The sequence below is a fragment of the Squalius cephalus genome, assembly GCF_949319135.1.
Source record: "Squalius cephalus genome assembly, chromosome: 6".
Taxonomy (NCBI): domain Eukaryota; kingdom Metazoa; phylum Chordata; class Actinopteri; order Cypriniformes; family Leuciscidae; genus Squalius; species Squalius cephalus.
Genome location: NC_137127.1, coordinates 16,031,096 through 16,154,184, shown reverse-complemented (window position 1 = coordinate 16,154,184; position 123,089 = coordinate 16,031,096). Strand labels below are relative to the sequence as shown.

Here is a 123,089-nt window from a genome sequence, read left to right as displayed (position 1 = left end):
TAAAAATGTTATACTATTTACCTGTAGTGTCTCGCTTTAATTCTATTTAATACTATGTCAGAATCAATGGGGCAATATATTGTATACTAAAATCATATAGCTATAAACCTATAAACGATGCTCTACACCAGGATTGTTCAGTCTACAAATGTCTGGATTAACGTTTTTAAAAACATGGCACCAGTTCATTGCGCTTTAATTTTAACCAAGAATAAAAATGCATTCATGTTGAATGTATGTAAATATTTATATTATTTGTACATGAGATTGTGCATGCTTTAGCATTATTTACATAGAATTCTCTTTTGAGATTACAGTTTTAACCAAGCATTTAAATTTCACTGAGTAAAATACATTATTTTTGTATTTTTGCAATTTGTCTTATATTAGGTCATTTGTTTATGACATATGACGTTATTTAATAATGACCAAGGTGTTGAAATAAACTCTTCTTATTTCTACTTAACTGTGCAATGGAGAAAAGACAGTGACTTTATTATTTGAAGAGATAGTTCACAAAAAAAAAAAAATTCTGTCTTCTTCTCTTCATGTTGCTCAAAGTCAAACTATGTATGATTTTTTTTATCTTCTTCAGGTGAAAACAAAGGGAGATTTAGCAGAATATACTTTTTCCATACAATGCCAGTTTATGGTGACCATGGTCAAGCTCCAAAAAGACAAAAAAGGGGACTATATAAGACCCTGTAAGATGCACTATATTCAAATTCTTCTGATTTGGTATGAAAAAGCACATGAAAAGAGTATGTGGTGATTAAATGACAGAATACATTTTTTTGGTGAACGATCTCTTCAAGTAATCATTGATCTACTAAGAAACAAAATATAATCATTTGCAATGGCATGTATAACAAGATACTTTAATGTCTATAATTCTGTATTTTATATTTTAATACAGTATGTCGTTCATTTTTCATCCAATTGGAGTTAAATTGTAGTTTCATGTTTTCCCTCAAAATATTGCTTTTTATACAGTTTTAAGTTTTCCCTCAACAAATTAAAAATTTTATATCTTGTCATTTCATATTTAGATAAAGATGGAGGGTTGATACCACAGTTTTTATTCCAAATGTATTATTTTTCTCAGAAATTGGTCTTGCTCACTCACTGTTCCTCCCCCATGCTTTCAAGTGTCTGTATCCCTCAGGATACAAAAACCATTTAAGGGGTTAAACACAAGTTCAATATCTGTGATGTTATATAGATGAAACAATCTGACCCTATATCTCTGTCACAGCGTCATCATCGCACTTAAATACGCACATACACACTCTAGGCACAGATATATCTCATATCCCATGACTTCAAATCTGAACAAGAGTCACGCAGCCGGCTCTTCTGAGATTCATCGCGGGATTGCGTTTCTCTGAGGTCAACCTGTCTCAGATCAGATTAGAGAGGGAGTGAGCTCCTCACACATACAATAGCTCGTGACCTCAGATAACCTCACCGCCTGAAGCATGTGTGTGTGTGCTTTCAAGGTCAGACCTCCTCTCCCATCAGGATTTCTCATCTCCTCTCATTTGGTCAATGTGTTGCCCTGCTGAGGAAGTCAAGGTCAGTAGGTCATACTCACACACACTCATTACTTTATTTCTGTTTTGTTAATTTCCTAAAGGGAGAAAATCAACAATATGATCCTTTATAAACTTAGTTAATGATCATTTTACACAAGTAAGCAAGTCCTAAATGAACCGCATCGTGCCAGAAAACCAACACAGGATCTGTTTTTTTTGCTCTGGGTTCGACAACAAGGCCTTTCTGTCCGAGTCGGGGCACGGCCCGGGGATGGCAGTGACAACCACATGGGGAGTGCGATAAAGGGGAAATGACTGTTTCTGGGCTGATGGGGGAACTCATTTATCAGTGCTAAAGTCTTGAGTAACACCGCTTTCTCTTTCCCGTACCTCCTGCCACGGCCAAGACAAGCAGAAAGTGATCTTTTCTTTCCAGAATGCCCTCCTGTAGCGGTAATCGCTGGAGCTCTTTACCCGTACAAGAGCATCTATTAACAGAGATGTTCTGCTTCGTGCCGTGGCAGGTCAAAGGTGGAGCGGATTGACTGAAAGAGACAGAGACAGACAGAAAGAGCATGCGAGAAAGATTCAAATCGGATAGATTTGGCTCAGCTGGGTGTTGTCTGTATTAATGAGTGTCTTTGCTAATAATAGTCAGTTTAAATGAGCTGCTACTTATGAGTTTGGGAATTATAATTACGATTCATTTCATTTTGGTTTGGAAAAAATATATTTCTCTTGTTTTAAGCTTTTGCTTGATTCATTCATTTATATTTAATAATTTAATTTCCTATTCTTTCTTTTTTTGGTACTAAAACAACAAAACAATTTGAGCAAAACTGTGTGTGTGTGTATTTTAACATTCACATGCTGCCACATAGACTGATGGCAAATGTAGTTTGTCACCTCTTAAATTTGCTAAATAACATTTTAGTAATATTTGTAGCTATTTTTTTCCCAACAGTACACAATACAAATGATTAAATATACGAATAATTTGACCAGTACCCATTTGTTTCACCATGATTATTTAATTGACACATGCTCAACTTGAAAAGTCATGGCTCAAAGAATTTCAAACATGTACAATATAATATGTGTGTCACCAGCAGTTGCAAGGAACACACAATGAAGATCATAACGTCATTAATAATACACTCAGACGGCTATACAAACAAGATGAGCAAAAGAAACCAACCACTATGCGGAATGTGACCGGCAAAATGAACAATGAAGACTGCAACTTAAATACAAAGCAAATGATAATGACAAACAACTGATGATTAATGAATGTCTAGAGTAACTAATAAGTGGAGGGAAACTAAACAAAGGAACACATATGACTGAAATAACAAACTGAAAGTCTATGAAAATTAAACTATAAGAACAAAATAACAGAATGTCCGTGACAATATGACATTGGCATTTATGTGATTTTTCAACGCTATCTCATGACCAATTCGTACGAATTCGTACGAGTGATAAAAAAGTGTCTAATTCATACGACGAATTTGTACGATTTGTCTAAACCCACGTGATGGGTAGGTTTAGGGGCGGGGTCAGGGGTAGGTCATTCGTATGAATTCATACGAATTGGGCAATTCGTAAAATATGTACGATTTAGCAAAAACCTTACGAATTCGTACGAGTGAGGTCGTATCAATTCGTACGAATTAGCCACCTCGTAGAATTCGTACTAATTGCCGTGAGATCAGGCTGGATTTTTCCCTCTAGTCTTTTGGAAGATGTTGGGGCTGAATTGGGACACAGTTTTGCAACTTGGCTCTGATTTTGCATATTTTATCAGCGTTGGCAGCTGACTAAATGAAAGTAAAGCTGTTTTTGCCCGGCTACCATGTGTTGGGCTGGATTGTGATCTGAAATGTTTTAGAATCATCACTTATTTAGTACTTGGCTAATTTCAGCTATTACAGCATCAACACATTTCTGTGTAAACACTCTAATAAGCTAGAACTTTAACACAGAACCAGTTTGATGTGCTTTGTGAATTTAAAGTGCTCAGGTTTACATTATATTCATGTAAAGTTTAGCATAATTTCACACATTTGACCATTACATGTTATCATGCAAAACTAATGATGCACAGCTACACTGAAGTGTTTTGTTAACATGAATTGTATGCAACTGAAGTTATGTGATACATGACTGTTTGTCACATCATGGGTTGCATAGTCGATTAATTCTACCTCTAATGATGCTTTAGATCTGTTTCAAACTATCATGGATCCCATAACTTCTGTTGCATGTGTCAGCTGCATAAAATTCATGTCAACAAAACTATTCAGTCACAATATAGCTGTGCATGGGCCATAATGCAGACACTGTTGTAGGTCAGTCCACTCTTGATCCCAGAAAGTGCACGTTTGCAGATATGACTCAAACTGACTAATGTGTTTTCCAGTCTCCCAGTGGACTCAGGACACATGATGACCGTGTCCTCTACAGTCCTCTAAACCGGGCGCGAAACCACATTCCGTTTCAAGCAGCATTATCATAACTGTATAAATTTGCTTCTTCTCCAGCTGAGATCTGAGTATTTGAGGAATTTGTGGTTGTATCATCAGTAGTTTTGCGCAGTGTTTTTCTGTGATTTGCTCCCGCGGTGCATCCGGCACACAGGGTTCACGCATTCCTTACGGCAAGCCTTCGGTTTTCCCGAAAGCCTGTGGAGAGACAAAAAAGAGGGATAGGCCTACAGATAATTATACGATCTTCATGTGGAATGTATGATTCTGATTAATTTATCATTTAGCATGTTGAAAATGGAGAAATGAGCACTGAAATATTGTGTTGGTTTCTTATCTATTATTCTCGGCTCTGTTGCTGAGTTTATAAGACCATTTGCTCTCTCTTTGTTAACAAAGCTGATGAATATTTCAGACCATGCGTTTGAGAGTTTTTGAAGCTTCATTGTTTATTTAATAGTTAGAACAAATCGGAGCACCTATCCGAGAGAGAATGCAGGAACCCAGTGAAAAACTAAAGGACAGTTCTGATTCTTAATACATTTAGGCCTTTTTAAAATAATATTAAAAGTCTAGTATCAAACTGAACACAATTATACTTGTCTAAGAAGTACATTTTAATGTATGCAGGTTATAATGTTCAGATGGGCATGAAAAACAAATCATTTAAACTGAATTGGCTATTTTGTATCGGAAGTTAAAATTAAGAGAAATTAAAGCTACACTGTGTAATTTTTTAAGTTGATTCTTAGCAAAAAACACTTTGTTCTTTCAAAATGATATGTGCTCATTAATGTGTAATTACTTCTAACAACTAATCAAGTATTCTCGTAAGCGTAGAATCTGCCATTTAGAATACATACGAGCGAGTCGCTCGAATGGCGGCAGCCATGTTGCGCCTCCATCTTGAAAGTACATTAGTCAAAGAGGGACATACCTGGAAATTCAAGCTTCGCCTTTCGCGTTTTTACACTTAGTGGCACCGTGACGAATGCGAGGGGGAGATTACTCGCGACTGCCGGCAGATTTGAAATAAATATTGTGAAATAACTCTTTCCCCGCCAGCACTTTTGATCATTTTCACAAAATTTTCATGGACCCCCAGAATATTTAGTTGTATGAATATCTGAACATGCAAAAAATATATCAAAAGAAAGAACAGAGCCTCAAAAAAAAATAAAAAAAAATAAAAAAATACTGTTTTATTCTTGCTAAATGCATTCTTTTTTTAATCAACACTTGAATGTTGGTAAGTTTCATAAAAAAGCTACATTTTTGAGCAAAAAGCTTAGAAAATCACGTTTTGACTGATTTGAATAATTTATCTAAAGAAAAGCTAAAAAACACATACACAGGCGTGCTTGTGTGTGTTTGAACGAAGGAGCTGACAGGATTGACTTATCAAAACAAATGTCGTGGAAAAAAAGTACAGGATTGAGATATCAAGGAGGTACAAGGTATGTTTGGCAGAATATTACAGGGCAATTACGCTGCTGCAGATGTGTACCACAGCGCTGACAGACAGAAAAAGAGAGAGAGGAGCTTCCTTTTAGCCAGTGACAAGGGAAGAATATTGATAGTGTCCTGAGGGAAGAAGGGCAGGAGGAATGTATGACGGAGAGAGAAACAGTTGTTACCTCTGAGAGGGTAATGAGTACCTTTGTGGCTCACACCTGATTTATGCCCAGGATCTCTCCACCTGAGCGCTGCCACAACATGCTGAACACACACACACACACACACCTGTGGAGTGATGGCTTCATTCACAGGAAACATTTGTATGTCTGTGTTTAGGCAGCATCTTGATTTTCCATGTACCACCATCTCTAAAATTACAGGCCGCAGCTGGTTTAAGATACGAACAATATGAGCCTGTAGTTACAGAGAATTCCTTCTAATGATAAAGTTGAAAAGACACCATTAGGGTAAGACAAATTACTCTAAAATAATGCAATAAATATTAACATAAAATGTCACACATAAACGAGTCAGTAAAGAACCCTGCATTGGACTGCATTGGATTATCTGAATTGATTTAACTGATGGAGGTCAAGGGTCTGATGGTTGGGGATTGAGTTACAACTTCTGCATGGACTGATCTGCATTCATTCTTGATCATGTGTTATGGGCAAATGTTTGTTGATTTAGGGTCAGTATGGGCTCTGAAAAGGCCGCTGATGTCACTGACATCAAAGATGACGGAGGGTGACTTTTGGCTTAAACCTGCCGTTGCTGAGCATCGCTATGCAGATGTTTTGGAAGATGAAAGAATACTCAATTTTAAGTACGTTTGGTAATAATTATCTACAATGTTTGAAGTTTGTGAGTGATGCGGTATCTAATACTATCAAAATGCCGAACAGTATTTTTGTGACTGATTTGGTTTTTTTCCCCTTGCTTAACTAATTTGCCCACCTAAACGATATTTAAAATAGCCTGCAAATTAACCCCACTCGCAAACCATTGGTCCGACCTTTGACCCTGTGCTCCCAGGATTTGTGGGTGAAAGGGCACCACAACCTTTTCATGGATCACTCAACACAGAGAAACAATGTCATTAGCAATGACACTAACTAGACATAACCTAAAAAGCATCAGACATCAAACGGCCACGTCCGACAATAATCGTCTTGAAATGTATTGTTGAATTTTCGTTTGTGGCTGTAGCGCCGTTGTTTTAAAAGCATGACATTTAAAAACTCAAGTTGTCAGAGAGAATTTACCTGCTGAGACTTTACAGTTACTGTTAGCATGCTTATCTAAGTTCATTCCATTTAAATCAACACTGCTGATTTATTATTAAAGCTAAAAAAAATCAAAATTGACCTGTATAGTTGACCTGACCCAACCGTAGACTGAACTGCAAAAGATAATAGTTTGGTGGAGCTCAGCAAGCATGTTAGGCACTAAAAACATAATGGGCTATCAACTTCTAACAAGCTTTAAATCTGTTCTGTGCTGTGCATAAACTCTGTCCCGGATTAAACTAGAGGAATGTTAGCTTGCGTAAGAGAGCAGCAGTTTGACAGAATTTGGGCGATTTTTCAGAGCTGCGCTGTGGAAACCGCAATGAACCTCAGAGTGCAAGACAGAGATCATTTCATTCAAACGTATTACTATCGTAACATGCTATTTCCTGTGCTGATTATTTAATACAATCACAATATCATATGTATTTCACTGGCTTTGCTGAAGAAAAGCTCTTTTTTTTCATCCTGAAGAGAATAGGCTACAACAGAGCAGAAAATTGAATTGAATGCTGTCAGTCATTCTTTTGTCCTCTGGGATTTTAACATCTGTTAAGGCAGAAACATCAATCTAACTCTTTCATACTTGGCTAAAATTGAAGAATGCGCCTGGCAAGCCTTGAGAGAAAGAATGAGAAAAATCAAAAAACAGCACAGCACAGCACAGGTTTGACATTTAATTTAACTTGAAATTTAGAAATGATTTCCCAAACAACATAATGTAAAGTTGGCTGACTGAACATGAAATGTTCTTTCATTGGGTGTAATGTAGCCTACACAAAAATTACGTTTCGGTGTAGTCTAGGCTACTGTATGTTGATTTAGAAGTAGTAATTTTGAATTATTGCAGTATTTCTTCTGTGAAGTCTGTAAAGTATAAAGGTGCTGTATATGCTATGCCATTTTTTTTTACTATAAATAGCCTACTAAAGCATAAAAATACAATGAGGTTCAGAGTAAGCCAGGACTAGGTACTTTCTAATTCAGCCTTCGCAGGTGATTGACAGGCGATCTGACCAATTATAATCCGCCATGTTGTCCGACAAAGCAGTCAGGAGTTAGCAGATAAATGTTGGTGGACTTGAACTTGAAAAACGGAGTGTACTGACGTCTTTCCACGGTTGAAACAAGATTCCTTCTGATGTTCATTTATGTTTATTTGATGCTATAAATTAACTTGAAGGAAGAGATGATCTGTTCACGAGCAGCTTTAACTGAGGCGCTACAGCGATCTGTCACGACACATTAAAGAGCCACAAAAGGGTATTTATTGTTTACATTTCTTTAAAAAATGACCAAATTAGAAAGTTGATAATTTGTTTCATATCAAAAGTAATCTGCTCTGTCCTGTAACCTGCTCCGCGATGTATTTTTCACTGCGTTAGAATGTGTGGCGTGAGAGCGGCATGGGTTGGACATACCTAAAGGGGGCGGGTCTTTGCAAACGGTCTATTAGGACATTTTAGTAGCTTTTATGAGCATGCCTTAGAAAAAAATATGACTAGTGTGTGTTTTGAGACAGTGACATATTTTTAGCGCAATTTTCCACCGGACAAATTGCGATTGTTAACTCATGATTTCTGTTCTGTGCGTCTGTGCGCACCAATCTTGTACTTCTATCTACTCCTCAACCAGACCACCTAGAGACTTCGGGTTTTCGGCATTATGTTAAGGAAGGTCTAATCTCGGGAACACACAAAAAAAATCCAGGAAAAGATTTACTATCTCTTAGTGTTGTGATCCCATGAGGTGAGAAAATTGCGCTAAAACACTCACTGAGTTTTTATTACTTGTTTAGTCTGTGACTAGCTTAAGCCAAAAGTTCCAATAGGCCTCATTGTTTCTCTGAAAAACAATGTCACAGCCAGTTATTCTACTTGGAAATGCGTGTTCCGTGTCAGAATGTCTGTTTTTGTTTTGGTCTATTTTCAATACAAAAAGGCAAAATGTAAAAAAAATAAATAAAAAAAAGTTGAGTAATTTGCATCACCGGATAGCCTACTGTCGGTAGTTGGACATTTCCATTGTAAAACATGTTTATCTAATTACATTTTACCAGGCATTCGTTCACTGTTAACACCCTTCTGTGAACGGTAAGCCGGCCGCCTTCTTTAATCATTTTGACATTGATGAGCTAGACCGCTGACCATCTAAACAACAAACAGAGCGGTGTGTAATGGAGTGCATCAAGAATATCAATTACATTGCAATGAATCTCTAATTTGCATCTTAAGTTTATTGCCAATAATAATGACAGTTTTGCGAAAGTGTGAGCTCGCGCAAAACACATCTTCAGTACAGCGACTAATTTAAACGCCTCTAATTGGCCGATGCATTCAACAGACATGTCTGTGATTGGCTACAATGCTCAACGCTGCAAAAGCACCGTTGTAAGTACCTTTAATGCAAAGGGAAAAATATAAATAAAACTGTAATATGCACTTTTCATGATTAGGTAATCGTGGCAGCTGTAATCTTATTCACATTTGTTTTTCTGATTAATTGTTTTGCTCACAAGGTAACAAAATATTCGGGGCTTTACTAAAAACATTCAGGGCTTAAAGCCCCCTTAGCCCAGCCCTAGTGCCGCCCCTGGTCTGTGTGATCCCATCCACTGCCAGTTTACCCATTATATCGACACCCCTGGTTGCCAGTGGGTATTGCAGCCATGGAAGCCAGCAAACAAACTTGGTCACAGATCACAGATTCTACCAGACCTAAAAAGCCTCAGCAATAAAAACATTGCAAACATACATTAGCTGATCAACTTACAGTGTAAAGTCTCGTCGCTTTCCATGCGTGTTGCGTGTTTGAAGCATTTAATAAAAAGCAGTTTTCATGTTTAGGACAACTTGGATCGTGTTCTGCTCACATCTGCGTCCTTCATTATTTTCCAGATTCGTTCGATGCGTAACATCATATCAATTTAAATGGTTTTGTCCCGTGCAATGGGTAAACACGGAGATTCAAATGACTGGGTCAACTTTCTGGACACACACACTGTAAAAAAATAAATGATCAATAAGTAATGACGACATATGTTTTTACATTGCTTTAAATGTAATCAAAAATGTAAGTCAAAATGTTAAGCAATTTTCTACTTTTTTTTTTATAAGTTATACACGATTCAACACATTTTTTAAGTCAGTTTAATGTGATTTAAGTTGATATGACTTAAATATCCAAGTTGATTGTACTTAAAATTAAGGCAGCAACTTTTTTTTTGCAGTGCAGAAGTTCCGCACATGCATGGTTTAAAGCTTTTGAAAGAAGGCTGCATTTATTTGACCGAAAATGCAGTATAACAATAATATTGCGCTAAAAATTATTTCTGAATGATAGTGTGTAGGCTATACAAATAAAAAAGATAAATAAAAGATGTATAGATCATAAACTATTGTAGTCATATAAATATAATCAAATTAATATATCTTTAAAAAAGCTAAATAAGCACTGGATCACTACACTAACACACAAATTACTCACAAACCAGGTTTCCTGTGTCAGGTTTTAGTGTGTCATTTAGTGTTATTGTGCTCTATTGATCACTGATATACTCTTCACTCTCCCCCATTCACTAAAGGCCAAGACAGAGATCAGATTCACCCCTGCACAGGAATTAAAAGCACATTGACTGGTAGCATGTTTCTGAAGAACACCGCAGAACTGGTGTCAGATTATGTTTTTTGCAATATCCCTTACTTCTTTTCTTCATGCAATCTTCTTCACCATCTCCTTATATCCACGGATAATGGCAGGTTACAGTAGCTGACAACAAGATCCTGACTAACAAAAGAGATGCAGAAGTACTGACCACGTCAACGCTTTCCCTGAATCCTGGTAAGACAATTATGAGACTATGGTAGCCTTTTATTTTACATTTATCTGATGTAAAGACTTTTATTTTGATATAGCTCCCCTATGGGAAAGTTATGAGTATGGGAATGGAGTTGAGTAGCTTCCATCTTGCACTTTGAATGTTCTGATTAATTAATTTGCACATTTAAAATGGTAGTCATTTTAATCTTGGAACCTTTTTTGTTTCTGGAATTCTGCAGAGTTGACCATTTTCAAGCCCTTGCTTGGTTGCTTACAAACCTCACACCTGACACCTGAATAGGGTGATGACTTTGGATTTGAACATGTGGACAACAATGGTGCTGAAGATCTAATCTGACATGACGTGAAATGAAGGTAAATCTCTTCCTTTGAGGAATTGTTATGCTTTGATTGATATACAGCCCTCATATGACAACTAATGATGCAGGCATTGTTTACTAAAGCTCCTTAGTGTGGCTATCACCTTGGGGAAAAAAGGGGATTGTCCTGAAAAAAATCAACATTGTTGTGCATTTTAGTGTAAGTTGTAGTATTGCCTAAGCCTAATGCATGTGAAATGTTGGTGGTCTTTTTGATATACATGACTAATATGATGTGTAAATATGATAAAATATTGGTAATGCTTCCTAGTTTGGCTGTAAAACTAGGAACGGTTTTATTTAAATAGTTTTTATTTTATTTCTCACAATTTTCATCTCTTTTTATAAACATTTTGACTTTATAATTAACAATTGAGACTGTTTCTCACAGTTTGCATTGTCTCACAATGTAACATTATTTCTTATTTTAATCTTTATCTCATGATTTTTTATTTTTTTTTAATTTTTTACTCTGAGGCTCTGATTTACTGATTATGTTTGGTGATTTATTTGGTCTGACTTGCGCATGTGGCAGGCATGAATAGTTGCATTCATATTTTGTCAATATAATGAAATCAGACAGCACACGGCAGGCTGAACGCTGAATGTACTTTAAGTCAGCTGATAAGGTCAAGACTTTTTGTCCAGGCGTTTTATCTCTGCAATTATTTCAAGTTCCAATCCCCAGGCTACCCGTTGAGTCCAGGAAGCCAGCCCATTCTGTCCATAAAACATGTCAATTTTGCTAGCATTTTAATCACAACTCCACAGCTAATGCACATTGCAAATACTAGTTTTGAGTCTCTTCAAAGTCTTATCAAAGTTTTTGATTGACTGAGCTAAGATATAGAAAGGCATGGATATTAAGTAGCTCTTTAACTTTGTTTGTGTGTGTGTGTGTGTGTGTGTGTGTCTGTGTGTCTGTATGCATTGTTGTAAACAAATAATGAGAAGTGGGCCAATTTATTTTAATCTTTTTTTTTTTTTTAATCACTTAGAAACAAAAGTCTGTTCTGTTTTGCTGTGAAAAGCCTGGAATAAAGCCCATGTAAAAATACTAATTACTTTAAATCCACTGCGTGCTGGAATTTGCATGAATGTTACATAAGAGAATAACCCCAGCTGAGTAAACGAGAGCTAACAATGCCAAAAGAAACACTCAGCATGCACTGTTTAATCAGGTAAACGCTACCTACTGGCAGGCAACACGAGAAAGAGCTGGACAAAGTCCTGTAGCTTTGATGCAGACTATGAGGTTTTTGTATTAGATTATCCAGTTATATTTATAGTGAGTTATTCAATTTACCCACATGTATTTTTTTTTTTTTTGTCCATGAGTTTTAATGCTTTTCATGGCTCTTTTTTCCACCTAGCAGAATGGTTTTTTATAAGTTTCAGTTACTTATATTTTCTTTCTTTCTTTCTTTCTTTCTTTCTTTCTTTCTTTCTTTCTTTCTTTCTTTCTTTCTTTCTTTCTTTCTTTCTTTCTTTCTTTCTTTCTTTCTTTCTTTCTTTCTTTCTTTCTTTCTTTCTTTCTTTCTTTCTTTCTTTCTTTCTTTCTTTCTTTCTTTCTTTCTTTCTTTCTTCTTTGAAAGAGGTCTCTTATGCTCATCAAGCCAGGATGTTTTTTCCAGGATTCTATGAATAAGAAAAGAAAAGAAAAGCATTTATTTAAAATAGAAATCTTTTTAACGATATACACTACCGTTCAAAAGTTTGGGGTCAGTAATTTTGAAAGAAATTAAAAATTGTATGCAGTAATAATGTGTTAATTTGATAAAAAGTGATAAAGATATATATTGTTATTTTGAATAAATGTTGTACAACTGTTTCCAGCATTGATAATAAATCAGCATATTAGAATGATTTCTGAAGGATCATGTGACACTGCAGACTGGAGTAATGATGCTGAAAATTCAGCTTTGCATCACAGAAATAAATAATATTTTAAAGTATATTAAAATGAAAACATTTATTTTAAATTGTATTAATATTTCACAGTATTACAGTTTTTTTTCCTGTATTTTTGATCAAATAAATGCAGGCTTGTTGAGCATAAGAGACTTCTTTCAGAAAAATTCAAAATAGTTATGCTTCTTTTGACTGGTACTGTATATTTGTGATCTACATTTTATGTCTGTTGTCTTGACCAAGGCTGCATTTTATATTTTAATTAGGGCTGTCAAAAGATTAACCGCGATTAATCGCATCCAAAATAAAAGTTTGTGTTTACATAATATATGTGTGTGTAATGTGTATAATTATTTTGTATATATAAATACACACACATGCATGTATATATTTAAGAAATATTTGCATACATATACTGTATATATTTATATATAATTTACATTATATATAAATATAATTTTTTTATATATAAATTACACATTTTTCTTAAATATATACAAGCATGTGTGTGTATTTATATATTCAAATTTAATTATACACAGTACATACACATATATTATGTAAACACAAACTTTTATTTTGGATGCGATTAATCGCGATTAATCTTTTGACAGCCCTAATTTTAATATAAATTTATTTACTTTTTGAGCATAATCACTCCAGTCTTCAGTGTCACATGATCCTTCAGAAATGTATTATCAGAATTATTTTTGATCAATTAAATTCCTTGATGAATAAAAGTATTAGGTAGATCCATTTATATTGTCCAAAATGCATGCTTTACATTTATTATTTATACATTTGAATTGACATAAAATAGATTTTAAGATTAGAAATGTATTTTCCTGGCCCTTGAAGTATATTTAGTCCAATGTAAAAACTGTAAAACAGTCATAGACAGTTGGGTAGTGCTGTCGTCTAATGTGAGTACTCTTGTTAATGATAAAATTGACAAATGAGACACACTACGACCTTGTGGACTTCACATTAGGTAATGTTGATTAACTTAGTGGCCTCATTAACTAACCCTCCAATGTCATAGTCCGTAACCAGTGACTCTGACGACTGTGGATTTGTTAGAATGAGACATCTCATCTCAGAGGAACTCTCTAACCAGTGATTTATCACCACTAATTAACGTCTGAGAGTGAGCAGATGTTTTCATTTCATTAATGCACCTGAAATGGCACCATAACAACTACCATTTGTTGAGTGAGTGTTGAGAGAACCTTCACTAGGACAAATATGAGCCTGAGCAGACTGATAGATATAGTACTTTTTGCTTTTTCCGTACGTTTAAAACAATAGCTCATTCAACTAGTATGGCATTTATTCCACACATGGTGCCAACAAGTCAAATATAAGTTTATAAAGGAAGTAAACTTGCGTTTTTGATAGCAGCTGCGGCCACAACACAGGTGGGAGAAAGTTTTTGGGAGTCTGGTTAGATTGTGAGAAGAAGTGAAAGTGATTGATGAGACCTGTACTCATGCCACCTCTCTCACTGGCTGGTTTATTGGTGGGCCGCATTGGTTGCTGTAATCTGAAGCAGATGGCAAGTTTGTTTGAAGTCCCTGCAGATGGTCATCAGTGCTCGGCTCTTCAGCACCTGAGCCGTGAGGGATCCAGACCATCGTGCAAATGACCAAAATAACCTATTCTGAAGGATGAGTCAAAAAACCTGCGAGCACTAATCAGGTCTAGAAACCCGTCCAGCGTGTCAGCCGTGATTAAAGGTCTAACCGTGCTGTATAACCAACATGTTCTGTTTAATATAATCAGGAGTGGCTATTCTAACTAAAAGAGCGACATTAGCATAACAGGAAAGCTTGTCCAGACGTATGTTATTTTAGTTCTGCATTAACCTTCATTTTTCCTGGAACATCTCCATCAAAAACTCCTTTTAGTCTTGGATTTGACCTACAATATTAGGTTGTTCAAAATGAACATGTCCTCATTGACAGTCTGTGCATAGTGCATTCTGGGATTGAAGCCAAAACGCAAGACTGCATCCGAAATCGCATACTTCCCTACTATGTAGTAGGCGAAAAACAGTATGTGACAAAATAAGTATATCCGAATTCACAGAACTCATAAAAGAATAGGCAAAAAGTACCCGGGTGACCCACTACTTCCTGCGAAATTCTGAAGTGTGCATAAACTGGACACTTTACTATCCCAATGAGGCCACATGAGAGGATTTGTGAATGACAGTGAACTGACGCTGGTAGGTCACATGATAATGACAACATGGCCATGTAGTACGTCCAGATTATATTCATACTACACACGTTCATACTATATAGAACATACTTTTTAAGCAGTTGTGAAGTAATTACTTATTCAAAATAAGTACCTACTCAAGAGAGTATGCGATTTCGGACGCAGCCCAACTCTTCCAATCGAGCAATGCAGACCAAAGGAAATTTGGTAGAAATTGAATGCATTAACTATGACTATGAGATTGGCATGGTTTTATTTCAGTTAGCCTAATAGCTAGTTTGATTTGCATTGAGAGATGATCTTATGGAAAGTGCTACATGCCAATCTCTAGGTATGGTGAAGGCTATGTGATGATGTGGGGCTATTTTAATTCCAAAGGCCAAGGGAACTTTATCAGGATGCATAGTATCCTGGATCCATGAAGTAACTGGCCTTTAAAAATAAAAATCTGCCTGCCTCTATGGGAATTTAACATAGGGGTGTCCAAACTTATGCACCCTGTATTTTAAGGAAGAACATTTATTTATTTATGATACATTATTCATTCACAAAGAAAATTGGTGTCCTTAAAGGTTGGATTTTTCCAAATTTTTTAAATTAAGGCATTAAGTTCAATTTCCAAAAGATGATTTTTTATTCCTCTTTTTAGTCAACTTTAGCATGGGTGTCTAAACTTATGCATAGGTCTGTATAATCTTACTTAATAAGAATGTTCATGTTTATGCAAGTTCACAGTGCATTAGCTAATGTTAACAGATACTTTTGTTCTTATGTATGAGTAAGTGTTGCGATGAACATAGCTAAGATGAATACATTTTGTAGAAGTGTTGTTCATTATTAGTTTGTTAATGTGTTTAATGTTAACAAATGAAATCTTATTGTAAAGAAATTTAAAGGCCATATAATGGACATTCAGAAGGTCAAAAACACGGAATGTGAGCAAAGTTCTGATCCGTGATGCCCATAGTTAAAGGTTATCAAACCCATCCAGCTTTTGCTTTATTCCAACAGAGGCTATAGTGTCATTTCATACTCCAGAAAGCATGAAGGATACAGTCACGGGCATTGAAGAGACTTTCCAGTCCTCGTCTGTGCCAAATACTTCACAGATGAACGACATTAAACAGTTTGTCTGCCCTTCATGGTTATGCTAAGATGCGAAAAACGATTAGTCAGCACAATCATCATCGCTTTTTTTCTTTCTCGTGGTGTCATATGTCACAGCGCTCTGAGAATATCACGTCGAAATGGAACTTGTGTGGTTCAGTGGAGCGTGATCCTTCAAACATACCGTCTAACGTTTTGTGTCATTGGCTGAGTAGACGATAGGATGGCAGGAAAATGGCCATTGTGACATGCCAATAGTGTATTGCCTTTTTCCTATTGTTAAAGCCAAGTTGTGAAGGACAGTGAGACTGAAATGGAGAAAAACTTTGGAAGTCCTGCCCCATTGTTCTGTTTATCTTAGAGTGTACTTTTTTTTTGCTCAGAGGTCATTCCTTAAAAGAATTGGTAACACTTTACAATAAAGTCTAATTTGTTAACATTAGTTAATGAATTAACCAGGATAGCATTTATTAGCATTTGTTAATGTTAGTTAATAAAAAATAAAAAAAATTGCTCATTGTATAATGATGTTAGTTCAGAGTGCATTAACTAATGTTAACAGAACTTTGAATGTGGATGACAAAGCTCAGGCCATTTGGACTTTGATGAGAAATGTTTGTTGAAATCCCATATCAGTAGTGTAGATGATGTTGGTATTTTAAAGAGATTTGATTTGTGATTTTACTTTCTTAAGGGTGAGAGTAATCGTTCAGCTGGCAACCAGCAGGACTTTTAAAGGGCGCCTTTTCACCTGTTGTTTTAGTATGTTTATTCAGGTGGTGGAACTCATATGGTCTGGAGAAAGAATTTCTCTCCGCATGGATACATTTGAATATGAATATGCAATTCATATCAATGTTATTGTGCTAAATTAATAATCTAACCAATATAAAAAGAACAGTGTAGAGGTATTTTGAGAGGTATATATTGGTATTTTTTACCTCTAATTTTTGTTCTTGTTGAGCAAAACTTTTAAAAGCTTCCTTTATATATACTCATCTCTCTCTCTCTCAATCACTATATTGTTCTAGGATCCTAATATCTGTCATCATTTATTTATCGTCATGTATAACTTTCTTTTTTTTTGGAACGCAAAATTAAAAATCTTGAATACTCTACTAGTTGGTCTTTTCCATATTAAATTGAACTGTAATTGGGGACTGATGCTTTCAAGCTTCAGAATGTACACAAAAGCAGCATAAATGTTGGTTAAATATATCATAAAACTGGTTAATATTGAATTCATATTAAAATCCCATGACTTTGTTGTCTCCATACAATGGAAGTCAATGGGCTGCAGAAGCAGAAACATGTCTTACTTCCTCACAACAGCAATAACAACAGCAGCAGATCTATTCTGCCAAGACCAAATATATCAACATTGTCATATCCATTACCATTCCAAACACTCCGAGAGTTGTCATGACATAACTACTCCTTTCCGAACAGAATTTTGCATGGCTAAGAAACTGACATAAAGATTTCCCTGTTTATTTGAAGTACCTTTTTCAACTGCCTCCACTTCCTTCCATCTCACTTAAAGAGGATAATGAGAGGGCTTTTCAGGGGATGCGGTCAACTTATCAGACTCACACCTGATTCCTGTGTGACGTCTGAGCCTCAGTCTTTCCATTAATCAACCCCCCTCACTCTCTCTCACTCACATATACATAAGGTTTGTTTGTCCATCGCATGTCATGTCTGGTCATTGAAAGTCGCCATCAACCACTTTATATAAGAGGTGTGGATGGGATGCGGGCCTTTGCTTTCAAGCACACACACATACTGACATGCTGATAGTTAGAGATAAGTGGCCACTGTGACTCTAGGAGACATACTATCACATCATGCACTCCCTAGCACACAACACCTACACACACTTAACGCTAATGTTCTTAGCAAACACACACACACACACACACACACACACTGAAGCCAAAGACTGCCTTATGGCTCAGTAAAAGTTACTTCACAGCAGGTTATTATAGAATTCAATATTATTTTTATTTCATTTTCAGTTTGTTTTTTAACTTAAGTTTTTCAGTTTTCAGGTCTAAGTTTTTAAGATTTATTTTGTATTTTTTAAAGTTTAAAGATGTTAAATTTGTCAGCACAGTATTGTGTTATTGCTGTCTAATGGCATTATGATTAATGCAGAGAGGTTTTAGTCCTGGTATGCCATCTATCTAGGGGGCTGTTTACACCCCCGTTCTTGAAATCCCATAACATAAAATAAGATATATGGGCTCCAGTGTTGTTTGGTTCCCAACAATCTTCAAATATCTTTTTATGTTTCGCAGAAGAAAGAAATGCATACTGTATATGTTTAGAATGAGATAAAGATGAGTAACTGTTTTCAACTAAAAACGTGCAACTTTTTATGCATTTTGGCCGTTCGTTCACACGACAACAGCGTTTTGGGTACGTAAAAATGCAAAGTTTTGAAAACGGGTTTCAAAAGTTTTTGAAAACTGTATCCATGTAAACAACAAAAATGCGAATCTCTGAAGACGATGACGTCATGCACATTCGTATTAGGCTACGTGTTCAGTCTATAGTGTTTCATCACCATCTAATGGCCAGGCAGCAGAATACAGGTTTTTTAGTCGTTTTCTCGGATCCGTGTGAATGGGGATCATTCTGACGATGGTGTCGTCTGTACACGGAAAATTCAAAGGAAAAACTTGTCTGTTTTAAGCACATCGTTGTTGTGTAGACGTACCCTAAGGGCTGTTTACACTACACCATTTTCAACTAAAAACGTAAAACTTTTTATGTGTTTTGGCCATTCGTTTACATAATACCGGCGTTTTGGGTGCCTGAAAACGCAAACTTTTGAAAACGGGTTTCAAAGTGCAAGTTTTTGAAAACAGTCTCCGTGTAAACAACAAAAACATTAATATCTGAAGACAATGACGTCATGCACATGCACATTACATGTTCATTCTAGAGTGTTTCATCGCCATCTAATGGCCAGGCAGCAGAATACAGGTTTTTTAGTCGTTTTCTCGGATCCGTGTGAATGGGGATCATTCTGACGATGGTGTCGTCTGTACACGGAAAATTCAAAGGAAAAACTTGTCTGTTTTAAGCACATCGTTGTTGTGTAGACGTACCCTAAGGGCTGTTTACACTACACCATTTTCAACTAAAAACGTAAAACTTTTTATGTGTTTTGGCCGTTCGTTTACATAATAACGGCGTTTTGGGTGCCTGAAAATGCAAACTTTTGAAAACGGGTTTCAAAGTGCACGTTTTTGAAAACAGTCTCCGTGTAAACAACAAAAACACTAATATCTGAAAACAATGACGTCATGCACATGCACATTACATGTTCAGTCTAGAGTGTTTCATCGCCATCTAATGGCCTGGCAGCAGAATACAGGGTTTTTAGTCGTTTTCTCGGATCCATGTGAATGGGGATCATTCTGACGATGGTGTCGTCTGTACATGGAAAATTCAAAGGAAAAACTTGTCCGTTTTAAGCACATCGTTGTTGTGTAGACGTACCCTAAGGGCTGTTTACACTACACCATTTTCAACTAAAAACGTAAAACTTTTTATGTGTTTTGGCCGTTCGTTTACATAATAACGGCGTTTTGGGTGCCTGAAAACGCAAACTTTTGAAAACAGGTTTCAAAGTGCAAGTTTTTGAAAACAGTCTCCGTGTAAACAACAAAAACACTAATATCTGAAGACAATGACGTCATGCACATGCACATTACATGTTCAGTCTATAGTGTTTCATCGCCATCTAATGGCCTGGCAGCAGAATACAGGGTTTTTAGTCGTTGTCACGGATCCGTGTGAATGGGGATCATTTTGACAATGGCGTCGTCTGTACGCAAAAAAAAAAAAAAAAACGTCTTCATTTTAAGCATATCGTTGTCGTGTAAACGTACCCTAATATTTATTTGTGGCCTATTCCTATTTAATTTGAACTAATTTTGGAGTCATTAAAATTTAGTTTAGTTTCACCTTTTCCCCAGCCCTATTTCAGTTAGCAACAATGTTTATAATTTTTCAAATAGTTAATTGATGATAATAATACTGCTTTTTTGTTTGAAGGTACCTTTTAAGGACACTGGTTTCAGACAGGCTTCCAAGGCACCATAAAATGATCTAAAACTAATTCAAGTGTACTTTAGAGTAATAATATTACTAATAAATATGTAATGCCTACTATGCTTATTTCCAATTATAAATGGATTCATAAATTGAAAACAATGAACATTTATGAATTAATTTACTTTTTTGTGGCATGTAACATAAAGAATACCTTTAAAAACCAATCAGATTAAGATTCAGAGACAGGAGATCAGCTTTTGCGTTTGGTTTCAGACACAGCCATTGTAGCCGATTCAGTCTCTTTTCCTGTGTCACATCCCTTTATTCTTCTGAAAACAATTGCAGACAAACAGAATTGCATTCTAGAGTCTCCTTGAGATGACATTCTGCACGTCACTTTAAAAGTATATCAGCCCTGACTGTTGGAGGTGAAGTTTTAACCCTGTGCAGTATGGATGTCACTTTAAGAATGTTGAGGAGAGACCTTGACCCGACTAATTGACCCGTCCATCTTCAGAGCCTCACTCAAACTCTGAGATAACTGACAAGAGCGCCACGCATACTGTTTACATCCACTAAAAATAAGAGGTCGGACATATACATGCTGACCTCCCGCGTGCCAGTGGAAACAGACACACTGGAAGACACAGGGACTCCCGACATGAAGATGTCCAATCAGCAGTCAGTGTGATACTGTCCACACCGTCTTCCAACACGAGGCCTTTAGAGTAATGGAGGAGCTTGTGTCTATGTGTTTGCATATTTATAGTGTTGTGCGCTTCATGGAAGTGATCAGGGTGTCTCTGGAGTTGATTTCAGTATAGCTTGCTGCTACATCTTAATTTGATCTTTATTAATGGTTGTGAGAATTCACAGGCTGTACAATATATGCAAAGGTATATATATGCAATATATGTGTGTAATAATATATATCACTAATAATGTCATTTTTAGCATATCTCAAAATTAATATCTACTTTTCATATTGTATATTATATTGTGATTCCTAAATTCCAATTGTCACATTCAAATTATCAATTTTAATTTTATTGTTTTATTTTGTATTTATTTAGACAAATTTGTATTTATTTATTTATTTTGGATTGTTAAATAGTGGTGTGGTATTACAATGTAGCATTTAAGTTATTGATTTTAGATTTATTGTTCTATTGTTAATTTATCCAAAATAGTATATCATTGTAATATTGGCCCACCAACCAACCTTAAATTTTGTGGATTTTTGAGTAATGGTGTGCTATTATTTTTGGCGTTGAAACCACCAGAAACATCCTAGAATCTGGATAGCAACCACCACTCACATTTTCTTTTGGAAATGTAAAAAGCTATTATTAGTTGTTGTTGTTGTTGTTGTTATTAGTATCACGAGGGAAGAACTATGTACATCTGCTGTCCTAATTTGACCACAGCACTATGTAGGAACTCTGTAACAGCTGTAGTAATAAATAAATAGCAGATGTGATGAAAGAGTCCTTTATAGTAATTCAAGCAGTTGTACATACTCACAGAACAAAAGCTGAATGAAAGCGCTGATCGGTCATTAGCTCTCTAAAGGAATGCCGATCCATGTGAAACTGAGTCAGGCACGTATGTCCGATACATACTCATATAGTCTTACAGACCACACGGAGAGCAAGCGTCTCGCTAATGCCACACGCGCGTGTCTAACACATTGAGGCACTCGGAGAAACTGGGCAAGACCCACAGCTTGTCCTACACTTGTGTTTGTGCGTGTGGCGGCTTTTAGATAGCATATAATGAATAACACACCAACTTGTTTGGACATCCACGATTCATTGGAGAGAAACAAAATCTTGGCAGATCTCTCCTGCTGGATGATAGAGGACGAGGAAAGCGACTAGGGGAAACTCCAGTTGTCTGGTGGCTCGCAGTGAAGGGCAATGAGGATATCCAATCCAAACACACCCCGGTTCGGGTAAACACCCAGAGCTTTTTTTGCTCTATCCGCCAGAGTTTAACCAGGCCAAAATCAACCCAGCTATCTGAACCGCTCGCCTCTACTTGCACTTCAAACATGAGAATTCAGATGCAACCCCTTCTGCTCAACCACCATTTCTCTAACATCAAAACATGCAGGCATCTTCCTCACCGCTGTATTAATGACCTGCGTTACGAGTGAAGACATGTCTTACTGCCTTGATGCTATGTGTCATTGGGGGTGAAGTCATCCAGCAGATGCTTTATTCAAAGCGAACTGCAACACAATTATTATAGGGACAATCTTCTTGGAAGAACTTTAGTCACCATGAATCAAAAGTGACCTGTCATTCACATGAGATCACCGCTATAGCAAACAACAATCCAACGATTCAATCAATTCCCTATGGAAAAAATCAAATCCCGCCCTACTATTTTTCTTGTTCGAGAAGCCGTTTCAATCGGATATACATAACAGGGGGAAAAAAAGGACTATCACACCTATCTTAATGCCTTAATAGTTATCTAGCCTTATAGCATTTTATAGTTCAGCAATAATATAGTTTATATTTTGCGACTATATAAGCAATCAAGCAGTTGAGGAATTCTATTGGCCTACATGTCTATACTGTATGTATGCCGATAAAGTTACACATTCTTATATATCAAACTTTATATAAAAAGCTGGGCGATAGTTCCATTTTGCCACGAAATAAAAAATCTGCTGTTGAAAAAAAGGCTGTCGAGATTTGCTTTATGGTATGTTATGCTTTATGAGAGTGTATTTTATATATTCGAGTAAGTGGTAATCCTAAAATGGTAATTTTGCTGCATAATTATATTCACAGATTGTTTCTACACCTCTGATTTTAAACACAAAAGAATGTGTTTATTGACTGTAGGCCTAATTTTTTGTTATTTTGCACAACATTTTCGCTTTAAAAAAATATATAAAATAACTTGAATCTGGAAACTTGTCATATTAGAATACAAAATGCACCAGTGTTTGTCAGTCTTGACTAAGAAGACATGAGTTGTGTCCCAAATGACACATTGTACACTATGCACTTATGCACTATGTACTCAATCATGCAGTATATGAACTTTATATGGTTATTTTGTCATTCAGCATTGGAGTCAAATTGCATAGAATGGTGCATAAGTACGCAAATTGATGCAACTATATTTATGCTAGTAAGCTAATTCATTTTGATGATTATATTTTGTTGATTCAAGTGTGAAAGTGACTGTACTTATTTCTTGGCTTTTTATTCATGATGGTGTTGTTTTCTTTTCGTCCTCAAAGGGCTGTATTGGCCTGGTTCATTATTACCTTTAAACATGAACCTTTTTGTAATTTCTCTTGGAAGGCCTTGAGGAATAATAACAGATTTGTGGTTCCAGTATGAAACTGCGTATTTGTCCTGGGATATGGCGCCGTTTTACTGCCTGGCCTCAGGATAACCAAGACCTGGTTAAAGTAGCTCGGTATCACGGTGGAAACTTGTTTGCTTGACAGCGTCGGTCCCATATTGGACGGATTCACGTCTCCTTCACAGTTTGTATTTGGTTTTGTCAATTACTGTAGAGTTTTCCATGGTGGCTAGGTATAGGTTTGGTGTTTAGGATAAAGGCTCTTGGCTGAACTTATTTTGGTGTAGTATGCAAATGTAAACAGCCTGTGGTTTCCATTATGGTATTTTAGGAAAGGTCATGGAGTAATGGAAATGTTTGGCTTTTGGCCGCAGGGTGTGTGTGTGTGTGTGTGTGTGTATGGCCGACTGTTTCGTGATGAGAGATGAAGGTATTGAATAACAGAACTCAGGAGTCTGGCTGGTAATTAATATGGTTTTTAAGCCGACACATCCAGTGTGTCAGCTTGCCAAGAGCCATCTTCAGAAGGGGCATGTACCCATAGAGAGGGGTCAAATATGCCACAGATACCAGCATATATTACCTCAAGCAACAATAATGTGTAATATAAGATCCTGTGGTTATGACAAAGCAACAAAACAAATGCCAGAAAACCAAGAGAAGCAATGAGCTTTTCATTTGTCAAAACATCTCTAATGTTTTATTCATACAGAATTACAATTACAAGGATGTTCAGCGAGTGTGACTTGGCAAAAAATCTACCATTGAGCAAATGATTCTTCAAATGTAGCTAAAAGACCATTTTATGGATTTTCTTTTATATGTAAGTGTAAAAACAATATATTTATGCTTACATTATTTCTAAGTTTATTTTATTTTTCTAGCTAATTTAATATATATATATATTTGAAGTAGTTATCTCATTCATTCATTCAAAATGATATTTATTATTTTATAGTTCACCAAAAATCGCTATGGTTAAAGTTAGGGTTGCACTTTATTTTACAGTCCTGTTTCGTATGACCATACTATGCACTCATTGTAGAAATGACCGGTACTAACCCTAAACCTTAACTTAAAGGAATAGTTCACTTTTAAAATGAAAATTCTGTCATCATATACTCACCCTCATGTTGTTTCAAACCTGTATGAATTTCTTTCTTCTGCTGAACACAAAGGAAGATATTTAGAAGAATGTCAGTAACCAGAAAGTTTTTGGGTCCCATTGACTTCCATAGTATATTTTTTTTCCTACTATGGAAGTCAATGGAACACAAAAACTGTCTGGTTACTGACATTCTTCTAAATATATTCCTTTCTTAATAAATAAATTCATACAGGTTTGAAACAACATGAGGGTGAGTATATGATGACAGAATTTTCATTTTAAAAGTGAACTATTCCTTTAACCCGTGTAGTTACCTTACACTACTCAGTACTTTTGTGGTAGCCTAAATACACTGTAAGTACATTGAAAGTGCACATACAGTAAAATAAAGTCCAACCAAAGTTAGTACTTTTCTATATTTTCTTTTATTCTTGGCTCCTTTTTAGCATATTTTTTTTCTGAAACCATATAACACAATATACATATAACAGTGCATATAACTGTACTGATGCAATGTGGAGTATTTTATCGTTTTATATGGGTATTTCATGTCACTGACTATAACAATGGCACCTATGTCCATCATAATCAGGGCTTATCTGAGTCAGATGTGGTATTGCTTGCTCTTATTACTAGGCAGACTGGTATTAGCACCAGTAACTTAAACTAGGTTGTATATTCTCACTAGTGTGACAGAGCTATTCCCATCCCACTAACTCTGAAGACGCGAAGTCTGGATGTGAACATGAGCCGGCTGGCAATAGTCTGTCTGCATAATAATATTGGTGACGTTTGAGTTCTTTTGATGCCTTCAGTAACTTGATTGCCATTTAAAGAGTTTTAAGGCTGTATATTGGTACATATTTTGACCAATCATATCAGTGCGGCTCCTTGATATTTTTTTCCCAGATTGCTTTGATCTGTGAAGTTTCTGTTCCGCAGCTGGTTGACTGCTCTGTTTTAAGATGATTGTAAGATGTATATTATCTTGCTTGTAGCTGTTACATCATTTTCTAACTTTAGAATGGTGGTCTCCACTAGATATTTGTATATTTCTATACACTGCGGTGGTTTTTACTTAGTATGACTTTGGCATTAGTGATACTTAGTAGTCAGGTCTTGACATTAACACCCGTCAACCCGCCAAATGCTGGTGGATTTCAGCAGTGGCATGTAACGCTGTTACTCCTACTAGCCACTTTGCCGGGTTAATATGCATTTTTCAATTGCAGTTTCTGAAATAATAAACAAAATGCAATGTAGTGTTGTTAAAAAATAACGATTTTTATCGATACTGAAATGCTTCCAATACTCATTTTCCGCAGAATAAATACACAATAGCTGCACTTTCTTGCTCTCTCATCTCTCAGACAGCGAATTGACACACAACCACACCTCTCCTTACTCATTAGTTTAATTTGCTCCGGATTAATATTGTTGGTGTTACAGGGCTTGAATTTCGGCGTGGGATTGCACGTATTGTGCATAATTTTACTCATTACCGATTTTGTGCTCACACCCAAAGTGCACGCAGATAAAGCCACCTCTCAGTACTAAATTGACTTCTTTTTCGCTGCTTATTGCACTTAAACAGTCAAATATACACAAAAATGCCGGTCTTGGTGAGTATTCAAGTAAACACAGTCAGTTATGTTTAAAGTGAATGTAAACAGCTGAGAAAGAAAACGCATGTGTGACAGTATAATGGATCCATGTCTCAGGTCTTAAAGTGACAGCAGCCTAATATAACTGCTGCCATATTATGAGATAATATAAAAAATATCGATATGGAAGTTTTTCCCCATGGTATCGATGTCAAAACTGTCCAGTGAAAATGCTGAGTGGCTAGCGACAGTGGCTGGTGAGCAAAAAAGTTAATGTCAAGCCATTTTAGTAGTTATACTACTGTATATGTGAGCTTAAAGGGGGGGTGAAATGCTATTTCATGCATACTGAGTTTTTTACACTGGTAAAGAGTTGGATTCCCATGCTAAACATGGACAAAGTTTCAAAAACTAAGTTGTACGTTTGAAGGAGTATTTTTGTTCCAAAAATACTCCTTCCGGTTTGTCACAAGTTTCGGAAAGTTTTTTTCGAGTATGGTTCTGTCTTACGTAAGATAGGGCGGAATTTCCTTATATGGGTCCTAAGGGCACTTCTCCGGTAAGATCGCGGCCGCGCGCGCACTCGTAGACCAGAGCAAGAGAGTGAAAGCAGTTCGCCATCAAAGCGCCCTGCCCGGCTTTTGGGAAGTCAATGTCACCAAAGAAGTGTGTTTTTGGTTGCCAGGGCAAGACAACCCTGCACAGATTCCCAAAGAACCCAGCGTTAAGGAACCCGTGGATGGAGTTTGTTTTCCTGAGCATAAACGGAGTTGTGTAAGACTGTTGTTCCCTGCATTTCGACGATGATTGTTTTATAAACAAAGCCCAGATCTACGGATTTGCAGATCGTCTAATGCTTAAGGATCGAGCAGTCACAATGATAAAGGTTCGCGGTCGTGCGTTGGAACCGGACGGTGAGTAAAACTGTTTGTTGAACAAATGTCTCTGTGTGTTGTCACTAGCTCGGCGCGTTAGCACAGCTAAGCTCCGCCCACACGGCCCGCCCCCAGCCGCTCGGTTTTTTCCGGAAAGACTCGGTACAGCCTATCTTTCTGTTAAAAATGTAATAAAACAAAAGACTTTTTGGAGATATGAAGGATGCAATATTACTCTATAGGTACTCAAGATTAACAGGAGATTGAGTGAAAATGAGCATTTCACCCCCCCTTTAAATAAGTTGAATTTTGTGCTTGTATTGTATCTATAAGTGTCATCATATAGGGAAATTTCAAATTAGGTGAAGTTTTCCTATTTTCTTTTAGGTGAAGTTTTCTTGTATTATTTCATGTTTTTAAAAATTATATTATTAGTTTTCTTTTCTTTTTTGATCATGCCCATAACCTTTGACCTTTATTTGATAGTGTGATAAATGACATGAATAAAGCATTGTTTGAAAAAGTTAAATTGTTCAAGACTTTCAAGTATTGTCAAAATTACCCCCCCAAATGAAGAATTATCCTATTCTGATGCACCATAGGCTGTTTTCCTTCCTCGTTCTCAAAAGGTTAAGAGCAAGAGTCTCATGGGGAGGAAGGTGGAGGCTCTCTGTTCTTCGTCCGCACTCAGATTGGGTTTCAGTGGCTGGGCTCAAGATTTCTCCTCAGGAAACTGGGTCTGATGGACAAAAGTGTAGCCCGTCTCCAGGGATCTGTGTTCCAAAAAGGTTTATATTGTGTTTGCAGCTCCCGCAGGACTGCAGATGTTGGTGGCAGAGCCCAGGCGTGACGGATGAAAACACGCATATGTGCAGGATGTGAGGAGAATGGTCAATGTCAGGGAAACTTTCTGTCTGAGCGCTTGCGGTTCAGGAGACAGGCACCATTGTGCTGGAGCTCATTTTGGGCTCCCTTAAATGACTGAAACATATCCGACTGAGCAGTCCAGATGCTGCAGGAGCAATGTTCTGGAATAGACTTTAACCTGTAGTGTTTATTTAACATGCGTCTGGTAGGAATGCAGACTAAATGAGCAGCATTACAACATTTAATATCAATGACTTCTTCATGAAGGGTAATGGTCTGTAACATTTAATCATTAAATGAATAGTTCAGCCAAAAATGACAATTCTGTCACCATTTACTGACCCTCATGTCGTTAGAAACCTGTATGCTGTATTTTATTTTATTGAAAGTGGCTCCTAATATGATTTTTCAAAGCTTTATTTCATTTCATTTTTGAATTTAACTTTATTTGAATTGGTAGTTTGAAAAAAAATTTTTTTATGATTTTTATTTTCATTTATTTTTTATTTTATTTCATTTATTTTACTGAAAATGGCTCCTAATAAGATTTTAGATATTTGGCAGATGATTTGTTACATATTTTTTAGTAAATAAGTACTTAAATTTCAGCCAAATAAAGGTGTCCTGCAGCTTAAGAAGACCTTGAATAAAGCATTTTTATTTTTATTGTATTCTGTTTATTTGGAGCAGGCATGTTTTTTTGGTTTGTTTTTTTTAACATTTCATTTTTAAAACATATACCTTTAAAACTGTGATTTGCTATCATTAGATATTTATTTTAGCACTTCTATAATTTTATTTTTCTCTTTTTGCTGTCTTTACCTGCATTTAAACCCACATAGGCCCAGCTATATGGCTCAAACCTCAGAATGATGGATGTACATCTGTGCGTATCTGTCTTTTCCAGATGAGACATTCAAATGGAATCTCTGTTCACTTTCACCAAAACCTGACCTGTTCTCACACAGAGATCCATGGGCCACTGGTCAGATTGTCATCTCTGTATCTTACTGAATACGAGTTCAGGTGTCTGTGCTGAGGTTGGTCTTGTGAAACGCTCTCCTGCTGGTTTCCCTGCAGAGTGCTAATGACCCGAGAGCTGTTAGAATAACGTTAGTCCTGCTTTACCCCTCTCAAACACACTGACCTAATAGTTTTACCACTCCTGCCGCTGTGTTTAGTGCCACTGTTTTTTTTTCTAACGGACAGAGTGACCAGTGTTCTCCTGTCTGTGCAAATCATCACCATAACACCTGCTTGAAAGCCAATCGCCTACACAGCTGTCCGAAATAGTAGTTTTTATTTATTTTCTCTTGTTACTTGATGATGGCATGCTGTATAACAAGCAACTGACAGCAACTATATAAATTTCACATTGAACAATGTTCTTAAGGGTTTCCAATCCCCACCATGCATTTCAGTAAAAAGCTCAATGATTAGAGTGGAAATGTTTTAGCTTGTTGCATCACTAGCGATTGTAGACGGAGTGAAAGGCAGAAAGACAAACACAGAGAGTGTGTAAAAACAGATCAGCTCACCCCTGCTGTTAACTACTGCCACCTGTGCAATATACCACCAATTTCTCAAGAGAGGAAGAGGAAGAGAGAGTCTTACCCCTCCCGCTTTAAACACCTCACTGATCTAAAAACAATAACAGTTTCTTTTGGTATCCAGGGACTGATTTTCCATCTCCCATGGCTCATTTCACTAATTCTCCACTCAGTTATGAGTGCTATAGTTCCACTGAACTTTTCCCTTGTTCGTTTGAGACTTGTTTTACTCAGTGTTATTTGGTAATATATTATTTTATGATTTATTATATTAGGTTTTCCTACTTGTTAGTTATTTTTCCTGATTCTGTCCAACTAAATCTTTTAAAAATGTAGTTACAAATGTATAGAAACAGCTGAAGTTGGGAACAACTTAGTCTTAAACTATTTTAATCATCTAAGCAGAAGCCTTTACATCAAAACTAGTGCTGTCAATCGATTAAATTGTTGATCGATTAAAATAATGTTTCTGTTTAGCTTGTCATACTTTCACAATAAATCTCCAAGAGAATGTAGAAACAACATAAAGACAGTATATTTTAAATATTTGTTTAATGGCATCTTTTTACTAAGCACTATGAATGAAGAAGGCCAGTATCATTGATACCAGTATTGATTGCGGTTTACATTTACATTTATTCATTTAGCATACGCATTTATCCAAAGCGACTTACAAATGAGAACAATAGAATGTTAATATTAATATTAATAACAATATGCAAGTGCTATGACCCTTCCCAGTTTAATCTAACACAGTATGTGTACTTTTTTAATATACAGGTGCTGGTCATAAAATTAGAATATCATCAAAAAGTTGATTTATTTCAAGAATTCAACTTAACAGGTGAAACTAATATATTATATAGACTCATTACATGAAAAGTGAGATATTTCAAGCCTTTATTTGTTATAATTTTGATGATTATGGCTTACAGCTTATGAAACCCACGAAATCAAAATCCCAGAAAATTAGAATATTACATGAAATCACACAGTAATTACACAGTGATACCATGGTCATTGAACCAGGTTTTGGTTCTTTTGGCAGTGTGGGCAGGTGCAAATCCTGCTGGAAAATGAAGGAAGCATGAAGTGCTCTGAAAATGTCCTGGTAGACGGCTGCGTTGACTCTGGATTTAATAAAGCACAGTGGACCAAAGTCCTCTTTTCTGATGAGAGCAAATTTTGCATCTCATTTGGAAACCAAGGTCCCAGAGTCTGGAGGAAAAATGGAGAGGCACACAATCCAAGATGCTTGAAGTCCAGTGTGAAGTTTCCACAGTCTGTGTTGGTTTGGGGAGCCATGTCATCGGCTGGTGTTGGTCCACTGTGCTGTCCACTCAACGCAGCCGTCTACCAGGACATTTCCAGAGCACTTCATGCTTCCTTAAGCAGACAAGCTTTATGGAGATGCTGACTTTTCCAGCAGGATTTGCACCGGCCCACACTGCCAAAATAACAAAAACCTGGTTCAATGACCATGGTATCACTGTGTAATTACTGTGTGATTTCATGTAATATTCTAATTTTCTGGGATTTTGATTTCGTGGGTTTCATAAGCTGCAAGCCATAATCATCAGAATTATAACAAATAAAGGCTTGAAATATCTCACTTTGCATGTAATGAGTCTATATAATATATTAGTTTCACCTGTTAAGTTGAATTCTTGAAATAAATCAACTTTTTGATGATATTCTAATTTTATGACCAGCACCTGTATATATATATTTATTATATATATAAAGATAATAGATATAGAAGATAAAAGTGTTAGTATTAATGGATCAAGTGTTGCCGAAAAAGATGCGTCTTCAGCCGTGTCTTGAAAATGGCCACGACTCAGCAGCTCTGGTTGAGTTGGGCAGGTCACTCCACCAGCAGGGAACAGACCAGAAAAAGGTCAGAGAAAGAGGTTTTGTGCCTCTTTGAGATGGCACCACAAGACGGCGTTCACTTGCAGAGTGCAAGTTTCTGGATGGCATGTAAGTCTGAAGTAATGTGTTTAGGTAGGAGAGCAGAGCCAGTGATTGTTCTGTAGGCAAAAGTCAGTGACTTGAATTTGATGCGAGCGGAAACTGGCAACCAGTGCAATTTTGTGAGGAGAGGAGTGACGTGCTCTCTTAAGATCATTAAAGACCACTCTAGCTGCAGCATTTTGGATCAGTTACAGAGGTTTGACAGTGCAAGCTGGAAGACCTGCTAGGAGAGCATTACAATAGTCCAGTCTGGATATAACAAGTGATTGGACAAGGAGCTGTGTAGCATTCTCTGATAGGAAGGGCCAGATCCTCCTAATGTTGTATAAGGCAAATCTGCAGGACTGGGCAGTTCTAGCATTGTGGTCTGTGAAGTTGAATTGATCATCAATCACAACTCCAAGGTTCCTGGCTGACTTTGTTGGAGTTATGGATGACGAACCTAGCTGAATGGAGAAGTTGTGGTGTAGTGTTGGGTTGGCTGGGACCACAAGCAACTCGTCCTTCATCCAGCCAGAAATGTCTGTTACTGTAGGCAGGCTGAGATGCAAGAAGCAACCGTCGGATCATCAGGCTGGAATGAGAGGTAGAGTTGTGTGTCATCAGCGTAGCAGTGATAGGAAAAGCCATGTTTCTGAATCACAGATCCTAGTGATGTCATGTTGATGGAGAAGAGAAGTGGTCCAAGCACTGAGCCCTGAGGCACCCCAGTAGCTAGATGTTGGGTCTTAGACACCACACCCCTCCACGACACCCTGAAGGACCTACCTGAGATGTAAGACTTGAACCATTGTAGTGGGGTTCCCGAGATACCCTTCGTCTTTACAATTGACAGGAGGATCTGCTTACCCGAGCCTGCTTAAATGCTGTGGGAAAAGTACCAGTGTGAAGAGAGGTGTTTATGATGTGCATGAGTGTGGGCACAACTGAGGAAGAAATGTCTTGAAGTAGATTAGTGGGAATAGGATCAAGCGGACAGGTAGTAGGGCAATTGGAAAGGAGGAGTTTGGAGACTTCTGCCTCTGAAAGCAGAGAAGGAGGGTAGAATGTGTGTGTTAGCTGGTAAGATGTGTGTGTCAGTTTGCGGTTTGGTAAATTGGCCGCTGATGGTGGTTATTTTATTTATGAAGAATTTATTTACGTCAGCTGTTAGGGTTTATGAAGGAGGAGGAGGGTTGTAAAGACATGAGAATGTTTTGAAAATCATGCGAGAGTCAGAAGAATTGTTAATTTTGTTGTGATAAGTCATTTTAGCACTAGAGATAGCACTAGAGAGGAGGGATTGATAAAGACCAAGGTCAGTAGGATCTTTTGTTTTGCGCCACTTCCTCTCTGCACCCCTGAGTTTAGAACGATGTTCGCGGAGAACATCAGATAACCAGGGGGCAGAGGGCGTGCCGCGGGCTGGCCTGGAGGAAAGAGGGCAGAAGTTGTCCAAGCAGGATGTTAAAGTGGAGAAAAGAGTATCAGTTGCACTGTTAGTATCTAGTGTTGAGAGCTGATCAGGTGCAGGAAGTGTGGATGAGACCAAAGAGGATAGGCGAGAGGGTGTGAGTGAGCGTAGGTTTTGTCGAAAGATGACCTGTGGAGGAGTGTATGTTGTGTTCTGAGGCAGGTTGGGGTTAAGAGTGAGGAGGAAGTGATCTGAGGTGTGCAGTGGAGTGACCAGTGTATGGTCAGTTGAGCAGTAGCATGTGTAAATAAGGTCTAATTGGTTACCTTATTTGTGAGTAGCCGCAGTAGATACTCGTTTGAGGCCGAATGAGGCAAGCAGAGTGTGGAAATTGATGCATGAGGTTGAGGTTTTTCTAGGTGGATGTTGAAGTCTCCAAGAACTACAAGAGGAGTACCATCCTCAGGGAAGGATGAGAGTAGCACATCCAACTCCTCCAAGAAACTGCCAAGTTGACCTGGTGGACGATAGACAACTACCAAATGGATTTTAATAGGCCTAGTGATGGTGATTGAATGCGATTCAAATGAGCTGTGTCACACAGGTAAAGGATAAAATTTCCAATCGTTTGAGATGAGAAGACCAGTACCTCCATCCCTTCCGGTCAGGCGAGGGGTGTGTGAGAAAGTGAATTTAGTGGAGAGGGCAACAGGTGTGGCAGTGTCCTCTGGTCTAATCTAGGTCTCAGTCAGGGCCAATAGGCTGAGACCTGAATTACTAGAAATAGATGTAATGAAATCAGCTTTGTTTACAGCGGACTGGCAATTCCAGAGACCGATGGGTAAAGAGAATAAAGTACTAGAAGACACCGTAAAGGTACGCAGGTTGCTAGGATTGTGCTTTCTCCTACGTGTGACATTTGATTTACGCGTGTTAGTAATGGTAGGGATTTGAAAACACATAGTGAAAGAGAGGTCACAAATAGAAAGATAAGAAGAAAAGTTGTGTAGAAGAGAGAGTAAACAACAAGAAAATAATACTCAAGTGCCTTGTCGGTGTCCTTGCTCGGTGGAGTCGCGCAGGTAGAGTCGCTGGTCTTTTCACTCTTCAGTCTTCACACAATGAGGGCTTCACAAGAGGATTGCCGCGGTATACTACTTGCTGTATACTCATCTGAAATGTTGTTATTGAATACAGCTGGACACGCCTCACTAGCGAAACTGTTTACCTCGTGACTAAACGCGAACAAACGAGACTTCACCAACGACATTTCAGCTTGTGAGCACAGTAAACAAACACTGTTTCCTAGTAACTACAACTGCACTTTAAATCTAATGAGAAAAAGATACAAAACACTTACAGTTACTGTCACCTCCTGTTGCTTGACTGCTTCTTTCTAACTGCTTCTTTCTAATTTAATAGCACTTGAATGAATGATAGCGTGATCATGTACTGTAGTGCATCCAGAGGATGACAGAAAAAAACAGGTGTTGTGTTAATTGTTATTTTTAAAATACTAAACTGTAAATGTTTATTTCATGTTTAATTTTGACAGCCCAAATCAAAACGTCTTTAGGATCATGAAAAATTCTGTCACGTGTGTAAACTTTCGATTGGTATTGTACATGCCTGTGGCTCCTTTAAATGCATGTTTTGTATGTGGGTATGATCATGGATGTATCAATGATCATAACGTTTGAAAGAAGGCAAGGTTGTAATTATGAGAGACTAAACATGTACTGTATTTATGTATTCTTAGAACTCTAAAGTTATTTTTTTCTGGAATGATCTGATTCCATAGTGTGAGTTATGGTGCACATTGTACATTTGTGAGATCAGAAACAGGGAGTTGTTCTTTTGAGAGACATATTCTTCTGTTCTGATGTTCTAATACGACTAATTTACGTCAAATGTCAAATGTACATGCAGGGTTGATGGTTGTTCATGAACTGGTCACATCAGACTTGCACACCCCTGCCTTCCTTTCCCGTAAAAGCTTTTATTTTACTGCTGTCACAGCATCATATTTCCTCATCCCTCTCATTTCCTTTTACTCATCACATGACCTGAAAAAAAAAAACTTTTTTTTACAATAATTTGTATTTGTTTGGTTTTTCCCTTCCCAAATTTCCCTTGGTTTTGTAGTAGACCGTGTAAAATCACAAATACTGTGCAAAAATCATATAAATATTGAATACATTCAGATGTCCACCCTGTGCCGACAGGAGTAGCAAGAAAAGACTGCACAGGCCATCATGCTGTTCCACAGATAAAAGGTCATCGACTGAAGCCTGATGGTCCGGTACAGGAAGCCCTCAGCAGGATACTACAGTAACCCTGGATGATTCATGCTACTGTTGTCAAGGCAACATTTAGCCTTTTCCTGTGTTAGGATATCCTGTGACCGAGGTGGAGGGATGGGAGAGAACATATGACAGGTATTCTCTGCTGGATCAGGATTTTTTCTGTAGAAGGTGCCTACTTAAAATTTCCTATTCCCAGAATATTTGATTAATTTAAAGGAGTAGTACACACAAAAATGAAAATTTACTCTCATGTTATTCCAACTGGGCACATACTTTCTACTTCTAACTGTACAATACTTTTTGGTGATTTTTATCCATTTTGAGGCAGTTTTTATATTTTGGGAGTATTGACATGAAAGTATCTCAGGAATACCCGTGTTTGAATTCTTATGGTGAATAATGGGTCTTTTCAATCATGTGGTCATAGAACAGTAAAGCCTTGTTCATCAGATACTATATATCCACTAGTACTCCCGATCTCCGGACGTGCATTCAATAAACACACATCCCAATGACGGTTCCTTATTAGGCCTATATGTACTATGTTATTGGACAGTACAGCCCTGAAGCAGCTCTTATTTCCCATCATTGATTGCCTGACTTCCTGCAATAATAAACAGAGCAATCGCTCCGGATGGAATATAGGAGGATATCAGGGTTTTTTGTTTTCCTTTTCACATGCTGTTTTTGTGTAATCACTCGCATATGGACAGATAAAATATCTAGTGTTCTTATTCCTTGAAAAATGTAAAGGACAACAAAACCTTTATATGATTAAAGGGATAGTTCACCTAAAAATATGTAATCAGTTACTCACCCTGTAATTGTCATTCCAACCCTTACTTTGCCTATTCTGAGGAGCACAAAAACATATTTAGCCTTTTTTTTTGCCTTTTTCTTAAGCATCCATCCATCCATCCATCCATCCATCCATCCATCCATCCATCCATCCATCCATCCATCCATCCATCCATCCATCCATCCATCCATCCATCCATCCATCCATCCATCCATCCATCCATCCATCCATCCATCCATCCATCCATCCATCCATCCATCCATCCATCCATCCATCCATCCATCCATCGAATTTTTTCTCTTTTTTGGTAATCTTTCGCTATTAAATTATCAGTCGATTTGCATTTCGCATTGGCATTTTCACCAAGGGCTGCTGGCTCAGTGAATCATAGGAAAAATGCCATTGCATGCAAAATTTGAGTAAAGTTGAAACTAAATTTAAATTCCCAGGCCTGTTGCGTGTCTCATGAAGGTTAAATGTTAAGGTGTAGAAGGACACATATATTTTAGACTGCAGATATGATCTATTAAAAAAAAGGAAATGCATTTCCTCACAAGCTGACAGCTCTTTAAAGAAATCCAAATCGAATGACCCCGGGTTATGCTGCTTGTGCATAGAAATGCCCTTCAATCTAGAATCAGGACTTTTAGTTGAGGAAAGCATTTTTTTTTTTTGCCTGTTTACAAGTCAAGGTTACATGGTCTGCCACAGGAATGATAGATGTTTTTGGGTAGAAAAAATTGCATATTCATGTTCATTTAGTGTTGCCGCACTAATTCATATTAATATTGCGAGGGTGGTGAAAAATTCCAAACATTTTCAACCAGAAAAATAATTTCCTGCCCATTTTTTTCCTCGTTCATTATGAGAGCCGCAGGAGAGGTCATGTCCTTGTGTGTGCAGTTTTAAATCGATACAGGAAATGACCCTGAGAGAATTCGGTGTGTGTGTGTGTGTGTGTGTGTGTGTGTGTGTGTGTGTGTGTTTCTGTGTAGACCAAATGTGTGTTTGATTATACTATGCATAAAACTCTTTCAGTCTTACGTTTATAAATGGCATCAAGCCAGATGTCCTTTTCTTATTTCCAGGAGTAATCTGTTTAATAAAGCTTTAATGATATTTTGTAGACTAGCTCTGCAATTTATGCAATAGACTGTTCCACCACTCCATAAAAATGGTGGGGTAGATGATGATCGTTTGTTTACTGTGGCTAAATATGGTAACTTCAGTATATTTTTCTCAGTAAACATTTTCTGAAGGAAATCGTTTCCCTCAGCGGCTGTAATGAAAAATGAACAGACTGTTATATGATTTTTTTTGTTGCAAATTAAATTTTTATAAAGTTCAAATGAGCTTGCATTGATTAAAAGGGTCAGGTTCAAGGCTTGGATATTAATCAGCAGCTCAAACTTTCCCCACAAGCCTCTAAGGTGCCAGTAGCCATGAATAGCTTGAAGTCAAACTTTCAATCATTTTTAAATACAAAAAAAGGCCTAATGTAATTGTGAACCCCATGTTTGTGTTTTGATATACTGAACTTTTCCTCATGTTGTTTATGAGGCATAAGATAGTTTATTCTTCTCTGAAACACAAAATGAGATGATTAACAGAATGTGTGGCTACTTTTTGATTGTAAACTTCTAATAGTAGTCCATACTACTTGTGCTACATTGCAATGGACTACAAGTCTTCTGAAGCCAAATGATAGCTTTATGTGACAAACAGGCTAAAATTTAAGTTGTTTTTACATCAAATTTTATTTTTGGTGAACTAAAATGATCTCTTAAGTGCTAAGAGATGCTTATTGTTCCCAAATAAGACATTTGAATAAATCAAAATTATGATGACTGTTGATATCAGTTGCATTGGTTATACTAGAGCTCTGTGCATTTGTTATGGCTGACTGACAAGAAGTGGGCGGTTATTTCATTTATTTACTTTTGTTCTTCATCCAATGGCAATTTTTAAACCATATAAATTATATTAAGAATGCATAAAGGTCATGCCATTTAAATATGCTCTCTCTTGTCCTGACCGTGCACAAGCAATAAAACACTTTTGTGTTCTAAGTGATGGGAATGCTTAACTTGGATGCGCCTCCGCTCAGCTCTTGGAACTGAACGATTTTCTGCGTAACATTCCAGATGATGGACCCTGCGATCTTTGGAATATATTTATTGCAATTCTTTAAGGAAACAATGAAAATGGATATAACACACTCAAGTCAACTGGACCCACTCTGTCTGACTTTCATGCTAATCACTGCACATTTCCTTCCACCCCCTTCAGCAAGCAGACTGGCCTTCCAGACGAGCTCTCACCTGCAGAGTCTGGCCAACATCCCCGGAATTGCACTCTCCCATATGAAGCATTGTTATTGCAAATATGATTTATCATATTATTCTGTTGGAACGAATGCGCGCATTTCTGCAGAGCTCAATTCGCACCTCCCCTTTACTCATGCACAAACACACTGAGGGGTTGATATTAATCCCATGTTCAAGAGAGTCTTGACGTCAGCGTGTACTCAGGTGGGGTTACACCATCATCAGCCCTTGAGACCTGAAGGTTTGCGCCCAATTTAGAGCTGTAACTAGGAGGGTCCCCTCATCTATTGTGTGTGTGTGTGTGTGTGTGTGTGTGTGTGAGAGAGAGAGATTGTGTGAAAGCGAGAATGGGTGTGGCATACACAACTACCATCAAACACAATTTCATGGGCTTTACTCTCATCCAGGTTCATGTCTCGTTCTCACAGGATATTGGATGGTGTATCTCAGGTCTCAAGACTCCTCTGCCAACATCCACTGTGAGTTAAAACCCTCTGATTCCCCCAATTTATAATGATCATACTGTTTTTGGGGTTTGGTAAATTATGTAGCTTTAGATTGTTTTGTCTTTATCTGAGATTTATTGCCATGGTAACAAGACTGTGACGGCTGCAGGTGTTGATCGCACCGAGAACATCCGAGATTTGGTGAATCCAGCTGTTATGAAGGTTGATGATGCAGGGATATCTAGACAGACACAAGCCCTGCTGGCTGACCGAGAGTAGAAGTTATTGCCCTTGTGCAATATCATAGGTCAGGTGGAGAAGCAATACATAAGTGATAGTATTTATACTAAATGAGCAAGAGTGTTTACTACATTTTGAGAGAACTTATAATTTAGTATCCAATGAAAAAGGCTAAATTCTGGATTTTACTGAAAAACTCACATAAATTGCAAAATCTGTGAACACAGCATATAAAAGCAGTTTTTTCTAATTGAGCAGAAATTAAGGAAATGTGTTCCATAATGCATAATTAAATTAGATAGTTTAACACTTTTGTTAAAAAAAAGTCCCCCTGTGGTGAAAATCAAGCTTTTGGTGGTTGTTTATATGTGGTGTTTTTAATATGATTTAAGACAAACCATGTGCAAATTCAAAAGTCAACACCATTGCTGAGTATTTTCTCCTTAAAATTGCAGTGAACCAAAGACAGTCTCAAAAGCGCAGTTTGAAATCGCTGGTGTTTCACAAACCACTTGTACCCAATCACGTCAACGTGCGATCATCAATGAGTGGATCTCTGAGCTGGTGTGAGTGAGTGGAGGTGGGGCTAATTTGCATATTCATAGAACCGCGTATACTAAATGAGGCAAGGGTGTAGAGTTACATTCAAGGCATGAAGAATGTTTTTCAAGAAAAAAACATTTATATATGTCATTTTGGTGATCAAAGAAGAGATTTTTAAGAGATAACATTGTTGACTACATCAGGGGGACTTTAACATTAGTTAATGCATTTTTTAAACAGCATTTATGTGAATTTATAAAATACTGTTTATTATTAATTCAAATATGTTTATGATACATTAACAAAGGTTTTATTTATTTATACAACTTAAGATGTTAAAAATTATTTTAACACGTTTTGTCAATCTAGGTTAATGTTAATTTATAAAAGTACAATTGTTCATTGTTAATTCATATTAGTTCATGATACATTCAAGTTTTATTTATTTATATTTAAAATTTGTATTATTATGTATTAGTATCTAATGTGGAAATTAACATTTAGATTTAATACCTCAGAATTATTTTTCATTGTTAGTTTGTGATACCTAATGCATTAACTAATGTTAAGGAATGGAACCATATTGTAACGTGATATTTTTACATGTATTACATTTAATCATTTTGACTGATGCGTTTTTAGTTTTTTTTTTTATGATAATCTGATGTACTTTTAACTCTTTAAGTGTGCGAGAAATCAAGTAAGTGAAAATAAATTAACTGCTCTCCATGCATATGTATGAGACCATCTTTCTTAGATGCTTTTTACTGTTCAAGATATTTGCGCTATTTATATCACGCCATGTGACTGGAATAGAGCGGGACTTTGTTCAGCCATCACGCATATTGAATGGTAATGTAAATGCCATGGTGATTATCTCATTGAGCGATGGTTTTGCTGACAGACAGTAGGGACGGTTCTATGTGATCATCTTATTCCAGAGGGACTAGTTAAGGGTGAACGTGCTCGCTTGTGCCTGCTGGCTAAATTCTGGGCCATTAGGCAGAAATACATATCTACCAGCTGTTCAGATGTTTGAATGTGCGTGTCACTGCAAGGTTTTAATGTCCACCATTCCCTTTGTGCATTTCTTTTTAATTAAGAGCGAAAGACGGTTGTTAGTAGAGCTGTGGAGATATGTCTGACCTTGCTTTCTGAGGGCTTAATGTTGACAAATGTCCCATTCGCCTCTTTCAACACAGTCTGTCTATAAAGCGCTGCTCTGGCAGATAGCTATCAGGGGATTTGACTGTACCGGTTTTCAAAGACTTCACAAAGACTTTATATCCTCACTGTTCTTACAGAAGCGAGGCTACACAACGATTACATTGCAGAATAGCACAAATACATTGAATTTTATTGTACTTTTTTTATGTGTAAAAATTGTTCTATAAAATTTAACTTGATTTTGACATTTTCAGATAAAAATGCCTGCGATTCTTTCCGTACAAATCAGATTTGCTAACAAGTTTCTTATGCATCGCTAGAATGTTGTGTTGTAGTTGCTAGGGTGTTGCTAAGGTGTTCTGAGGGGATTCCGTGGAGTTTCTAGAACGTTGTGTCGTTGCTAGGGGTTGCTAAGATACTTTGTAGTTCCTAAGTTACTAGATTATTGTTGGTGGTTGCTAGCTGATTGCTAAACTGTTCTGAGTGGTTTAACTGGAGTTGTTAGACTGTTTTGGGTGGTTGCTAAGATACTGCATAGTTTCTAGGGAGATGCTAGAACATTTTGGGTGGTTGCTAAGGTTCTGAGTGGTTTCTGAGGAGTTGTTCGAGGGTTGCTAAGTATGTGTTCTGGGTGTTTTTTAGGGAGTTGCTTGAGAATGTTGTGGGTGGTTTCTGGGGTTGATAAAGTTTTTCATAGTTTCTAGGGAGATACTAGAGCCTTTTGTTGGTTGCTAAGGTTCTGAGTGGTTTCTGAGGAGTTGTTAGAACACTCTGAGTGGTTACTAAGGTTCTGCATAGTTTCTATGGAGTTATTAGAACATTTAGGGTGGTTGTTAGGCAGTTACCAAGCTTCTGAGCTATTTCTAGGAAGTTACTAGAAAGTTGTGAGTGGTTTCTAGAGTTTTGCTAGAATGCTTTTTTTTTTCAAACATTGGGGGTGGTTTTGTAGTCTGAGGTGTTTCTAGCGAGTTCCTAGATAATTGTAGGTGTTGCTAGGGTGTTGATAAGATGATCTGATTGATTTCTAAGGAGTTATTGAAAACGTTGTGAGTGTTTGATGGTCTGTTGCTGATTATGCATAGTGTCTCCGGCGCAACTAAAGCATCATGGGTGGTTGCTAGGGGGTTGCTAAGCTTCTGATTGGGAGTTGATGGAACATTGTGGGGGTTGTTAGAATTGGCAAGCATCACTAACTAAATTTTACTCAGATGAAAGCTTTGCATAAAAAACATTATCAGACATCAGTCATCTTCATTTATATAGCGCTTTCCAAAGCAGCTTTACATTAATAATAGGAAAATAAAGTAAAGTGTTTTGGCTTTATAGCAGCTCTAGAATAAAGTTATTGTCCAGCTAAAGTTAGGTTGTTTGATTCACTTCCGTCGAAACGATCATTAGTTATTAACTTAGGGGCCGCTAACACGACACCGTTTTAACAGAAAACTCTTAATTTCTTTCTGCGCAAACTTCAAAAACGCGAACCAGTGAGAACGCCGATCTGTTAATTTATTGTTTAGCATCGAAGTACAAACATTAACAGTGTACATAATAAATGTTAGACGGACGTCCATTTGACCACAGAATTCAGACTCCGTGCTTGTATTTTCCATACGTAGATTTATAATGCAACATTACACCTTTCATTAGCTGGTGCTGGCCACTAACATGTGGCCATGAGTGTCTCGCATTGGATACAGCTCCAAATGACTTCTTGTAAAACTCAATCGCTTTCGAGGCAGGAAGCAATCAAACCATAGTTTTAAAAACATGTTACATACTATCTTGTGCTGGGTTTCAGGTCTGGCTACTACCACATTGCAATATGAATTCACAAAATGTCAGATTACCTTATTGGTAGTTTGCCTCTGTGAACAGTGCAACAGTCTAGTTGGTGTTACGTCACAAAAGTATGAACTCTGAGAGCTGAGGGTGGCAATTGGGATGGGTCCTGAGAATAAGCCAGATTGTAACATGCAATTTTCAAATGATTTTGCCATTTTGTCTACGATATAGGCGTTCTGTGGGCAGTCTGAGACCACTGTGACAAAGAGTTCAATCTGAATGATCAACTTCTACTGTAACTTATTTTTCACTCTTTCTTCTTCATCAAAACATATAGAGAGAGAGAGAGAGAGAGAGAGAGAAATTGCCCATGTTGCATATTGTCTCTTCAAGTGTCTTCAGAATGAATGGGGTGGCATAAAACTCCCTGAAAACCTTATATGTTAAGATTGAATCATATTAACAGTCCATAGGTATGACAGTGTAAAAAAAGCTCCAAAACTGTCTCAAAAAGCATGTAGCATTTTTTTTTTTTCGTTTAAAATGTTACCTTACATTTGGTCCCATGAAAGACATATTCATAGCAGTGAATTACAGCGGAATTCAGGGAGCCATTTAAAATGTGGCCTTTGCGAGGTTTATTAGTATTATTCATGGATGTTGTACGCATGGAGTCACTTAAGCTATTCCATGTAATTGCTTCCACTTTTCTTAAATGGCATATGGGTAGTTGCACACATGGGTAATTGATTCGTGACAGGAAAAGACCTGGATTGTTGTCGAAAGTAGGCTGCCTGTCTCTCGTTGCTGAAACTTCAGAGTTGTGTTTCTGAACAGTGTGCTAATGACCACTGTGGTTTCTGTCAGGATAGAGGATTGCTTTGAAATGGTTGCTGACAGCTGACCATTGGTTGAAATTCCGTTCCTAATGAGACTTTGCTTAAGCTACATCATTGTCTCACATGCAATAGTTTCAATCTTCTAGTCTTCTATTCATATCTAATATTGCATCTTACCATTTCCATTTGTGGTTATGCTAATTAAATAAGGTATTTAGTCTCTTGCTATATATTATACTGTTTTACAATTAAACAAGAACAGTATGTTCATAACAGTATGAGAAAGACTATTTAATTTACTGTGGGTGCGTTGATGGTAAATTTAGAGTACATTTTAATGTACATAATGTACATAAAAGCATTTAATTTAAGAATTGTAACATGTTCCTTATAAAACAGCATTTTCATTCTTCTTTCAGTGGGAACATTTCTATTTCTCTATATTTCTGTGACAGTTTCGTGAGTTTTTCCCCAATCTCGATAAAAGTATTTCCTCTGCACACGTGTGCCATTAAAAGCACAAGCTTTGCCATTGTAGAGCTTTTAGGTCTAGCTGTATCTATAAGGTCATCTTGAGAGAATGCTCAGGTTTCCATTCTTCCACATTTCCAGTCTGCCTGAACAAATGACTTCCTTTAAAACACTGTCTACCTGCTCGCCCCACGGCTCCTAAACAATCTACCAAACACAGCCGTACTGATGGAATGCTTCTGGTGGCCACATATATCCTACATGTGGAATCTTAATGATTTGAACCATGAAGTACATCAAACACCTTGTGTTTTTTTTTGTGTGTGTGTTTTTTTGTTGGTCTTGTGGTGGGATTATCTACTTTTTAGCACTTTAATAAGGGGAACTCTTAAAATACCAGTCCTAAAAGCCTGTGATTAGATGACCTAGAAAGATTTTAGTAATGGATATAAAGGTTAAGCTAAAATGAAAGAAGGGTTCTCACAGCAGTCTTCTTTAGGCTTAATTGGATATTGAATTTTGACAGTATTTTTACTGAAGTGCTATGTGAAATTGCTATGTGGCATGTTTACGTTGGCATAACATAACTAGCAACATGGCAGTGACTTTTGCACAAGCAGGCATTATATAATGTATTTCCTGTTGATAGTTGTTATCTACAGAAAATGTAAAAAAAAAAAAACTTGCATTTTAGATTGTGAATTAATGTACATTACAATAGTTTGAAATGTAATGAAGTTTGTGATGCATATATTTTAATAAATACTTGTTATTCACAATATATCGGTAACATTGTTATAAGCAGATGTTAATAACACTGTTAAATGTACTGTAATAATTAGCCCATTTATGTACATTTTCATACTGTATATTATATTGTACTAATGCCGAAATTGTCTTGTAGTGTTAAAAATGATTTAATTTTTTGATCATTAATTTATTTAATCAAAATAGTATAGTATAATATTGTTAATTTACACTCACCTAAAGGATTATTAAGAACACCTGTTCAATTTCTCATTAATGCAATTATCTAATCAACCAATCACATGGCAGTTGCTTCAATGCATTTAGGGGTGTGGTCCTGGTCAAGACAATCTCCTGAACTCCAAACTGAATGTCAGAATGGGAAAGAAAGGTGATTTAAGCAATTTTGAGCGTGGCATGGTTGTTGGTGCCAGACGGGCCGGTCTGAGTATTTCACAATCTGCTCAGTTACTGGGATTTTCACGCACAACCATTTCTAGGGTTTACAAAGAATGGTGTGAAAAGGGAAAAACATCCAGTATGCGGCAGTCCTGTGGGCGAAAATGCCTTGTTGATGCTAGAGGTCAGAGGAGAATGGGCCGACTGATTCAAGGTGATAGAAGAGCAACTTTGACTGAAATAACCACTCGTTACAACCGAGGTATGCAACAAAGCATTTGTGAAGCCACAACACGCACAACCTTGAGGCGGATGGGCTACAACAGCAGAAGACCCCACCGGGTACCACTCATCTCCACTACAAATAGGAAAAAGAGGCTACAATTTGCACGAGCTCACCAAAATTGGACAGTTGAAGACTGGAAAAATGTTGCCTGGTCTAATGAGTCTCGATTTCTGTTGAGACATTCAGATGGTAGAGTCAGAATTTGGTGTAAACAGAATGAGAACATGGATCCATCATGCCTTGCTACCACTGTGCAGGCTGGTGGTGGTGGTGTAATGGTGTGGGGGATGTTTTCTTGGCACACTTTAGGCCCCTTAGTGCCAATTGGGCATCGTTTAAATGCCACGGCCTACCTGAGCATTGTTTCTGACCATGTCCATCCCTTTATGACCACCATGTACCCATCCTCTGATGGCTACTTCCAGCAGGATAATGCACAAAGCTCGAATCATTTCAAATTGGTTTCTTGAACATGACAATGAGTTCACTGTACTAAAATGGCCCCCACAGTCACCAGATCTCAACCCAATAGAGCATCTTTGGGATGTGGTGGAACGGGAGCTTCGTGCCCTGGATGTGCATCCCACAAATCTCCATCAACTGCAAGATGCTATCCTATCAATATGGGCCAACATTTCTAAAGAATGCTTTCAGCACCTTGTTGAATCAATGCCACGTAGAATTAAGGCAGTTCTGAAGGCGAAAGGGGGTCAAACACAGTATTAGTATGGTGTTCCTAATAATCCTTTAGGTGAGTGTATCTTATCATTTTAATATCTTTCTATCCCTATACTGAATCCATAATATGAACTGCTAATGTATATATTTACAGTTATGTTTATTTGGAGCAAATGTTATAAACTTGGTGCTATTTTCCTAAATTGTATTGTCTAAAATTGTGTTTATGTTCTCCATATACTCTGGTAAAAAGTTTGTGATCAATATATATATTTTTTACTTTTATTCAGCAAGGATGCATTAAATTGATAAAAAGTGACAGTAAAGACATATATTTGCAAAATATTTCTATTTCAGATAAATGCTGTTATTTTTAACTTTCTATTAATCAAAAAAAAAAAAAATCATCACGGTTTCCTCAAAAATATGAAGCTGAAAATTCAGCTTTGCCATCACATCAATTGTATATTAAAATACATTCACATAGAAAACGGTTATTTTAAACTGTAATAAAATTTCACAATATTACTGTTTTTTTTTTTCTCTGTATTTTTTATCATATAAATGCAGTCTTGGTGACTTCTTTCAAAAACATAAAATCTTACCGACCCCAAACTTTTGAAAGGTAGTGTAGATTGTAGTAAAATATAGCATGCATAAACGCATAGAACACCCTCAAACTCATTCCTTTAGTCTTGAGGAATCTCTTCCTCCCCTCATTTCTCATTCATTCTCCCGCTCTGTGTCTGAGTGATATAGCACATGCATTGCACGGTTCTCTTGCTGCTATATCACCCTGCAGGTAGCCCCTGTTCCAGGCCTGCTTTGTTTGCAAACTGTGTGTGAGTATCAGATTCCTCTTTGACAGGATGCAGTGAGCGTGGAGAGGCCGGCTGGTTCCGGCGATGTGCGGCTCACCTCCGTGGGTCCTCACGTCTGGACAGAGGAGGGTCAGCCGAGGGTGAATGCTTTCCAAAGCCTGTGTCAAAGATGCGTTCTGGCTCTGTGTGTCTGCCATCACCCAGAATGACCTCCGGTCTCCTCCTTTTGGTCTCTCCACCTGATCCGGAGATGTTAGTTGAGCTACCACAAATCTTGTCAGCATTTCTTCCACCAGCTATGGCGGAATCGATCGCTTTTGCATCTGCTCAGCTCTTTCAGAACTAACTGAGGGAGGGACATGAGTCAGGCTTTAGCCCTAAAAAATATTTGTTCATTTAAATCCCTCATGAAACTGTATGTGAATGAATGATTGTATTTCATAATAGAATATCAAACAAGTGACTATAGAATTTAAAGCAAAATTTTCACAGTAATATATAGTTTTTAGGTTTGAAAAAGAAAACTCAATTTACTGTTGGAGACAGTTAAAAAAAAAAAAAATAATAATAAAAACATTTTAATTATCTAAAGAACATTTTCCCCACTATTAGGAACCTTTTGCGCAATGGAAATTTTATATGGATGTTAAAGGTTCTCCGTGTAACCATAGATGCCAATAAAGAATCTTTATTTTTAAGAGTGAATATGATGAACTACACTTTTGTGAATTTGGGGGGAACTTTATTCATCCACCCACTATTAAACTATCAAACTACTTGGCTAAAGTGTTCACTTAAATTAAAACTGATTTTAGTCAATACCCCCTAATTTGATTTGTTAACCATTGCAATGAAATCAGGCATTTTACATGTGCACGGCTTAAATATCCCAGAAAACATTTTGGGGCCACCATATGCAGCACCTTTTGAATTTCGAAACACGATAAACTGGATTCACTTAATTGTAAATTCAGATAAGATGTAGGGTTATCGGCACAGTACAGTTCTCTTAATAGAGTTGTCATTTTGTGGGAAGTGGTTACAGACATGTTCAAAATTTAAAGTTAGCTCAAGGTTTTTCAAAAACAAAAGGGACGATATCTTAATTAAGCAAACCATGAGTTCATTATGAACACTTCATTACCTAAATGCAGAGTATGTTGAGCAGAGAAATTAAGATAACAAAGATGAATAGCTAATTAAGATAACGCTAATGAATGTAAAATTGAATTTAGATAAGAACAATTGAATCATCAAACACCCTTGTTAGAGTGCTACTGTCATCAAGAACTATTGTATCTTCTCTCTTTGGGTCTGCCACAGCTTCTCTCTCTCTCTCTCTCTCTCTCTCTCTCTCTCTCTCTCTCTCTCTCTCTCTCTCTCTCAATGTTTTCTCTCCTTCCATCATTTTGCAGGTGAAAATAGTCAAAGTGTGTGGAAAAGTAACATCATACCTCAACAGACCATGCAGTTTGATGTATCATAATAGCACAGTACTTGGGGGTTGCGCTTTTTTTTTTTTTTTAAGTATAAGCAATTATAATAAAAATATGTTACCAAAATAATTATTATAGCTTTTTTTTTTTTTTTTTTTGCACCTGATAGGCAAGTATGTACAGGGTCATCTCTGGTGTCTTCTGTAAGTTGGATTATAGGTCTCATCGCGTGAGCAGCGTTCAGCTTCAGTTTGAGACCTTGGGACAATAGAACAAGCGCCATGACCCACTTAATGTGAGCTAAAGACACTGTTCTTGGCAAAGTTCATGAGACTGGAGCAAGATGAAGAGCACAGTCGGGGACAGCAGATACACAATCTTTCTGATGCATTATGCAACGGTATGGCAGACTTTATACTGCCAGTGACCATTTCTAAAGTTTTCATGCTTGTTTGTTTCATTGCGCTGAAAAATAGAACAAATTGGCAATGAGGTCAAAAGTGGTACTTTAAAAGATTAAAGCATGCGATCGCAATGTCATGCAAATTAATCTACTTCAAACTAAAATGCTATTTTTGGTAACTGACTCTATCGTTATGCAACCTAATGAACCGCTTTCATGGTCTAACACTTCTCTCGTTCTGTCTTTGTACTTATTTATTTATTGCCCAAAACTCCTCACTCTAGATAGATACATCAAACGATCATGAGAACAATTTGCTCCTCTATCTGCCTCATCTCATTATTGAGTTGGGTGCATTCAGAGTTTCAAGGGGTCAAGGGTGCTTTTGTTTTTAGGGGTGCAGGGCTTTGTATGGCTTACCCCCTCTCGGAGACCCTTATAGAGCTCCTTCACTGCACAAACACACACATTTTGGCTTAGAGCAGTGGTTCTCAGCGATTTTGCTTCAGGGCCCAGATTTTATATTGGACATCAAGTGGCAACACAACATGGTGCCAAAATAGTTTATCGCACTAAAGTAAATGTAAATGTTTTCAGCACCGTGTCTATTCAGTGTCAAGTTCTCCCCTAATTAGCATTTGACCATATTACCAAGTGACATGGATTTGTGCCCAAATGGCACCCATCCATCCACCAGGCTTAATTTATTAAGGATCTCTTTAATCATTGTATTTATTATTATCCTTCTCATATACTCTTATTTATGATTTTTGCTTTTAATCAAATATTTTTGTGGACCACTTTGAGCTACATTTGATGTTTCAAATTAGCTGTACAGATATATATGATTATTTCATTATGTGCATTTAACTTCATATTTTCCCTACTATCTGAAATCTGATTTTGGGTTACAACCCACCAGCTTAGAATCACTTGTGTAGGGTCCGACTGATCTTGCAACCAGTAATCGTATAATATCCCAGCAGACTTCCTGTAAAGAGGGTGTGGGAATGCGGGAGACACGCAGAATGTGATATGTGTTTGTGCCTATGTGGGGGGGAAGGGGTCGTTTGTAATTGTGGTAAACAGGTTACTGAACCAAGGGGCCCCTTCTTTGAATGGTAAATCAGCTTGGCTGTCACGCGATTACAACACAGCCGTATGTAGAGTAGATGGGCAAAGAAGATCGAAGTTTCCGCTTTCTTTCTATTTCCTTTTTTTTATCCTTATCTTTCCCTTTCTCCTCACGAATGAGGCCTTTCTGAGGCTGGCACACTGGGACATTTGGCTTGCCATAGACTACTAATGTGCTGTGAGTTTCTGGCCAGGCATTAAAGGGATGGCTCAGTATGTTCAGGGTCCTGATGACAGGAGGTTGTGGAAACCATCTCTCAAAGTTTTACACACATCAGTTGATCTGCCAGGGGAAAGTGTTCTTATCAGGGCTGTAATCGGATATCTGAGCTGTGTGTGTGTGTTTATACTTTCTCCTCAGGGTAACAGGGTCTTTTTCAGTCAGATATGGGTCAGAATGTATTGAGCGATGATTCCTCCTTTATTCTATGCATGTTATTGTTTCCTTCCAGGCCAAATTCCAAAGCTTACCTGTGTGTTGCAGTGGTTGAGGGTTTGCTGGTAAAAATAACACTGTGAAAGTGGGTTCAGGGATCGAGGCTTACTGAGGTTAAGTGGCTTGGCAGATACGGTTTCCGTGAACGCAAGCTCAAGATTACCTGGAAATGCTCAAATTCCACTTAGATTTTTAGCAGGAGCATATTAAGTAGCTGCGCTTTGAAACCAATTCAAGTTAGTTACATTTTAAGGCATAGCTTACTCAAATAATACAAAAAAAACTGTCATAATTTGCTCATCATAAACCTGTATGTGTCAACCAATAAGATTTGCTGTGAATTTGCACGTGCTTCAGACACCGGGTTCCTTGGGACGTGTCCCCATATAGCATGTTTTAATACAACCCAATTTTTACAATTTTGCATCTCAAATGTCACTGTATTAATTATTACGGCTTCTCATGAGGCTAGGTTGCATGCATTTTTCACCAAGTTTGAATATGTAGATATACAAATTAACATAAACTGAATTAATTTTGGTCTGTTCCTTACACTGTTCCTATAATATTACTTATGATTATGAGTCTTACAAGTTTTATAATACAATTATAAGGTACTTTTTGATCCAAATTGTGTCCAAATTGTATGGAAAAGGGCAACTTAAACTATTCTTAATAAGGATATCTTCTGTTTTCCACGGGAAAAAAATTACATCATTTGATAAATATATTAGTGATTCATTTATTAACTGATTTTTCCTTTTTGGGGGCGAACTGTCCCTTCAAGCATAGGGGAAGTTTAAAATGAATACTAAAAAAAAAAAAAAAAGAAAAAAAAAAAATTAATTAAAACATCTGTATATTGAAAAAGAAGTATTTGTTTGGTTTTGTGTGGATACAGTGGGAAAAGTACTGTACTGTAATCCTAGAAAGTGGGCATATGCACGTCATCACTGTCTGGACTTGAAAGACAAGCTCTCTCTCTCTCTCTCTCTCTCTCTCTCCCTCTCTCTCTCTCTTTCTCTTTCTTCATGGTTGTCTGTCCATCTTTTCCTCTCACTCTCTCTTAACACCTGGACAGACGTAGAGTATGGGTGTGTTTTGTCAAATATCGGCTGCTGTCGGGCAGTAAATTAAAACGAGGTGCAATTTCCTCCAGTCTAATTAGCAGTAAATCGGCAGTGTCTGTTTAGCCAGTCTGCCCTAGGGTACAGAGAGAGATTGACATGTCATTACATGAGTGAAGGAATACCAGATACTATCACATTAACCTTTCATAAAATTATATGTGTTGTCTCTTTTCTATTACTGTTTAAATCAGGGTTTATATTTACACAATGTGGTCATCATCATGTCAATTTAACATGTTAATTTAGTACAATTAACCTGGTTAAAAGGTATTTAACCGTGTGTGTGTGTGTGTGGTCCTGGCAAATCCTACATTGTGGGGACCAAATGTCCCCACAAAGTTAGTAATATCAGTAATTTTTTACCTTGTATTTATTTATTTATTTATTTATTTATTTATTTATTTATTTATTTATTTATTTATTTATTTATTTATTTATTTATTTATTATTTATTTATTTATTTATTTATTTATTTATTTATTCCCATGAGGAAAACGGCTTATAAATCATACAGATTTATGTTTTCTGAAAATGTAATATTTTTAGAGTATAGAATATATACAAGTATATAAGTTATACTTGTATTTTGAACAAAACACGTTTTTGTCTTAGGACAAGTTTGATGAACTTTTTTGATCCTCTTCAAATGTTGACTACTGTAGTTTGTACAGTAAAAAAAAAATCATTACGTCTATGGAAAGTCCCCATACAACATGGAAACCGTGTGTGTGTGTGTGTGCGCGCGCTTGCGCCTCACATGGTAAAACACTATGCACTCTGGTCAGGTCCATGAATGGAAAGCATCTGTCATTCGTTGAGCTGTAAAAGCTGTGCAATGTTCCCTTGAAAAGCAAGAATAAAAAGGAGAATGAAAACACAGAACAGCATCATGGAGCAGAACCCTTCTCTGTCTCTCTCTATGTCTTTTTCATTTGGGCTGGTGTGTGTGTGTGTTGGTGAACGTATGTATGTAGTCGGGTTGTAACTATCAGAGGTAAACTATTCCTTTAAAATTTTGTCAATGAAATAATCAGGGTGATTTTTTTTTTTTAAGAGTTTACCCATCCTCTTCATCCGTCTGTCTCTCATCCACTCTGTTCTGTATTTGAGTAAGTCCAACGTCAACTACACTGTAACAAAAATTATATGATCAATAAGTTGACAACATGTTTTTATGAATGACAACATATGTTTTTACATGTTTTAAGTTATTCAAGTTTCTACTTATTGTTTAAAGTCAATTGAATGTAAATGTAATTTAAGTTGAAATTACTTAAACATCCAAGTTGATTGTACTTACAACTTTAAGGCAGCAACAATTTTTTTCATTTTTGTGGCCTGGCAGCACAAACCCCATAGGTGATTACTGGACTGCATTGTTGTCCAGGATCTCCTGAACAAGAAGAGGTGAATTCAGCATCACATTCACTGTGGCCTCGGCCTCACTCATCACAGTCAGTGTAGAACACTCTGATCGATACACCTCCTTATCAATGTCAATGAGACCATGTAAAGATGTAATCACACCATTAACCGGACAGAAACGTGAACTGTAGCCCAACCAGCAGCAAAGAAGACTTTCAGAAGGGTGCATCTTCACATTTTACGTATAAACATTTCATTAATACCTTCAAACATTTTCTTGTAAACAGTTGTGCTGTATTTCAAAGAGCTTTCGTTACTGACATGACCAGTGTTGCCAAGTCTGCGGTTTTCCCATGGAATTGGTACGTACGATTCAGCGCTCCACCCCCCCCAAAACACCCCCCCAGATGCACAAGTTCAGAGGAGAATTTGGCTATTTTTGGGCTACTTTTGACTGGCCATTGGACTACTTTTGTTGCAACCCTGGACATAACCAGCCTGAACTGGTTCAGGTGGTGACCAAATTAAAGGACCAGGTATAATATCTTATTTGTTTTTCAGCAATGATGTCTTAAATGGATCAAAAGTGACAGTAAAGACATTTATTTACAAAAGATTCTATTTCAAATAAATGCAGTTCTTTTCTTATTCATCAAAAATCTGTGAAAATGTATCACGGTTTCCACAAAAAAAATATTTTTTAAAAACACTTTAATTTTTGACAGTGATAATTATAAGAAATGTTTCTTGAGCAGGAAATCAGCATATTAGAATGATTTCTGAAGGATCATGTGACACTGAAGACTGGAGTGATGATCCTGAAAATTCCTACCTTCTTGCGCAGACACTGCCTGGAAAGTCATTGCATGATAGGGCAGAGAGGCAACAAGTCAGCTGCCTATGTTTTCGGATGCAGCCATTGTCTCAGGGTCATTTATTACTACTGTCCTCCTGTTGGGTGGCTGATAAGATGGCTGATTGTCTACAGCTCAACCTGCTATTCATCTCTTTGATTCATCTCTAACAGTGAAGATGGGTTTTTTCCTCATTGCACATTTGGCCTCTGAACAATACACATGCTCTAGCTATCATTCATTGCTTGCAACCTCAAATTTGAATTTGTCTTAGAAGCAATTAAAGTGAAATTCAGTCAGTTAATGCCACAGGAGAGAGATTTTCCCAAATACATTGAGCAGTATCTGACTTTTGGCTTTCACCATGGGTCACAAAAAAGCACATTCAGACATTTTACTACAATATCAATCTCTGTCGCTGTGGCTTTTACTCAAATGACTCATTAGGAAATAATTGCTTTGGAACAATACAGGCCGCATTGACAGCATGCTGTGATTTATGACGCAGAGAGAAAGCGTGCACAGGTGAAATCAATCTACTGTAACGAGAGAGTCCAGCGGAAACACTCTCACCGGGATGAACCCGCACAACCTTTCTCTCTGTTAGTGTTTACAGTCCACAATTCTTCAGGGTTTATGAAGGGGGCATTCACACCTAATGCCGTGTGGCACATGTCTGCAAGCATTGAGCGTCTAACTGCTGATCAAAGATACCTGAAGGGCATCCCCCCATTCAGTCTTAATGAGGTTTTAATGGATCCATCCTACCTTCTGCTGGTGCCCACTTGGAGATGATCTGCTTAAATTCTGATGGAAGGTTCTCTATGAGTTTTAGATGGTTGGTGTAGCTGTTAATTTTCCCATTTTTGAGCTCCAGAATCTTACAATATTTTCACGAGGTCACAGAGTTTCTGAGGACTGTTGTACATCATGTGTTTGATAAATTTACCCAATTTGAGCTCTAAGTTCTCTTTCCCAGACTTAATTAACAATAGAAATAGGAAAATGGAAGAGGTGGCGTGTGGGTGGAAGGTTGCCGGAAGAATTGTTGCAAGAGTGAAGTAACCAGATGTTTATATTCTTTGGGTTGTGATCAGCAGGATTAGTTGAACGTGTTCCTTCTGAACTTTCTTTTTGAACTCATTTTAAGTGTTTTACCAACTCTCCATTGTCTAACTGAGTGGAACATAGAAAGGCTGGATGCTTGCTTAGTACAATTATCCCTTGTGAACACCATTAGGTATTGCTGGAGAGGTTCACCAAACAGCAGTGCATTGATCTGTTGATTGGAAATACCTAACAAAATCCAATGTTGATGTTTTTCAAATACATTGCTGATTGACGAAACGTACAGCAAGTTAGAAATTTCCATGGGCGACTTTGTTTTCTTGTGATTGTCAGGGCATATGAAACGTTGAGGCAGGTATTTGTATTTGAAGTATAGTTTTAGCATGCATAGATTTTCATTTTCAAACTCATTATTTTATGTATTAACAACTTTAGAGACATACTAATGTTCACAAATCCTTTTAGGTTCATAGAATATTGAGTTCATGGAATTAATAGATTGATTTTAGTGTATTTTATAAATAAGATTCATTAAATATGTTAAATGTCATTACATTCAAATGTATTTACTTAATTTGACATTTCATGGTTCAATTGATTCTCTCACTTTGCTTAAAAAAAATGCAGTTTGGGGTCAGTGAGATTTTTGTTTTTAAACATTTTTGAAAGTCTCTTATAATCACCAAAAATGCACTTATCTGATAAAAAATACAGTAAAAGCAGTAATATTGTGAAATATCATCACAATTTAAAATAGTTTTCTATGTTTTTTGTATTTTATTTTAAAATGTAATTAATTTATGATTCTGTTGGTGCTCAATAAACATTGCTTATTATTATCAATGTTGAAAACAGTTCATTTTTTTTTTTTTTTTTAAGGATTCTTTGAGGAATAGAAAGTACAAAAGAACAAGACTTTTTTAAAAAAAAATCTGACCACAATATTTTAAACGATTTGTATCTTTATATTACATTACATTAATTACATTGTTACTAAAATTATTGTGACAACATTTATCTGCCTATTACGTGTCATGTGGTTGAGAAGTGTTTAGGTTTAAGGTAGGAGCAGGTTCAAAATATCTATATCAAAGAGAAATGTAAATGTACACGCATATTTTTCTATAATTTTACATTTTTAAAGCTGTGCACATAAATACTTTAATGTTTTAGACGCGGTCAATACATCCACATACATTCCAGTGTATATCTTAACACACAAAAAAACAAATGAATGTGTAAAATTGACATAGTAATAGCTACAAATATTGATGTGATCAGGATAAATATACGATGGAACATGATGTTCTACGGTGTTTTGTACAGAAGTGTTCATCTGACTTTGTGCTGAACTCTTCAATAAATTACTCTTGGAGGTTTCTGTGACACATGTCAAACGTGTGGGCGCTGTTATAGGGGAAAATGGAAGCCAGAGGTACAGGCTTTATGGATTTGGTGAAGTTTTTTGTTATGACTACTCTGTGGAGGTGTAACCTTACATGCAGGCCACTCACTTTCTGTCCACCCCCTTTCTCCTCCTTTTTCACATGTTCTCCCTGTATTTTGTTAAATGATCTCAGCTAGCCTTGACAAGCCCTTCTGGAGTCGTTTCCACAGAATGGCTTAAGACAGTGATGTCAGGGTATCCACAATTCTTAATGACATGTTCAGTGGAGTTTATTTAATGTGAGATTCTATTAATTGACTGAAGAATTGTTACACTTGGACATGGACAATATAACACTTTGCATTAAGGTTTAACATTAGTTAAAGAAAAAGTTGACCCAATCATGAAAACTCTGTCTTCTTTTACTCATCCTCATGTCGATCCAAACCTCTCTATGTTAATGTGTTATGCAGATCATAAATTAAGTCTTTTTAAAGAACATTAAAATTTAGAAAGGTTTCAAACAACATGAGGGTTAGAAAATGATGACAGTATTTATTAATCTAGGTAAAATAGCATTGTTCATTTTTATTTTGTTAATTAATAATGCATGAACTAAAGTTAATTTTTACAACCTGAAATGTAAAAAAACCTAGGTAACACTTTAGTTTAGGGTCCAATTCTCACTACTAACTTAGCATGCATATTACTAGGAGACTGGCTGTTTATTTGTACCTTTAAAGCACATATTAATGCCTTATTTTGCATGACCATATTCTACATCCCTTGTTCCTATCCAATACCTAAACTTAACAACTACCTTACTAACTAGTAATAAGCAGCAGTAATGAGTTTATTGTGGCAAAAGTTGTAGTTAATAGTGAGAATGGGACCCTAATCTAAAGTGTGACAAAAATCTAAATGAATAAATTGTATATTAATATTTAAATAGTATATGCATTATAGTTACCTAAATCAACGTATTATTGATGTTAGATGTTAACTAATGTTAACAAATAGAATATTATAATAGAACATAATTAATGATTTGGTTTGTTTTAAGTTGTTATTGTTTACAGCTATGATGGCATTCACATGCGTGCAAAAAATGTGCTTGTGAACTAGTTCAAGAACAGCTTCTCTGAAGGGTTGAGTAGTCATGACTGTTTTGGGTTTTGACATCAAGGTGGCCCTGCATATGTTGACTAGATGATGGATGGTTTTTAGGGGCTGGTGGTTACATTGAAAGTGCTTATGTATCCAGTTTATATAAAAGTACAAACTGGAATAATTGCTGGCATTTCTTCTCCCCATACCAAGACCAAGTGTCTGCAAAGGAAATGGGATGGTGGGACTGTTCCAAGACCCTTCGGCAAGAGCTTAAAATGTTCCTATACTAATGCAATAATACACTATACTGTACTTGTATTTTAGATGTTCATGTTGCTTGTTGGTGCAAAAAGTAGTCAACTGATCTTAATCTTGACATCACTTCCTAATGTAATCATTAATTTAGCCTTCTATAATGTTATGTAAATACAGTATGCATTACTGTACTGTCAAATATGCTTTTAAAGGAGTCAATTCTGAGTCTGTAATGAGAAAAATAGTGACATCTCTAGTGCTTTTCAGTTGAGCTTTGCATAGTTTAAAACATAGACTCTGCTGTGATCCCTTCATCTCCTCAAACTCCCTCACATCCCCTTTTCCGTCTGCTTGTCATATTTCCCTCACTGTTCTTGAGGTTGGCACGGGCTACCGCGTATGTGTGTTAGGAGAATGATTAGCGTCAAGAGTAGTGCTTTAAAAACCTGCTTTTGTCTACAGCTGAAAGATTTGAATGAACTGCTTTAATCCTTCTTAGCAGACCTGAGGCTGCTGGGTAAAATCTTCTTCAAGGCCGTGGCTGCCTTAAGCTACAGGTAGGAGTTTCTCAGTCTCTAGGAATTTGCATTATAATTGGGTTTAGCTCTCATAAATGAGGTTAATTGCAGCAATGTGGATTTAGTTTCAGACTCAGGAGCATATTTAGGTTTGAAAGTGATGGTTTAAAGGCTCACTGAGATGGAAGCACATCCAAAAATTGCATTACTACTGTAGTTTGCGCCTAACAAATCAGATTAACTCTAGCTCATGTTTGCTCATGACAGTTCTTGGTAGTTATTTTCTAATTCTAAGTAGAATGGATCTGAAAAATGCATTAGTAATAATACATTTATACAGGCAGGGGTGCATGTCCCAGAATGCACCTCTTCAGCAGGTTGATTAAATGCAGAGGGATGCTGTAGTGATAATTAATGGCCATGAAAACTGTATTTGTACGATAATTAAAAATATTTCTTTATTTACCACATAACTTGTCTCCTTAATGTGTTTCTGTTTTAATAGTTTAGATAACCAAATAAAGTGATTAATAGGGTGTAACTACCATTATTGTTCAAAGTAATGATTGGGGTAATTATGCTGAAAATTCAGCTTTGCCATCCCAGGAATAAATTACACTTTGAAATAAAATAGAGCAGACTTAAATTGCCATAATATTTCACAATATTACTATTTTGACTGTATTTTTGATCAAATTAATGTAGCATTGGTAAACATAAGAGATTTCTTTGAAAATTGTTACAAAATGTCACCCAAAACTTTTGAACGGTAGTGTATATGAATTTAAATCATGCAACAATTAAATGTGTGACGGTTCAAAGGTTATTTGGCACCATATGTACTCACACATACATTTATGTGTAAAACGAAGATAAATGGTTGAAAGAAATGTTATCTGATTTGAACCACATGTACGGCTTCTGTGCAACTTAACAGCTGTGTTAAAGGTCAGAACTGTGAAGTCCCAGTTCCACCATGTGCCCGGTGGCACTTAAGGGAAGGGTGGGTCGGCCTCTGCACGGTGGGAAGGCGAGCACATTGCGCAGAGTAATTTATTCATGGCTTTGTGGTTTTTCACGTTATTTTGCCATCTATTTTTTATTGAGATAGAGAAACTGACTCACACAGCGTGGTGTTCTTGTCCATTAATACTGCATGCCGGTCTCAGCCAGGATTCTACCATGAAATGTTTATAGAGGAAATAATTGCTCCTGGTTAGTGCATGTTGACAACACCCAGAAGGCGACTGCCTGTGTTTGGATCGCAAGGGGACATTCTGAAATTAGGCCACTCCCCTTTACCCCACTTTCTGCTGTCTCTCTCTCCTTGCTCCTGTGTACATGTCCTGCTTTTAGATTCTATAATAGTAGATCATTTCAGATCAAAGCATTTAATGGTTTATAGTAGAGGCTTTTGTGCATTCTGACAATGCCTTATATATTAAATATATCAAGTATTACATATTGAGTATCAAAAGGTACTGTGATATTACAATGGTTTAGATATGACACATTGGTATCGTCACACAAAACTGCAGTCATGTAACATGTAAGGGATAATGTAGAGCGAGGCGGTTGTCATAGCGAATACAACCCCGACAGGCTGATCAGGACCTCGACGCCTCGCTCTACATTATCCTGCTTATTACATGGCTACCTACCAAATAAATCAATAATTTGACACAAAATATTGATTTAAAAAGGGGTTTATTGATTTAAAAACGATTGTATTGCTTCCGCTAAAGAAAATAGTCCGTTCCGTCTCTACGGTTAGAATCCTGCGTTCATAGCAACGCTCTGTTTTTCATGGCAACGGTGTGTTATACTTAGCAGCGCTCTGTTATCAAGAAATAACAGACCGCATTCTACATTACAATTCAACCAGCCATGTAATAAATGGAGATATTGTATTTTGATATATACTATGTTACTGAAAATGGAATTAACATTGTATTTCAAGGGTTCTTTTTGGTACAAAAAAACATGGTATTATTATGATGCATTTCACTTCTTTTTGTGTGTGACTAGCATATTCATACACCATAGTCTTTAGATCACTTAGAAATGTTCTGTGGTACTAATATGGTACAATCACAATATCATATTCTGTATATAGCATGGCAAATGAAATCCAATATATTTAATAGTATGCACATTTTTATGTCATCAATGTACTGTACCATGGTACTGCCAAAGTTTTTTTGAAAGTAATTACTTTTTTAATGTAGGTGATATGACATTTACCATAGTGCCATGTCCAAAATACCATAGTAGTACCATGGTATGTTTTGTACTGTAAATGATATGACATTTACCATAGTACCATGTCCAAAATACCATTACCATGATACGTTTTGTAAGGGATATGACATTTACCCTACTACCATGGTACTTTTTGTTGGTGATATAACATTTGCCATAGTTCCATGATAATTTTTGTGCTCTACAAAATGCAAAAATTATTTTCATCTTTTTTGTCTTTTTTTCCAGTATACATATCTAAACATCATTAAATCAACATACATTTACTAAAGAAGCAAACTAACTTAAGATATTAAGTCTAAATGATCAAAATAGTAAGTTTGTGCTTAAAACAAGAACAAATATCTCCTAATATGGTAAAAAAGAAACCTAATTACAAGGGAAAACAAGATTATTTTTCTGACCCCATTGGAAGATATTATTTTCTTGTTTTAAGCAAAAACTCCATTTTGATACTTATGAAATTTATTGTAGTGCCATGTCCAAAATACCATAGTAATACCATTGTACTTTTTTTTTAAGTGATATGACATTTACCATTGTACCATGTCAAAATACCATATTAGTACCATTTTATTTTACTTTTTGGGATGCTACCATGAAGGTGAAGAGGTTAATTAAGTTTCCTCAACTGCTGCTTGATTGTTATTCATTTATTTATTTTATTCTAAAAGTGAAGTTTGATTGCACAGCTGGATTCCCTCAGTATGGTAAAACAGTGTTTGTGAGGATTTAGAAATTCTTATGCTACCGTTATTAGAATAGGTAAAGCATAATTCCTCACTTCTTCTTTTATCATGACTCACACTGCCTTATATGCATCTTCTCACACCTGTCACAAGGTCCCACAGTCCCAGGACAGACTCTGCGTGGGCTTTTGGACAAATGGCTGAGCTAAACAGCCTCATTTATGGGATTACTTTCCCAGAGTGTTTTCAACAGATGAGGCTTGAACACTCCACCCAAGTGGTCAGTAGTGGGTGGAGGTCGAGAGCTAGGGCCAGGAAGGGTGGATGGAGCCTGAAAGGGTATAGAGAGGGTAATGGAGGTATGATAGAGGTGTGGGCATTAGAGTGGGTGTGGGCATGTCTTTTTGTCTTTGTGGTTGAATGGATGGTGGGGGTTCTGTGTGGGCTGATGGAGGGTTTTGTATTGTATTAATAAATGCCGAGTATATAGGATATTCATGTTCCCTGTGGTTTCACTTTGTGTGTGTTAATAGACCATTAAAAAAGCAAGAAGAATATTTAATCAAGAACTCCATGATTAAACTCACCCTATGAAATAAGTGTTTTTGAGCTGTTAGTTTCAAACTTGTTAACTGAACTTGTCCAAATGATTTGGATCAATTTGTAAATAGTTCATTAGCAACTCTTAGTCAGTTTTTTTTTAAGGAATGCTTTTGGAATTTCTATCCTATTTGGAGCCATTCGAAAGAAGATTATATGAATCTGCTCAGAATCAAATCAGATCATATTGGATAAGCTGAAACTACAATTTCCAGTTTAGTTTTTCAGTTTATCCAGTTGGATCCTTGTTTGACCCCTTTAGGATTGGTTCCAAATAATGAATCGTTTTATTAGTGTTTCTTATAACCTGTTGATATATGTTCAGTGTAAGAGTATTTTGTTTAACTTTTTAGCTTTGGTGTAATGTAAATTATGTGTGTAATGAAAAACATTAACCTTGCATAATATTATTACAATTTAAAATAACTTTTTTCTATTTTAATATAGTTCAAAATGTAATTTATTCCTGTGATGGAGAAGCTGATTTTTCGACAGCCATTACTCCAGTCTTTGGTCTACTTCAGTTTTCGGTCTGCTTCACTACTTCAGTCATTTTTTGTGGAAAATTTTATACATATTTTAGGATTCTTTGATGAATAGAAAGTTCAAAAATATATATATATTTTTTTCTTTTTTACAATGTAGAAGCCTTTATGGTTACTTTTATTCAAGTTACTGCATCCTTGCTAAATAAAATGATTAATCTCTTTCCAAAAAAAAAAAAAAGTTAAAATAAATGGCTTCATGAATTGGTCCTTAGTCCATGATGTGGCCCGATACATAGATTGGGAGGGTTTAAAGAATCAGGCTGGGTTACTTTGCAAAGACAATAAGCAATAACCAAACGATCTTCCAGATGAAGGTTTTTCTTCCAGCCTGAATATACAAACTCTCAGGAGCTTCAGTTTTCAGATCACTGAGTCTATTTGAAAGAGAATTAGTTCTGGATCTTCCATGCTTTTCCAAAGGACTTTATTTTATGCATATAGCAATGAGAGACACAAACTTTCCTATTCGGTCTGTCATGTCAATAATTTTGCTTGGGCCTATGCAGTTCATAGGGCCTAGTAATATAAAAACTTAAAATGTGAAACTTTGTGTCTAATGCAAAATCAAGTTTTAGAACCACTGATATTAATTATGACTCAGACAAGAAGGATTGAAAATAATTAATCTCAGTTCATCTCCATTCTTTGATATTGTCTGCCCATTTTTTCCTGGTCTCCTTTTTTGTACCTTCAGCCATGGAGAATGGCTTTGACAAGCCAGGGATCTGTTTTCATGTCTATACCACTGCAATTTCTTTCTTTTGACTGTTGCTAGGAGTTCTTCATAGGGCCTAACATGCTGCCTAATGGTGTGGTGCACTTCCCCATTGGTCACATGGTCTTTGTAGCTGGTGCCCAAAATCTTTCGAAAGTATCGTGTTTCAAAGGCCTGAATTTTCCTCTCTAGCTCAGCCATCAGTGTCCACGATTGACATGCATTCAGGATGATGGAGATAACCAGAACTTGAATATGCATAAGTCTGAGCTTTAATCTAAGGTGATGTTCTTGTCCCTCCATATTGGCTTCAGTCTGGCAAAGTGTGATTGTCTATCCTGGCCATAATTTCTTTGGATCCCTCATTGGATATCATAGCACCAAGGTATTTGAACTGGTGAGAACAAGCTTTCTGTCATGTTGAATCTTCTCTTGGTGTTCCAAAGGGCTGAATGCCACACCCTGTCAAATGCTTTTTTGAAATATATGAAGACGTGATAGAGATGTCTTTGATGTTGCTGGTACTTTTCACAAAATAGATTTGTTCGACTGTGCACCTTCCTTCTCTGAAGCCTTCTTGTTCTTCAGCAATAATGTTTTCTGCCTGTTGTTTCAGTCTCTTGAGCAGGATTTTGAGCATTACCTTACTGGGGTGACTGATGAGACTGATAGTACAATAGTTTTGGCAATGCTGAAGGGTGCCTTTCTTTGGTAGTGTTAATATAAGCGATTGGGTCCATGTGGAAGGCCACTGACCTGCTTGCCAGATCTTGTTGCATATCTTCATCAGCATGTCGATGGTAATGCTTCCTCCATCCTTGATGAGTTCAGTCGGGATGTTGTCGATTCCGGGCGCCTTCCCGTTCTTCAGTGATCTTATCGCTGCTTCCACCTCTTCACGGAGAATGGGGAAGTCATCTTCCTTTCCTAGACTGGTTCCAACGAGTATCTCTGAGTCTCCTTTATCTTGGTGGTTATAAAGCTTAGAGAAATACTCAGTCCACATGTTCCTGATCTCCTTTTCCTCTGTTAGACAATTTCCTGCTTTGTCCTGTATACTGTTGACATTGATCTTCATGCTCTTCTCAAAGTTCCTGTTGGCCTCTTTGTATTTATTTGAGCCATCGATGTGGCTTATTTTTTTCTTGAGCTGACGTCTTGTCACACTGCTGAAGTATCTCATCAGTGACCCGGCTTCAACTTGCATCAATAGTTTATCAGTATTGCAGTTGCTGCTTCTGTCGTGGCTGATGAGAATTTAGCAGTGAGGGTCTCAACGTCTTCCTCTAAAATGAGAAGGGAGGCAAACTTTCCACCAATGAAGGCTGGGAAACTCTGTGCGACTGCTGGATCTTTATGTTGTTCCAAGTCAGACTTGATTCGGGGATTTTTCTACTACTTGGTCTTCTTGAAACATACATGGAAGTTCATCATGTCTAAGTAATGGCCACTTCCAATGTCTGCCCCTGGAATGGTGCTTGCTCTATTCTGCTGTTGAAATGTTGTGGGATCACGATGTAATCGATCTGATTGTGGTGGATTCCATTAGGTGCATGCCATGTCCATTTATGGGAGTTCTTGTGGTTTCCCAGTGTGCTTGCCAGTATACAGTTGTTATAGGTGGCAATCTCCAGTAGCCTTTCTCCCTTGGGGTTGCAAGCTCTTGTGCAGGTGCCTTTCTAGTCTGACTATCCATCAACTCCCACCTTGGCATTCCAGTCACCTTTAATGATTATAATGTCTTTCTTTGGAGCCTTGTCGATGGTATTTTCCACCTGGATGTATAACTCCTCTATGTCTTCCTTGCTGTAATCCGAGGTGGGTGCATAGGCTTGGATGACCGTAATGTTGAAAAGTGTTGCACTGAGGCAGATGGTAATAGGCTTTTCTGAGATTGGTTGACAGCCTAGTACAGTATTCTTGCTGTCCTTATATTAGGGGTGTGAACCTACACTGGTCTCACGGTTCGGTTCGATTACGATTATCATGTCATCGATTCAGTTCAATTCAATATCACGATGCACTGCATCCTCAATTTTCAATTTTACTTCACATGTATACAATTTTGTCAATAAATACAAGCAGTCAGATATATGAACTGAACCTTTAATTTTACCTGCTCAAAGAAAACACACTTCTTGAATGTATCAAACATCAAACAAAACTCAAGTCTGGGCAAAGAAGACAACAGGAGCATTTAGAACACACAAAAGTAAATACTATAAGTGATAGCTGCCATTCATCCACGACAGTAGACAGGCGTTAACAGCTCGGAGTGAAAACGGCTGACGTGGTTTCTCAAGTTAGTGGTATTATACCCTGCATATTTTATTTGTGTGTGACATGATTTACACACATCGTGTGTCTTCTCCAGGTCGTGCTTACCAGGTTGTTCATAAAAGCCGAAATGTGCCCAGATGTAGGCTTTTAAAGTAGTTAAAGCATTTTTAATTACTCGCACTTGCCTCCCTCTGCCATTGTATGCTACCGCAACAAAGCACGTACGCGACAAATTATGTCAGAAAAGCATCAGTACATTATAATCGGTACATTATCATCTATTACTGAACCGATACCGAATCGTCCTCGTCTGCATCGCGATGCATCGTAGAAAAGATTAATTTCGACACCCCTACTTTATGTACAAGAAAACTAACAGTTCATGTGTCTGTCAGATTCTCCACTGTAGAAAAACAGGTGGCCTTCATCTGTTGACATATATCAGAAGTCTTTCCATTTAGTTTTGAAGAGATGCCAGGAGTACTGGTCCATCTCATGGATAAGCTCTTTAAGCATGGCCATCTGTTGCAATGTACAGGCTTTCCAATGTAGCTGTGGTGAAGATGTTTCTACCACGAAGACTTGTTGTTCTTTGGTTACCAGTAGCATACTTATCGCATCCTGGTGAGGAGCGGACAGCAGGGTCTTGGTTTTCCCAGGCAACGGAAGAACCTGTATGGCATTTGGAGAGCTGTTTATCATCATTTGTGATGTAAAACCTGGCAGTGCCCATCCTTCTTCAGGCTCTGTGGATGGCCATGACTCCTTATGAGCCTTACCATGCCCTTCACTTACCACAAGCGTTAACGTCTTCTGCCCCCTCTGCTGATGTCGTCTTCACATGCTGGAATAGGCTAATCCCAAACTCACAGCGGATTTTTGACCTGGTAGCTAACCTCACCAGGGTTTGCCCATTTCCGAGACAATTAACCGGGGCGTGGCCACTGCACATGATACAGCTTCATAGAGCTACAGGTAAGAGCTGAGTGCCAGTTGAGGCACAAAAATGGACGAGTATCCCTAAAAAGGACTCAGCAAGCCCCCTCACTGCAGGTAGTACCTCAAACCGACACCCCATAAACCCCAAACTTGATTTTGCATTAAACACCAAGTTTAAAATTTTTATTTTACTTTTATTAATATTTATGTTTTGACACAGAATCTAAAATTATGCCTATTTACTGGTGCAGCATTTGTGAGACATGCAAGGCAGAAAAGTTCAACGAATGTCCCTTTTTTTCTTGAAACAGAATTACAGGCATACTCTGTTTGCTTTCCATAGACATTCATCCTTCCCATCTGATATTAAGATGTACCTCAGGCCCTTGGTCATCTGATTCCAATGTGAGATTCGCTAGAAAAGACCACAACACTGTATGACGCCACGCTGGCCTTGTGTGAGTGAGTGGCATTAAATTATGTTGTGTAATAGTTGGACCCTGGAGTCATGCAGGAATATGGTTCACGATAGTAGATAGATAGATAGATAGATAGATAGATAGATAGATAGATAGATAGATAATTTAAGCCTATTTAGTTCAGTAGTAAAATCTGAAGTGTATATTTAGGTGTGAAGTTCAATTGCTTGAATTTGTGTGTCTCGCTGGGAGGAGACATCAATTAGATGGGGAGTCAGTGGGGAGCTCACTGTTGTAGGAGGCAACTTTAATGAAAATTGAACACCACTTGAACTAACTTGGCAGACTGCCGCTCTCGCTCTGCATGCCTGCCTCATTATTTACCCATTAGCAGACTCTCTGTCCAAACCTTTATATAGCAGGCAAACACTTGCTACTTTATCATGACTCCACATCAATTTGAATTAAACAGAGTTTAGTCTCCTCAGCCTATTCTTACAGCTGCCATTTCTCATTATGACAAAATCACATTTAAATTCAAACAGTCAGCAAAACATTGTGTTGTCTATTAGCAAAAAGTTAAAACTATAACGATAAAGATACAGTTGTAAAATAAAAATCGCTTTAAATATAAAAGAATAGAGTCCACACCTTACAACTATAACAGATCAGATAATAGAACAGAGAAACAATAATGTTGGAATCACTTTCAGAATGTTTTTTTTTCCCCCAGCTGATGAACAATAAAAATATTGACAGCCAATCAGAATCCACCAGATTTTAAAGAGCTTGAGCATTTAAAGCTGCAGACAACAACATGTTTAGAATAAACAGAACAATATCGTCCGCTATTGTGGACGCTAAGTTATTGTTAACATTATCTTTAAAGTTATAGTTCTTGGTGTGAATGGGCATTAACTCCAGATACGATTCTACATTTTGTTATTGTCTAGAAAACAGTTCTTTTAAATTGTAATAATATTTCACAATATTACTGTTTTACTGTATTTTTCACCAAATAAATGCAGCCTTGGAAAGCGAGACTTGTAAAAAAAAATGTAAAAAAAACAATATCAAATCTTTAATATGTATATATAAATAAAGTTTTACAGTCTTTTTGACCAGTTTAATACTCCAGAGAAGGTAATTATATCATGTAATGTAAGATATTCCCAGTGTTCTGTCTCTTTGCTCTCATATGACATCAGTTGCTGAGAGCTTTGGACTGTACTGTCAATCGCAAGCTTGTTTGTCAAAACCTATTAAATCCCAATTACTGAAGTATTCATGCCCTGTGTGGTTTGTGCCAAACAGAAATATGAAGAGAAGTCTGGTGGCCTGTAGTTCAACATTATCGTGTTACAATAGGCAGATTCATGGCTCTGGGATATTAAAAAGAGATCAAGCTGAAAGGACTGCTCCATTGTCTTCTAGAAGAGGTGTGTTTTGTGGGGGAGGAATCACAGATAATGAGGTCAGTGGTTTTGGGGTGGAGTGGGCGGAGTCAAAGCAACTGGTGCCAATCAAACATGCACATCATTTACCCACCCTAATGTCACCTTTTCCCTGTTATTTTCTTTCTTCTGTGGGATGTGAAAAGAGAAAGAATGTCCCAGGCACTCTTTTCAAGCAAAACACAAGTAAAAATGTGATTTTTATTTGTATATTTCAAAACATTTGGGGTCGGTAAAAGTGAAAGTTAAACATTTGTAATTATTATTAATTTTGAAAACAGTTGTGCCGCTTAACATTTTTATGAAAACCGTGCTCATTTTTTTTCAAGTATTCTTTGATGAATAGGAACAAATGCATTTATTTGAAATTGAAATGTTTTGCAACATTATAAATGCCTTTACTTTCACTTTTGATCAATTTAATACTTCCTCGTTGAATAAAAGTATTTGTTTCCCAAATATTTATTTATATTTATGTTGTGTGGATTAAAGGTGTTTTGTTTTTTTTTTATTAAAAAGTGCAAATGAGATTAGTCAGCTCCATCACAGGAGAGGATTATCAGTGAATAACGTCTTAAACACAAGTTACATGGTTCAACTTGTATGATACTTTTATACGGTTCTTTTGGAGCTGAATGACCAGTATGAAATAAGAAAGTGAGTAAATGATGAACTATCCCTTTAACTCCACAAGTTCCCTGACCAGCCTCTCTTTAAACATGGAATATCATCCTTCCTGCCACACTCCTACCTCACACGAGGAGACGTGCTAAAAATAAACGTCTGGTGTGAGGGTGGAGTTCGGCTAGTGTTTTTTGACTCCTGGGCGGCAGAGAACAGTGCGAGACATGGACAGGAAGGGACAACTTCCTAATGTCTCGAGTAGGACGTAAAATTTGTTCTGTGACAGTGTGAAACCTTGACAGTGAGGTTAGGAAATATCTACTATACCACATGTCCTCCAATGTCAGAATGATTCTTGTGGAGTGAGTACAACTTTGACTGTGTGTGTGTGTGTGTGTGTGTGTGTGTGTGTGTGTGTGTGTGTGTGTGTGTGTGTCTGTGTTTATGGAAGCTTGCTTTCTTCCATTGAATAAAAAAAATACAAAAGTTATTGTGACTTTTTATCTCATAGTTGTAAGTTTAAATCTCACAATTTTTACTTTTTTCTTCTGAATTCTGAGATTACATAGCACAATTTTATTGTTTCCGCCATGGAAAAAAGGAAATTGCAAATTTGTATCTCACAATTTTTTTGCGCAATTGCGAGTTTAAATATGAGTGATTTTAGGAAATTTCTACTACTTCACTTGCCCTCCAATGTCAGAATTATTCTTATGGATTGAGTACAACTTTGTGTGTGTGTGTGTGTGTGTGTGTGCGCGCGCGTGCATGCGTGTGTGTTTATGGAAGCTTGCTTTCTACCATTGAATACAAAAATAAAAAAGTTATTGCGATTTTTTTTTTTTTTTTTTTTTATCTCACAGTTGCAAGTTTATATCTTGCAATTCTGACTTTTTTGCGAGTTATAAACTCACAATTGTGAAATAAAATCTCACAACTTTTAGTTTTTTCCTCTGAATTCTGAGATTACATATCTCAATTTTGTTTTATTGTTTCCGCCATGCAAAAAAGGTAATTGCACTTTTTTATCTCACAATGTTCTTGCCCAATTGTGAGTTTTATGATATAAAATATTTAAATAAATTAAAATTTCTACTACTCCACACATGCCAGTAAGTGCAACTTTGTGCGACTGTGTGTTTGTGTATGGAAGCTTGTTTCATCCACAGAATAAAAACAATTCAAAAGGTAATTGTAACTTATTTATCTCACAATTCTGATGTTTTCCCCTTACAATTACGTTTACATCTCACAATTCTTTTTTTTTTTTTCAATTGCAAGTTTATATCTCAAAATTCTGAGAAGAAAACTTTTTGAGAGATAAATTCAGAATTTTATCACTCACAATTCTGACTTTTTTTCTCAGAATTGTGAGTTTAGAAAAAAAGTCAGAATTGTGAGATATACACTTGCAATTACCTTCTTTTTATTTTCCCCCCTGGCGGAAATAAGCTTCCCTAGTGTGTGGGATGTGGAAGTAGGAAAAAACAGTATACCTAGAGGATCCTCTACTGGAAGTACAGCCCTCCCTCTCTCTCTCTCTCTCTCTCTCTCTCTCTCTCTCTCTCTCTCTCTCTCTCTCTCTCTCTCTCTCTCTCTCTCTCTCTCTCTCTCTCTCTCTCTCTCTCTCACACACAGTCTTAGCTGGCTCTGCTCTCTCTCAGTCTTGCGCTGAGACTGTGTGCGCGCTGAGCTTTGCAGAGAGACAGAGAGAGAGCAACAGAAGAGTGCCTAGGGCTTCACCAAGCTTCAGTTGAGTTTAGTCTCAGCCAAGTTACTATTTAAAAGTCAGAGAGGAAGAGCTCACAACATCTAGGAGATAAACAACCACAGGAACAGAACAAACACACTTTGAAAGTGAAACAGTGAGTGGTGTGGACACTCATGGTCCTCTCCTGAGGCTGTGGCTGCTTCACCAGGAGAGATGTGATCGTTGTGTGGTTCACACGCGCTGACTTACTCAACACACAGACACACCTGCTCCATCCTCAGGTGGCGTTCCGAAGGACTGGATTGCTGAAACACAGTGTTTACCAGAGGCCACGGGACTGCACGCAGACAGGGAAGAACATGGACTACCTGTGGGGGATTGTACTGCTGCTGTGGGCACTCGGCGTGCCGGAGAGAGGAACCGATGCACAGAGGAGCAAGAACAACGTACCCCGGCTCAAACTCTCGTATAAAGGTCAGTCACCTCCTGCTGTTGGGATTCTGGAAAGGAGAGAAATCCAAAATCAGTCAGAATGATTGAGGAATCTTAGAAGAGCAGATCTTTTGGCTTGTTAAAGTTTGATAGGTTCAGTCTGTGTTGGAGATGCTTTCTTGTCTGGAGTTGGCGTACGGTTCTGGATGCTTCTGGGGGATATTTCATTGATATGATTCACATGGTTTAATTATGCATGGTGGGTAATTTAGAAAGATGTTTTTGAAAGCATGAAAACGAGCTGGAGACATATGGAGTTTTAGGTTTTAATTTGCTTTCATTATTAATAACTAAAATATTAGAGTGGTGGTATTAAAAGTAATATGGTGTTTTGTGTTCGGGTGGTGCCAAGGGGTGAAATGACAGATTGAAGCAGCACAACCAGATGATTCATTATGATACATTTTTTTATGATTAAAAAAAAAAAACAACTTTCAAGTGGTAAAAAAATTGCCCTTTTCTTTCTTTCTTTTTTTATTTGCAACATTTAACCCTAAAAAGTGGATCTGCACAATAGTTAAAGGCACTATTTCTGCCTGACCTGACCCTTAAATATTACTTTTGTTGGTATAACCTAATTCAGTAATATTAAACAAATATATTTAACTTGATCATTGATTATTTTAGCTGTTCCCACATAAATTACATGTTTTTTAGGTTGCCTTACAAAGCATTCTTTATTTTCTTTTTTACAGTTTAATTCATAGCAGTAAGTTAGAAGGACATATGTATGAAAGTATTTAGGATTGAGACATATTATGCATCACACTATTTTGTGATTTATTTGTTGAGTTTCATGCACAGGTTAAATCAGGCATGTGTAGTTGAGTGTGTGTGTGTTTGCAAAACCTTTGGGCTGAATGCGTTTGTCTGGATGCACAGGTGGGAATGTTTAAACTGCTAGCAACACCTGCATTTCATATGCCAAAAATACAGCCAAAACTCTTTTTAAATCATTTTAAATCTAACTTTTACAATTGTAAATGATCGCAGTGGTTTTGCTTCAGTAACCAACCGCAATACCAATTGTAATTCATAATTTATTTAATAAATTATTTTCACCTTGCTTAGTTTTGTTCATTGTTTTGAGGATGAGAACATCCATGCTGGCAAGTGATACCAAATTTGCACCATAATATCGTAGAAATTAATTAGATATGCAGTTTTAATACTAACAACAGATATAGGAAATGTTATGTCCTCTTTCAGAGGCTGATGAGACTATTTATTTTGCTATAATAACTATGCATGATGTTCCATTTTATTATTTCTGTATAGTTTTGTTTGACAGTGACCCTATCAGAACATTTTTGGGTCGTGAACCACTGATCACTCATATTCTTCTCTGCGTGTAAATATACTGTACTTTCCTCCACTTTTTGTTGCTCTAAGTTAGAGTAAATTGTTTATGAGATTCTCAGTGTTTTGATGGAGTGTGTTATTATAATTGCAGACTGTATAATGCAAGGTGGCTGTTTTTAACGATGCGGTTATGTTAAAACATTACAACTCTTCCCGTCCGATTGGTGTTCGTGATGAAGTGAGCTGTCAAGAGTGAATTCACAGTAAGAGTGTTTAAATGAAAGAGCTCGTTCCAGCCTCCCTCTGTAATTAGAAAGAGACACAGAGAGAGAGAGAGAGAGAGAGAGAGAGAGAGAGAGAGAGAGAGAGAGAGAGAGAGAGAGAGAGAGAGAGAGAGAGAGAGAGAGAGAGAGAGAGAGAGAGGTTTAACAGTCAGGGCAGATGGCTGTATGAAAGTGAGCCATTTCTCTCTCTGCCAGCTTTCTAATTGCACTGACAGCTCCTCATTAGCTGGCTGGTGGAAGCTGAGCTCTATATGAACCGCGGTGTGTGTGACTGTCAGGCGACAGACACACTCGATCCAGCACGCACACATGCACAAACACAGGGGGCTTCTTAAGTACCCAGAGCTCTCATCTGCCCCAACACAGATGCACACAGACGTCTAGAGCTGTTCGCTGTATCAAACACTGACACCTACAGGCATGCACACACTGTTTGTGTGGAAAACAATAAAGGAAGAGACAAAGAGAGATGGAGAGAGGGAATATGCATGTGTGTGTGTTTGTGCTTTTGCTCTGAGAGTGCATGTGTGTTTGTGATGTATGTAGGCTGATCTGAGCAATCACAATTTGGTGAAATGCCAAGACTGATTCTAATATCCTCCAGCACCTCACACCTGTGAACATTTGTCACCAGTCTGGCTGATTCATCTTTTGCTGAATTCTGAATTAAAATGCATGTGGGTATGTTGAAGTAATTACTCATGGAGAGTATGTATTTGTTTGTTTAGTGTCTTTACATAATTTAGAGACTGAATTCTGCAGGTTTTTTTTAATTAGTTACTAAAACAAAACAAGAATGTATTGGTTTTATATTTATTTAAAGATGAGTTGTGGGATTTCAGTGGCACTATTGACTCCAACAAATACAGCAAAAATATGTATTTATTTGTTTGTTTGTTTATACAGCTTTTTTGGAAAATATTCACCTTCCAATGATTGGCCAAACCATTTTTTTTTTTTTTTTTTTTTTTACAACAAAGCCAATTTTCTTGTGTTGGGCTGGTCGGGATGCTTCACAGTTTTTGAGAATCCAGCATAAGAATTGTATTCTTGTACAGAAGTTATGTCTGTATATTAAAGGTGCACTGTGTAATTTTTAGCAGCATCTAGTGGTGAGGTTGTGAATTGCAACCAACAGAAGTTACGGTGGCCGACAGGAAAATATGTTGTCTGAGACAGCAGAGAGTAGCCAATTTAAGCAATGAGTTTTTTTTACAAAGATAAATTAGGTTTACTTAATTATTCAGTAAAACGATATGTTATTGCGAATATCATTCTTACTTGTTCATCGTGTCAGTGTTTTATTCGCTGACTTTAGCTTGCTTCCTTGCATGAAGAACAACATTGTGATGAAACGCGTTTAGGGCTACTGCATTGAAACATGTTGACGCATTTCAATGTAAGGTGTCCCGCGGTGTATCTAGATAGAAATGGCTCATTCTAAGGTAATAATAACTGTTCATTAAGCAAGGTCTTTATACACCACTGAAAACATAGTTATGTATATGACATTGCATTTCTGTCAACAGATCCTCCTAAATATTACACAATGCACCTTTAAGGTAGGATTGAAGAAAACGTACACTCTTCACTTCCAATATAAGTTAGATAAAATATATAAGGAACGCACCTTAATATAACATTAAGCTAGTTTTCATGGTAATGTTTATTGTAGAATACTATGAATATGTTCTTTTGTTACTTTAAGGAGCAATTTCTACTTGAGCTGATCCCCAAAATAATTTTTAATTATTTATTTTATTTTATTTATTTGTATTAAACAATGTTGATTTAAATGTTACCACATGAGGAACACTCAAAGACATAATGGTTTTCATTCTATGAAAATGCGATTTACTATACTCTAACCATCACAGAAACTTGTTGACATTATCATATTATGCCAAACATGGTTTTACTGAATTAAATGCCTTTCAAATATTGAGGACCACTTCAAATGTCCTCACGTGATCTTTTTTTTATTGCGTTCCTCGCAAGGGTGGTATCAGTGTCCCCTCTGAGCCGAAAGTTCCCATGGCAGGTTAACAATAACACCTTTCCATTAATGTGAAGTGGTGTGGAAATGCATAAAGAACATGAGAATCTGTTGCTGCATGTTGGTGTAGCTAGTACAGAAACAAGAGATTGGCTACTTCAGTGTGAGCGTGTGTGTGTGTGCAAATTTGTGGGATGGAATAATGTTTTTAGTGTAAAGCTATCCCATTCCAAAGTGAATGTTTTAAGACGGCTATAATCTCATGAAGGAATGAGAGAAGTTTTATTTCACTTTAATTAAGCTTTTAATTCACAAACACGCCAAGAATCTGGTGTTGGGTTGCGTTTGCAGCATGTGAACTCTATCCTCTTCAGAAATAAAGCCACAGCGTTAGAGCGCACACACCTAAAACAATACTCCGCCAAATTCCTGTGAAATGGAAAACATTTATGCCATAATACAGTTTTCCCCTTGGAAAGCAAAAAGACATGATGAAAATTGGATTCGATTTGATTTTAGGTATTTGATTGCCTTAAAATCATATTTGGACCCTGCGGAAAGGGTTTAAACGATCACGTACGCAAATAATCAGAACTCCAGATTTGATTAGATGGACATGCATGCTGAGATGAATGGAAAAAGGTGAGTGTGTAGCACTCATGTTTCGTTTGCCCACACACACACACACACACACACACACGTGCCCCGCAGAGAGTGCAGGCAGTATGTAGGGTAGGGAAGTTTATTTTTATCAGCTTCAGATGGGACCGTTCCTCTGCCTCCACCTGCCCTCCCCTCATTGCTTGGGCTCTCAGAGGTTTTTCCACAACAATAGATGAATGGAATTATACAGAGAGATGGTCTCAGTGGTTTGAAGAGGATGAGACTAGCTCTTCTCCTGGCATAGTCCTGTTTGTGTGCTGTTTAAACTGGTGAGGTTCAGAATAGCAGCATGTCTAAAGCCACTTCCTCCTGTGTGACTGCGTGCTGGTGCTGTAGATTACCCACAATGCCAGGCAGGGGCACCGTATGTTCTGGAATCTCAAATATAAAACATTGCCTGTTTTTGTCCTGACTGGCTAAGTTATGATACAGTACCGTTGAAAAGTTTGGGGTTAATACGATTTTTATTTATTTACTATTTTTTAAAGAAAACTCTTATGCTCACCAAGGCTGCATTTATTTGATAAAAATAACAGTAAATTACCAGTATTGAAAAAACCCCAGTAAGATTATGAAATATTATTATAATTTTAAATAGCTGTTTTCTATTTGAAGATATTTTAAAATGTAATTTATTTCTGTGATGGCAAAGCTGAATTTTCAGTATCATTACTCCAGTCTTCAGTGTCACATGTTCCTTCGGAAATCATTCTAATATGCTAAATTGCTGCAATGGAAACATTTCTTATTATCAGTCAAAAACAGTTAGTATTTTTTTTTCAAGATTCGTTGATGAATAGAAAGTTCAAACTAAAAACATGTATTTGAAATAGAAATTTTATGTAACATTTTAAATTTATTTACTGTCACTTTTAATTGATTTAATGCAACCTTACTGAATAAAAGTATTCATTCTTAAAAAACAAACAAATCTTACTGACCCCAAAATTTGAACAGTATTGCATATAAAGCATAAAGACATCATTTTGTATTTTTCTCTGAAGTTGAAGCATGTTGCATTTTGGAAATACTGTTTTCTTTTAACTATACTCTTCTCATTTCCACCATGTTGAAAGGCTAGCGATCATCAATATATATTCATACACATTTTAATCAATAATTTATGCAGATTCCTTATAGACTTTGGGCCCTATTTTAACGATCTGAAACGCAAGTATCAAACACGAAATGCAAGTAACTTTGTGGGCGGATCTCGGGCGCTGTTACTATTATACCGGCGGGATAAATGACTCTTGCGCCCGACGCAAATCTAAAATGGGTTGGTCTGAAGTAGCTACATTACTCATAGGTGTGGTTCGGGCGTAACGTGAAATAAACCAATCAGAGCGTCATCTCACGTTCCCTTTAAGAGCAGGCGCGCTTGTTCCATGGCTATGGGATGAATATAGTATCAAAATGATAACATGTGCAAGCACTATAATCCATGAACTTGATAAAGATATGCAGAAATGTTTTACTATCTACAACCAAATGCCTTTCAACTTGCGTGTGCAAAATTAAAAATGTAATGAATGTGTAGCAATTTGTACAAATAGAGACATTTTTGTGAATACAAATGTTTTCTTTTGTATTAGTGTATCATAATTTGCGCATGCAACAAAGAAGATGTGTGTTTGTGGATCAGGTGACACGCGTGCATTCATTGACGTCTTTTCTGAGTCAATCTCATTTGATTCATTTGGATTTTGAGACTTTCCTTTCGCGGTTTTTAAGCATTTTACAACCCACACACAAACAACTACAAATTAATAGGCCTGGTGCTAATTATTAATGTGTGCACACCCATTTATTTTTCAAATTCACAAATGTGCGTCACTACATTTAAACTAATACAATACAACTTGTGTGTGCAAAATCCAGAAATGCATGAATGTGCAGCATTTTGTACAAATAGAGACATAGTTGTTGATACAAAACCTCAATATTGTATTAATGTAGGTCAGAATATGTGCATGCAACAAGTAAGATGTGCATTTGTGGATCAGGTGACACGCGTGTATTCATTGACTCGTTTCTGAGTCAATCCTATTTGATTCATTTGGATTTTGAGACTTTCATTTTGCCGGTTTAGCCTTGCACGATCCACACACAGCTGTCTGAGAAAACCTCCTACCACTAGATGCACGAGTCTGCTAAAACAGACAACGCCACCGTAATCATGTGTTCTTTTCTCATATAATACGCTTAATGTGGCTTAAGAAAGTGATATTGAAGCACCAAATTTAGTACACAATATAGGCCTAACTTATTAATGAAGCGTACTTTGTAGAGGCAAACAGATTATGAACAACACCAATAGAACCACAAAGAAAACTGGAAGTACTTGGAAAGAAGTAAAATAAATGAACAGAACGTGTTTTTTCGGGAACAGCCACGGAATGTGATGGATAAGGCACATTTAAACTATTTTACAGATTGTTTGGGTCGATTTCCATCCTTTGCAATCAATATTTAAACGATTATAAATTGTAGGGTATAAAAATATCCTGAGAATAGAATTAGGTTCACAGCACCAGAGAGTAATCTTGACGGCACTCGCAAGAAAATGGATAAGATGGCTACATAATCAAATTCACAAATATTACACCATTTAAACATTATTGAAAATACATAGGCTACTGAGTAACTAAAATAATCTTTGTCAAAGATGTTACGAACCTGTGTTTTTAAAATGCTCGTTGAAAAGGGGTAAGCAACATAAAAGAACACGCAAGGCAAAGTGCAATTTAAACATTTATTATACGGCTATATGCCTCATTCTGTTTCACACTCTTCTTCTATACTCAACAGGAGCCATTAGAGCAACGGGGCACAGGTGCGCAGCCTAACAAGAGAAAGAAGAGAGAGAGAAACTAATCAGAGCACAGAAACAGATACACACAAAATTCGAACACTCATAAGGCTTAGGCCGTAATAAAGAATATACTTTGTTCACAGTTTAAACATTCTTGTTTCCATTTGTTTAATTTCAAGATCTGAGGTAAATTAATTCATTTTAATGTCGCAGAAAAATAGAAACCGTTTCTAAAATAGTGTCGCCGTCACGGCTGGTTAGGACAAAAACTCTGATTAACATTGTAAAGATACCTTTTATAGCACGTCACGGCATCGCGTGTAGTTAGCACACGGTGTAATATGACTTGGGATTACCGAGTTGTCTCAGGCCCCGTCTACACTACTGCGTTTTCGTTTAAAAACGGAGACCTTTTGCTACGTTTGCACCTCCCGTCCACACTAAAACGGCAAAAACGGAGACCCAAAACGGAGAAGTTTAGAAACGCTGCCGACCCGTTTTTCGTTTTGAATCTCCGGAGGGCGTTTTAGTGTGGACGGGTCAAAACGGAGGCCTTTAGAAACGATGACGTAGTAGAGGCTCACGCTCGGCTCTATGATTGGGTGTCATCAGTCATGGCGTATATCTTTGCTAGCAGCTGTTGTCCAAGAAAATTCTGCATTTTACAATGCTATAACTGCCTACATGCGCCGGAGGCAAGCTATTATTTGAGCGATCTGTGACGATTCCCGTGTGCAGCGGCGGTATCGACCGTACATGGAGCGTCGGTTTTGGTTAACCCGGGAAGAACCAGCGCATGGTGGGATAATTTTATCAATGAAGTTGTGTTTACACCGGCACGCGCATGCCCAGTGTTGGTGAATGGTCACGTGATCCGCGTTTTCAGTCGTTTTAATGTGGACGGAGATCAATTCTAATACGCAGCTAAAACGCTGGTGTGGACGGAGATCGTATTCGTTTTAATTCTCCGTTTCTAAACGAAAACGCAGTAGTGTGGACGGGGCCTCAGAGGCCTCGTTTACACTGCAGGTCTTGATGCCCAATTCTGATTTGTTACCTTTATCCGATTTTTTTGACCATCCGTTTACACGTTCTTTCAACTGTGACCCATGTCCGATTCATGTGTTCACACTTGCCATACTATCTGAAACATCGCGCATGCTTAAAGGGTTAAATTCTCTTGCACAGATGGGCGGACGCGAAATATTCTTGATGCTAGCTCTGCGATATACGCGAAGTTCGCCAAACATCACCATGATTTTGAGGTGAAGGAGGACGAAAAGTGCCATCATTGCACATATGCTTCAGTTATTGTGAGTGAGAGAGATCTCAGGACTGGTGGGAGCATATTATGTTTAAATATTGGCTTTAATGAGGAGCAGTGGGTCCGAAATTTTGTTGTGTCAACGTTTTTTCAAATTCCTCTCCTACGACGACACAACGTTTCATCGGGCCATCCGTCCCTTTGCAGATGCACGTCGGGGTTTCTCTCATCATTAAACCTAATGCCTCAGAAAATCCGATCAGCATGTTTACATGACAGTCGCATTGGCACATATCTGATTTATATCCGATTTATTTAAACATATGAATGAGGCCTGAAACCGATCTCAAAATATCTGAATGCATGTCTGTTTACACTGTCATAGAACACATCGGATCTGTCACATATGAGCAAAAAATCGGAAATGGGTCACATTTCACTGACAGTGTAAACGAGGCCTCTGTGATTTGTTCATTTTGTGTTGACTGCGTAAAATGATCCGAACTTCCCACTACTAAACGAAAAAAGGATGCATTAGCTCTACAAAATGATCATGTGGCCACAAATTATCACGTTCCCACAAGTTAATGTGTCATGGCCACGACAAAACTAAGATGACCGTACAAAGCAACTCATAATGCAAGACTTACTTTCTAGATAATTTTTGAGCTGTTGAGCTGCTCCCCTCAGTTCGTTCACAACATGTGGGAACTCTTCCTCAATCTCCTGAAACTCTTGTAATGACAGGGTGAAAAGGCTGCAGGTGGTCAGCGCAGAAACTGCCTTCCACCAAACAGGAAGCTGATCTCTGCAGAAACACAAAACTTCTTAAAATGTTGAGTATGAGGCTGGTTGTTTAAAACACATTGGAGTTTCACAGCAAAGGTTATCTGACTGACCATCTGATCAATACTGCACACAAAACTGGGAACATTTTCTTGATCTGACAAGCTCTGTAATCTAATGAGCATTTTTGAGTGTGAAACTCATGTAATTGACGCTGTCCTCATGCTCTCACACTACACGTCTGTTTTCTCATGCAGTGAATAACATTGCAGAGTAAAGAGGACACTGACAACATAGCGACAGACAAGAGGTTCCTTTTGATATGAAACAAATGGCATTTAAAGCAAAAGTTTAAACACCCGCTCTAAGTGTGCATGTTTTGATGTCCAAATGTTCTTGTTCTTAAGTATTTCTTAAAAATAGCATATTTTTTAACATTATATATATATATATATATATTAACATAAATATAGTATATTACATATATCTATTATGTGTGTGTATTAGGGCTGCACGATTTGGGGAAAATGTCATATTGCGATAATTGAGGTCAATATTGCGATTACGATTGCGATATGCGATATAATAAACAAATGGTTTCATGAGTCAACTTGCTTGGTTCTCAAGGAAAATAAATGCACACACAGATTAGTGATAATCAGCCTAAAGAAAAAAGTTCTTTAGTCAAGAGCAGTGAGTGTTTTTCTCTGTTCCCTTTGTTCTTTGATTAACTTTAGCGACAGATTTTTTTATTTTTTTTTATTGCATTTTAACAAGAACAAAACATAATTTACATACAAGAGTACATATAACCATACATGTCAGGGGTAAAGAAAAATAAGAAGAAGAAGAAAAAAGAAAAAAAGAATAACTTTAGCGACAGATGTCATTAGTGGCTACTGTGTACTGTCCCTTTAAGACCAGCCGCTGTCAGAGACTCGGATCTCACACGCGCCTCATTCTTTCACGAGTCATCACAACTCTTCATGTTCATCATAAGATACTCTTATGTTATGAAGACACTCGACAAAAAGACATTTTGGCATAATTGTGTGTGTTATTGTTCGTTCAAGCTCGAAAGAGAACTGTATTCTGTCATGCTGTTTTGTGCGCACGCACGATATTAGCGCGAGTCTTTCTGTCTGTCACTTCACAGGCAGCGCGTTCATTTTGGCATACATGTGTGTTGTTCGTTCTACCGCGAAAGAGAACTTGATACTGGCGCGCGTCGGTGTGTGTGTGTGTGTGTGTGTGTGTGTGTGTCAGGAGGACATTCACAGGCAGCTTGTTCTTTTATGTCTTATCGCGCATGAATGGTTTAAAAGCATTTGCATTAATAAGTGCGTTAACAGCGCTAATTTGTTTATTTAATATAAAATCGCAGCATTTTGCGTCATACAATCGCGTAGGCTTGACATCGCGATTGCGATTGCGATACGATTAATCGTGCAGCACTAGTGTGTATGAATATATATATAAAAATCAGGCAGCTGAAACTAATTAAATAGTCTCAGGTGCCTGATTTTTTATTTCTTTGCAAAATGTTATAACATTTTTGCCCAGCTCTTTATATAAGGTTGGATATTTAAGCATGTCCAACTTTATTCGCATTCATACAGTATCAGCATAATGTATACAGCAGATCTCAACTGCTTGATTGCTTGTATTGTTGCAAAATGTAAACTATATTATCGCCCATCTCTAATCTGATAAATGTGACTATCAGAGGCATGCAGAAATTCAGATATTATAAACATTAACATGATTTTCTGTAAAGCTGCTTTGAAACAATGTGTATTTGAAAAGCGCTAAATTTGACTTGACTAGCACTGCAATGTGGACCAGACCGTTACTAGACCGATTCTCATACATCACCTCCAAAGTGATCTCCATCACACAGCTCCATCTGGAAAGCCTCGTTCTTCACAAGAACCCGTCCACAGTCAATGAAGAACATTTTGTCGGGTTGAGCACTCTGATGAATGATGATGTCACCAGCATTGAAGAACTCACAGTCCAACTTCATCAAGATGGCTTTGGTGAATTCTTTAAGCGAGAAAAACATGCCTTTGTTCAACAGGTTGGAGCATATTTCTGCCATGATATCCTTTGAAACAGAAAACATAGCACTATTAAACATTATTTCTATAAAAAGATACTGTCTGAGCCAAATGATTGTTTGAATAAACCAACTTAACAAATACAAACAATAAACAAACACCTTTACCTTGTATGCATTGCCAGTCGCAGACATGCTCCCAAATGCTGTGATCACCCAAGAAATAAATGCAATACACATTACATATCCAATCACCATACTTACAATAGATATCCACTGTTCATCCACACCTAAAAAAGTTACACCTAAAAGTTCAATGTAAACAGTATTTTTTTTTTTTTTTTTTTACAGTTCTTCAGTGGTGTTTGCTCATGCAAAACCTTATGCCACAATGCTAGGGTGCCATGGTATGACTAAGCCATTGCCTTTTTTGTTTTCATCTGGCAGATGGAAATCATATGTCTGATCACTTAAATGTAACAGCACATCATAGATTAACTAACTTTGTATCACAGGTTTCCCAAATCAATCCCAAAAAAAAAAATCCAAAACCCTGATCGTAAAAGTGATGCTGTCCTTAGCAAATGCCATTGATTAAAGTGATTTCAGGAGACATTTTTCTGTACCAAAGACTGATTATCAGACTGATTATCATTTCTCAAAAAATAATTAATGTGGAAAGAATGTTGCGCGGCGTACGTGTTGGTGAGTCAGTTGATCTCCAGACCATTTGAGAGAAAACTCTGGAGGAAGCATAGAAGTATTTTTCCCTGATCGAGGTATTCTGCAAAATGTAACAGAAATAAAGGAAGACATGTTGAACACAATCATCATGTCAAACAAATGCCTGCATAAGCATAAAAAAATGAGACATACCTGTACCTTTTTAGATCACTGTGATGGCATTAATGGCACATTTCCAGACACAAGAAGACATTACATCCTCATAACAACATATTTGTTTATTTAAATAAATAGTGATAATGCCAAAGAAGACTTTATACCTTGAATTACCATGCAAAAATATGGTAGGCTACATATCACATAGTATCATTAGTAGCATACGTTATGTATTAATTTAAGTGTATTTATTTTTATTTTATCGATACATTATATTACTTATATTTATTTAAATTTAATCGTGTGTATTAAAAATGTGAATGTGAAATATGTATTTAAATTGTTTGATTTTATTAAGATATTAAAAAATATTTGTTCAGTGTAATCAGTTATCGTCTGTCATTCATGTTCTCTAATAACCGTCCTAGAGATAAAATAAGACGTCAAAATATAGCCTATATAAATATATATTTTTACGTTACAACGATCACACTTCTAATTAAGACCATATGCTGATGCTGAATAAACTGAATTACGTTAACTTGGTTAATATGAAATATGGTGAGCGTTAGTTTCCAGGCTAGTGAGTCTGCACTTACCTGAAGTTAACGTTACTCCATGGGTTCAAGACCCCGCGGTAGGTTTCACCAATTCACCTTCAGCTTCTTTTTTCTCTTCATTTTCGTTCCCTTTAACACACACTGATCGTCTTCCTTTTACGAGATCTTGTTTTTCCCTGACCACTTGAGCTATTTTCCTTCATCATCGCGACTGAGAAACTGCCTGGTAAAAAAACAGACCGCAAAAGTATTTGTTATTTGTTTCTGTTTGAATTTTAGAATGATGCGATTGCGAACCGGCGCGTAACAGTCTAGCAGTGATGGCAAATTATAGTTTTTAAAAACTTTGTTCGTTCACTGGATTGTTTTCACTGGACTGATTGATTTGTTGCAATAATTAAGAAATTATCCTGAAATCTTAAGACATTTTCGTGGACAAATTTAAGTACACTCCAATGACAGCCATTAAACCACGCGCGCGCGCACGCACACCTGCGGGTGTTGTTCATAATCTGTTTTTCCTCTACAAAGTATGCTTTATTAATAAGTTAGGCCTATATTGTGTACTAAATTTGTTGCTTCAATATCACTTTTTTAATCCACATAAAGCGTATTATATGAGAAAAGAACGCTTGATTACGGTGCCGTTGTCTGTTTAGCACATACTGCCATCTAGTGGTAGCGGGTTTTCCTAGACAGCTGTGTGTGGATCGTGCAAGGCTAAACTGGCAAAGTCTCAAAATCCAAATGAATCAAATAGGATTGACTCAGAAACGAGTCAATGAATACACGCGTGTCACCTGATCCACAAATTCACATCTTACTTGTTGCATGCACATATTCATCCCATACATGGCGGATTGCTATTATAACGGCAGATTTGCCAGGCGCATGCCAGGAGCGGTTCACAGCCGAGGAGACCAACGTGCTCGTCAGGGCCGTAAAAGACAGAGAAGTGACATTGTATGGGAATGGGAGAAACCCACTCAAATAAGCTTAGGTTAAACAGGCGTATAATAATTTTGGTAAATGTGTAAGCTAGATTTATGCCTATTTTTTCTTCATGGACACCACAATGATTTCCCTCATGTGGAATATTTTTCCTTGTAATTATGTATGGTTTGCAAAAATGATAACTGCTGCGTCTGTGTAGATGAGAGAAGCAAAGTTTATGCGCGTTGTGCACACGCTACATTATGGCCAAGCATGCGCCCTTAAAATAGCAACTGAACACACCACTGACTTTAGACTAGGTTTTTCCTGGTTTGTGGCGGAATTGTTTTCTGGAACTGCTAAATAGCACCAGGGAACGTTTGCACCAGAACACGCCTCCTCTTTTCGCTGAACCGCCCCCCGGGAGCGCAAGTTCATTCCCTAATTTACCAACGTGCATCTGTGGAGGGAAAAGTCCGCTGTGCGTCGGGTGCAAAATACGAATGATACATGCGTCGGTGTACAAAGTCAATTGCGCTGGGTGCAAGATAGGGCCCTTTAACTTTTTATTAGTTATTTTTTATTATTATTTATTAGTTCATGAACAAACCTACACTTATTATCCTGGAACTGAAATGTTTTAAGTAATTAAAGATAGTAATTAGTCAGGACAATTTCTTAGTCAACTTAATTTCAGATTCGATTCCTAAAGTTATACATTTGATCCCCACAATCTTGAAAATTTGGTTACATCCTTGTAGACTGAAACTCTTCCTTGTCTTTGTTTCTGACAGCTCAAACCCTTGATTCTGAGAACTTGTTCCTCAGGGTGTTCTCAGGTAATCTTTAATAGATAAATAACTCTAGGCTAAATGATGATTACAGCTCATGCAGTATTGATTCACACAGCAACTGTCACTATAGTTGAATCTGAGCGAAACCTGCCAAAAACAAAAACTCAGGCTCATTAGAAAAACATGCCTCTACCTACATTTCTGCAATTCGCAAAAAAAAAAAAAAACCTTCTTATTCAAATCACTGCAGTGGCAGAAAAACTCCATCAACCTTTATTCCTTTTCACACAAATTATGATTGCAGGGGCAGATTATCAATGAATGAAGATTTATTCCCATGCTATATTATGACCTCAAAACACTTTTACCATAGTTCACGAATTGTAAACTAATACATTTTGACATTTGCATCACATAACAAGCTCCAAATGCACTAAAGAGTCAAACATTATGACCAGTCTCAGATGAAGTGAATATCATTGATCATCTCCTAACAAGGCCACGTATTAAGTTCTGGGTAGATTAGATGGTAAGCAAACAATCAGTTATCAACGTGTTGGTTGCATGAAAAAATTAGCAGGAATAAAGATCTGAGCGACTTTGACAAAGGACAAATTGTTATGGCACAGCGACTGGGTCAGAATATCTCTCAAACGGCAAGGCTTGTGGGTTGTTCCCGGCCAGCAGTGGTGAGAATATACCAACAGCGATCCAAGGAGGGCCAAACCACAAACGAGCAACACGGCCCAAGGCTCATTGCTGCACGAGGGTATGGGCCAACAGAAGGTCTACTGTGGCACAAGTGACTATGATAACCCCTGCCATCGAAAGCACCTACAGCTGGACCTTGGAGCAGTAAAAGAAGGTCACCTGGTCTGATGACCCATTATTACATAACGTGGATGGCCATGTAATTGTGTGCCGTCTACCTGAGGAAGTGATGGCACCAGGATGCATTTTGGGACAATGACAAGTCGGTGGAGGGAGTGTGATGCTCTGGGCAATGTTTTGCTGGGAAACTCTGGGTTCGGCCATTCATGTTCAAATTTGATACATGCCACCTACCTAAACATTGTTGCAGACCAGGTACACCTCTTCATGACAATGGTGTTCCCTGGTGGAAGTGACCTCTTTCAGCAGGATAATGCACCCTGCCACACTGGACATGTTGTTCAGGAATGTTTTGAGGAACATGATGAAGAGTTCAAGGTGTTCACAATTTCCCCAGGATCCCAAGGTGTTGAACCTCCAAATTCCCCAGATCTCTATCCAATTGAGCATCTGTGGGATGTGCTGGACCTTCAAGTTCGATCAATTGTGACTCCACCTCGATCTGCTTCTAACGTCTTGGTGCCAGATACCACAGGACATCTTCAGAGGACTTGTGGAGTCCATGACTCGGTGGGTTGGTGTTTTGGCAGCACACGGATGACCAACAGCATATTAGGCAGGTGGTCACAATGTTTTGGCTCATCAGTGTATGAATGGCTTTTCTGACATCGTTAACTTGCTCGCACTTGTGATGCGCACTTGTGTCTTTGTCAAAGACTTGTAGACGTGAGCTAAAATGGCAGGGTTGCTTCAGCAAATGCGTATTTATCTCACGTTTGTTATTATTATTATTATTATTAGAGAAGTAACCTTTTTGGCGCCACTTGTCAAACATTTAATTTCTGAACGAACTGCCGTGATAAAACGTTGCCAGATTCACGTTCATCTGTTTCAGATAAAACTAACTCTGCATTTTGCACCACTCACTGGATATTTCATCTTGAAAGTGTACAAGAAGCAAATTAATATCATTTAGTATCAAACGTACAAGAAGCTACTTAAAATCATTTTGCAAAAATGTCACCACAGGCACGTCAAGTTTTGTTAGCTCTCTCTCTCTCTCTCTCTCTCTCTCTGTGAGTGTGTACTGTGTGTGTGTGTGTGTGTGTGTGTGTGTGTGTGTGTGTGTGTGTGTGTGTGTGTGAGAGAGAGAGAGAGAGAGAAAGTAATGGACATAACTGATTAAAAAAGTACTTTTTTACTCGGCAGTTAAATAATAAATCGCATGTTCACATTTTATGCAAAATCAGTTTTTTTTTTTACTCAAGGTTGTGAACTTCATGTTCTCAGATGGCATTTGATTATCAAGCCCAATTAAACACACTTCTCACACCTCTACCTGATCACACGCTCACTAAGACATGCACAATGAGCTGAATCATGAACTACTTACATGATGTTCTACCTTTGGAATCTGTCCGTTAATGCCCTGGCAACAGTCAGGATCATAACAGAGGTGCTAATAAATGTAAACAGTAAATCATGCTTTGTTTTCCCCTGACTGATTAAAAATTGCGTAAAGTTGATTGATTTATTGTTTCGATAATGACGCGCACAAGAAAAACAAGGCCACACTGTTTCAAAACGATCACACAAATACATTTGTACAGACACAGACTATTTGTTCAAATGTAATGCTTTTCAAAAGGTTCCCGATAACAGTAATCAAGTGCACTGTTAATTTCCTCTTGAAAAGTGAGTGTTTGTAATTGTTAGGAGCCATTTTGAGATTTTAGAGAGTATTTGTGTGTGTTCTTGCTGAATGTATTTGTGTGTCTGTTTTAATTAGACCTCTTCCCTGTGTAAGTGCATTACGCAAGCGAACACTTGACAATCCGATGAGACCGCCAGTGTCAGTTGATGTTACACATTCATATGAAACCACCAAATGCAGAGAGTCACTCGTTTACACCTGAGGAAGGAGAAGTGATCATGAAACATATTAAAAAAAGGAAAGAGAGATTGTGATGGCAACAATGACATAATTCAACCGGTTTCAATGACATAGCTCAGAGGAAACATTGAACTTTGTGCTCTTTATTTTTTCACAGTAAGATAAATATATAGTCATACACTCCACAAAAGTCCTATACATTGTCAACTTGATTGCTAAATGCATTGCTTTGAACTGAAGAGTCGTCAAGACTTTTGTTCAGTAAGTAAGATTATGTCCCCCCCATTTGTGTTCTGAAGATGAACGAATGCTTTTGGATTTGGAACGACATGAGGGTGAGTGACAGATTTTGTGTGTGTTTTTGGTTAATGGACGGATTATAGCTTTCTGAACAATTTGTATTTTAAGAGGAACCATTTTTGTCTTAGAAAAAGCCTGTGTATGTGCGTGAATGCACACTTAAGTGATGGTGAGATGAATTCCTGGTGTTTCAAGTGTGTCTGAGTGTGTAAAAGGCATTCTAAATGTTTTTTAGTCCTGGTGCCAAATGGAAACACCACAGGCACTACAAAATGAGCTTTCTAAACCCGAGTGAGGGATTCACTGTCATTCTCTCTTTCTCCTCTTGTCTCGCTGTCCTCTTTTAAGTCATCTCAACCCTAATCTTAACCTCTCGTCAAGAGAAACCTTCTCTTCTCCTCTGTGCCACTCCACAGATTTTTTTCTTTCCATTCTCACACTCTCCTCTTTAACTCTTTAATTTATCCTGTTCCTCATCTTTTTCCGTTCACGCTCTTTGAAAAACTCTTCTGTCACACTGAATTCTGTTCTGACATAGAAGTACATTATATGTCTTCTATGTCAGAATATATATATATATATATATATATATATATATATATATATATATATATATATATAATATATATAAACAGTATATATGTGTGTGTGTGTGTGTGTGTGTGTGTGTGTGTGTGTGTGTTTTATCTATTGCCCCTCTTGCCTTAACCTAACAAATGGATACACACACATAGACACACTCGCAGGGTGCAATAACTGTCCAAACACTGCCATATTTCTCAGATACTATTAACGTCTTTCTTGAGATCCATTTAAATGTGACGGCAGGGAAAATCTTACTTCCCTTAAAGACACATGCTGTAATTATAGCTTACTGTTCATTAAAGAAATCGTTCACCCACCAATAGAAATTCTCTCATCCTTTACTCACCCTCGTGTCATGGTATGACTTTCTTTCTTCTGTGGAATATAAGGCAATGTTAGGCAGCATGTTCACAGTGTTCTTTTCAATTCAGTGCAAATATAGCATGACAAAAGTGCTCTCTAACCCCACGAAAAGGATGTAAAAGTACCATAAAATTGATTCATTGTTATTCTTACTTCTAGTTACCCATCATTTGTCATAGTTTCTAATTATTCTTACACATGTACTGCTTGATATTCTTCCTGGTGTTTATTAAATATTATTTGATCATCTTTCTGCATCCCACATCTTTGTTGGTCTCTTCACTACGGCTACCCGTGATAATATTCCCAGTCTTCTGAGGCAATATGATAGATTTGTTTGAGGAAAAGAGATACAATTTCAGTTATTATTCACTGAAAATTCACTGTAGCCAGATATCATCTCTGCATGCACATTTTCAAATTTGAATGTAAAGATAACATTTTAATCTGTTTCTCACACAAAGCTCTATTGCATGTCTTCAGAAGACTTGTTACTTTGTCATGGTATTTTTATTATGCTTTCTTGTGGCTTGACAGCCACCATAGAATGATTCTTTCAGAGTGATGTTTGAAACACGAGGATGAGTAAATGTAGACAGAATTGTCATTTTTGGATGAACTATTCCTATAATAATGAAAGAAAGAAATTAAATAAGAAATCTCCAGCAAATGTGTCCCATCAATGTTTTTGAAACTAATTTATACAGATTGCTTATGTATTTCACGGCTTGGCTTCATTCAGTTATTTGCTCTATATAGAAAAAACGATATAAAGAACAAAAGCTAAATCTACAAGCAAATATCTATGTGTATCCATGAGCACCGCCAGCTTTCCCAGCTGTATTTTAGCCAAAACCACAGTCACACGTCTCACACACACTAGAGGAGAGCTGCCGTCCCTGCTGAGCTGTTCGCGGTCAGTGCCAAAGTCCATCTTTTAGCCTTCCCATCAGCCTTATAACTCTCAAATGAAGATCAAACTTGCTTTTGAAGTTTGTCGGAGACAATTTCTCTAATGTGCAATAAATCCTATATACTATGTTCTCTTTTTCCCCACAGAAATGTTGGAGTCCAACAACCTTCTCACTTTCAATGGATTGGCCAACAGCTCTGCCTATCACACCTTTTTATTGGACGAGGAGAGAGGTCGGCTTTTTGTGGGGGCAAAGGACCATGTGCTGTCCTTCAACTTGGTGGACATCAACATGGACCAGCAACTGGTAAGAAAAGGGTGTTAGAAGAGCTATTAAAGGAGACATATCATGCTTTTAAATCATTCCTTTTTACATATAAATCATACATTTGTGGTCTATATAAAGCGGAACTGCAATGCTTGGGTCTGAATTCATTCCTCATTATTATAGCTCCACAGGTCCCTTTTCTACCCCTTTTCTGATGTGCGTCTGAGAGCAACTCGTTTTGGTGCGGTCTTTTTAAATGCAAATGAGACACGTCATACCCCGCCCCCTCTCCAGGTTGTAGAGGTGACACTCGGTTCAACTCCACCCCGTTCGGCCATTTTTGTAGTTTGATAGCAGAGATACGATTATCTAGTGGCACAGAAACTTTTGGACATCCAAGATTTGTGTCAACACAGAAAACATTTCATCATTGGATAGTTTTTTCGTTTTATTAAAGTGTTGTTTTATGTCAGCTTAATGCCCGAAACGCTTTTCAGAAAAGATAAGGCAACTTATTTAGCACAATTCACACGGTAATTCAGGAAAAAAATATCTCCGAATGCTCCACATGAAACTTTGGTCTTCCGACCTTTTACCACCGTGTCGATTTATTTTGATTAATATGTGCGAGGGAGAGAGAGCAAGACAGCGGCTAGTTTGGAGACGGTGAAGTCTTGTTTACACTTTCGCCTGGCTCGGAAGAGAGAGAGAGCGCGCGCGCGACCGGGTCTCTCTCTCTGCTCGTTCTTTCAGTTAAACATGCGCCCTGTCACAAGCGCTGCAGTTCATCTACATTACTCACCGATCAAATAAGACTTTGGCGGGACAAAAAAAAAACGCTTTGGCGGGCGCTAAAACAAGTTCAATGCAGGAAAAACCCTGTTGTTGCTGAAGTAGTTATCCTTGAAGTGCTTCGCGTTCGCGCACACAAAAATGACTTTATGGGTACATTTCCATTAAAAATAAAACTCAACCAGGCACTTCGAAGAGGTTCTGATGCTGGGAGACGGTGTAATGAAGCGTGTGGGTTACTACATCCAACAACCGAACATTTTGACTTACCCTCTCGTAAGTTCTGCATCTTTGAGCTTGGACTACAAAATCGTAGCGAGAAATAAAAAATGGCGGATTGCTCGAAGTGTTGAGCCGGTAGTCGATGTCCTTATTTGGCAGTTCCGCTGCAAATACTGTGACGTAATTGTTCACAAAACGTCATAGAGAATAGAAAAATCGGAACAGGTTGAAAAATAAGGCCAAAACAGAATATAAAGATATCAACGAAACACCTGAAGAGACTAATTTCACATTTTCTATACTTCTAAACACTAAAAATATACAACAAAATGCATTTATTTAAGGGCTAAAAAAGTGGATTTAGCATGATATGTCCCCTTTAAACCAATTTTGGTGATCAGCACTGCACACAGGACATCATTCAAATGAAATTGATGTAGATTTGCTGTGTGACAGTTCCTGTCTTGTAGGTTATTGTTAGATATGGTGAATTTGTTACAGACACTGTGTTTTGAAAGCTGATTAGATTAGAGTTTACGCAATTTTGCTGTATGTTAAAGCATGTTAAAGCTGTCAGCACTCTAAACCCTCTCAGGGATGCTGTGTCTCTCAAAATTAATCCGTTTTAAACCACCGCTGCTAACAAATTAAAGCTAAAATATTTCATATAACACAACACATAACACATAAAAGTTCTATGTAAAATAGATGTACTTTTAGTCTGTCTTTGTCTCTCTTTTTCTCTTGTTCTCTCTCTCTGCCTTACATACAAACACGAACACATCAGCACACAGGGGGATCTGTTTCTAGCGAAAAGAGTATGAATATTTCAGAGTAAAGCTGTCATACTGATCACATAGAGTCTGGCTGAGAGCTGCTATCCATTCACCTGGATAAATAATGAACAAAATAAACACAGCGAAGAACAGACAAACGGTACCAGGGCAAAACCATAGCCCACTTTAGCTTATATACTTTATGAACATAACCTTCACAGAACAAAGGTAACATAAATGTTACCATATGAAGAAATGCATGATATATAAGTTATCCTAAAAATGTCCTTTAGTCAGATACCTTACATTGTAAGGAACAGTTCATACAAGACATGATGTTGCATTAAAGAGCAAAAAATTAAATAATAATAAATAAATATTCCCACAAGCATAGTAGTACCAGAAATATTTGATTTTGTGGGGACAATTTTTAGCCCCCATGAGGAAAACAGCTTATAAATCATACTAAATGAAATGTTTTAAAAATCTAAAAATGCAGAAAGTTTTCTGTGATGGGTAGGGTTAGAGTAGGAGGATATAAGGAGGATGTGTGTGAGCATGCGTGCATGTTTAAACTGAATTTCTGATTTTATGGAGAAACATTTCCATGACCACTGAAGGAGGATCTAAAACAAAAACGTGGGTCGAAAAATTTAATTTTTGTCAGGAACAGTTACATCAGGGTCAAATAAGGGCAACATGCCCAAAGAAAATGTTCTTCCTCTATTCAAACTTCCAAATAGAGAATGCTCAGTATTATACAGACAGTACTCTCTCTCTCTTTGTCTCATTCAGAAACACAGACACATTTTCACTTATCTGATCAGGATGCAGTTTCACACGTTCACATCAGACAGGAGCTATATTACAGCACACTCAACTCTCTCCAGCCACAGGGAGAACGTAACTCGCTGTGACAGCAGTCCCATAGAAACCTTGTTTTTTCCCACTAATACACTGCCATTACTTTTTCCACTGAATCCCTCTCACACGATTCCTAAGATTTACACATCTGGAAAGGTTTTTTTTTTTTTTTTTTTTTCTTAAGAAATTTAATTCTTTTGTTCATAAGGATGAAATAAATTGATCAAAAATGGCAGCAAAACTGTTTTCAACATTGATAATAAGAAATGTTTCTTGAGCAGCAAAATGTGTATATTAGAATGAGTTCTGAATGATCATGTGACACTGAAGACGAGAAATTATGCTGAAAATGTTGCTTTGACATCACAGGAATAAATTATATTTTAAAATATATTCACAGAGAAATCTGTTATTTTAATTTCTAATAATTGTTCACAATATTAAATTTTTACTGTATTTTTGATCAAATAAATACAGCCAACCCCAAACTTTGTACACTGCCATTGTATGTTCATCTCAAGGCATTTATTCTGACACTCTCTAAAGTTTCATGACCCTGGAATATTCCTGAATCTACTGTAAAGCAGGTGAAAATGCATATTTAGAGGCCTACAGTGCAGTTGATTTGATACAAAAGTCTTCTCAGTAAAGGCTGAATCTCAGTGTGGTTCTTCATGTGCAATATGTATCTATGATCTGCTGAATAGCCTCTCATATGTATCACTGTCAACATTCAGAAAACTTGTTTAACATTACTTTTGTTTGTAATGTTTCCCTTTTTTAAATTACTATGTTGAGAAATAAAGTGTGAAATAAATTATATGATATAGTTAAATTAATATATTATGTAATTATATTGCATTTCAAACACTTTTTGAAGATTGCTAAATTCGTTCCAAAATGGTTATCAGTGGCATCAGTAAACAGTGACCTTGATCTGTGTGTGGCACGCTGGGTGATTCAAATTGTAAATATGTTCCTGCACATTTTTAGTGTGAAAATTTGTAGTATTTATTAGCTATATTCTCTGAGGGTTAGACAACCAGAGCATAGCTTTAAGGAAAAAAAAAATAGATAGAGTTAGATTATACAACTAGAAGCTTCCAACAAAAGATGTCCCTGTATTCTTTCCCCTTTAACTTTCTGTCTCTTTCTCTCTCTCTCTGACTGGTAGATATCCTGGCCTTCTTCACCTTCTCGACGAGATGAATGCAAGTGGGCTGGGAAGGACGTCCAGGTAAGTGCTTTTCTTTTGCTTTTTTTTTTCTTCTTTCCTCTCTCTTCTGTCCCCTCCGCAACCCTGAGATCTGTCGGATAGACTTCACTGATGTATTGAATTGCTTGTTTGTCTGCAGCATTCCACTTTTCACTGGTTCATCTCTCATATATTTCTCTTTTTAGTACATTTTTTACTGTATGTGTGATATATAAACAAGATGAAACTATAAAAATACAGGGGCCATATTATGCACAATAATTTTGCACTTTAATCTTAGTCAGTGTTTCTTTTGCCAAAAATAGTAATAATGATAATTTCCCACCCTCCCACTGACCCCTAGAATCTGTTCTTAAAGTCATGTTTGTGACTTTTTGCCAAACCGTTCAGAAGTTATAAACAAAAAGAGCCATTTTATTCGATATCTCCTGACCACTTGGTGACACTGTGCCGAAATTGTTGAGGTAGCCTCCGGTCATGGTTGTCATTACACAAACCAAGTTTGGTCAGAAGCATTGCTGAGATCAGTAATGCGCGGGTCAATGTATAAACAACCCGCACCCGACTGACGTTTTCAATTAACCCGCCCGCAACTCTGACCGCAAAAAAAAGAAAGAAAATATTGTACCCGACCCGCTTCCTGACCCGCATTTACTAAAAGTAGTAAATGCTCATCATAGCATCATTGGGCCATAGACGTAGGAACTAAGGGTGCGGGGGGGCTCTCCCCCGACTTTCCCAACAAAAATTCCGCCCCCTCTCAGAAAATACATAAACCTGACATTACTGAGCTATATGCGTTTAAAAGTAGCCTATTAAAATGGTACAATGGCATTGCTCAGTTCAACGTGTTGGGAAATCGGGCATTTTGTCCCGCGTCAGCATTTATTCAAAAGTTAATAACGCTCAACATTCAAAAGGTAAATAAGGATTTCCCACTTCTCCAACACGTCGCTCGCAAGCTACCAGTAGCTCGTGGCCTGATTGGAGGTGGCTCGCCAAGGGCCGTTCACATATCGCGTCTTTTGCGCGCTCAAGTTCGTTATTTAAAATAATTGAAGCGACGCGCTAATTTTTTCCAGGCGCAGCGAGTCAACATGACGGATGGGGGTGCACCCAAACTACAGGTGTTTTATTTCTTCTCCGTAAATAAATCTAGTAACAGAGCTACAGCAAGCGTTTTTCGATGGTGGAAATCCATTAGCTCTTAAAACGTCTTTGTCGTTGTGGAGAGCGCAGTGCATGGTTGCATAGCAACGAGGAAAATCGGACCGAATTCTACTATTAATAATAAAAGATAAGCTAATGTGCATTGTAAATGTCAGTAAATGTAAATTGTAAATGTAAATGTTTTTTGACTCATTCTTTTTATAAAAATGATTTAAAGGCTGAAATATGCGAGGTTTATCTTTTTATAAAAACTCTTTTGTCAAAACTTTATTTGAACTTGTAGCCTACATGTTAGTAGTAGATAACATGTTGCAAGACACTCCTTTAAAATTTGACCCGAATATCATTAAAAATATTTTTGGATGACTCGTAATCGCGGGTAACCGCGGGTGACCGCAGGCACCCGCTCATTTTGGATCAACCCGCGCATCACTGGCTGAGATATAGCCTAACGTCCATTTTGGTGTACTCTTCGTCAAATTTGTTTGTGTGTTACTCGAGAACAGTTTGACAAATCAACTTTGGAATTTGAAAAAGAAAGAATTGGAAAATTTCGAAATGGTAATTGCTAGTTATTAGCATAAACGTGAGTGCAATTTTGGACAGTTGGTAGCTCTAGATGGATTGAGTTAGAGACTCCAAATTTGCTATAGTGACAAATCACACTGTCCTCTATTTGTGTGCCAAATTTCATAACTTTCCCACAAGCGGTTCTATGGGCGGCCATAGATTTCCAGAGCGGAAGAAGAAGCAGCGGAATAATAAGAACACTAACGATTACAATAGGTGCCTATGCACCATTGATGTTTGGCCCCCAATTACATTTTAAAATCTATTAAAATAGAAAACATTTATTTCAAATTGTAATCATATTTCACAGTATATCTGCTTTACTGTATTTTTAGTCAAATAAATGCAAACTTGCTAAGTGTCTACATAGTACATCAGATGTCAAAAGAGCAAAATACCCTTTTTTATTGAAAGTAAATGTAATGTTTGAGATGGATCCAAAAAAAAACAAAAAAAACATGATTAGTTTGCTTTTGACAGGAACCTCTCGTTCTGAGAAGGTAAAGCTGAGCTTGTCTGTCATCCATCTTTTGCTTTCACAAACAGTGTTAAAAGTTTCTCCCACAAGATCAGCTCAGCAGATGTCAATGAAATAATGAATAAAAAAAAAACAAATCACTGAATTGTGGGACAACGGTGTGTAAACACTTTCCAGGCATAGCTAGCATTTGCTCTCATAAATTCCAATGCAGATCCTGCCCGAGGCGCTGCCTTGAACATATAGAGCCATAGAAAGCAGCACTCAGCCCTGTTAGCATCATAAAGAGACCATAAGGTTGGTTGGTTCTCAATGGCGCTTATTTGAATTGCAATAACATGCATTGTGTGAGATTTTGATGTAAACATGTCTCGATGAATAGCAGGGTACTCACTGAAAGATGGCTTTTATGTGAACTGAGGGGACCCGGTGAAAAGAGACAGATTGACTGAGGCTTGTTTGAAGTGAAGTGGGACAATGTCAATTTCAGGCCCTTTTGAGGGACGAGGAAGGCAGAAAACTGCTGGTTATGTTGAAGGATCTAAGCCGCAATTTGTAAGAAACAAAAAAGGAGTGAGATCAATGCTCATCATGAGACACAAGTCTTCACAGAAACATCCATTTCTGTTGGCGGCAATGCTGCATGTTAGGTCAAATTGTCTCTGGACTCTGAAATAACTTATAACTAAATTACTTTTTATATTATATTTCATTTTATTACATTTCATTTCATTGCATTACATTTCATCACAGATAGGAAGAAGTAGAAGAAGAATCCAGATCTTTGAGTCACGTATTATATGTTGTCATACTTTTCTTTAAACCTTTTCCACATCAGATGAGTCACTTCAGTCCGTTCCAGATGAGGCTTGCTCAGACACGTGGCTTTAACACAACTGAGGAGCTTCTGAACACACGCACACACATTTCCATAGGCAAAATCCCAGCTCAGATGCTGCAGTGAAGCTGACAAACACATTTGTGTACACACACACACACACACACACACACACACACACACACACACACACACACACACACACACACACACACACACACACACACACACACACACACACACACACACTATCCCTGAGAGTACAGGCCACTGGGGAGCTCTGGACGCCCATAACAGGATTTCCCTGCAAATGCACTAAACACTCTGCTGAAAAACAATTTCAGCTGTTGTAATATTTTCCTTTTAATGAAGCGCTTTGTGGGAGTGTGTTGGTCAGCTGTGAGCCTGTGCCGCTGTGTGTGGAATTCTGCTGCATGTGTGAGAGAGCAGGATTTTGATGCTTACAGATATTACATCCTTTTGCCATAATAAACAAAGGACGTATTCAGTATTATAGGACTAAAAATGATTGGTTTAGTCCACAGATTACATTGTAACAAACACATGGTCATGCAACATTAACCTATGTGTGGGCTATATGATATTGAAGGTGATCATTTGAAAGTCATTTCCCCTCAAGATCACACAGGTGTCCTAGCAGAGTAATCACAGGTTTAGGTCAGTACATTAACTATGTTCCACTAATTAGATTGCAACCAGAAAAAAGTTTAGGGTCAGTAAGAATTTTTTTATGTTTTTGAAGGACAGTTATACTCACCAAGGCTCTATTTATTTGATCAAAAATACAGCAAAATTAAAAAATAATAATTTAAAATTCTTACATTTTAAAATAACTGTATTTTTTTTTCAGGATTCTTTGATAAATAGAGTTCAAAATAATTTATTTGAAATAAAAAAAAATTGTGTAAAAAATATGAATGTCTTTAGTGTCACTTTTCATTCATTTAATGCATCCTTGCTGATTAAAGTATTGATTTGTTTGAATTTTTTTTTTTTTTTTTTTTTTTACATTTTCACTGACAGCAAACTTTTGAATGGTAGTGTATATATATATATATATATATATATATATATATATATATATATATATATATATATATATATATATATATATATATATATATATAATGGTAGTGTATATATATATACATATATATATATATATATTAATCCTTTTAAATATAATATGCTTCTTTTGTATTATTATGCTATTTTATATATATGAATATATAATGAATAAGTGCCATCTGAAATTTTCTTCTAGAATGATAATTTTTATAAAGCTTGTATATTTAAGTTACGTAATTTCACTTAAATGACAATTAATAGGTAATCTGCATTGCCATTAAAGTGAAATTATTGAACTTAAATGTACGAGCTTGATAAAAATTATCATTCTAGAAGAAAATTTCAGATGGCACTTATTTGGCACAGATTTGCATCTGAACTCTTTATATATATATATATATATATATATATATATATATATAATTATAATTTTTCTTGGCTATTTTGTAAAAACAGCTTGTAAATCAAACTAAATTAAAGGTTTTGAAAATCTAAAAATGCTAAAAGTTTTGTGTACATAAAAAACATAAACCATAAAATGCGCGCGTGTGTGTGTGTGTGTGTGTGTGTGTGTGTGTGTGTGTGTGTGTGTGTAGGCGATAAGCTGTCTGTGTCTGTTGCCATTTGTTGACACAGATGGGATGTGTTTATTTATCTGAGAACGCAGTGACGACTGTGAATCAAGAAATGCTGGTGCACCACTGATTTAGTTTGCTTTTCTCTCTGTCAAGTTCAAGACCGTTGTTTTGGAAGTTTCTGTTGGTAAAATATTGGCTATATCAATATAAATGCTGTTTTCTGATCATTAAACACAATGTTGATGTTGACTCTTTCTCTCTCTCTGCAGAAGGAGTGCTCTAACTTCATAAAGGTTCTGCAGCCGTTTAACCAGACGCACTTGTATGTGTGTGGAACAGGATCCTTCCATCCCGTCTGTGCTTATGTGGAAGTGGGCAAACGCCCAGAGGTAAACTCATCACATCAGTTAATCTTTCACAGTTTATCAGCTGTTCTATTCTATGTGACTTTTGATTATTTAGCAGTCACAGATAAGACCATAAAATGAATCATAAAATTTCTCCTCCCTGTTAGCGAATCACTGAGCAGCCTTTCAAGAAGTGTTTAACAATGAAATGTGAGCGAAATCTGATGAATGTTTCGTTGTGGATTTGCGTAAGATTGATTGTGTGCTTGTTTCTATCCAGGACAACATCTTTCGGCTAGGGTCGTCAAACTTTGAGAATGGCCGTGGAAAGAGTCCCTATGACCCCAAACTGCTGACTGCTTCCATGCTGATCGGTGAGTGTGTGAGGCAATTTGATTTTCTGCTTAATATTATTAAATTTAGTGTAATCCCGTAATCCTGTATTAAATGTATGGTAATTTGACGGGACACTGAAGTCACATTTGCGACCAAAATTTAATTTAAAGGGTCTTAAAAGGGTTGGTGATGTATTTTATTCAAACTATAAATTGGAATGATACGTTCTTCACTTTTAACATGGGTGGTGTAAATAGTCACATGACCCCATTGCCCCTCTGAAAGATGTTTGTGTCAGATCCATAAAATGAAGCAAGTAATAGGTTACTATCAGGGTTCGAATTATGATTTCATCTTTGTGGGGGTCTCTTTAAAAAAAAAAAAAAAAAGTAGCCTATGAGCAGGCGCAGTGTAGCTTACTAATGTAAATAAATAAAAATGTTTAATAAAAAATCGTTGCTAACACAATTCAATTTAAATAGTACATTTGGTTTTATTTGTGGTTTAACGAGGTCTAATATATGTTGTTAGTGTTGAGAAATGAATTTAACTATAAACAGAACATAAAGAAGATTTGGTTAGTTACTGTAGCGACAATGAATAAACATTCATTGTGTGTGTGTGTGTGTGTGTGTGTGTGTGTGTGTGTGTGTGTGTGTGTGTGTGTGTGTGTGTGTGTGTGTGTGTGTTAGTGTGTGGCAGTACATAATCCAGAGTGTGTTTTGCTTTGGTTCATGTGTTCTAAATTGAAACTCAACACCCTTGATTAGTTGTCTCTCTTCAAAGATGACCAGTGCAGACTGTTCCTCTGGTTTAGTGCTCTACCTACAGAGCGTTATACTGTTAAATCTCTCGTCTCAGATTAAAGGTCACTTATGACACACACACACACACAGTCCCATTCTCTCACGCCATCCCTGAGCGTGAAATTGCCTTTGCGTGTTGACTGTCACACCTCTTTGAATCCTCACCTGAGCCGTTATTAAAGTTTACAAAACCCAGATTGAACTAGATCCTCCCGCTTCCGTCTCCTGATATTTTATTCTTGCCATCCACTTTGAACTCACATTAACCCTCCTGAATATGAGTTTTAATTGGCGTTTTTGATCATCAGATGGGGAACTGTATGCTGGGACATCAGCAGACTTCATGGGCCGGGACTTTGCCATTTTCCGAACTTTAGGCAAGCACCATCCAATCAGAACGGAGCAGCACGACTCCAGATGGCTCAATGGTGAGACATGCAAAAAACACATTTACACACAGCACTCATGACTTTTTATGTATTTAAAATGAATGCAAACAAATACATGTACTTGATACACATACACTACCGTTAAATAGATTATTTAATATTTTTGATTCCAATGCTCACCAAGGCTGCATTTATTTGAAAAATACAGGAAAAAGCAGTAATATTGTGAAATATTACAATTTAAACTTTTTTTTTTTAAACTGTATTTTAAACAGCATTTTTATAAGTGTTTTATGGTCAGATTGAAAATAAAAAAGTGTGAAAGTCTCAGAGTAAAAAATAAAATAAAATAAATCAGCAAAAAGTTACTTTATATCTCTATAATATGACTATATCTCTATATATCTATATCTCTATATATTATTTTATATCACAGTGTGATTTTATTTCTTATTTTTTACTTAATTTCATTACAAATCGCTGTTTTATTTTTACTCTGAGGTCAAATCCAAATTCCAAAAAATTTAATTAAACATAAAAACTTTAAAGGAATGGTTAACCCCCTATATACAGGGCATTTATATAATTTTATCACAACATCTTGATAAAAATAATATTTTATGGTCATGTTTTGTATGAACTACCCACACAAATGTGCAGTTTTATATGTGAGAGAAACAGAGAATTCTTTAACTTAGAAAAACTGGATTTTTAATCTCTATCTGAAAAAAAAAAATGTCATGACCTCACAGCTTGTGTGCTAACATGTATGTGTGTTTGTGCAAATCTGATGGAATTAGGATTATATACCAAATAGTGTCATTCATTTCCTCATACTTCTTTTTTTTTTTTTTTTTTTTACTGAATTAGAGTAAATGAATGCCTTTGCCTCCAGTGAACATGTTTTGCGTCAAAGTAGCGCCCGCGTGTGTGTGTGTGTGTGTGTGTGTGTGTGTGTGTGCTGCTGTAGATGTGGTGAGCTGACTGTCTATGTCACTGTGAGTTAGTGCCACAGTGCTGGTGATGTGAGCTTACAGTATGTGATGTGGCTGTTGGTTCTCTGTGAATAAAGCAATAACCCTGAATACTCATGAAAAACAGGCTGTGAAAAGCTGGGGCCCACAACACTGTAAATAGAGCCTACAGAAGTTTAACATCTCACTAAGACGCGCCTACACACACACACACACACACACACACAGTGCAAATTTAGTAGATTTGAAGAGTCAGATTCATTCACCTATACAGTATAAACAATCAAATTTAAATTGCAATGTGAATAATCTCTTGTTCATTTGTCTATACTAATTTTGGATAAATTATTTTTGCTGTATTATGTATTTTTATACTTAAGTGTTAATGCGTTGTTTGTTGTCCATCCAGATCCTAGATTTGTCAGCGTGTATCTCATCCCAGAGAGTGACAACCCTGAAGATGACAAGATCTATCTGTTCTTCAGAGAGAACGCCATTGATGGGGAGCAAATTAGCAAAGCCACACACGCCAGAATCGGACAGCTGTGCAAGGTACACAGACTCTTCAAAATAATATATTGTCAGCCTCATTTTTTGATACGAAGCTACATTAGCTCAAAAAAAAGGAAGTTATTTCAAACACTCGACTGATGTTATGAAGAGAGTTTGGAGTAAAAACATGTTATTAAAGGGATAGTTCACCCCAAAATGAAAATTCTGTCATCATTTACTCAACCTGAATTAATTTCTTTGTTCTGCTGTAGTTTAAAGGAAGATATTTGGAAGAATGTTTGTAACCAAGCAGATCTCGCCCCCCATTGACTACCATAGTAGGAAAAAAAAAATACTATGGTAGTCAATGGGGGGTGAGATCTGCTTCCTTGTATATCTTAGAAGACTGGAATTATCAGTTCTGTTTCAACTTTGCCCCAGATCCACCCTAGGCTCATTGGAAAAACGCCTCTACCTACAAATCCCTCTACCTACATTTTCGCAAAAATACATAAACCTACAATTCACTGAAGTTTCCAGCTGAAATGAACTATATGGCAGTAAACCACAAAATACTTTTATTCCTTTTCACACAAATTATGGTTACAGGGGCAGATCATCTATCAATAAAGACTTATGTTCGTGCGGTTCCATACGCAATACTATATTAAGACCTCAAAACACTTTTCCCAAAGTACATGATTTGTAAGCTAATAACGTCCCATAAAACAGGAGTTACGGCAATAGAGATCAGAGACTTGCACTGTAAAAGCAAGCTAAAATGGCATGCTTTGCTTCAAAACATGGTTGCTTCAGCAAATGTGGGTTTTTTTTGCCTCACATTTGGTTTAGTTTAGTGACCTTATTTTCAAACCTGATAGAGAATTAACCCTTCAGTGCCACTCACTGGACATTTCATTTAAGAACTGCTGATACGTACAACAACTAACGTAATAAAACGTTGCCATATTTGCGTTCATTTGATAAAGCCTAACTTGCTTTAAGCACCACTCACTAGGCACTTTGAAAATATTACGCAAAGTTATGTCATTTAGCAATAATGTCACCGCCGGCATTTGTTTTTTTCAGTGCCCATGGGTTGCCCAGATGTTTTTTCTAAAATAAAAATAGACACAAATAATAGCAAACAGTATGAGTATAGAGAATGAATGCGGCTAGCATAGCTCCAATAATTCGATCTAGGAAGATTTCCCCATTGAAATCTTTGACATTTTGATTGCACACTTTGTTACACTATCTTGGTGGATTTGAGCACAAGTCTTATTCTCAAGAGAATAATGTAAGAAACAGAAGACTGCTTCCTTTTAATTTCATTATCTAGGAAAGATGATTAAAATATTAACAAGATCTCCTATTTGATTTGTCTTTGCTGTGATAACGCATACACACAAACCTTTTCTCCATTCCTCTTCTTCTCATAGTGTCGAGACAGGTAACAGGATGGCCAGAGCCAGTGTTTTTGCATTAGGCTTCAACTCTGCTGTTTTGCGGCCTTGCTTTTTACCCCCCACCGTGAAACTTAAGAGATGCCTAAAATGTCACAGGAGCCGTCAGGCAAGAAAACAAAGACTCCTCTGTGGAGAAAATGTGAGACTTTGGCAGACTCGCTCAGCTCAAGTGCGAGTCTACCGCTTGAAGCGGTAGAAAGGTGTTCTCAATTACAGCTCGCTCGGTATTCCGGTATGACTGGAATCCTCCCTTCACCGTCGCAGACAATTGTCTCATTATGCAGAGTGAATGTTTAGTTAATGCAATGCATTTTCCAGCCATGCTAATTAGAGCTGATCAATCCAAAGCAAGGGAGACTGTTTATATTGCTCATGTGTTTCAAATGCCAACTGCCAGGTTTTTGGTGTAAAACGTGTGTGTAAATGCACATGCACACACCTCGTTGGTTTAAATGCATTTCTTTTTAAACCAAGCTGCCAAAATGACTTGTTTTGTTCTTGCCCCTCTTTATTATGTAATAGAAGTTAATACATTAGCGCAAGGCTGGCTGTTTATTTTTTATCATGTGAATGTCTCAGTAGAATGCTGTAATCAACACTTTCCACAATTAGATAATCTCAGCAGCTGTAATGGTAAAAATGTTGTAAAAGTTTTGCAATTGTTGAAAAGAGCCACAGGGACTTTTATTTCTAAATGATGACAGTTTTTGATGTAAAAATCTTGCATTATGAAATGAAATTCATGAACACTTTAATCACATTTTAATAGAAATTGAGATATTTTGCTGATGTTTTAGTCGTGCTGATAGTTGCCCCTGCTAAGGAAATGTTATGGCCATTTTTGTTTGTGCTCCTGAAATGAATGAAAGGTTACACTTTATTTTGGTAGTCCACTTTAGACATTCTACTATAAGTCATTTTGCAATTACTTGTCAACTACCAGTCATTAGATTAGTAGTATACTGTCTACAACAACATGTCAGCTAGCTTTAATTAATTTGCAACTACGTCAACTAACTCTCTTTAGAGTATTAAGTATTAGTAGACTTTTGGGGAGCATTAAAATAAAGTGTTAGCAGATATTAAGCAGACAGGCTACTAATACTCTAATGACTGGTAGTTGACATGTAATTGCTAAGTTACTTATAGTTAGTAGAATGTCTAAAGGTGACTAAGAAATTGGACAGATGTTATTCTGAAAAATCTACACTATTCTATAAATCTTTAAGACTTTTTAAATGTTTAAATGCAGTTGTCAAGTCAAAATTCACTTATATGTATTATATGCATTTCTTTGAATTTCCTAATTTGACTTCCTTAAATTTAAATCTCAAGCATCCCTGCCTATAGCATCATGACCTTAAGTTTTGCATGGACAAGCAACACTCACATTTTACTCAGAAAATGTAAAAAACAAAACATGAAATATGTTTGTTACAAGTTGGTTTTAATTTGTTTTTGACAGAACGACTTTGGGGGCCACAGGAGTTTGGTGAACAAATGGACCACTTTCCTGAAGGCCCGTTTAATCTGTTCCGTTCCTGGCCTGAACGGCATCGACACACACTTTGATGAACTACGTAAGTTACCCACGCTATGACAATACCTTCATCCTTTGCTCTTCGGCCCTACTTCGACCACTCACAGTTGCCTCACTGATATTGTATTTGATTGTGTCCAGAGGATGTTTTTCTCATGAGCTCCAAGGATCCGAAAAACCCTATTATCTATGCTGTATTTACAACATCCAGGTATTAAAACATCCAATTTGCACCAAATTCCCATTTCCCACCAAGCCTGTCTGCTTATTCTGTCTTTTTATATTCAAAGCTTGATAATTGTGTCTTAAGTCTCTAAAGGTGAACCTGTGAAAAAAACTCATATTTACTGTTTCTCGGGTTTACAGTAACATCTTTAAGGGCTCAGCGGTATGCATGTACAGTATGGCAGATATCAGGAGGGTGTTTCTGGGCCCGTATGCCCACCGAGATGGACCCAACTACCAATGGGTACCATTTTTGGGTAGAGTGCCGTACCCAAGACCTGGCACGGTAAGACGGCTAATCAGTGCAGATACCTTTGTACAATTTACTTTTCAAATGAAAGTGAATTGCCTGCTATGATTTTAACACACGTTCTCCTGGATGCTGACAGTGCCCCAGCAAAACGTTTGATGGTTTTGAATCAACAAAGGACTTTCCTGACGACGTTGTCACATTTGCCAGAAGCCATCCGGCCATGTACAACCCAGTGTTCCCCATCAATAACCGTCCAATCATAATCAAAACTGATGTTGACTACCAGTTTACTCAGATAGTGGTGGACAGGGTCGAGGCAGAGGACGGCCAGTATGATGTCATGTTTATCGGCACTGGTGTGTAGTTTTTTAAATAATGTGATTTATATGATTTTTTTCAGCATGTGCTTTATGTAAAACACAAGTTAATCATGTTATTTTTCAACCATAGACATGGGCACAGTTCTTAAGGTGGTTTCCATCCCTAGAGGAACATGGCATGACCTTGAGGAAGTCCTGTTGGAAGAGATGACTGTGTTCAGAGTAAGTCTTTTATACAGATTTATTTCTAATAGGTTTAATATTAGTATTGTTTTTCCTAGAAAACAAAATACTGTACATTCTACGCTGTACCGTTTCCCCACCAACACACTCCAAAGGCACTATTTATAGACTTTTATCAATTTTCCCCTTGTTCATACTGAGAAATATTTTGTAATAATTTGGTGATAAACAATATGAAGTACATAAAAAACAACATCTTTTTACAGGAACCAACAGCCATTACTGCCATGGAACTCTCCACAAAGCAGGTATGTATTATTAGAACTTCAATCAACTCATCCCTTAATGCAATAAAGGTGGTGAAAGCAGCTCTTTATAAGTGGCGGCATTGAACATGATTCTATTAGGCAAGACTGAGCAACATAATTGGTTTGATAGGTGAAGTGCAGGGAACAGAGTGAATCTAAAATAGCCTAAACAGGCCTAATACTTTATAGTACACAGGTGCACATAGATAGATGGATGGATGGATGTAGATAGATAGATAGATAGATAGATAGATAGATAGATAGATAGATAGATAGATAGATAGATTAGATAGATAGATAGATAGATAGATAGATAGATAGATAGATAGATAGATAGATAGATAGATAGATAGATAGATAGATAGATAGATAGATAGATAGATAGATAGATAGATAGATTGGTTGATTGGTTGGTTGATTGATTGATTGATTGATTGATTGATAGATTGATAGGTTGATAGGTTGATAGATTGATTGATTGATTGATTGATAGATAGAGAGATTGATTGATTGATTGATTGATTGATTGATTGATTGATTGATTGATTGATTGATTGATTGATTGATTGATTGATTGAACAAAATGTTTGATAGATCATGATTTATGCATGGAAACCATTTACTCACATATTAAGACCCACTAGGTCAGGTGACCTCCAGAGAGCAGAACTATAGCTTTGCATGTTTTTTTTTTTTTTTTTTTTTTTTTTTTTTTTAAAGAGTGAACTGATCAGCTAAGATAGCACTGGGTGTTTTGTAGGAAAATTGCCACGCCACACTGCATTTTGTTGGCAGAGATGATATAGACCAACCAGATTTATCATGTACCAAAAAACCCCAACACAGCTTTCAGTCTTAGGCTGGGTCACATAGACACACGTTGCTTGGCTTCAATCAACATTACGCAGAACAGGGTCTGCTGTCACAGTCACTCACAGAACACGACAACATGAGGTATTGCCATTAGAGGCCACACATACACACACTGTCACTCACACCAGCTGTTTTTTTACACTCAGGACTGCAGCGTGAGCTCTCCTTTAGACGGTGTGAATAATCAAACAGACACTGAGAGGTTATCTGAAGCGATACATTATTAAAAACCTGCGTACAAGCCCAGAGAACGTTCCCGTATCCTCAGTGAATCCTCAGCTATCACACCAGCACAGACCATAAAAACTTTGCCGTCATTGTTTCAGGGATGTCTCAATCGCTTTACTCTATCTTTACAGCAACAACTCTATCTTGGATCCACCATTGGGGTTTCTCAGATGCCTCTGCATCGCTGTGACGTGTACGGGAAGGCCTGCGCCGAGTGCTGTCTGGCACGTGATCCTTACTGTGCCTGGGACGGCTCACAATGTTCCCGATACTTCCCAACTGCTAAGAGGTACAGTGACGAACACAGAAACACTACAAAGTTGACCTAAGATTAAAAGATGCTCCTTTCCACTGAGTTTTGTGCTGTTGTTTTTTTTTTTTTTACAATGAGCATCTGAATTCCTTTCAGATTGCTAATATACTTTATACCAAAAGCTACTGTTTTTTGTCTCAATTAAGTTGTTTTAGTTAACATTTAGTTTAAATTAGGTTTTAGTAATGACATGCTATGTTTAGGCTGCATCTCAAAGCACAACATGCAACACAACAGAGTATTTGGCAGTGTTATTTTAGTAATATTTATTTACTATTTTAGTATTTATTAATATTTTGAATTAGCTTTTTGTTTGGGGTTTTAGTTTTCATTTTCATTTTATTTTAGGTTTTAATAGTTTTATGTGATTTTTGTCTTTTTCAATAGTGTTGGTAAAAATAAATAAAATTGATTTTTATTTCAATTCATTGGCAAGGAAACATATATATATATATATTATTATTTTTTTTTATTTTTTTTTTATTATTATTTTTTTTTAATCTAATATTTGTATTAATTTATTAAATTAATTCATTTAAAATACATTTTTAAATGAATTAAAATTAAATAAATTAACGACAACCATTTTTTAAAACAGTTTTAGTTAACAATAACAACACGTAGTTGACACAAAAATGAACACCAGAATGAAAATTCTGTCATCATTTACTCACCCTCATATCATTTCCAAACCTATATGATTGTCTTTCTTCCATGGAACACAAAAGGAGATTTTTAGTAATGTCCGAGCTGCATAGTCTATACATAAATAAAATTAAATATCTTGACTAGGGACTGGCACAAAAAAGTACATAAGAAATACCAAAAAAGTCTTCTTAAGCCATATAATAGGTTTGTGGATGGAACAAACCAATACAGTTTCAGATTTTTTATTAAAATATAAGAAGTTTCTCAGCAAATACTGACTTGAATTTCTATCTGTTTCTCTCACAAAGCTATTGAATGTCTTAGCACACATGTTGCATGCACTATATTTGTGATTCTTACTGTATTTTTAATATAGAACTTTAACAGCAGAATTATTTTATTAATATTTATATACAATTTTATTTATACTGGTTTTATTTTTAAAAAAATTTCCCTTTTTTGGGTAAAATTAACCTAAATTGTACCAGTATATACTTCCCAATTAACCAAATATAGAACATTAGAAGTTTTGAAAGCACTTTTCACAATACATATCACTTCATATTTGACTTCTTGAACTTTTTTGAGGTGTCCATCAAAGCCTCATTGGACTTCCCAGCTGTCCATTGTAGAAACTCATCTCCTTTGGGCCGTCAAAAGCAAGCACACCCCCTACTTAATATTTTATCTTCAATTTCCAAAACAAGAACAATACGGGTCTCACATTTACGGCCCATGTCATGTTGCAGTAGCAAGTCATTTACGGCCCATGTCATGTTGCAGTAGCAAGTAATATGTTTGTGGACGAGGTTCTCTGAGAAGTTCTTTGTGCACTACTGGTGCTGAAAATGCCTCACATATTGCCAGCATTACCGAGTTGCCTCAAAGGTACATTCAGTACAAGACGTCTCAGGACATATATTGCATGATACCTCTTTTCATAAGGCTAAAGACTAAACAGCACAGAGCTAAAACAGGTTCCATTTCAGACACACTTATGCTCATGTAGAGCTGTGTTTGATTTACTTTGAGCATAACAAAGTGAGAGCTTTTCTGCGAGACAGATGTGTGTGGGAGTGGATATGTGAGTTTCAGTGCGCTCACACTCACCTGGCCTCTCTAATTCTCTGCTGTGTGATGTATGCTTGCAGGAGAACGAGGCGTCAGGATATCAGGAACGGAGACCCTCTGACTCAGTGTTCAGATCTGCAACACCATGGTAAATACCAGCAAATGTCAGATCGTGTTTATAATGTGTCCCAACAACACACTGTTACTGTAGGTTAACAATCACAAATCTAAACCTATGCAATCTAGAACTTTATTCTAGGTCTCTGCTTGATAACTAGATTTATATACAGTACCGTTTAAAATTTGGGATTAGTAAAATGTAATAATATTAACTATTATTTACAAAGAATGCATTAAAAGGGACAGTAAATGCATTTATACTGTTACAAAAGGTATCTTTTTCAAACAAATGCTGTTTTCTTGAAATTTCTATTCATCAAAATATATATATATATATATATATATATATATTGTATGTTTATCTATCTATCTATCTATCTATCTATCTATATATTATATATATATATATATATTATTATTTTAATAATATTTACCAATATTAAATTAACTGTTATTTTTTTTAAAGTTATGTTATATCTCACATTATAAAGCGGTTAGTTCCAGTCCTTGATTCTGATTGGTCAATAGGTGTGTTTTATTCACGATAAAACACAGCTATGACAGTTTCACCCAACAGTTCTATCTATCACTACACAACACCCCTAGCAACCACTCTTAGCAACGTGTACATATGTTTGTTCTCATTGAAATTGTTCATTGAAGCTTATATATAGAGTATTGTGAGAGATCGAGTAAGCGAGTGCACCTGCATTTACAGTAAATATAGCACTTTCCTTCAGGTCAGTCCTATCTTCGTAATAAATAATCAGTTTGAATGTCTGCTATGATATATTGTCCTTTTAATTGGTTTCCCCGTGCCCTAGTCATTTGAGTATTTCTTCTCTGTGTTCACAAGTGTCAGTCCTTTCAATATAAAAGTCTTCTCTACTGACAGACTCACTCATAAAGACAGTCTTTGCCGCCATCTAATGGTGAAATAATGTAACTTATGTTGTTGTTCACTGTCAGGGACTATTTATTTCAAGCGGAAGGAAGGATTTTAGTGATTTTACTTCATAGGATACAGTACAGCCTCTTGTACCTTATTGCTTACATATTATTTTTACATATTATTAGTTTTTACAGTACTTTATAACAAGCCTTGGTGAGCATAAGAGTCTTCTTTCAAACACATAAAAAAATCGCATAGACCCCAAACTCTTGTGTAGGCTACTAGCTAGTCATTTAGCAAATGATTTAATACAAAGTGCCAAAACACCTATAACAGGGACAATTCACTTGCTCAAGGTCACAATGTTGATGGCTCATGTCTCACTTCGTATGGGGCTCAAACCAACAACCTTCTGTTTGCCAGTCATGAATGACATTTCCCCAACATCATTTGTTGGTTTTGGAATAGCATTTATATCAAACAATAGCCCTAATTATATCCTAGAAAATTCTATCCTAAAAAAACACAAAAGAAAATCTGATTTGTTGATAGGTATTGTTGGTCCAGGACAAACAAGGATGTTGATCCAAAAACATAGCCTTAATACTTGATGATAACATGCGAGCTAGAAGGCAGTCAGGGCACATTAACAGGGCGTCATACTTTTAAAATAAAACTCAGGATGTGCGGGGGTAACGAAAATTTAGAAAAAGGCAGAGGAGATAATTGTAACTGTGCATAACAGTGTTTTAATAAAAGCCTTGCATATGTGACGTGCATTCCAGGTTTGTGTTTAATTAAAGCTTTTGAAATGAAACGAGGCCTAAAAAGTCAATACCACTACGTTAATGACACATGTCTAACTGCTGAGAAACGTTTCACAGCTGTTGCAAAAATACAGGCTTTAGAACGTGCACTTATGTACATCCACGCAGATATACGCTATAGCGTTCAAAAGTTTGGGGTCTGTATGATTTCTGAATGTTTGTAATGTAAAATCTTTGTAAACCTTAATGTATATATTGTGTAAATATCATTACTGTCACTTTTTAACTCTTGTTGAATAAAGGTATTCGTTTCTTTTTAAAATAAAATAAAAAAATCTACAGAGCCCAAACTCTTGAATGGTAGACCACACACAGATTTCCTGTGTCGGAGTTCTGGTATAACACACCTCATTACAGTGACACCACTAACCCACAGCACTGCAATCTGACATTTCATAGTCCAAACTTAAAATAATGGTAGAAGAAAATTAAAGGCAGAGGAATAGATGCCACTTAACACAACAAGTGATTCTCTCGAATAGTCTCTCTCTCTCTCTCTCTCTCTCTCTCTCTCTCTCTCTCTCTCGCGCGCGCGCTTGGACTAGAAACACACTGAGAGATATAACGCTGTGATACAGACATGCTGGGTGTGATTTTGTAGTGTGATATAGCATATGGTCTGAACTATCAGTTTGTATTCTCACTGCAGGATGTCCTGTCTGTCCTGTCTCAGAATCAAGATTTCTCACTTCTTTCTGTGTTTCTGTGTTGTTTCCTCATCTATCTGAGCAGATGAGGCAGATGGCGAGAGAGATTTGCTGGATAGGGTGGTATATGGGGTTGAGAACAGCAGCTCTTTTCTGGAGTGCAGTCCTAAATCTCAGCGAGCCCTTATTTACTGGCAGTTTCAGAGACACGGAGAGGACCGCAAACAAGAGGTATGTTGTGTTGTGTAAACGGTTGAGTCCACAAGTAAAAGTATGAGACCACAAGGAAAAACGCTTCTATTTTCTATTACATATTTTCAGCTTAACAATTTAAGTTTTTCCCTCTTTTACTTAAATGATAGCAGCACAAGCCCGATGGTCATGATCTCCAGCGTGATTTGATAATGATAAAAATAGCATCATGTGCTTTACTGGGAGCAAGAACATCTGACCTTGTGGAAGAGTTCACATGATTAATGTTACAGATGTGCTGGTTTGATTCATGGTTGGTTATTTATTTACCAACCAAGATATCTGACCAATATTATGCCAAACATATATTACCAACAAAAACATATGACCAATGTCATATGACAAATTTGTATGTCTGAACAAAAAAACACACTAAATCTGACATTTTCAATTTCCAGCATGGACGTCCAGACATAAATTTGAGTTTTGCAATGTTATATACATATATAAAATATTTGTTTATACTTTTATAATATAAATAAACATAAAAGTGTAAAAAGATTTTTTTATATATATATATACAGTACATATATAAAATACTTTTTATACTTTTTTATTCTTTTAACTTTTAAAATTTTATTTTTAACATAAAAACAATCATATTAGACTACAAAATTGAATCACTTTGGTTTATGGGGTGAATGCAGCCAAAAATTCTGAAACTGTTGTTGTCAATAATGTTTACAGTACTCAGCATGTGATTTGATCCATATGTCTGTGTGTGTGTTTTAGATAAAGTCCGATGAGCGGGTGTTGGGCACAGAACAGGGTCTGTTGATCCGAACCCTCCATCAGAAGGATTCGGGTGTGTATTACTGCCACGCTGTCGAGCACGGCTTCATCCAGACCCTCCTCCGCCTCACCCTCAACGTCATTCCCTCAGAACACCTGGACGATCTCCTGCACCGAGACACGCCGGACAGCACCGATCCGGCCAAGGGCAAGATGTGGTACCGCGACTTCCTCTCCCTCATCAACCCTCCGAGCCCGAACAGCGTCGACCAGCTCTGCGAACAGGTTTGGAAGAGAGAACGGAAACAGCGCAGGCAGAAAGCTAATCTCATGCACGGGAGCCAATCACACTCGAGCCAGCTCCTCCACTCCAGCCAATCACACGCCAGTAAGTGGAAGCTGCTACAGGAAAACAAGAAAGGACGCAACCGCAGGACCCACGAGATGCAGCGGGTACCCCGCAGTGTGTGACCTGGACGCCAAATAAAAAGGAGATCCAACAGACTTCTACTGTTCCACAGACATAACGCTGAGACTGAAGACAGGAAGGGCGGAATTCCACTTCCTGTATTGTGTGTGCGAGAGAGATTTACTTGTGAACCAGAGCACATCTTCATTCACGCCTACAGTACGTATTGAGACTGAAACCCTGAGAAGATGTAATGTGATGCTAACAGTTACTGAACTACCTGTAAATATGACAAGAATATACTGTGAGACAGGTTTCAGTCTGTATAAAAAACCTGTTTCATTTTATGAGGGACAAAACATGGATGCTGAAAGACCCCTGTTTAACCTCCATTTAGCTAAAGCACAATCCCAGTGCATTCTGGGTAATGAACTTGTCAGTAATATTATGTGTATAGAGTGTGTTGACCTTAACATATACTGTATATCTTTGTATCAGAAATGTAGGCCCTTCTGTTTATGTACATGTACATATCCATTAATTAAGGTATTGCTTCGTTATGGTTTACTCTTCTTTTCCCCCCTTTTTCTATCTTCCTCCGCGCATTTTCTATTTTCATCTGCTGCAAAAGCAATGCCTCAGCAAATCCATTAATGGGGTGGTGTTGTTCCTCTGAATAAGCTCTTCCTGACAAGAAAAACGACAAAAATCTTTTCTGCTATTTTTTTAGATTAATATTTAATTTTGTACTGTGCCAGAGTATATCTAAAATATTACATAATAGTTTTATTTTATTATTTGTTGTCCTCGTTGTAAACCACTGCATTGTTAGGGTACACAAACCCTCTTCACTAACCTTTTCTCCTTAGTTATTTGTTGACTTGATTTTATCTATGTTCACATTCACGTTTATATAAAACCATTGTGGTTGAGTATGTGAAATATGGTGGCATTTATCATATACTGCCATTATGATCATTTTTGTCATGTTTGTTGCACATATTTTGGGACTATTGGTTTTCACTACATTTAGAAAAGACAAACACAAATAATTTACAAAAGACCAATCCACACTACCGCTATGGAGAGTATGTAGGATGTGTTTTCAGCTGAAGAATAATTCTTTTGATTGCATAACTGTATTATTGTTTTATTGATGGCCTTTGTAACTGCTAAAGAAATACAGGTTTAGATTTAAATTTTTAAAATCCATTCTTTTTATGTGACACTCAAGCCCATATTTGAAGTCAACATGGTCATTATGTCCGCGACCCATTTGCTACTATAATGTGACATTTCTGAATGAAACGGCATATTTTTTTATGAATTTTATTCCCAGGGAATTAATTAAATAATGAAAAGTAGGTGTTCCCTACTATATATAATATATATATACTGTAGTCCATAAGATATTCCAAGTAAAAATAAAACATTGTTTTTGTAAACTCTCATCAAAACTTGACATTTTTTCATGTGACAAAAGCATAAGACTGGACCAATTTATGGCATAATTTTTTCAATTGCCTCACTTTAGGATTGAAATAAAATTTTTGTAATGTTGTTCAAATAAGTCTCTAAAAAATAATATTTTAATTTAAGTATGAATTGCATATTGTGTATGTATCTATGCATGTATATGTATATTATTAAAACATTATTTATTAGACTTTATTTTATATATATATATATATATATATATATATTTTATATATATATAAAATATATATATAAATATATATAATATATATATATATATATAGAAGAGTTCAGATGCAAAAGCCATCTGAAATTTTCTTCTAGAAATTTTTTATCAAGCTTGTATATTTAAGTTTAGTAATTTTACTTAAATGGCAATGCAAATTACCTATTAATTGTCATTTAAGTGAAATTATTTAACATACAAGCTTTATAAAAATGATCATTCTAGAAGAAAATTTCAGATGGCACTTAGAGGCTTTTGCATCTGAACTCTTCGTGTGTGTGTGTGTGTGTGTGTGTGTGTGCATGCCTTAGAGATGCATTTTGATGAGAGATAACAAAAACAAATTTTATTTTCTTTGGAACAATTTATGGACTGATTAAGATTAAGTAAATCAGAAGTAAATAGTTGATTTTGATTTTATGTTGACTTTAAATATGAAAGGGCAAGGGAGGACAAATGTACAACTGTTATATAATATACTGCGTCTGTCCCTCAGCTGAGGAAAGGACAGCTGTGTTCCTAAAACTGCTGAGATCAGAGACAGAACACAGCATGGGACAAGGCTCCTGGACTCCTTGAGAAGTCCTACTTTCACATCTCACCGAATTAATTTTAGCAAGACGTTTATGTTGAGGCCATGCGCACAGCACACATGTATCTGAATGTAGCTGTGAACTTATAGACTATGAAAAAATGGTCCAAAATATATGCCACTGTGTACAAACTGCATGTGAATTTACAGCACCACTCACTTCTATACTCGTTTACAGTAGCTGTTCTTGTTAATGAGTGATTTGTCTGGCGTTGGATTCCAGGTGGTGCTTAAACATATTCTGCTATTCATGACAGATGGTGTTATCTACAGGCATAACTTCTGCCTGATAAACTCTCTCCCATTGTAGCTAAATATATAACCAACAGGAAACCGCTGTAAACTAAAGGATTTCAAATGCAAAACTTAAAAGTATGAACTCGATTGGTCAGCTCTGTTTGGATGGACCTTGGGCAGAAAAGGACACCGGCCTTGCTTAGACTTTCGCAGGGACTTTCTTGAACTGGAAATGGGGGACAAAGACATGAAAATGCTGCTGTAAATTATTCATTTCTGGCATGCATTCTGCTGTTGAAATAAATGTCTCTTCTAAAGAACCTGTTTTAGAGGGGTGGACAGCTGGATGAGTTTGTGTTTCTGATTGCCTTGGCAGTGCTGTTATGTTCTAGGTCTCCTGACCGCTGCACCTGGGCCCAGGGAATATTTCTCCCTGTCTTATGTTATTTGTCTTTCCTCATGCTGGAGTTCAGTGGGTTCTCAACCATGAAACTTGTAATACTGCTGAGAAAAGCAACATTCTCAGGGTGAAATAACTGACACACTAACTGACATATGATAATCCATATCTATCTATCTATCTATCTATCTATCTATCTATCTATCTATAGGGGGATGGGGGGATAATATTCTCTAGGAGAGAATAATTGTTTGTTTGAAACTACATTGGAAAGTAAAAGTAAAAGTAAGATGCGGAAAGCTTATTAGTAAATTGACCAATAATCAGTAGGCTATTGATATTTAAATATAATCACCATAAAAAAGGGCTTGAAAAACAGCAAAATGGGGGCAGGATTAAATGCGGATCCTTCCGTATTAATAACCAATCATCATCAGAAATAAAAAATTCTTACCAATCATTTTTAATTACCCTGGCATGTTTATGGCGCGCGCACGCTACAGGAGCACAGAGGAAATATTGTTGCTCAAATATCGATGATAAAAATGTGTGTTGAAAAGTGTTGGATGAACACGTGAAAACTTTGTCATAACGAAGTGAGGATGGTGGTTATCTACACAGATAAGTAAAGTTAGATGGAATGGGGCCCTCCATTCAGAATGTTTGTGTAAAACTTGCAATAGGCTTCGTTTATCTAATACAGGCGACATTGTTGGGTTTTTGATCGGAAGTATTAAAAGGTGTCATTAATTATCAAAACACTTTAATCTAGTTTGTGGGAGCGTATTAGCAAAAATATAATTAAACCAGTGTGCAAATTATTCAATGATTTCAGGAAGGTATTGGGCTATCTATTTAAAAATTGAAACGTATTGCCTACATAATTGATTATATGTCGATAGAATGATGCATTAAGGCTTTGGGCTTTAAATTAATTTATTATTTTGTTACGTGGATCAATATTGTTCTACAGTCAGACCTTCACAGACCACCACTAAGCAGTATAGGCCTGCTAGTGGTGGTCTGTGAATGTCTGACTGTAGAAATATATTGAAAGGTAAGATTTAGAATGATGAATTCGAACAAACCTGTGGTAAACGACGTTCCAAAATCACATTTATACTCGCCTGAATGTAATTCTCATTGTTCAAATGATGTTTAAACCAGACTGTGTGGCAGGTTGCAAGTTAACATTTTCTCAACTTGACAGTGGCCTAAAAGGAATGCCACATTTGCAAAGACTTTTCCCCTTCCTTACATACAGTATAAAAACAATAAATCTAGTATAGACCATAAGATCTAAAACATATTCTGGAACACAGGCATTTTTAACTTTGCTATCTCTATTGTAAACAATCAATGCATCATTTATGAAATTTATGAAATGAGTCAATTTGGGAAGACTCTTTGCCAGTAAGCAAGTAAACCAGATCAGAACATCTTTGTAACCTCAAAGAAACACCCTGCTCTGTATCTGGTGTTTGCATAGGCATTGGCCAAGCACCACTCACATTTTCCCCAGAAAAATGTAAAGCATAGTTTTTAGTTACTTTAAATAAAACGACATGTCTGCCATCTAGTGGTCGATTTTGTCACTGCATTTTCAAGGTTTTCATAATCCAGAGCTTTCCAGGGAGTTGATTTACGACAAGGCCATCACCTCTAAATGAATCTATAAACACTTTTATAGCATTCTGTAAATCCTTCTATACCCAGCTCAGCAGTAACACATGTGAGGAACAGATTTATATTTGTCGGTGAAATAAAAAAAAGTGAAGGGTTATCGAGACTGACAGTCTAGTATTCAAAGACATTGGGTCTATTGTTTTTGCTTATGAACTTTTTGAACTCCCTCACACTCAAAGGTGACGGCTGGTCATGTATAGTGTCTTGAGGTCAGAGGTCATCCCGATTGCCCCACAGACTGCTCTGTGGACACAGATGTGTGTCGTAAATGTCCATATCTATGAACGAGTGCATTAGCGGTCGTGTGATGAATGAACTGGGCAGGATTCCATGGTGCAGACCATTGACACTGGGAATAAATGCCCAGAGCTCAGTTATTTGAAGTTTTCACCTTTGGGAGTGCTTTAAACCAAATGAGCCTGTGTGTCCCATGATATGTTGATCCATGTGTTTTGCATGCACTGCAAAATGTCTGTGTGACACTTAATCCAGAAGGCCATACAGAGCTTTGGACAAATGTGGAATACTATAGATTATATAACGTAAGGGCAGGCCCTAGTGTGTTTACTTGTAGTCAACTACTTGTCATTTGTGGTCTACGCTACAAATAAAAGCAAAACAAACTATTAAAACACAATCTTAACAATTTGTTTAGCTTTATTAAGCTCAGAAAAACAGGATGCCAACATTTTTACCAGCTGGGTGCCCTCTGTGTTGTCTTGTAAACGATTTTTGCCTGAAGAATGTGTCTTAGTGTCAGGATTGTTTACACTGCTTTATCAAAGAGCGTGAAAGCCTTCATGTGAGACAGCACTGTGCTTATATGGTTCAAACTCAGAGACAGCAGCATACTTTAATGGAAAATTCCTCCAATGCCTTTCTAACACATGCTGGCTATTAGTTCTATACTGTATTATCTATTCTGAATCTGATAGATGAATAATTATAGATATGTTTAGTCAATAATATATATATATATATTTGTGTATATTATGATCTGTCCATTCAGTCGTGTCCGATTCTCCATGCTGTCCTAATGTTCATATTGGTGTCTGTTTTGAATGTGTCAAGTCAGCAAGTTCTTTGCTGTCCCCTTCTTCTGTATGTCCCCTCTTCCATATGTTATTCATACTAGCCATTGCAGTGTGGCCCAATGCGACCCAGCACTTAATTTCAGGGGTGGATTTTCCTTTTTAATCCGAGGAAGATAAAATCCTGAACTAATTCAATTTCTTCGTCATTGATTTTAAACTTCACTTCTCCACTAGCAGCTGTCTTCATGATCTTTGTTTTTTTTTTATGTTAAGGTAATATAAGGTTTGGATGATCATCCACATATCTCAAATTGTTGATGGTTCTTTCCCTGATCCTCACTCCAATATCGGACGAGTTCAGGTCTAAATTTCTCATAATCACTTCAGCACAAAGGTTGAAAAGAAATGGGGACAAAATACAGCCCTGTCTCACGACCTCACCGATCCTGAACCTGTCTGTATCACCGTAGTGTGTTCGCACTGTTCCTGATCGATGTGCAGACATTTAATAAACTTGATCAAATGAACTAGGATGCCGAGGTCACAGTTAAAAGCCTTGCTGTAGTCGATAAAACGCATGTACAGATTTTTCTGGTACTTGCGGGTCTTTTCAATCATAATATGATCTGATATTGGCCCTATTGTCTCTAGTACATAGGTTGTGTGTGTGTGTGTGTGTGTATGTGTGTGAAAACTTATTTCAAATGTATGATTGTCGATGTTATTTGATTCTCTGCTGCCCTCTGGAGGGATTCTTAAAGTTATGATTACATTTTTAAATGTACTCAAGCTGTACAAAGAATTTGTTCATTTTGTTCAGTCACATTCTAAGTCAGCAAGTCATAAAGTTGCATTAGCTTACTGTACAGTATTTAAGGTAATATTTAGTGTGACTACTATTTTCATTAATTAATGCAATTAATATAACATTTGTGCCATTTTTAAGAAAAACTATTTATTGGTACCAAGTCAGTTATTGGTTGATATGAGAGATTTTGTTTTTAAATTTATTGTAGGTATAGTTGATATTGGATTTCTAAAAATAGGGGAAAACAATTCTTGCTACAGACAATTACATTTTCAAATGGATTTTAATGTGTATACCCCCCCCCCCCCCCCCCCCCTGTGCAGGTCTCAGCAAGGATGATGATTATAAGTGTATGACTGTATTAGGTGATGAATGTGATTTTTATGTTTGTGCATCCTGATTATGTCTGAATGCCATGTGTATTGAAGCACATTAAAACAAAATTTCTCCATGGCAACAATACAAACTAAGAAGAGGATATATAAGGGTTATTTAATTGTGCATGCGATTTCCACTGTTTTTACATTTAGATTACCTTTTGTAAAGTTCATTATATAATTTATGCTGGTGTTTTATAAAAAGACACCAGACTCCCTCCCAACCTTCCGTGAATGTAGTAAAATTATTATAGCCCAATAGTTTTCTTTATTAGGAGGAGGTCATGTAACAATATTGCTGGATTTAGATGCTTTGTAGATTTTTTTTGTGTGTGTGTGTGTGTGTGTGTGTGTGTGTGTGTGTGTGTGTGTTTATTAGCCTCTAGGCTCCAAATTAAGTCTAAAACATGCACACACATACCTATGTATAGTGATTTATTTTAGTATTAGATCACAGGCCAGAGATCAAGCTCTCTTGCTCTCGTCTTATCACACATGTGGAGATGTTCAATGAGGCAGATAGACAGGCGTTGATCATAGCCAGTAGAGGGGAACCAGGAGCACGGTAAAACACCAGACACTGTTTGAGTGCATGTCTGTTTAACGGCAATGTGAACCAGAGTAATGGCTTTAGTGCCATGGGTGACAGGAGCTAGACACCTGCAAAAATGTAAGAAAAAAACACATTCTTGCTCGAATACTCTTTAAAGTATTATTGTCCTTATTGGTGGCAAGAAAATGCACAAAAAAACAAAACAAAACAAAAAAAATTTGTATTACTTTTATTCAGCCAGGACACATTAAATTGATCAAAATGAACAGTAATAACATTCACAATGTTACAAATGATTTCAATTTCAAATAAATGCTTTCTTTTGAACTTTCTATTCATCAAAGAAAAACAAATACCTTGGTAGCACAACTGTTTTCAACATAGATTATAATAATAAGAAATATTTCTTAAGCAGCAAATCAGCATATTAGAAGGATTTATGAAAGATCATGTGACACTGAAGACTGGAGTAATGATACTGAAAATTCAGCTTTACCATCATAGAAATAATTCAATTTTAAAAATAGAAAGTTCTTTTAAATTTAAATAATATTTCACAACATTACTGTTTATGGAGCCTTGGTGAACATAAGAGACTTTCAAAAACATTAAAAAATCGTACCCATACAATAACAATAGTCACTTTCTTTAACTTTTACTGAAAATGACGATGCGTTACAGACCCCACAACAATATCAAACAAATCCCACAATCCTCTCCGATGACTAGCGGATCAAGTAACATATTCCCCTTCAGGGTTGTTGTAAGCATTTGTAAGTGTGTAATAATGAAATGTTATTCTAGCATAATGCTTCATTTTACATTCCACTCAGATCTTTCCATTCGCCCGTGTTTAAACTGGCACGTATCTATAGAGACGGTGAAACACACCCAGGTGAGACTGTTTGTTTTGAATTTGTATTGGCTTGTCTCCTGTTTCGCGCTGTGTGGATGAGCATTATTCTGTCACGGTTTCTGGGTTTGGCAGGCTGAGGGTGAGTACCAAACCCTCAGCGCTGCATCAAAGCGGACCTGTGTATTTGTACAGCATCAATTACACTCACCTTCAATATTTCAGTCCACAAAACACTATACATGCAGTCCACAGTTTCCTGCTGTGGTGGTTGGCTCGGTGTTCTGTGTGACAAATTCATGGTCATAATCCTCAACAGAAAATGGTGTTAGCATGATGGAGGAGGATTTATATTGTTTGGTGTGTGTGCTCATGAGAGAGAGGGGGAAGATAATGTTTGCTTTGGCATTAGGACTTATTAAGTGTTTGTTTATTCAGTGAGTCAGTTTACCAACGCGTCTCTCTGCAGCTCTGGAGGCAGAACGGCCTGCAGTGTGTTTGTTTAGCAGTGCACTGCCATCACCATGCCACATCAGGTTTTGCTAACTTTAATTTCACCACCACCCGTTGCGTTACGTTTTATCTCTCTCTGTCTCATTCTTAGAGTAGTAGTTCACCAGAAAGTTCTTTCAGTGTTAACTGTGACATCAGTGTCAACACTTATGTTGCTTCAAACCTGTAAAATCTTTTTCTTTTAATAATGTTTTTTGTCCTTTTGCTCCCAAAAGGGCAGAGATACTGAAGTACCATAATAGTAATCCATATGAGGTGTGGGCTTTGTTTTTGTTTGCTAGCCACAATTTCTCTCCCGCATATAAATGCAGCTCACAGTCACCGAACTTGTCACTGTAACTGTTGTGTTTCTGTTCAGCCTTGTTAGTCACATGTCTTTTGTTTTCCCGCCACTCATCTGTTGCCATATCTACCATCATTAGTTCATTATCATCACCTATGTCTTGTCTATCATTTTCATCTGTGTCACCTGGTTTGTGTTCATCAGTGTCTGTATTTAGTTCCCTCTGTTCAGTTAGTCTTGGTCCGTTCTCGTGACTCGTCTATGTAATTTCGCAACCTCTGTGTGTGTATCCTGCCATTTTGTATCGCTTGAGTTATATTTGTAAGTAAACACTTTGTATTGGAGCCTTCTGCTTTCCTCGTCGTCATCTTCTTCTGCCTGCACACACCCTGATAGAAGAACGGACCATTTTAAAATGAACGTGGAAGACTGGATATCTCAAAACGGTCGCTCGCTGTAAGATTATGTGGAGGTTTACCTCAACCTTTATCAGGACACGAGCTGGGATGAAGAATCTCTCAAACAACAGTTCTGGAGCGGGATGGACGATTTACTCGCCCAGATGCTACTGTTGGGAGATGTTCACCTCTCTTTTGTCGAGTTCATTGACCGCACCTTGTGGGTATGTGGATCCTCCCAAACTGTGGGAGTCGTCGAGAGCCCAGAGTCTCATCCTGCTGTAACCACCTGTCCA

General features: G+C 37.0%; 1 protein-coding gene across 1 annotated transcript; it reads left to right on the top strand.

Annotated features, from left to right (window-relative positions):
- Positions 1-10,526: 10,526 nt before the first annotated feature.
- On the top strand, positions 10,527-113,468 carry sema3ab (sema domain, immunoglobulin domain (Ig), short basic domain, secreted, (semaphorin) 3Ab). The gene is made up of 20 exons (XM_079874281.1): positions 10,527-10,608; positions 10,827-10,962; positions 38,841-38,891; positions 70,450-70,642; positions 89,989-90,149; positions 93,939-94,001; positions 98,973-99,092; positions 99,331-99,424; positions 100,501-100,620; positions 101,965-102,107; positions 104,982-105,096; positions 105,198-105,267; positions 105,423-105,567; positions 105,671-105,890; positions 105,985-106,076; positions 106,304-106,345; positions 107,578-107,735; positions 109,559-109,626; positions 112,050-112,195; positions 112,949-113,468. The coding sequence occupies exons 2-20, from the start codon at positions 10,957-10,959 to the stop codon at positions 113,417-113,419; spliced, it is 2,478 nt and encodes an 825-aa protein (XP_079730407.1). The 5' UTR covers positions 10,527-10,608; positions 10,827-10,956; the 3' UTR covers positions 113,420-113,468.
- The last annotated feature ends 9,621 nt before the right edge of the window (positions 113,469-123,089 follow it).

Bases quoted from the DNA above. Each gene is read 5' to 3' on its own strand.
- sema3ab (XM_079874281.1), top strand. The intron at 94,002-98,972 runs GTAAGTGCTTTT...CTCTCTCTGCAG, and splicing joins GGGCTGGGAAGGACGTCCAG to AAGGAGTGCTCTAACTTCAT. The intron at 106,346-107,577 runs GTATGTATTATT...CTATCTTTACAG, and splicing joins TGGAACTCTCCACAAAGCAG to CAACAACTCTATCTTGGATC.